Raw genomic sequence first — 144,179 nt, forward strand, 5'->3', positions numbered from 1 at the left:
CGAGATGCCCGCTCTGCAGACAGACTTTGGAAGCAATGAAGCAACAGCACATATTGCCTTGCTGAACCTGCAGAATTTTCTACACTGTTTTCTAGCATTGCATATGGAGACCACTTCCAATCAAGTTTATTTACTACAGTTTCGGTCTTAAAATAAATTACAGAAAACCAAACTGGAATTGACCTCAGAAGTTTTACTTAAAAGTTCATTTGCACATGGAGAAAGCAGGCTTAAGTTCTGTGTGGGCTCCATACAGCTGCACAGTTGCAGACACTGTGATTACTATGTGAGAAAACCAGTGTCACTGCTGAATATTTCTCAGAAGTTCAGAGTATATAAGATACCTCCTTCTTTTCAGCAACACTATCCACATAAAAAGACCACCATCAAAAGCTCAATGTTTACTACACTATAAATACATCATCATAATCTTAGAAATTATATTTTTAGGCAAAGAAGTCACAATAAATATTTAGATCTTTTATGAGCAAAGATGTTTTAATGTGTCACATTTCAAGAGCATCAATCTTCCTTTACAAGAAAAGAAAAATCACTTCATATATTTGGAGCTAGAGAGGTCCACAAGACTTTCTGTGAATTAAAAGTACATGAAATACATACATCATCCTTCATACATAAAATATTTTGCAATAGTGTTGAGAACACACTAAGTGTTAAACAATATTTAGAGTTAAAAGTACCTGAAAAGAATCTCTCCTGGGAGAGAGAGAGATCAACTGAACATCCTCCTGGACAGCTGTGCAAATTCTCAACAAATGGTTTTCTGTACAAGTGGTTTAACAAAAACAAAAATATCACACAGCAAGTTCTGGAATATTCAAAACAATGATTTGATAGAACAAACATTCTACAGTTACCTCAATTCCATGTTATTTTGTTACAAACAGTTATCATGGCCTAAGCCCTGTGCATTGGTGCTTGGATTCATGGCCTCATCCACGCAACATTATCTGTCACAAGAGATCAAACTTTAGCTCTTGTACTAAAGCTCAAATGGGTGACTGAATAAATTCAGCGACTTTTCCAGCAGTGAACCCCTTCCCTCCCATGTAACTTGACTCATTCAAATTTCAGATATTAAGTAGCAGATTTATCAAAGAGAGATCATGTATAAACAGCACAGTCAAAAGCTACATCAGACATAGGAAGACTAGTGGTTGAAAAATGTGTTGAGCATCTTTGAAGGCACAAGTTTCCAACACCACTGCTAAAGAGAAAAAGGAAATAGATTTAAAGGAAATTAGAAAATTAAGCTTGTCAGTTCAATAACTGTGTTTTATCATTCAATATAGAATAAAGCAAAACAGTTTATTTATGCAGTGATGAGGGAAACGAGAGAGAGAAACTAAGTCATCACCTGTCCCTTGAGATATCAAGTCCAGAAATCAAGACTGGTATTTTAAAACTTAGCTTTTCCTAATCTAAAAAAAAAAAAAGGTTTTCATGCGCAAGTGCTATTTGGTAGTATTCTCTAAAACCAAAATTATATTTGCATCTTAAAGGTGTGCATGTTAGAAATTTGATAGCAATTAAGTTGAAGAGAAACACGCTGCACAAAAAGTATCTGGAGCTACACACTAGCTAGTAAACCAAATTAAGACAAAAAGGATGGAAGTTTTTCATTACCTATTGAGCTGCATATGGAGCCTATTCTGTAACTGTTCTGTGACTACTAGAAAGCAGGCAGAACTATGACTAGACTGATTATTATCAGTTACCTGACCAGACTTATCTGGTCTCAAGGGAAACAAGAAGCTTAGCATATAATAAATAATTTCATCCTTTTTCCTATGAACAGTTAGGAAGTTAGAGTCCTCTCTTCCATTCAATGTGCAACAAGCCTGATTAAATTATGAGGAAATTAAATCTACAGCCATCTTAACCAAGCAGATATTTAGAAGGTCACCATTAAGTCATTTGCCACCACTGTCACATGTTCACTTAAACTGTAAATGTAGTAGTTTCTTCCACTTCATCCATGTAGAAACATTCATCAGAAAGGAATTATAGTGCACAAACAAGTATCATCCACCCAGATGGACCTGACATTCTGACAGCCTACTGACAGACATAGTGGAATAGCAAAGATGCTCCATGATTACAAGTATGGCACAGCAGCCAGAGAAGTGACACAAGAGCCCTTCCAAATCTGAGCTAGCAAGGGAAAAAAATTACTCCAAAAGTTTTTGTAGCAGTGAGTATACCTTGCAGTAAATACACTCTTGCATCTGGCTATTATAAAGTTCCATGATTTTCACACTGAGTTCCTTAAAGAAGTAGATACTAAACAACAGTTTTGCTCCAGCAGTATCTGATGATTAAATGACTGAGCTTTATACATGTCATTGTGTATAATTAAGCTACAGTAATCAAATTCCTTCTGAAAAACCCTACCACTAACATGACAACACCAAAACACGCAGGCATTGCAGGCTCAAATCTGTTTGACACACGTGTAACACCTGTTCACAGTGACAGAACAGCATGTAAGCTTCCAGAAATACCTTCTATCTAACCCCATTCCTCCGCACTTGGGGTTTCCTGGCTTTTGCCAATAAAGATACTTCCATGTCCATGCACATAAACTTAATGAATATTGAATGTGCTTTTGTGGAGAAAAAAGACTAAACTTTACACACATCCTAGACTGACACTTGATCCTTTTATAAGTATCCATACACATCTGCTTTGGGTGAATTCATTTAATAGGAACATTTTATTTGTTCCTGAAGCTCCTGACCAAACTTAGTCTTCTTTGGTCCCTCACCCTAAAAACAACTTCCCATTCACCAAGCCAACAGCTGTCAGAACTATAATTGTGGAACAGACTTCTAAGACATCGGCTTCCTTTGTGAAAAGGCCATTTCATAGTGTAATCTATAATAAGTGCAATCTTCCTTTCTGGAAAGCTAGCTACTGCCACGCCACGGTAGCCTGACAAGCAGGTCAGAACCAGGGGCAACCCTAGAGCCTTGAAGTAGAACTCAGTGTCATACACAGAATCTGGCTTAAATATTTGTCTAGACCTTGATGAATAAGTCACAGTATTACTCTCACATCAGAAAGGGGTCTAAATACAGCTGCAACATGAGCTCAACATTCTTATCAGTAAGAATAATGGAGTAGATCTAGACTGACCAAGTGAGTTAATTTTGGTACAAAAGTGACCACCTTTTCTGACTGCACTTCACTGGCTAAACTATCTGGCTATCCACAGGTTCTGCTTTCTATTTCTCCTGTGAGCTGTTTTTCTTCTTTGCCCTACAAGTTATCTGAAAACTAAAAGCAACATGAGAAATGCATACACATAAGGTACACTTTCAAAAATTCTTTAGTTTCTGCCCACTAGAACAAAACTGGAAAAACTGACATGTCTTGACATCTGCTTAGGAACACTTGTGACAGGTAAAATAATACGTATTATCTACAGGTATCCTATCCAGCAACTTTCTTCCTAGTCATCACTATTTGTGAAGTGTGCTGTTGCTAAATGACCTATTTACAAATGTAAACTATGTAACTGTAGTTTTAAAATAAATAGACAACCTTTACATTAGATAGCAACTTGACAACAAGGTAATAGATCATCCAATTACATCTTTCAAACAAAATGATCTGTGTATGGTGCTCAAAGATTTTTTTTTTTTATGCAGAAAATCCTTGGCACACAATCTGTTCTGCAAGAACTTCCTTGGTTTTATTCCTTTATGCTGGATAATTGTGTAAAAACTCCTTAAGTTTTGTTGGATAGTCTGTCATCACACCAGTTGCTCCCAGATCAAATGCCCTCTTGTATTCTTGTTCTTCATTCAGTACCCAAATATACACCTTTAAGAGGGGTAAAAAGACAAATTATTAGAGGAAATACTCAAATTAAAAAAAAAAGGTGACTTGTCCTAAATTGTTTCATGTGACAGAGATGATGCTGCATCTATTTAAAATGATAAATGACTACACTGTGATGCCAAAGACATGCACTCAAACATATCCAACTTTCTGCCCCTCGCCTTCCCAAAGGTGGCATTTTCTAGTGATGACTCCAACTCCATCTCATTTCCTGAGACTTCACATTTTTCCAAAAGTCAAAATATTATTTTGTGAAAAGCCCAAAATAGGTAAGCAGTTTAGCAGATTTTGTAGGCTTAAGTTTGAAGTGGGAAAAAGAAAAAAAAAATTAAAAGGGATTTAAATTAGAGATCTTTTTTCCAAGCATACAATTCTTCCTTTGCAACTACAGAACTGCAAATATAACAGCATAAGCGATTGCTCAGGAACCAAAAAGCAACTTATAATTCTAGGAATACAACAGAACATGTTGGGGAGAACAGGAATCCATCTTAAGGCCATATCTGGCTGGTTCAAATGCTCACTAGGTTAAAAGCACATTTCCTTTAGCTTTGCCACGTTGTACCTGAATGCCCCGAGCAGTGAGGTGGTCGAAAAGTGCTTTCCGCATTAGCAATCTGCAGAAAGGAGAAAGGTATTATTTAAGAACTCGAAGTATGTATGAAATTTTCAAAGTCTGTTGATGTTTTGTAATAAACTTTCCATACAGCATTTAGTTCAATGTTTTCCACAAGAAAGAGATTAGAAACTTAATTATAGAAAACTTCTAGTTCAAAAGTAACTCAAGACTGGTTAACAGATATCCAGAAATTTGCAGTAGCTATGGACATTTGTATCAACTCTTCTGAAGATCAGATCCAGCTGACTCCTGCTTCATTGTACAGGTACCCTGCGTGCCTGATGACTCAAACCCTTCACTTGCAGAAGAGATTTTATCTTTCACACCAGAAGACATGAAAACTCTACTTGCCACTCAAGAAAACAAACTAAGAGATGTTAGACACGGAAGCAAGAGCCAAAAGACACTTCTTGCAATCATGTTCAACTTCTGAAAGCATATGACTAGGTTTCCTCTGAAGCACAGATATTCTTATGATGCAAAGCGTTCCATGCAAGCCAAACAGTCCCTCCTCTGGCAACATTATGAAACAGTCAGTCCCATGAAATGTAAAATCTGCATTCTGAATGTACTTGCATGCTAATCAGCTGAATACACTTAATGGCAGAAACTAAATAGACTAAATTGGAATAATGCCCACTGTTACTGCACCTCAGTATGTTTCAATGTATGAAAAATAAAAACATACAAGAACACCTATGTAAAATTTGAGTATGATTTATGCTACACTGACAAAAAAAGCTAGAAGATACTGAAGAAAAATACAATTTAACAAGTAGCTATAGCAATAGCTACTTAGTTGCTTAAGCCAACTGTTAATATATAGGCAAAATATAAATAAAAATTTAATCAGATTAAAATCTTACGTGTCAGCTAGCCAGATAATAAATTTCTGGCTTCTTGTCATCTTCTCTGGTTCTTTCAGCCTGTTGAGGAAGAGGAAAAATAATTACTAGAACACAGATTAAAGTCTTATTTGAAATGTTCCTGCAAAAGGAACATGAAGAATTAATCTTGTAGTTCCTCAAATTAGAGCAGTAATTTCACTAAGGCAATGATTTAGAATTGGGTTACGCAAGAGAAATGTGCTACGTTTAAGAGCAGCAGTAGAGATGGGTACTCAGCAGCATTCTGAGGAAAATACGAGAAAAAAAGAGCACATGAAATCTCATATCCACCTTATTACTGACTTTCCTCTTGGCCTTAATCAGACTAATTTGTTCTCAAGAAAGAGGAAGAAATATGCAAGAATTAGTTATTTGTACAGAACTGCTATATATTACTATCTAGACAGCATCAGCACAAGCTGTGTTATAACAGCAGCTGCACGAGGGTGGTATTTACAGGAGATGCTGTAAACAGGAAACATTGATACACAAGGCACCCCACACTAACAGTTTAGTAACTCAGAGCTGTCTTGACACAGGTTAAATACAGAGGGGCAGAAGATTTGCATAGCTCTCTCTTAGGAATATACAAAAGTGCCTAAACTACAAACCAGTATCCTCAGCCCAAATACACCAACTAAACCAATGCTCAAGCTGGCATTATTATTCACTTGACTCCTTATCATTTCAGTGCTGCACCCACTGATGGATTCTAACTCACTTGAGGATGATTGAAGGCATGGGAATTTCCAAGAATTCTTCCTTGAAAGGAATGAATGGCAGCAGGCCGGTGTAGAACAGGCCAAGAAGCAGGAGGACACGTTGCAAACAGAAGATGATGGGAATGTCAGCATTCTGCAGGAACCAGGAAAGAAAGAGCCTAAGTTATCTTGGTAGCTTGTTGAGTCTGTTGCAATTAAATTTACTCAACAAAGCATGTTTAAAGTTTAACACTTGCACATAAAGATTAGGCTGCCAACTGTTTATGATATGCCTGCCACTGAACTTTAATTATTCTTTCTGGTAATCAAATTGCATGAAACTTTTGCTTGGAAGGGCAACGGGGACCTGAGGAGGTAAAATTTCACTGGTCACAGTACTATTTCTGTTACCTGCCTTCATCATCTTTCCAGGCTGCACGACACTACGCAGCATTTTGTCATAGATTAGTGTTACCACAAAGAACAAGCTGTGCATTAGCACAGGACTTGTTACAGCTTGATATCACATCAACTCACTTCACAATACATTTTTAAAGATGCTGGTTTATGAACCAAAATATCTGGGCACTGATGCTATGAAAATGAACAAATGTAACTGCTGATTAGGTCTCTTCCCCTGCACAGATAAATCAGAAGAATATCTGTATTCTCAACTGGATCAACTTCACTCAGGTGCGTAATTCCCTTGGACTAAGCCCAATTTTAATTTAATTCTTAATTGTACAGTTCCTCAGGACAAAAAGGACTAGAGTCTGTAGCTGTAAAACAGCTTTATACCAATATAACTGTGTGTCAACTAGTGACTACATCCATTCTTTTCACAAAAAGAAACACACAATAAGCAATCCTTAGAAAAATTGCTTTTGTACCAGATGAATGATGTGCAAAACAGGGTCTAAAAGTTCTGGCATAAAATCATAACACCCTATATTTTACAGAACAAGAATAAAACATGATTAGGCTTAAGTCCTCGAGTATTTTATTGGAGAGTATATGGGTGTTAACTGTGCTTGATGTATTTTAACAGTGCAAAAATCTAAGTGCAAAACTTCTTATCGCACCTACAAGTCTGACATAGCTGGCCAGATCTTTATTTACTGGGTGCTTTTCTGTACGTTTTGTTGCCACACAGTAACAAACAGGCAAGAAGAACAAAGCTCAGCTGGACCCATTCTTACCTCCTTAAGACACTTCGACACAACCTCATAGTTGACGTTCCCCCATACTGTCAAATGTTCTCGCTTATACTGACTCACCAGCTCCGAAACCTGCAATATAAAAAAGCAGAACCCTGACATGTATTCATTGAAAATTATGTGCAGCATTATTTAACTGAATCTCTACTTGCTACTTTTCAACTACGCATGCCATTACACAAAAGACAGTTCTGCTATGCACCCTCCCATCTTTAGATGATAGTGCTGCTTGCACTGGGAAGAAACAAGTGTTCAGGTCAACAGATAAAAAGGAAAGACCATTATACCTACAAAAAAAACACATAGAGAATTTAGGAAAACTAGATGGCAAATAGCATCTGATGGAAAGCAGATTTCCTCTTCTGTGATGAACACTTATTCTTGCACTGACATGTTTTTATGCTGCTTTGGTAGGCAACAGCCCATAAGAAGATCCTTCATATGAAGTACAAAACAAACACGTCTCTAGCAGTGTAACATCAGTTTCATGCCAAAATAAAAGGTCAGTAAAGAGCTATTTGCCAAATATCTTGCACAAGATCACTTCTCTGTCTTCTGTATTACCTCATATATGGAGCAAGATCTAACACGTGAAGGATGAAGCAGTCCAAGAACACAGATTTTAGTGTCACAGACTACTAGCAACTCCAAGAAACTTTTATTCTGGAATTTCAACATCATTACATGGCATTCAGTCTCAATTCTGTGTAGATTCTCATGTACCTTTTTGATCAACACATTGTTGTTTACTTTGATGTCAATGTTGACAGGAGTTTGTGGAAATGCCTCAAACACCTCTTCCAGTAGTGGAATACGGTTGTCTTCTCCCTCACAGTGACATTCTGGGGAAACAAAAACACTGACACTAATGTGACCATTTTTAATATGTTGCAGATAAAAGCTGAGATGTCAGAGCATTTGTTATCTTAAAATTAAAAATAATATATAGTTCCTAGAATTAGAAAATTTTTTAACTGAAGAAAAAAAAAATATTACTTGACTCAGAGTTATAATTAATTATGACAAGCTCACTTCCATAATGAAAATTCCCAAAGCATATTGCATGTTTAGCATTGAACTTCAAAAATTCAGACATTATTTAGCAACAGTAGGAGTGCAGGCATCGTTAAAATCCCAAAATAGCAAGCACGGGTTCAGTTATCACATACCAAACGCAATGAGATTAATATGAAATGAGACCAAATGAGAAAAACTTCTAGGAAAATTTACTGTAGAAGCATAATGAGTAAAGGGAACAGAAGACAAATGTTACTGTCTGAAACTGCTTGCAGCTCAAAAGAATTAACTGAAGGCTCTTGCCATCTCTTTGTATTACTGTACATAAACAAAAGAGATATAAATGAGTGAAAATAACACCTCATGGATCTCATCTTGGTGCATTTTAAGTATTTTACTATTTTGAACAGAAAAGTTTAACGCATTTGCTTGCAGGACATTTCAAATCTGGAAAGGCTACACAAGATAGTCCACAAAGCCCCTTGAGCAAACACATTTGATACAACCTCCAGTAGCCTTTTCTAGTGCTCTCAGTTTTAGCCTGCATGCTTTATTCAAATTACAGTCCTACAAACCACAGTTTTCACAAGAAAACAGGTTAATCTTTTCCAGGTTTTCTTCTCTTGCAGCAATATTTGTACTGAACTTTAAGTCGTACATGCAGTAACTACTACTCTCTTCATTCACCCATCTGAAAATGTCTATATTATCTGATATCTTGTAGTACTTCAGGCCCAAAGTGCACCAGCACAATGGCAATTGAGTTGTAAAGAAACTCTCTTCTGCCTTCTCTCCGTTTTCAGAACAACAAATTTTCAGTCAGCAGACTCTGAAGAGCTCACAAGGGAACTGGAAAGCAGTTGCAAGAAGTAGACAAGCAAACAATTAAAATGTTTACTTGGAAAAAAGATATATCTTAAACACAGACACTGCTAACTGCTATGCAAAAAAAAAATACTTTGGTTTCTAAAGCTAGGATTGTATTTTCCTTCTAAAACTTCTCTTATCAAGATACTGATAGAAGCAAATCCACTTTTCTACTCCCTTTGCCAAAATAAGAAATCGTCACACTACAGTAATGGAAAATTGGCTACTGTTATTGTAAACTGAAACAGCATGAGACAAAACCTTACCTTTCTGAAATGTGACATCCAACTTGCAGAGATATGGTGGAAGTTCCTTAAAAATAAAGGGAAATGGAATGCTAATTCAAATGCAGAGATTTCTCCAAAAAAAAGACAACAAAATTTTAATTCCTAAGCTATGTAAGTTATCTTTAAAGACAAAATATATTTTTTTAAATCTTCACACCCCAAAAGTGATTTAGAAGCACTGTATTCATTCTTACTTGAACTATCTGGCATTCTTAGACTTGTGTTACCTGTAGGTAAGGCAAAAATATTTCCACATGCCTGTCTGAAAATTCTGAGGATTCCACTTAATTATCAGATGGAAAGACAGTTTTTTAAAATGGGCTTTTAAAACTGCTAATGCAGGTGGGATTCATTGACCGGTCTTCCCATTAAAAAGCTGCCCATATGAGAAGGAACTTGTTGACTAAGCTTCCTTTGTCATCAGTATGGCAAAACAGGCCCACCTCCAGAAAGCTGTTCATCCAACCTACTACTGGAGGGAGTTAATCATGCTCTGAAAATGTGCCGGTTTTTCTCCCTTGACTACACAGGCAGCCTAGTTACCTTTTTTTTTTTTTTTAAATCAGACAAGATGAATCCTCTCCTTTGACTTTGGATACCAGACATACACACACATGCCCACAACCTTCCTGCCCACCCCAGCCACTCTACAAATGCGTCTTTAAACATCATGTAGCAGTAACATTTTTTTCTTCAACTTACAGAGTATTTGAGGTCAGATATGTTGACATCAACCCCTGTTGATCTCTTCAGGTTCTCATCATGGGACACAACCACTTGCTCATCTTTTGTCAGGTGACAATCCAGCTCCAACATGTCTGTTCCTATATTAACCGCACTGGAAGCAAAGAAATCTGCCTTGAACCACACAGGTATTTTGTACAGGTCCAAACCTAACACGTATGTTATTCAATTAAACTAATCCCACTGGAAGTACTTTAGATGCTTTATGATGCAATGAATTCTCACAATCTTGCTGCAAAGCAAGAAGCAAATAACGCTTCTGTAGTGGGAAAGATGATGCAAGAATAAACAACGCATTGTGAATCAGAGATGGGATTTGAACTCTGGAGCTTTGGCTTCATCTTCCACAGAAATCAAGCAGCACACTGGTCGATTGCAGCCTACCACCTCACTATTGAGAAACCTTCTAAAGTATTGTTTCAGAATTTTAAGTGTGATGTTTATTAGTATTGGCAAATTTACCACTGGAAGAAGCAAGCTCTCTTAAAAAAAAAAAAAAAAATCAATTTTGTGGTAAGCATAAACAATAGATGATAGGGCTGTGAAAGCCTTCTTTTCTGTGATTTAAGTTAATCAGGAATGGACGGATCAGGAAATTAGCAATGGGTCTTTCAGACTTTTGGCTAGCAAGACTTTATTAAAAAAAAAAAACAAAAAAACCCAAACTATTTTAATGAAAAAAATTAAAATTTTTAAAAGTATATCACTAAGACACCCAGTCATATTTTTCTAAAGAGAAACAGCTATCCCTGTTCCAATCCACTGCTTTAAAAAGTTCTAATCCAATCCCAGATCCACTCTGTAGAAGCTTAGCTCATAGGAGGAGGAGTAAAAGCAGGAAAGTAGTAACTACACTGATGAAAAATAAGTACAAGCAACTTCACGCTGAAACAAAAAAAAACCCGAAGTTTTACTCCAATAAGAATTGAGTTGCTCCTTTCATTAGAAAAGATACTCAGAAGGTATCACTCCAGCCGACTGCTGAAAGTCCTAGCCTGAAGTCTGAACACTTCCTTCAAAACACCAGGCTGTTCTTTTTATCCACCTATGAAGAAACCTATAACATCTGTAAATTCAATCTATATGGGACCCACAGCTCTGCGACTTCAGTAACAACCTTTTCCTTAAGGAAAGGGTTTTACTGACTGCTGAAGTACAGACATGCCATAAACGTTCACAAATGCAGTAATAAAACAAACAAAAAAATTAGAACATACTTCCATAACATTTAACACAATTTCTACTCCAGCTGGATCATGATCAAGAAGAGGCCTGACAAATTAAAACCAATTTGTTAACTGCTTTCCAGTGCCACCAATTAAGAATTAGGAGAGCAACAAAATCCTATTACACATGGAAGATACACAGCCTGTTCTGTGTAATTTTTCCTCCTGAGGAAAAGCATCTCCAAATATGCTGCAGGAGATTTGCCAGATCTGTAGATGATGTTCCCATCTAGTACCACGTATTATCATTTAACCAGAAAAATTTATGAAAAATATTGCTGCTTAAGAAATTCAGGACTGATGCTGCATGGCAAATGGAGAACAACAACTTTCCTTGTTAACAAATTTGAGAATTTTCCATGTTCTTACTAGCAGCTTGCTGTTGAATAAGCTTCCTTAAAGTGTTGAGTATTTTCAACTGGAAATCAGTCTGCTCTGCAGCTCTGTGATAACACATGAAATCTACATTGCTCCAGAGAAGACTTCAGATGCTCTCCAGATTCAGAAGAACATGTCGGATTCAGATCCGATTGCTCCAGAACTCAAGTTGCAAAGCAGGCTCATACTTGCAAATTAGGAAGATAGAGCTCTTTGCTTGTGTTTAACTCCAACTGTTTTCAAGTAAAAGGACATACCAGGAAACATGTAAGAAAAGCCTCACCATGAAAACTAAATTCCATGAAGCAAGGCCTAATGTAGCACAATGTATAGAGTTTACAAATAGTAAATGGACCACATACTTTTATTGCTTTAACTACAGCATTTAAAGCTTTTTCTCTCAACTGTGTTCATAAAAGAAAAGGAAATACAATGAGAAAATATCTGGAGAGTTTACTTAGCAGCTTCCTGTCAAGGCAACTAAAGTACATGGCTGAATTAGGGACAATTAATCTGGTAATTAAATTCTTATGATATCTTTTATGCCAGATCCCCAAGACACAACAAGTGTCTCTCTTAGCTTAAAATCAGTTATTTTAAAATCCAAAACTACCACAGAAGCATTTAAAAACAGTCTAACATGATTACGGCCCAAAAACTCTGTCAGGCTTTTTACCATGCAAAAACAAAAAACCCACTGTCTTTGGTACAAAAAGCTTACAATTGCTTTCCAGAATACTTGTAAATTAAGCTAGTATAGAACTTGAAATTATCAATAAGGCCTCCTCCCCCCATATACTTTGTTTATATATTCCTATAATAATGTCTTCATTATCATGCAACAGTAATAAATATTCTCCAATCACTATTAAAGTGTAAATAGCATAAATAAAACTATTTGCTTGTTGACAGTAACCTAAGTATTGACAAGGCAGAAACCAAGGAGGTAGGTCTTGAGCTGCAGACAACCATTCTCTTTTGGATTCACCTACATCAATGGTCAAATATGCTTGCTTGTGCAAACCTGCAGAAACAGCTCTGGCAAACACACCCTATTTGGCTTCGTGTAAACTCTGATGGATTATAAATTGATTAGTTCATACAAGCCATCTGAGCCAATCCAGATAATTTTTTGCAGATCACCAATTTTCTACTCAGTTCCTTTTCCTGGCTTACCAGTGGAGATGGGAATGAGCAGATGGGAAGGACAAAGCCCTTACCCCTTTACAGAGGAAGCCAGATGATTTTCTACTGCCTAATGCAGGGTAATTGATTTGACTCTGCTTTCTGCAGAAGTAATATGCCTTTATTGTTCAAACAAGGCAATCTCAAACCAAGTAACAGAACTCTGGTATTGGCAGTTGTTGTGAGTTCAAAAAGCAGACCTCAATGGATTTGTTACACTACAGCTGTAAAATAATCAAAATGGTCAGAAGAGAGTCAGACAAATGCCTGTATTATCACAAAGTATTATTTTACTCCTACCACAGCCCTTACTCTAAGTACTACAGCTTACTTCCTGGAACTAAATAAAAATAGGTTATATTGTAACTTTCTTTGCAAGAACCCTAAAGGTATAAAACCAGTACAACACTAAATTAAAATTAAGAAATAGTTAAAAAAAAGAAGCACTTTCAGAAAGTGTTGTAGGAGACTTGAAAAAAGGCAGGCCAGCAGGAAAAAAAAACCCACGAAACTGTGCTAAGCTTCCATGGAGATAGAAAATACTGCAGTACTTTCAATAGCGCTGTTTGGTTGGGAAAGCTGGCACTCCTCTGTCTGCAAGGAAATGTGCAAACTGATGAGGCTACTTAGCACAAAGCAAATTAAGAAACCCCAAAACAAAGAGAAGCCTACATAATTTGGTCACTTCTCATTGGCAGCTGGAGTTTTAAATATGCTTCTTTTTCAAATGCCTTTGAGAATCTTGTTAGAATTCACTACTTAAATGCTGGAGGCTTAAAAAGCTTTCCAGTACCAACTCCATTTAAACCCCTAGATAAGAGGCTTTCACTCATTCTGCCAATGAAGTATGTGTACGAAAGGAAAAGAAAACATAACACAAACATTTTTAATAATTTTGCAGATTGTATATTAGAAGTTAGTTAACATTAGGATTTCAGTCACAATATTACTAGGGGACAAATTATTAACCTTCTATATAGAGGAGGGAACTGAGTATCATGAAACTGTGGAACATCTAAGAGAATTGCTTACAGCCGTAATAGCAATCACCAGATTCAAACTTCCTGAAATCCAGCCTCATATGCAATTAGCATATTGGTATAGGTTATGATCTGAAATACCTTTTGAGAAACATCAACGTATCTAGAAAAAACAGTGTGTGATATTAGTTATAAAAAATAGCTTTATAATGATAAATAAATTAATGGAAGTAATTGCCATTAAACATGGAAGCAGTATTGTTTCATGCTTTATTAGCTAGTGCAGGAGGAATCAGGCCTCAGGAGTTTTATTTCCAATTGCCACTCTACCATGTTACTGTGTACAACTCAGTTTGTGATATCCCAATTCCTTGTTTAAATTGGAGTGATGTTTAGCAATCCACCAAAATCATCCAAAGGAAGGATGACTTTCAGAAGTAGGACATTGTACCCCAAACAACTGATGGAAGTCATATCTTTCTTGATTGTTTCACTCACTAAAGACAATGACAAGAGCACTAATTGAGGCATTATTGGTTCCATTTGTACTCACTGGTGAAAGGCTGCCATCGTGTTTTCCAGGTTCTCCCCAGCACCTAAAAAAATAACAAAAACTAAAACATGCACAAAATCCTTTTCCTCCCCTCAATCCCAGATGAAATAACAACACCAAAAAAAAAATTACATATTTTGAGGAAATACTTGGAGGAATAAGTATGAGGCTAGAGTCAGAAATCCCTGTTGCTGCTAACCTACTGGGGAGACCCAAGAGACAGGACTTTCTCAAGGTTAAACAATTTAAAAAAAAAAAAAAAAAAAAAAAGTTATCTTAGATTTGTATAACACTTTGAATATACAAAACAAAGTGGTTATTTTCCCGGAGGTTGGGTACCCTGTTTTTCCTTAAAGGTGCTATATTTGGCTATGACAATATGCTCCACAAGCATAAGAACAGTATATACAAAAAGCCTATTTCAGAGTTAGTGGGAGAAGTAATAAGAGGAAAGGTAACTAGAAAGGGGGAAAAAAAAAAAAAAAAGCCCCAAGGAAAAAAGCACCCAAGATTCTCTAAAGCTGATATTCCCTAAACACATAACGCAGTTGATGCTCAAAGAGGGGACAACCTCTTTTCTGTGCAAGGATGCTTCCTGAAACAGCACAAATCTGTCATTAAAGGTTTATGCTGCTGGCAAGGGGAGGTGTCATACACAAGGAATGAAACACACAAACTCCAGTCAAGAAACAAAAGGACAAGCAAATTCAATTTTCCCTGAGGCAGGAGTAAACTCTGCAACTCTTAAGCCATCATTCTCTACATAAAAATCTTTGAAAATCAGCCAGGTTAGGGACTGGAAAAGGTTGCGCCTTCTCCCTCCCACAGAAATCAGGCAATATTATATACTGAAAAACAAAACAACTTCAGGAAGTTACATGTACTGATGAGTATATCTATGCAAATTTTAACTACTCTCTGACATTGATGAATGACAGACATTGTAAACAACAATTATAAGAGCTCCAATTAAGGCTTTGCCTATTAACAAGGCCTCACCAGTACATACTTACCCAGGTCTGTGTCTAGTTACTTAATGAAAGCAATGCAATTCTATGCACGTGCAACCAGCAATTTAAAATTGTTGTTATCAGGTTAGTTTGCATTGGTAAGTTTACAAAATTAAAGACTTAATTGACTTCCAATCATAATGACAAAATCTGTACGGTTGAACGTTAATCACTGATAAGTCCACTGCAGCTTCTGTGATTAGACATTCACCAATATTTTATGGAATTTGATTGCAGAACTAGAAATAGGCTGAGTGGCAAAAGTCACTAACGGATAGAGGAGAGCATGAGAATCTCATTGTATATTTCTGAGGAGTGCCTAACTGGTAGGAAAAACCTGCACAGGATCTGGATGATTAGTTATAAATTAACTGCAATAAAAATTGAGGTTTTAGATAACTTATCAACTGTGACAATACAGCCCATACATCCTGAATGGTAAGAGAGGGAAAAAAAAAATCTGAGGCAGTCTTCAATTTGTGAACAAAACAACAGTATCCTAACATTCCCAGGTAGAAATTTCTAAAAATAAAACTTTAAGTGACTGATCTAACAATTCACATGTTAGGGAGGTAGGTATAGCAAGTCAAACCAGTTGGTAACAAAATGCCTGACTTGTCGTGTTTTGGGGAAGTAGGGAAAAAAGTTGAGATCAGCTGAAAGAGGAATTCTAAATCAGCAACATGGCTTTCACAAACCACACTCAGAAATGGGAACTACAACAAGCAAGTTATTTGATGTACTAAGTAATTTTCTCTCCTTAAAAACGAAAAGGCTGGGCTGACTGAAGGGCTTCTGACATTTACTTAAATGCATCTCCAGATTCACATATTTTCCATTGGCATTGTTGCATTTCCCATGCAGAAATAACCTTCCCCTGCATACGTTAGCATCCTGTGAGCCCAACTGGCCATGTTCACACATTATGATTGCATACTCTAACTCTGAAAGCATCACCATGGGGCAAGAGGGAGTCAATGTCAAGCACTGACTCTCGCAGATGAGCCTTAGAAGTTCTGTTGTTTTGGGTTTCTCACCCCAAAGCAAAGAAGCTCACCAGGAAGAATGCTGCCAGCAGGTCAAGGGAGGTGATTATTCCCCTCTCCTCAGCACTGGTGAAACCACATTGCCAGTTCTGGGCTTCAAAGTACAAGACAGACATGGATCAACTGGAACAATTCCAGAGGATGAGAGATTCTTGCATATGTGAGGCTGATGGTGCTGCAACTGTTTAGCCTGGATGAAAGAGGCTCAAGAGAATCTTACCAACACGTATAAATACCGGATGGGAGGGAATAAAAAAGACTGAGACAAACTCTTCTCAGTGGTGCCAAAGGAAAGGACAAGAGGCAATAGGAACAAATTGAAATACAGAAAATTCAGTTTATAAATATAAGAAAAAAACCTTCTTTATTGTAACAGTGATCAAAATCTGGAACAGGCTGCCTGGAGACATTGTGGAGCCTCCATCCTTGGATGTATTAAAAACCTAACAGGACAAGGTCCTCGTCAACCTGTTGTAGTTGCCCCTGTTCTGGTCAGATGAGATGATCTCCAAAGGTCCCTTCCCATCTCAACTATACTGTGATTCTGTAAAAATCACCATGTCATCCTGTCTCAGAGACCCTGCAATCCAGCCCATGCAGCCGGCATTGACAGAGGACCCTAACACAGAATATCAAGACTTAATTATTGACCTCAGAAATGACCAATTTTTAAATTATGCAGAAGTGAAGAAATAATTCAGGGATGCTTTCACTGATGAGCTATAAACTGAAATAAGAAAATTCTTTCATGAAGGAAGAAGTGAAATCAAAACCCGCAGACTTAAAACAACTTCAAATACAAACCTTCAGCTCAGAGAGGAAAAAGCCAAACGAGTTAAGTGTTATCTTGATCTCTGAAGTTAAGAGGAGTAATGCAATAGGAAACCTGACACTGAGTCTAAAGCTACAGCGTGACTAAAGCCTGATGCGACTTTAAGTCCCACAGGAATTTAAGTTACAAGGTAAATACTACAGAGAGTAAAGAGTAAAAAGCCATCTTCAGTCTCATAGTACCCGGTGAGCAAAAAGCTGCAAAATGTTGTTTAAGCGTTGTACTTCTATTGTAGGTGCGTTTCACAGTACATATGTGGCCACAGAACAAAGACTGGCTAAACACCTAACGAATAACCCTCCCATTGAGCAAGGCCTTCCTGTTGTTGTAATGATGCTTAGTGCAACCCGCCAAAACACTTCCATTCTAGGCTTAGGGCTGTCTATCTCAGCTGAGGTCATTGCAAAGAAGCAAGAACAAAAGAAGATTAAGGAGATCATACCACGTTCCAGCAAAGTCATCTGCAAGTTTTTAATAGCTTACAAATGAGCAAATGGGTAACAATCAAAATTAAGAACCTCTGTTTGTCATACCTACCAGGAAATGGCTAATACACATACACATTCCAAAACAAAAGGTGTATTTTATCCAATACTTAAGACTACAGTTATAAAGAAACTTAATCTGTCATATAAACTAAATGAAAGAAATGCAAGTAATAAAATCAGTAAGAGATCAGCTCTAGTTTTCATATTTTAATAATTCAATACAGTAGCAGTAGTTAAGGACCACTGGCTAGATCTGTGATCAAAGACTGCATAAACTGGCACCAGATACGACATTGAAAACTGTCTAAACTCAGCATTTCCCACAGAAATTCAGGAAATATATTTACTGGAAAACTGACTGACTATTTTCACAAACAGAATGAAAATCCAGCAGGTAAAATCGCAGAACTGATCTTCATAGAACAGGAAAGTACAATTTACTGTATTTTTGTTTTTTTTCTTCCCAATGATTTGGAAAAGGTAGAAGAAACTTTAAAAACATCTTTCAGCTGTTTTAGACAGAAACAACCAGCCTACCCACAAGGCCTTGGCACAAGGTGTATGAAGGGGACAGGACTCTCAAAATGGGATCTGTTTTACCACGACACTGAATCATTAACTGTCTCCAACAGCAAGGGGAGCAAGAACAGAGAGTCACAGCAAACTGCATTTCTTCTGAAACCAGAAAGAGAAGCAAAAAGGCAGTTAGAGGCAAGAAGATCAATCTTTCGTACCTGATCTAAGCAACAGTCAGCTGCCTCTCTCGTTATGGAGATACTATTAGTCAGACTCATTGGGAAGAAAAAAAAAATACATATACGTTTGAGGGAAACCATCACGACCCACATAAAACAAGCTGATTTCGGCTGACGCGTTTTGAGTTTGGAGATTAATTCAGCTTTGAAACGAAGCACTGGTCAGCAGGTGGCACCTAAAATTAGGTTGCGGGAGAAAGGTTTAAAGGGAGCCCACTGCGACCGCCGGGCACCGCTCAGCAGCCCCTCCGAACCTTCCCCGCGGGGCTCGGGCAGCGGGGGGAGACGGGTCCTGAGGGAGCGGGGAGGCATCGCCCCGCGGGGGCCGGGGGAGCCCCTCAGCAGCGGGGGCCGGGGAGCGCCGCCGCCCTCCGGAGCGGCGGGCGGCCGCCTGAGGGGAAGGCGGGAACCGGCGGCCCCGGGGCCGCGGCGGGCAGGGACACCCCCCCCCCACCCCGCACCCCCTCACTCACCGCCGCGGTGGGAGATGTGCCGGCAGCGGAAGCGCTGCCGCTTGGGCCGGTGGAGCAGCCCCGGACACTTGAGGAGAAGCGCCGAGGTGAGGACGTAGCCGCCCAGCGTGGAGAGCAGGTACAGCGTCGCCGACATCCTGAACCTCCTCGCCGGCCACCCCCGTTGCCCGGCCCGGCCCGCAGCCGGCTCCCTACGAGGCGCCGGCGCTGCGGGAGCCGCTGCCACTGCGGCCGCGCAGCCGCACCGCCTCCCCCCCGCCCCCGGAGCCGCGGAGAGTGCGCAGGCGCGGAGCGACCCCCGCCCTTCCCGCCAAGGGCTCGGCCGTGAGGCGATCGCCCCTCAGAGGGGCTTGGCAGGCCCCGCGCGTCCGTCACAGCTTGAGCTTTTTAAAAGTAGTTCACAAACGCTGCGAGCGCTTTCCAATTGCACGCTTTAATTTCTCCTTTCGTTTTCCCCGCTGCCTGTAGCATAGCCGTGTCTCTCAGAGATAACTGTTCTCTGTAGTGCTTTTCATTTTATTGATTGCACTCGGGAATCGCTAAGTGCTCGGTAAATCTAAATTCATTAAGGCATGCAGAGAGAGATAGTGTCTTCTTCACAAATGGGGTGGGGGGGGTTGTTCTCCACACCCAGCTGATCAGAGATGTCATACGCTGAACAGAAACTAGGTCTTGAACTCCGGTCATGCAGTATAATTACTGTATTATAACAAATTGGCAAATTAAATTTTCTATGCATGCTAATGAAAAACAAATATTCTAGAAAATTAAATTAGGTCTCAGCATACAGCCGCTATCACTAATACATCTTACCTCGACAAAAAGTTAGAAGTTGATTTACTGTGACTAATTTTTTGGCACCCACAGCCACATGGGAAGCTCACAGAATTTAAGCTACCTTTCAGTACATCATGTAGTCCATCTTTTGGAAAGTGCAGTATAATTACCGGAACTCCCCCAATTTGAGATTCAAACTGGGCCAAAAACATCCTTTTAGCAAACAAAAGTGTGTTTAATCACAAATCCAGCCATACTGACAATTAAGCAGCAGTTGCTTACAATGAACCAAGCTCATACAGCTCTAGTTTTTCCACAAATTGACCAGCAGTTTTCGTTTCCAAAGAGATCTGTCATTCCAAGTATGAAATTAAGTCAGCCTTTTAACAAAATCTGATCTATGAATACAAATACAGTAAAATACTTCAACATGATCTAGGTAAGCACAGTTTCTGATTATGTTGTCAATAAATATCAGAACTGCAATGCCTTTTTCTTTTTAAAGACAAGATCAGAGACAAATGATTTCTCACATCACATTGAAAAGCAACCACTGTTTGCATACAGATAGCTTGTTTAGAAAAAGGGAAAAGAATCTGCCAATCATTGCCTCAATATGACAAAGGAAACTTGATTTCAGGCAGTGCTAAATCTTAAATATTCCTAAACATGGGGAAAAGAACTATCATTAAAACATCTAGTAATACCAGCTCAATACATTACAATAACCAGCTTTTATCTTTTACATATGAAAATGTAATAAACAGAAAATGTACACATCTTGGATTCCTTTCTCTGCTTTGATATCAGACCTTATTCTCAACCAGACTGTGTTCCAGTGAAATGCAGTGGTCTTCACTAGATTGCAGTGATAGCTGCTGGGTAACAGACATGAATCAAAATCCATTATTTGGATTGAAAATAGTATTTTTAAACTAAAATCAATCTACCAGAACTATTCTTATTGTGTAACTGCTTTCAGTATTCCTCGGAGAACTTTGTAACTCATTAATTGTTGGCTTTCTTTGGGAGGAAAGCAGGGTCCACGTTCTGTCACGTATGCATAAGGAAATCTAAGCACCCACAGCCCATCAGCTGGAAGGGTTATTTCCTGCTTCTCAGGGTAAAATACAGGACAAGGTGGTGGCCCTGGTTGAACCTGAAAACAAAAGGAAATATGAGTAGATAATCAAACATCATTAGAATAAAAAAAAAAACACCCCAAATTTAAAAGCAAACTGAATCCAAGGAAGTCTGTTAAGTCTTGCCTACAACCAGGTTCTTATCCACTTGAGCACATTCCAGGAAACCACGGGTGCTGTTGTGGTGAGACACCCTTGAATTTCTGATTTTATCACAATGAAGATGCTGAATTTAAGGCTGCAGATTAGGTCCAATCAAAGAGAACCACAACACAAACACAACCCTTCCACCTCTTGGGCAGTAGTAAACACTGCACTAACAGTGGATTTCACTGTGGCACAGATGTCCCTGAGCTGTTACCTCATTTTAAACCAATGTGAACTTCAGCAACATTTAATAGGGGTCTTGTATAATTTGTGTTAAAAGATTCAGAAAGTCTTGTTCACGTGAGGAACCGTTGTGTGGAACCCACAACACATAGCATAATGAACGTTCCAAATAAATGCACACCCCAAGGAGTCAAAAGCTATGATACAGCTGTAAACTGGGAATGAAAAGCAAAACAGGTATCTACACAAACTGAACCTTCAATTCTTGCCTCTGTTTCAAACAGTAACATGATAAACTGCACCCTGCATTGAAATACTGGTGTTGGTGTCAAGTTTCAGTCAGTGTTCTTGCTTTAACTTCTAAAACAAAGCAGATTCATATCTGAGTAGTTGAAGGTGTCCCATAAAATAAGCCAACTCCATTGTCTTACGATACAGAGTTAAGAAGCTTGTGGCACGTCCCAAACAGCTCAGAGGGTTACAAAATGTCCCAAATCTGCCTCCCCTCTCACACACACAGATGCATTTTGTGTCGACTTGCTATTCAGTGACACTACTATACAATGAGCACCCACTTTCTTGCCATAGACTAGCAAATAATAAGCACTTAAGTGCACACAGTATTTCATATTGCAGTAACTGAAGGAAAATACACTTGCTCATATTTTACTACCTTAAAAATTTGAAGTGTAAATGGAGCTTTTTCTCCATTTTTTAAAATACACATTTGAAAATGGGAAATCTCCAATTAAAGAATTAACACCTTTTCACTTCCTAAATTCAAAGGCTAACTAACAATTAATCTCAGCAATGCTTTTCTCACATTTAAAATGAATTCATTCTTAAACAGTTGTTACTTGTTACCTTTTTAAAAAGAAGCAATTACTACAGTATGGAATGCTATTAATTCAACCTTGATAAAATATTTTTTTTGAAGTTACTTTATACAAAGTATAAAGCTGGCATAAGCCAATCCTTAAGTTTAAAAAAAAAAACCCAAACCTTTAAAACAGATACTTATGGTGACTACTGCCTTAGAGAACTTGACTGAAGTTGGTTTGAGTTGGAGTTTCTCATAGCATCCCTCTGACACCCTTTGCAGATCACCCTTGTGCCTTCCGGTCCTGCAATTCACGTTGCAACATACAACCCCTTCTCGGCAGTTACCAGATTCCCTCTTCCGTTACTCACCTGAGGAGTTAACGTGATCTGCAGTGGAGCATCAGGAACCACCACAAAGAGTCTCATGAACTGAGCGTAATGTGGCTTGAGTCCTCGCCCCTGAGTTGACGACAGGATGTACAGCGGCATGTCAGAATTGAGGGCTTTGATGGCAGATTCCTTTGGCCCCCCTCCCATCACTTTCATGACCTTATCGGGCCCTGAACACATGAACCTCCTACCACGTGCGTCTTCATATTCAAATCCTACAAAAGCTCGAGCTATGTCATCTCTCCGTCTTCCTCTTCCCATCACAACTGCACTTCTTTTTCCAGGAACAGCCTTGTTAGGTGCCGGCCAGGAATTGGTATCTAAGTCTCCGTCATCTTCAGTTCTTGTCCTGATGACGATGTCCCAAGGCATTAAATAGTTTGTTCCTGGGATAAAGCCTTGTTGATCTAAGCCGGTGTGGAAGTTATAAGCCTTAGCAGGCCCCAGCTTAACCAGTGACCAACTGGAGAATTTAGGCAAAAGGCCTTTGGGGCAATTAGAATGGAGCATCCCGGGGAGGTACTCGACAGTGGACGCCTGGCGATCTACCAGGCTTGGCCTTTTCTCACTTTTGGAGTCCCCACTCTGCCCATGACTTTCTGCATTGTCCCCTCCACCCTGGGCATCAGGCGGGTAAGTGCCCAAGCTGCCTGTCGACTGGCCCAGGCTGAGGGCTAAGCTCAGGCCCGTGCTTTCTCCCTGAGTCTGAGGTTCTTTTTCCTTAAGCTTCTCAATCTCGCCTTCCGGAGGGGCAGGCGATGACTCATCCCGAGCAGGTGCCGGATCAGGTGTGCTTGGCTGAAATATGGGAAAGTTGATGTGCTCCAGCTTCCCACAGCATTTTTCTTCCAGTAGCTATAAGAAAAAAAAATGTGGTTAACTCTCCATCTTCCACCTCCAAGATGAGGGAGTTCAGAGTCATAACATTCAGCAGCTACAATTAAGACTCCAGAGGTTTGCACTGGGTGAGAACCAAAGCAGCGATGGGAATACAGCCCACAGACACGATGGATTTTAAATTCACACGAACCAACACACTTGAAGTATAAATAGATGCTCCTGCGTGCATGCACTCGTGAAGAGTGGAACTGCCCACTCTGGTCAGCATATCGTGCAAACAATTTCTGCTCCCAGAAATATCTTTCTCAAGCAATGTTTACAAGCTGATAAGGTTAAGAGAAAACTTACTTGTATTCACTTCAGACTAGAGACTTTGTTGATGAAGCAAAAGCACTGCTTGAAGCAAAAATAGAGACCCAATAATTACCTGGTAAAAGTCGTAATTAGCTGCTTTGATATCAAAGGGGTCATCCCGAGGAGCTTGTTTCCTTCCACAGTTACAGGCACCAGTGGAACGAGCCCGGCTGTTGTGGTACAGAACTGGAGGATTTCTGTCTGCTTCTGGCTTTTCCCCTAAAAGCAAAATCAACCAAACCCTAGATAAATTGCTCACTATTTCTAGAGATTCTTTAATTCCCTTCACCCAGTGTTTTCTCCTTGCTATGTATGTATGCAAAATTATTTACCAGCAATGCCAGTTTGTCAAGCAACTCCTCCCTTTCCCACTTTTAATATAAAGTTCAGTTTAGTATCTGGATTCTTCTTTGTTTTTACCACCTCTTCCTAAAAGGCATAAATAGTTCTTCTGCCTGCAATAAATATGTATCAGACAGTTTGTATTCCTTGATTGACATCAATCAAGCTATTTTTAAAAATAGCTGAGGGGGCACTTATGCTTCCTAGAGAACTTCTCTTACACATCTATTGTTAGAAGGACTCCAGCGTAATGCTTCTAATTAACAAGATGGAATCAGAGTTACTCCTAAAATCAAAGTTAATACTAACAGTGGACTCACTCCTAAATGTTACTCAACCTAAAGGAAACCTGCACAACCACTCTGCTGTAATTAATCCCACTGTACAAAGATGAAGCTTTAAAACTGCCAAACTTTCATCTTCTATAAACATGCAAGAGTCAGTGTGTGCAGCTTAAGACATTTTAAAGCAGATTCAAAACTAAACTATGAAACCCAATTACAAGTGAGTTTCTTTACCTGCTTTTGGGAGCAGATGAAACTTATGCACGCAGTGCTGGTCAGTTAAACTTCGCTCTTCGCAAAGCTGATGCCCGTTGCTCCAGAACTTGTAACAGTCCTCGTTAAGCTGCATGGCGTACTTATGAAAGGCTGGGCCGCGGGCGTGCTGGCTGTACACACGCAAAGCCTGTGCCAGTTGGTTCTTATGGACTGTCATGGTGTAGTTGTGGGGCAGGTTGGATTGGTAGGCGCTGTGGGCCATGGGGAGAGCTTTCTGGCAACGGTTTTCTGAGAACTTGGTGTCTATATCCAAATAGCCTTCCAAGACTTTGATGCTGCTCATGATTTTTGAGCTCAGTTCCCCAGTGAGAGAGGTTGGGTCATCATCTTTGCCTTCGATGGTCACTTCATACAGTTTTAAAGCTGCAGCAACCCACTTCTGGTAGGTTGGGAGCTCGAAGTGAGAGGGCTGGGGGTTCCTCCCCACGCTGTCGTCAAAGCCCTTCTTGCTAAGCACCAGCTCCACATGCTGCCACAAGAACTCCTTGAGGGTGCAGTCCACAAGCTGTCCAGAGGAGCTGGAGCTGCTGCTGCTGCTCTCTGCGTGGAAGGACAGCTGCTGCCTGCCATGCCGCATCATCTGATACCTCCTGGGTCCTGACAGGGTGGGAGCCAGCAGCGAGTCTGTCTCTCTCATGGTGCAGTTGCTCCTGAGTTGCTCAAGAAGCATGGCCACCGGATCATCTCCGTCCTGGGCCCCACCAGCCACAATGTACACGAAAGCCTGGTTCGCAGGCACGGTGAACAGGCAGTTGATGCTCTGGTTGGTTAACACCCTGCTCTTGCGGAAGATGCGATAGATCTGATCCTCCAAAGCGTGCTGCAACCTCCTCTTGGGGGAGTGCTTCTTGGGGGGTGGCTTCTCCAGGTGACCGCAGGGGTCCTGTCCCCTGCTTGGAGGGGGATCCACCTTCAGGGCCCCGTTGAGCTGGAAGAGGAAGAGGAGGCGGGGAGGGCACGGCCTGCAGTTGAGCTTCCACTCCTTGCCCACCGGGCAGTCTTTGATGGCAGCCTTCAGGGAGGGCAGGACCTTCTGCCGCAGCCCATCCAGCGCCCTGAAGACGCGGTCGTAGGTGATGTCGAAAGAGCAGGTGGGGTGCACCAGCAGCAGGATGTGGCAGACGGAAAAGAGGTAGAGGAGGCTCAGGCAGTGCAGTTTCTCCTGGTGTTTCCAGAACTCGTGGGCCTCGGCATGAGGCAGTGGGGCCGGGCCACCGGAGGGGTGGCCGGGCCCGGGCTCCCTGCTCTCGGCCGCCGCCAGGTCCCCGCAGGCCCGCAGCAGCTGCGGCGTGTCGCAGATGGAGGTGAGCACCAGGTACAGCACCCGGCTCTCCTGGCTGTAGTAGGCCTGCAACTGGTTGTAGTCCTTGGTCAACGGTTCACCCTCCTGCCCCGCCGCTCCGTCCGCCGGATCGGGATCCTCCTGCCCGAAAAGCGGAAAGACCTGCCGGTCGCACACGGTGCTCACCAAGGCCGCCTTCTCCGAGCACAGCTGCAGCGCCGTCTTCCCGAAGATGCCCACCACGCACACCTCCTCATCGCCGCCGGCCGCCGCGCCGCTCCCCGCCTCGGCGGCAGCCGTGGCGGCCAACAGCAACTCCCGCAGGTTCACGGGCCCCACCGCCATCGCTCCCCCCGCCGCCGCCGCTCCGGGCAGCCCGGCCGGTAGCGGCATGGCCCCCGCTCCGCCCGCCCGGAAGCGGCGGAAACGCGGTTCCCTCCCCGTCTTTCTCTGCGCATGCGCAACGCCGCCCCGCCAAAACGCTGTGAGGGGAGCGACCGTGACCTTGAGGCGCGGTGGGTGCCCGGTAGAAACGTGGGGAGGGAAAACAGCGTTAGGCGCTGAGTGCGGGGCAGCAGGTTGTGGGGATTTCGGCACATCCCCCCGCGCTGAGGGCTCGGGGCGGGTAGGGGGGTGCTGCTCCGCCCCCGGGAAACGCAGGTCCTTATCCCCAGCCGGAGCCGCGGGACGGGTACAGCGGCCTGTCCGCCGCTGGAGCTGCCGGGGGACGTGGCTGTGAACTCCGGTAGGTTTCTCGTTACCTGCCGGTGAGGCAGCGGCGGTGGCGGGACGGCAGCCGGGAGCGGTGGGTACCGCCGGGCTCTGTGCCTTCTGGCCCGCCTGGCTGAATCGTGGTGGAAACCTGCAGCCTTTAATAGCACTGGAGTGCTAATCTGCTGCTTTTCTCTGAACTGGTATAACTACCGTCAAGATCATTTTTGCTTAAAAAAAAAAAAAGTAAAAGCAATATTGACTTTCAGCAAACATGCACATATTTATATTACAAGTAGCACCAGTGCTGGGAACATAATAGTCCCTGCTTCAGCAACAGCCAGGTAACAAGAGATTCAGGAAATGTCCTTTTTTTTTTTTTTTTTTTCCTCTCCCCACCCCACCCCCTCTTTAAGAAACGAGATGCAACCAGACTGAAACATAGTAGAAATATGCTGCCTTTAAAAAGCAGAAATCTGCTAAATGGCCCATTTTCATATGCCCTAGATTTACTTACAAATACATGTGCCTAAGTGAGATAAAAATGGGATTCAAATGGCTTCCTGACCACAAGTTAGAAATATATCGTTCCAGATATCTACTTTTGTTCATCAAAGCTGTTTGCAGCACTTAACCGGGCTGGCGAGGGACTCTTTGGATGAGCCATCTGTCAAAATAAGAAAAGGGTCAGATCTTGGAAGATGAACTTAGTGCTAATTATAACTGAGATAAAATATAATGTAATTCTTAATTGACATTCAGAAAACAGACACAGCAAAAAATAAGACATTATTAACCTTCAAATTTTGTTCTCCTGCAAACTGGAACTATGAAGTTACAGATTGCATTGAGGCACTAAAATGGCCATCAAAAAAGCAACTTTTCCTCTTAACACTGTTAAATAACCTGCTGGAAGACAGGCAAGGGCATTTCCATTCTGCAGTTCCCTTACCATTAAAAAGGGAATCAGTAAAACAAGTGCCCTTATTTGTGGGTACTTCGGGCTTTGAGATGAGAATTACGGAGAGACTGTAACTTATGTAATATATACCAGTGGCGCTCTACTGTGGGGAAAAAGGTCAGTATGAAATTCTGTGGATTTTAAAACCAATTTATTCTAAGGAGACACCATGACTTGCCTGAAATTTGCGCCGTAGTGCCTGTGTCATTATTGGTGTCAACCCAGACCCGCACTCAATATTTTCTTTACTATTTAGTGGAGTGCCACCAGGACTTCTGAAAAGATTGGAAACAAGGGGAATTATGATTAGTTCTCTATTTTTTTCTAGAAAAGAGAATAGAAAGGAGCTTACCTTTGTATATTGACTTTCTTCAGAAGTTTTTGAAGATCTAACTGATTTTTACCAGGGGTACTAAAAGAACAAAACAAGTTGTTAAAATATTTTCCACTCTGTAAAGAATGTTAATTACTTTTTAGAACAGAAAAATCTAATTTCAAAGAAAGGAAGGAACCATCTTACATTAAGGAGGTTGTAATGTGAGCTGATGGCTTGGGTTTAGGTCTGAGACTAACGCTCTGTAAGTCTGAGACTGTAATTAATGCCCTGCGTGTCTTCACTGGTGATTCTGCCTAAAGTGAGGAGAGAAATGTTACCACAAATAAACTTTAGAAGGTCTCACTGACCTTAAATCTATTTAATATTTATACTCTGAAAGACTTCTGTGGTTTATGGCTTTTATGCTTTTATGAATCATTAAGATTTGCATGTGCCTTGGATAAAAATAATTTTTTCAAAAAAACCACCAAACTTTTGCAAACATTTCAGCTGGGCAAAAGAAACCCCAAAATCTATTGATAACACACAGACAAAAAGCTACATGCCCTTAATGTCAAATCAGAACTGTCCAGCATGCCAGACAAGATTAGAGTTAGTCACTTAATTTCATCACTTCAAATGTCCAGATGTAGATTAGAATGATTAGTTTTGGAAGAGAGGAATTAATTTCTTGAAGAAATTCTATCAGGGGCTAAGACAAGGATTGCAGGAAATACACTGGTTCTGGGGTGGAGTTTGCCTCAATACACCACCATCTCTTTATCCATGTGTCTTCCAGATTACCTTGTCCCTGCTCAGGTTGCTGTCCGTCTTCTTCAGTTTTACGTTCAGGAGATCTTTGAGAGTGATTTGCATCGGCCCATCTTTTTTCAGTGATGGTGCCTGAGAACAAAGGTGGTTGAAAGGGAAATTAGGATCGGCAACTGACTGAGCATTCACGAAGATGCACATTCCTGATGAAACCAGGTCCAAAGAACCCAGCCTTGAGTGAAAAAACAGAGGAACCTTCTTATTCCCTACCAGAAGTGCTATAGAGCTATTGCCCCGTTTGAGGAGGAGAGGTGCTGGAGGCAGTTTTGGTGGGGGTGGTGGTGGTGGTGGTGGCGGAGGAGGAGGAAGAGGTGGAGGGGGTGCAGATACAGGCTGCAGCTCTATTGTGGAAAGCTTGGATACTGATGATGGCGGGCCCGTCTGCATTTGTACAGGAGCACCTGGAACTGGTTTATTACACCTTTGACAAAGAGAATTTTCTGAAGGCAAGGCTGCAATTCCATTCATCTGAAAACAATAAACATAAATAAGAGATTATTAAATCCACTGGCAAAAGTAGATGGAATTTCAGAGAACAAAGGTTCTGGCTTCAGTTGATCCAGAAAAACATTAAAAGCCTCTTACACACCTCGCCAGCAAACCAGTTCCCTCTAGCTGTGAAGTAACAGCAGTTTAGTAATGCTGACTGTGAGGAAGAGGTGAAACACTGCCCAGTGAGCTCTTAAGATTTCAGTTTATCTGCAGTGACCTCTGTTCCTTACATGCTTACACAAGCAAACATCGCCCTGCCCCTCTGGGACTGAGACTGACCTGGAGTGTTCCTTGTAGTCTGGAAAATTCAGTTTCCAACTTTTCCAGCTGCTCTCTGAACGTATTTAGCTCCCTTAAGTAGATTTGTGATGGAAATACGGTGTCTTTAACCACCTTAAAACTCTAAGCATAAAAAAACCCAAACAAACAGATAAGCATTTTCACCACCAAGTTATGTTTCCTGAGACAGGGCTATGATTACTTCTGAAAGTTCTATCACAAGGTCTTATCATAGTCAGTGGAAAGGTACAACATGGAGATACAAAATTTCACTAAATAGTTCCTTGGTAGGAGCCCAAGGAGTGATTTTCTCCCAAAGAAACTTTAACTTCATCTATGAATTTTAACGTATAATTCACATTTGACCAGAGAAGCTCATACAATCATTTCTGCTATGACAGAAAGACTGCACCCTCTGTCACTGCAAATCCTCCTGATATTCCAATAAAAAACCCCTACAATTGCACATATGCATTTAATGCCCACAGTTGCCTTGACACTCTTCTATTTCAACAGTAAACACTAAATATACTATATCTGTTTCAATAGACAACTAAATTTGCAACTTAGTTCTCAAATCTGACCGCATAGCCTGCATCTGAGCACTAAGAACAACCTCACGCATTGGCAAAAACAGAGATGTAGAAAACTTACCTGTGCAACCGTGTTCTGGCACCAACAATACAGAAATGATGCTGTTGTTGTAAAGGGTTTTACCACATCTCTTACACTGGGCAAGGCGAATGACCAGAGTGAGGACAGATGGCTTGGGACAGATGACATGTTCAGAGGAGGATCAGCTGCTGACCTGGGACATAATATTTCAGAACGAGACCGTAATTATAATTTCAGCCTTTAAAAAGTTATCTGTGACCAATCATCTGGAAATTACAAGTACCAGCAACAGCAGGTGACAAGAATAAATGTGAGCACAGAGACCAGAAAAGACCAAGATACATTTTGATAAAGGACAGGGGGAGAAGAAATCATATTTGTAATACGTTTTTATCTGAACTGCTTTTCCTGCACGTTAAAGTTAATGATAGAGTACTAGAAAATATACAAGATGAAACAATTTCACAGCATCCGTACCAGGATGTAGATAGGCTTCAAAAACAATTCTGTTACCTCAGTTCCACGTACCATCGGGAACAGTGGACCCAGAAATGAAGTTAAAAAGGCAGAGTTCCAAGTGAGCCTCTTACCGTGGAGGACAGCCTGAGCCCTGGGAGTTTGCAGCATCTTCTTTCTTTTCCAGCAGAAATTTTGCTCGGGCTCTTCGTTTTCGTCTGTATTTCTTATACTTTGCCATTACTGTTAAAAAAATGAGGACACATTTAAAATTAATGTGTAGAAATATACCCACTTTCACATGGGGACTGAGCTATCACCAAATAGGTAGGGAAGAACATGGACTGTATCTCAAACATCCAGTCAGAAGTTATTCACAGATGTCTTGCTAGAAGCATTACATACAACTGACAAAAAATCCACTGTCACTGTAAATCCTCTTGATATTTGAATAAAAAACCCCTACAGATGCATGTATTAGTTTTTTAACTGGAATTTCAATAGGATTGGCAGTGCCAGAAGGTGCAGTCTTTCTTTCATAGCAGAAATTATTATCCTTAAGTTCCTGTGATCCGCTGGGATATATTTGTACGTGAGAGGAGTGAACAACATAAAAAGTACCATTTTATATGGGCTTTTATTGACAGATTTTCTTTATCCTGAAGTGACAAATACTGCATTTGGGGGGAATTACGTCTGTGGAGAACGCAGGCAAAAGTCACGAAGAAACCACGAAGGGCCCAGAACTTCCCTGACCGTGGGCGCTTGCTCAAGCGTTACCGGAACCGCCCCTCATCCCCGCGGCAGGACCCCCCCGACCCGCTCCTGCGTGGGGCCGGCCCCGCTCTCCGGGGAAGCCCACACCGAGGAGCGGGCGGTCCCTCGCACACCACTTCCCCCGGTGAGCCGGGGGTGGGATGCCACGGGTGACCGAGGACACGGGGGTGGGCTGTCACGGGTGACCGAGGACACGGGGCCACCCCGCTTTCCCCCCCCGCCCTCAGCCGCCACTCACCTCTGCCCGCCGCCGATTCAAACCGCTCCCCGCGCCGCGCGCAGCCAATGGGAGCACCGCTCTCTTCGGTTCCCCCTCCCCGCGGCCCGTCCTAAGCCGTCCGCTGATTGGCCGCTGAGATTGACGCGAGCCCGAGCCAGATGGGAGCCCAGGGCTGCTCCGCCCCGGCCTGAGGCGCACGGAGGGGGGGATCCGCCCCGCCATTGGATAAAGGCTTTCCAGTCCCGCCAATCAGCTGAGGGAATACCGCTCGTCTGGGAAAGGCCAATGGGGTTGAAAGGTGGGGGGAGCAGAGGCCCGCCGGAGGAGGTGACCGGCACTCCCCCGCCCCGCCGGAGACGGACCGCGGCTCATCGACCGCTCCACTTCCCGCCAATTGAAGCGCTTGCGCTCCCTCCTCCAGCCCATCACTGCTGGGTTCCACTCTGGGCCAATAGCGGCTCGAGGCGCTCCCCTCACGTAGCCAATCACCGACCGCAGCTTTCCTACCAACCAATGGGCTCCCCGCTACCTCGGAGAGGGTTTACATTCTTCCCGACCCAATGGCGAGCGCCCTCCCTCAGCGCCCAGCCAATGGCAGGCGAGCAGCGAGTGACAGCTGCCCAATGGGAGCCGCCGACTCTCCCATCCTGCGGAGCGGGGGGTGGGTATCTCCCCGCCGCCGCCTGAGGAATGTCAACTATTCAACATGGAGACGGCGGTTACCAGGCTCGAGACCCTGGTGAGTCCGGGCGGCGCGGGCGGAGGCCGGGCTGAGGGGGTCGGCCGGGCCCAGGGACCGACGGCGGGAGCGCCTCGGAGGGCAGCGGGCTGCCGCTGGAGGGAAAAGCGGGGTGGGGTGGGGGGGTGCGCGGCTGTGAGGTGCGAGGGGAGAGCGGCCGCGCCCGTGCCCCATCCGGGCCCTGAGCGGAGCCCGCGCCGCCCTCGATGGGGCGACCGCCGCCCGCCGGGCGGGTCAGGCGAGTTCGACCGGGCCGATCCATTTCGCTCCCCCCCCCCCTCCCCCACACCCCTCCCCAAGGTGGGCGGGGCTTTCACCGCGCTCCATTCACCCCCTCAGCGCGGGGGCACGGCACGGCCATTTCCCTCTCACCTGGCGGGGGGGTGCGGGGGTGTGTGTGCGTGTGTGGGGGAAAGCGGGTTCCGCACAGCCCCGGGCGCGTTTATCGCTCTCCGTAGCGGGGGGAAACGGGGCTGTTAAGGGGCGCGGCCGGTCCGGTCCGGTCCCTTTTATTTCCCCGTCGCTGTGGCTGTCTGGGGGGGGGCGGCGCTGGGGGAGGGGGGGTGTGTGTGAGGTGGGAGGGGGAGCGCGGCGTAAAGCAGAGCGCTCTGGGACTAGTCCATTTTCTCTCAGCGGGGGGTGAGGGTGGAGCTCTCACCTGGGCTGGCCCATTTTCTCTGCGGGGGTGTCCGGGGAGGAGAGGTCGGTTGGGCGGTTTCATTCAGCGAGGGTGGAGGGGGGGAAGCGGGAAGTGGAGGGATGGTTTCCCGCCCGGGATGGCTTCCCGCCGGGGGCCGCGGCTGAGGCCGCTCCTCGCACTCTGCTTCCCCTCTGCCCGGCAGGACGGGGCAGGTAGAGCGGAGCAGGTCAGCGGGGTTGGAGAGGAGCTGGGGAGCGTCCCCCCACAGCGCCTCGCCGCGGGTGGGCGCTGCGGGGCCGCGCCGCTCCCCCTCAGGCGAGGGGCGGGCGGGGGCCGCGGCGGCAGCGCGACCCCGGGGCCGGGGCCGGGTCCCTCGCGGAGGGGAGCGCCGGCCCTGGCAGCTCTTCTTTCTCCCCGGGGTCTGGGTTGTAGCCAGTCCTTGAGGAGAGGCTGGTTTTTCCTTCAGCCATTCAAGTGCGTGTAGTTAGTTCTTCATGGCGTTTGAACTTGGTTTCAGCACTCGTTGAGCCAACCCCTGAGGGCCAAACTGAGCTACCTTATGTAATAGCCGCCTTTCTGCCTGCACCGCTCACCGAACAGAAAAAAAAAAAAAAACAAAAAACAAAAAACAAAAAAACGAGGGAGTGTGGAAAGCCCTATGTTGTGCTTTTACATATTGAAAGGCACTAGAAAACTCTCAACAGCCAAGTTCCTTGTGGCATCCTTCAAATCTTCGTCTTCATTTTTGCTTCTACATAACGTAATCTTGTTTACACTTTTTTTTAGTTAAAATGCCTTGGGGAATTTTTATTCGTCCAAATGCTTAATACAATTTATTTTCTTAAATCCTTACATAAATTAAAATGCTCGTACTGACATAGTTCTCCAAAACACGATGCTCCTTTGGTTTATGTTTGGAAAGTTCCAGAAGTTTTTTGTAATTTTAATTGTCCTAGCAGCGGTGTTAGGTACCTTACTTAATAAACCACAAGTGTCCTAATGGAGAAAAAAAGCACATTACTCAATGCAGACACAAATAATACAATAGATAAATCTTAGGGGTTTTTGTCCTCTGGCAATATTGGTTTCCAGTTCTCATTAAGAAATAAGTAAAAACTTAGTTTAATAGTTTCCTTATCTGTGCACACTAACATCAACAAAATGGAATATTAAGAATAGGAGGAACACTGGGAGAACATGGTGGAGAATATTGTATATCTACATTATCCCTTAACCTCGTGAGTGCTAGACTTTCACTTCAGTACACAGAATTGGTGTGCTGCTTAATGCCCTGTGTTTAAACATGTTTAGTTTACTTTTATTTACTCTATTGCTCTTTCAGTCCATGTTCTCCAGCACCAGTGTAATGCTTCCCTTAAAGCGTTAGGAACAGTGGGCAGTAAGTGTTTCTTGTCTGAAAAGAAGCAACTGGCTGAAAGTTGTCTAAATGTGAGCTTGTTCTGCTAAGATGCCTTTGTCACCTCATTGAGTGACCTGCATGTCATTGCAACAGTAAGACACTTCAGAGTGGTATTTTAAGCTACAATACTATTTCTGCTAAGAAATAAAAAGTAACAATTTGAATAAATGCCAAAAAACCTGCATTAGTTGAAAGATCAGGGAATTCAAATTATCCTACCTAATTCTCAGTCTTACTGCACTTTAAGAACAAGGTGGTGTGTTTTGTTTTGCTTTTTCTTTGAAGAAACCACGCTTTTGGGGAGGTGGGGTTATTTTTCCTCTCCTTTAGCTACTGAACTGCAGTCATCATACTGAATGCTTAGAGTGGTAATAGCATACATTATTTTAGTTCAGTGATGTACTACATTCTTGTTAGAGCTCTGAAGTTGTTCTCAGCCTTGCCCATAGCGTAAACTTGATCTCCTCCTATCTTTTTGTGTGTATTTGTAAAGCCTAGTTTAGCAATAAAAATTTAGAAATCTGTTCAGAGATACCAAGGTTAGATGTTGATATTTATTTGTTTATTTAACGCTACAGTTTCTTTACGTGTTTTATTGAAAGTCTTACTTTCAAGTGATTCTCAGGGACATGTAAAGAGTCAGGTATTTTGGCACCCTTAAAGTTAACAGGGGCTTTTATATATGGTAGTGGAGAAGACTGTAATGGGATACTGTCTTATGATCTACTTTATGAGTAGACCAAAATGATCATTGCACAAATAATTCCAAGGTGAAGAGCTTTTTTGGTTGATTATCTGCACAGATGGCACGTAACAACTTCCAAAGGTTTTTAGATTATAGCTTGTTTTTTCACCCCATTCTAATTAACTCAAATCATTTTGGTAATCCATTTCAAACCAAACTGATTTTGATTTCACCCTGTTACTCTTCTGTTTGATTCTTCTGTTTATTTCTTCTAGCAGAAGATGGAAGATGGCATGCCCAGCTGCTGCCTTCCATTGAAACTGCTGGGTGGCACAAGGCAGTTGCATCTTCATCTGCTTCTTTTCTTATTTTTTTTTAAGAAAAGGGTGATTTCATAAATACACCTCAAACAATTTCATTTATTAATTTCCTATATCCAAACCTCATTCAAAGGTGCAGTATTTTTCTTTGTCATTGTTTATGTGATGAAAGGAAGACCAGGGAAATGTGGGCCCTCTCTGGAAGACCTGGTTACCCAGGATATGGAGAAGGCTGAGGTACTCAGTGGCCAGTGAAGACTGGAAGAATGAAGAACTGCAGGAAAAGATCAGGTTCAAGACCATCTAAAGAACCTGAAGGTGCACAAGTCCATGGGACTTGGTGAGATGCATCCGCAGGTTCTGAGGGAACAGGCAGATGAAGTGGCTAAGCCACTATCCGTCGTGTTTGAGAAGTCATGGCAGTATGGTAAAGTTGCCACTGACTGGAAAAGGAGAAACATAACTCCCATATTTAAAAAGGAAAAAAAAAGGAAGACCCGGTCAACTGCAGGCCAGTCAGTGTCACCTCTGTGCTGAGCAAGATCATGGAGCGGATCCTGGAAACTATGGTAAGACACATGGAAAATAAGGAGGTGATTAGCGACAGCCAACATGACTTCGCTAAGGGCAAATCACGCCTGAAGAACATGGTGGCCTTCTACAGCGGGGTTACAGTGTCGGTGGATAAGGGAAGAGCAACTGACGTCACCTACCTGGACTTGTGCAAAGCATTTCACACTGTCTTGCATGACATGTTTGTCTCTAAATTGGTGAGACATGGGTTTGATGGATGGGTCACTTGGCGCGTAAGGAATTGGCTGGATGGTCGCACTCAAAGAACTGCAATCAACAGCTCAATGTCCAGCTCAATGTCCGAGTGGAGAGCAGTGACGAGTGCCGTTCCTCAGGGGTCGGTGTTGGGGCTGGTGCTGTTTAACTTCTTTGTTGGGGACACGGACAGTGGGATCGGTGCACCCTCAGCAAGCTTGCTGATGACACCAACCTGTGTGGTGTGGTGACAGGCTGGAGGGAGGGGATGTCATCCAGAGGGACCTGGCCAGGCTTAGAGAGGTGGGCCTGTGTGAACCTCATGAGGTTCAACAAGGTCAGGTACAAGGTCCTGCACATGGGTTGGGGCAGTCTCGAGCACAAATCCAGGCTGGGCAAGGAGTGGGTTGAGAGCAGCCCTGCAGAGAAGGACTTCAGGGTATTAGTGGATGGAAAATGGACTGTGAGCCAGAAATTTGCACTCACTGCCAGAAAGTCCTGGACTGCATCAGGAGAAGTGTGAGCAGCAGGGCCAGGGAGGGGATTCTCCCCCTCTGCTCCGCTCTGGGGAGACCCCCCTGCAGTGCTGGGGCCAGCTCGGGGGCCCCCAACAGCAGAAGGACACGGAGCTGCTCGAGCGGGGCCAGAGGAGGCCACGAAGATGCTGGGGGGGCTGGAGCAGCTCCCCTGGGAGGCCGGGCTGAGAGAGTTGGGGGGGTTCAGCCTGGAGAAGAGAAGGCTCCGGGGAGCCCTTCGAGCGGCCTCCCAGGGCTTAAAGGGGGGACAGGAGAGGTGGGGAGGGACTCTGGATCAGGGGGTGGGGGTGGGACAGGAGGTAACAAGTTTAAACTGAGAGAGGGTAGGTTTAGATTAGATCTAAGGCAGAAATTCTTCCCTGTGCCGGGGGTGAGGCGCTGGCCCAGGGTGCCCAGAGGAGCTGTGGCTGCCCCCTCCCTGGAAGGGTTCAAGGCCAGGTTGGACGGGGCTGGGAGCCCCCTGGGCTGGGGGAAGGGGGCCCTGCCCATGGCAGGGGGTGGGACTGGGTGATCTTTAGGGTCCCTGCCAACCCAAACCAGTCAGCGATTCTATATTAATCAGAATATGTACATTGGCAACTATGTCTCATATATCACAGATTTGTGTCTCTTGCTTCTCCTTCTGCTTATTGTTTCTTCTTCCTGTATCTCCTGTGAAGTCAGCTCTCTCCACAGAAGTGTGATAAAATAACACTTCTTATTTCCCCAGAGGTTTTGACATGCATTTCATGAAAAGCTTCGTTTTCATCTCATAGAACCAAGGATAGACGTAATTTGTAGGATCTTAAGAAGAAAAATATGTATGAAAATACCAGGTAATCACTGGTTATTTGAGAATATTGCTCAAAGTACAGTAACCAGAACAGCTGAATGAACCATAACATCTACAATATAAAAGGAGATTCACTATGCAAAAGATTGTAAGGTTGACTTTTTAACAATTTAAGTAAGAATACTGGGTGCTGTGTTTTAGGACTTAGGCACCTGAGACTGTTCTGTACAAGCATTCACTCAAGTCAGCTGGGACTGGAGATCTTTCCAACAGCTTCAACAGACAGATCAGGCTTCTAATGAAAATACAGTACGTGGTAGTTTCTGGTGATAAATGTATCCTTCTGTACAGCCATTTCATTAACCTTTAGTGCTCAGGACTTCACATCCTGAGCCAGCGCCTTCCAGGATGCGCTTCAGCAGTCTGCACTGAGAGAAATTTTGTGGATATCCATTTAGTAAAATTTGATAACAAATGGATAAACTGTCAGATGAGCTGAGAGTGCTTCACTGAGAGCAATTTAGTTAATATCTGTCACCGTATTTTTGGTATAGTAGACCTACTTTTTTTTGAGCTATCAGCATTCTTCCCATACCAAACCCAAAGCTAAATCCAAAACACAGCACTCATCTAGTTCCTGAAAAGGAATATTAACTCTATTTCAGCCCAAACCAAGACAGGTGTCTGTCCAGTGCCCTTTTTATGTTGTACTACTAGTGATCATGCACAAAAAGCAGTGCAATGTTAAAAGGGCATTGGCCAGCAATACTATCTACGTTACTCATTGTTCTTCTTGTTATAGTCACAAGTCAAAAGTCGCTATTCTGTGTCTGAGACCAGGAGGTGATTTGAAAAACAACTGTAAAATGGGATTGCCATTATTTTTTTTTTTGCATTGTCTTCTAGTTATTTGCCAAAGAGAAACATTAAGTGGTGTTTTAATGACACATACCATCAACTCTGTGTTTCCTTAGAATTAACTGCCTTACAAAGAGGAAAGCATTCTTATTTCCCACAGTGTGTTCTAGAGAAATGTTACGGGTGTGGAGTTGACTCAGGTTGTTACTCTGCGTGCATCAGCAATCATCCATCTCTCTCCACTCTATCCCTCTGTTTCTTTGCATTTTGTTGTTAAGAACATTAGTACCTTCAAACCCTAAGAGTTCCCAAATTTTTTATATGATGCTACTGTTTTTGTTAAAAAGAAACACCTGTATTGAGATTTATGAACTATGCCCCCACTTTCATGGTGCTGTAGCATCCGTGTGGTTGTCCCAGTGGCAATGTACGTTCACAATCTTAAGAAATGAGGGTGTGTTTAAGTGCATTTTAAAGTGATTCCACACTGGCAAAAGAGAAGAATAAACTCTGGTGTCCAGAAAATGTTCCCTGTAATGCTGTTTAAGAACATCTGTCTGATAGGAGTTTAGACTCTTGACTTTCTATCAGGTAAATCTAGAAAATAAATACATTTGGAAATGTAGTTTCTAGTTAAAAGAGCACCAAATTATTTGAAATTGAATTTCTGACAGATCTGTTGGCATTTTGTGGGGTGTTTTTATCTCTTTTTTTTTTTTTTTTTTCCCCTTTTTCTTTTCCTCTCTTGGTCAGTGGAATTATAGGTATTATCAATAATACTAATGTATTGAAATACATGAGTTCTTGTGTGTCTCTATCAGGACTTGGTGAAAATTAACCTTCTCCCATTCTCCATGATCCACAGAAACCACTCTCTGACTCGACCTGTTTTTTCCAATATGTATTTTGAGTGTATTGCTTACTTGTACAGAATTCTTGCTGCTAACGAATGCTCTGACTTTATTGCACTACTGTACTTTACAGCTAGCAGTGCAATAGTATTGTCAAAGCATCTGAAAGCAGAGTACGCAGCCATGGCTTGAGTCTTGCCTCACAGTTTCTAACACTTTCTTCTAAGCCTGTGAGTAAATTACAAATTTACATTTCACAAACTGCATTTTCTGTGTGATTGTTGCAAAATACTCATAGTCCTAACCTATAACATTAAGGTGAGATTTTTGCAGGTGTATGTTTCCTGAAATACAGCAAGAAAAAGATATTTATAAAACAAAGGAAAAATAGATCATAATGGAGGAATACATGCCAGTGCTTATAAACATGCTTTGAAATAGCTAATAATAAATTTTGATTCTTTTAGAATTAGCATACTTTTAGGTGAAAGCAGTGATATTGAACTGTGTTCATATTTTCATTAAGCACAAATCTTAAAATTAGAGCCACACGATAGCTTAGCATTCAGCTTCACATTCAATTTTTAATGTCTTGGATCATAGGAGTATCATGGTATTAGTGGGATGCTCTTGTTCTGTAAATCTCAAATATTTCAGGAAAACAGCTTCATGGATAATTCTGAAAGCCACCCGTATTCACTGTCTGCCTTCCCAAAAATTAATCAGATGGAGGAGTTGGAGAAAAGCAAAAAGTTATCTTTTTAAGGTGCCTAACTCTAGGAATGCAATCCTAAAAATGTTTGCTGGTGGAGGGGAACAGAAATGACTGAGCAGTTAGGAAAAAATCCTTCATGAACTCTTTAAAAATATATAGCGTAATAAAAAGTATTTTATTCCCACATTTTATCATGACTGGTTTCTGGGGTAGATGTAGGGACGAGTTTTGCTGGACAAATGGTAAGCTATGAGAGTAACAGGTGAAAGCTTTCCCTTTGATTTATAGATGCTCAAGGTCTTTACTAGACTTATTTTCTTTTTCCTAAGCTATTATTTGAAAATTTACTGAGGGTGTGTATGTGTATGAAAAATACTTTTTCACTACGTCAGAAAGGGGATTTTACTTGTAGAATATCTTGGGTTGAACGCTATTCCTCTGGGCTATCTGAAGTTCCAGATTCTCAAAGGTATTAATGACAGTTCCTGACGGAGGATGCCGAGGCTGATGTTTAAAACCTAAACATCCTTTTGGTATCCAGGCCTGACTACAGGCTACATCCAAAGACTAATGAGGTTTGTCACTTTAGCTACCATTATAGCATTGCCAGTTAGTACCCTGGGATACAGTTAACAACTATAACCTTATTTTAATTCTTAAAAAGTTGTAATGGTCATGTCAGGGTTAATCTCAATATAAATAGTGAAAAACAAGGTAACTAAGTTACAAGCATTTTTAACTTCCCTTCATCATGGTCTCTTCTGTGACTGTAAAATCACCAAATCATTACATTAAAAAATTCATGAGTTGTTTGTGAACTGGGAAAACTGCCTTACTTTCAAGCCTAAATCCTTAATAGATATTAAAATTGCAGACTAAAATTAATTAAGTAATAATGCTACCAGCAGACTGTTTTACAAGGCAATTAGATAATTCTCTGGTGGCTTATTTATCCCAAAGAAAGAAATGTGATGTCATCGATTTTATTATCTATTTGTCAGTCTGGTTTACTGGGGAATAATAAAATGTATTATGGGTATTATAACCATCTGAGAGAATGCATTCCTAAAATAATTAATAATAAAATATCTGCCGATATGCCTGGATCCTGAACACTTATTCATAATCTCTGCTGTGTAAATAACCAAGTATTGCAGTTTTGCTAACATAACTTTGAATATTTGTAAAGAAAAAAAACTAGCCAAGAAAAAGCTGTAAAAAATTGATGGAAAATATGTTAATATCTCAAGGGGAAAAAAATGAAACACCTCCTGCATCCAGTGAAGATCAGTTTTAAAAAGGTGCATGTTCTCTTCTACTGATATAAATTACCTCTTTGGTGTACTAAAAAACTTCATTTTGAGAGGTTTGGCATTGTAAGAGCATATAACATAGGAAGAGATGGAAATGTTTTCATGCATTTTGGGGAGCTGCATGAAAAAGGTACTAATGGCAAGATGCAAAGAGAGTAATTGGGTAATTTGGGTTAGACATATAGAGGGTAAAATTAATAAAAGTGTGTATGTGTGTACACGCACATGTAATTCTTACATGTGAGAGGAAAATAGTTAAGTCTGAAAGTTTATTGCTTTATATTTTTTCAGGCTAAAAGTGTGTCAGCATAATTGACAAACATTAGCTAAAGGAAGAGATTGGAGGAATAGAAACTTACTTTTATAGTATGTGAGCCTTTAAAACAGAGGCATCTTGCTTCTGCTTTCCTGAAATACAGGAAGGGCATATGGTTGGGTTTTGTCTGCAATTTTTGTTTTTTAATATACTGTGGCTGACGTTAAATATTTTAGTTCCAGAAGGCAGAATCTGATCTGGATTATATTCAACACAGGATGGAGTTTGAAATAATGAAAAGTCTTCCTGATAATCCAGCAGCGGAGGTAGTATTTTCAGATTAATTTAATCTGCTTTATTGCATTTTGCTTGAAGTTGGTAATAAACGGGTAATTTTCTTTAATCCTAAAATATATGTGGCTGTTCTTTTATCTTGTTGTTAGGTATTTATTGTTATTATGTGTTTCTTGCATCCTCTATCAAGATAACTGGCCTAATATGAATTCAGGGCCGAAACTAACAAACCCCCCTATTTCTTGGTACAGTGGAATTCTCACATGTTCTGCTTTGAGAAATTAGTAGTGTTAACAAATTCAAGACACAGATTCCAATCTGAGCTAAAATACACCCTTCCTCTGAGATCAAAGATACACTTGCTAATAACCAATGACTATACTCAGATTTGGGTGAGAGGTGAGAAGTAAACAATAAATGGCATTGTGGAAAGGATTTTATATGTAAATCCTTGTCTCCATGTACACTGTAACATATAGTGGAAAAATAATCTTCCTAGTTAGAAGTCCCTAGCTTATTCCAACTCAGAAAAGCCATTAAAATTTACCAACACAGTAAATTCATCCTCCTCTATTTGTTGTGGAGCCACAGAGTTATGTTACTCAGACTATCTATCATTTTTCTGTATGAAAAAATAAATATATAGATGAAACAGATGCTCATAGCTACACTTTTCATTGTAAAGGCTCATTTCATGCTATGTTTTAGTGTCTCTAACACGTATACTTCTAATTGGTATGTGGCCACATTAATTTTACCTTCTTCAACAGTTTAAATGTACTTTTAATCTCTACACAGGAAAATCCATTTGCAATCTTGGAAGAACTCTCAGTGGTGAAATCTCGTTATCAAACGTTATGTATGCAGCTGGAAAAAGTTTACAGAGAACAGAGAGAATCCATGGAGGGCATCCGTGCTGCTCTGGAGAACACAATGATGATGATTCAGGAATTACAGCAAGATACTGATCTGGAGGTACTATTTTCACTTTAGTCACTTGGTTCTCACTCCTGTAAATGAACATGTGTTTGTGTGACCTTTACGTAGATGTGAGTAGTTCCATTGGAAACTGGTGTAAGTGCAGACTTTTAGAAGATAAGACCATTTGCCTGAAGAAATGCTTGCAAGATTGGAACTGTTTTTGTAAATCACAAGTCTGATTCTCAACAGTTGATAACTCAACAGTTAAGCTAGTGTATTCAGTTCTGGAGTTGAAGTAATAATATCATAATAGTGTGAGTAGTGTGGCAGACGTTTGAATAGTTTCACAGAAATCAATGCCTCTGTGCACAGCTGTGTTCCAGTTCTGTACATTTTTAAAAGTAGCCATCTTAAATCAGAAAGTGAAACCAATTTTAAAAGGCAAAAACCCCTTTTAAATAGAAAATGTATTTTCACTGTCTAAAGTGAGTAAATTAAAAACAATGCATTGTAACATATGCAGTGGAATTGCTGTTAGTGCAAAGAAGTTCTCAGTATGATAATCCCCATCTATCTATTAAAAAAACCTCAGTAACAAATAACACATTTTCATAAGAGGTCTTCAGACACTGCTTATTACAGTTTTTAAGAGGTTGTGAAAGTGTTAATTTTGTCCCTTTACAAATAAGATGGTTTAGATCAAATAAAGCTAATTGATAGTCTAGTGGAAAAGGCAGAACTGGTATAACTAAAACATATTCCCAGATCTCAGCTCTCACTTATAATGTTCTAATGACAGTGCCCCGAGATTCTGTTTAATCTGTCAACAGCTCTAGACAAGTTACTGGTAAGTCTTTACAGATAAAATGTACTGTATAAAAATATTTTCTCTTCCTGCATTCCAAGGATATGCTGCCAAGAATAATTTCACATTTGCATTTTGTTAAAGTGGAAGGCTCTTGTCTCTTGGGTTATATTTAGACTTTTTAGAAAAAGATTTTCTCGTACTTTGTGTATTTCCTAAACCAAAGATGGATTAAACTGTTATGGGGAAATATATGTCTTTAAGTGAAATACTTATTTTTATTGAATAATTTGTTTCCTTTCCATTGAATCATTTATAGTATTGATGTTAAAGGAATATTATGGTTGGATTTTTCAGAAATACTTCGTTTGCAAATTTGCTTTCATTTAAAGGAAAGCAGCAGTCTACTGTTAGTTTCCATGAGAAGCGGGCTACACAAACATGGAGTTCTTCTGTAAATATCATCACCCTAGGAGCCAAAAGTGTGAGAGTTCTCTCTGTTTGTTTTTTTTTTTTTTTTTCTAGAGCTTACCTCTGTCAGAAGAAGAACGGGCTGCAGCACGGCAGTTAAGCTGCCGAAATGCTGAACAAAGGGAATCGCTAGTGGAAGAGGTAATTAGGCCACAGAATGTCAGTATTCCAGAAACCGTTAGTTCTGAGTATAGCTCAGCTGAAGTCAGAAGGGCGGTTTTTGTGACTTAATAGCTGTCAAATGAATGGAATTTTTCAGAAATGGGACTAAAGTTTGTAACAAACCTTTTCATTTTTATTGTATACTGATGAAGTTTATGATTTGCTCCAATTAAATTGTCCACAAAGGAAACATTTGCTTTGATGGAAAACTTTGTTCCCCGTATTTTTTAATTGAGATGTTTTTTTTCAGAGGTGCTCTTGTTGATGCTGTTGTTCTGTTAACTCAATATATAAAAAGCCTTTGGGTGGGAGTGAAGAATATAATTGATTCAAACCAATATATATCAAAATGGAGAGAAATTTAATTTCCTGTAAAATATTAAATAAATAAATTTTGGAATATGAGTAACTAAGTATATTCTAACTGTAATGCAGTAGAACACAGATGTAAACTAATACTTGTTGTAAGTCATACATTCTCCCGTACTTACTCAAAGCACAAGCTTCCAATATAATTACCTGCAAGAGATTTGGTCTGGGTCTCATATTAAAAAGGTTAATAGAGTGTAATTATCTTATTGACCGTATCTTTTTCTACATGTCTTCTCACTGTCCACTACTCTTCTGTCAAAGGATGCCTCCTCGCTTTCAGTCCCTTTATTGTCACAGTTGTTTTGCATGAAAGCCGTCCAATATCTTGCAGCTTCATTCACTCTTTGCTTGCAAATATCTTCTCCTACCTTCATAAATGCTCTCAACTTCTGTCTTTCCACTATTTAATTCTAAAGAACTTAACATACAGCTGGCATAAACCAGGCCCAATGCCAAATATAGCTATATCCTACAGCTACTGAGGCCAGTTTAATTGGTATCAGTCCCTATGTTGTCACTGAGTGTGTTTTGAAGATGTTCTCTGAAAGGCAGAAAGAACGGAAAGATGTCACAAAAGCTCTGGGATTTTTTCGTCAGTGCTGTATTTCTGGCTGAAGAGAGTTAGATATAGCTGCCTTCAGCTTGTCAGAACTGTCAGCCTCTGTAGGTTGCTTGAGAATAGGAAAGCCATCTTTTTCCTTTGCTGCAGGTACAGTGCTTTCAGCTACAGCCATACCAAAATGCAAAGGAGAAAGCTGAGCAGGCTCGTCTGACTTGCATATAAATCTCTCTGTATCCATTTTAAACTTAGTTTTATTTGAAGCCAGTGTTTGTTTAATGCCTAAGATTTTCCTGTTGACTTCAGTGCCTGCAGGGTCCTTGGTTATCCAATAGTAAAATGTAATTACTCATGTAGAAATTAAATTGGAAAAAAATAATTTCTAAACAGAATTCCAACAAATCCTGACAATATCTCGTGTTTGTTTTTTTTTTCTCCCCTTGACTGATCACACACACACACCCAGCCCCAGTAAATAAGCTTTGTGAATAGTATCAATCTCGCAAGACTTCCATCTCTAGTACTGGACTCTAATAGTTCTGTGCTATTTAAACATGCCAAGTCACTATCTAGAATTCAGGGAGTAATGAATTGAACTTCTTTTACTTTCTGAAAAAGGCAGATATTGTAAATAACTTCAGCTGACAAATAAGGGCTCTTTTACCCCTAGGCCAAATCTCACAGTAAGTAGGAATAGGCTGAGACCTAGGTATGGTTTCTGAGCTCTTATTTAAAAAAACATAGAGCCTGTGATGTACAGTAAATTCACTGTTTCAAGTACTAGTAACTACTGCTTTTATGTGAAGAATTTAGACTTTAATATAAGCAAGTGAGCCCTTAGTCATATTCCACATACAATTCCACGTCTCTGAGAGTTCTTGCTTTTGATGGTATTGAAGAGGACAGTGTTGTGTTTATGGTCTGGAAGAAATCATCTACTAGTCTTACCATAGAAATAGCTCTTGTTTAATCCATTTATCCCAATTTACAGAAAGGAATTTTCATAGTTCTTTAAAAAACAAAAAAAATAGTCACTGACATCAGATCTCAAAGTAAGTGATTTTTCACTTGCTCTGCAGATACAATGATAGTTTGGAGGAAGTATCTTCTGTCTCTCTTTCTGCTGGAAAATCATCCTTTAAACCCATTTAGGGGTTTTCTTAAAATGTAATGAAAGTACTTGCTATCTTTGGCCTAATTTCTGAAGAAACAAATATATTCTATTTCAAATTTTTTAGAACTGCAATTCAAACCAGTGACTGATGAAATATTTATGACTGTACCAAGCAGTATCAGAAGTACTGTTAAACTAGCAGACTTAAACAATTTGTATAGTTATTGAACCACTTCATTGTAAATAAGAACAGGTAAGACTTAAAGCCATTCATTAGTAAGAATTTTATAAACTCTAAAGGCATTTAGCTTCTTCTAATTAAACAAAACCAGCTAGCTAACCATTCACTGCTATATTATAACTTCATAATTTGATTTACTTCCCTACACTCTTCTTGGATAGGTACACACCCCAAAGTGTTGGGCCATCACACAAACCCCTCTAAATTAATTTGTATAAAAATGGCTTGTATGATTTGATAATTTTCAAAACTGAATGTCAGATTCTTCAGAAACATATTTTTTTCACTTTGGTTTCACTATACAGATGTCCAAAACTGGGTCTATTCAGGAAAATTTTGCTAACACAGTCATACTGCCAAATTCTTTCAGCTTTTGGAATCTGCATCCAGACAGGAAAAGCAGAGCCCTGATGTTAAACCGTGACCCCAGAACCCTGCCCTCCTCACACCCAGCCCTCCTGCCTCCCTGAGCTCTGACCCATGGATGGGGAGCGTGTTGCAGATTTCTTGAAGGCTGATGTTAAAAATGAAGTTCTTAACTGGGGAGTTCTGTCTCTTTAGCCCTAAGGTTGGATTTGTAAATGACTGTTCCCAATTTGAAGTAGCAAAGAAAAGTTGATGACAGTCTGAATAAGCATGAGCTTTACAGAGCACTCGCAAAATAATTCATTAAACATTATGTGCTTTTTAGCCTTTTCGTGCTAGACATGATATTTGATACCCTGTTTTGCTAAATAGTTTGCTTTTGTCTTTCAGCGTAGCACTGAGTGTTCCACGGGTGAACAGTATGAAAGCCACTGACTCAGGAATACGAATCGTGAAAGAACTTGCTATTGTGGAACTTGACAAACAAGGAAATGCTAAATTAGTTGTGTAAATGTAAGCTCAGTCCATTCTCATTTGACACACAAGCGTCTTGGTCATAGTTCCTGGATTCTTTACAAGCAAGTATTTCTGTGGTATCTAGGAGTTTTAAGTCCACTGTTGGAAAGCTGTTCTTGTTTCTGTATACAAATTCTCTTTATAATACTTAAAATTGCGGAGTTAAACACATCGCGGTTGGTATTTTATCTTGGATATTTATAGGACTATAGTCAACACATCTTTGAAGAGTATTGGTAGCCATGTGACACTTCCATATTCTTGCTTACATTCCTGAGTTGTGTTTTTAAGGCAAGTAGCCCAAGCCACTTAATTGTACTTACATTCCTGAATAAATGATAAAAGCTAAGGAGACGAGTCCATAGATTCATTGCGCTTCTGTTTACATGACTCCTGACCCTGAACCCTGCCCTAACCCCTGAACCTGGTCCCTGACCTTTTTAATTTTCCTTTGATGTGAACTGTCTTGGGTTTTTTTACAGTCCAGCAAAATTGCAGACTCACAGAACAGCTGAGGTTGGAAGGGACCTCGAGATTGTCCAGCCCAACTCCCTGATCAGAGCAGCTTGCTCAGGGTGCTGTCCTGAAAAACTCTGAGGATAAAGACTTCAAAACCTTGCTGGGCAACCTGTTGCAGTGTTTGACCACACTCACAGTTTGGAGAAAAAAAAAAAAAAAAAGGATTTTTTTTTTCTTTATGTTTAATGCTTTTATGCTTATTTCAGCCTAATTTGAGAGTAAGGTATCTGAAGTTTTACCAAGTTCCTAATTTTTTTTCCTGAAAAATTGTGCCTGTCAAAGGAGAGAAATTTAAATCAGTACCTGAGGAAGGGAAAGGCTGATTTCTTAACTCATCAATGAACTGGTTGGTCTATTGAGTTTGTTGGGAAGAGGAACAGGTTATATAACAAAGAAGAAGGGGGAGGAAAGGACAGAGATAACTTGATTTTATGATGTCTGCTGCTCAGTGTGCCCTTTTACCTATAAGACTGCTATCACTTCACGAACAGTATTTGAGTATTTAATCATATTGATCCATTTTCAACATAGGACTTGATCCTTACTACCTCCAACAGTATTAGATATTTATTAGTGAAATCAGACTAAAACAATTAAAGATGCCTGTTAGTAGGAAAATAACTGCGGCTAAGACTGTGCTGCGTGTAATTTAAGAGCAACTGCAGCTTTGAGGAGAGTCACCCGGTCTGTTTCTAAAGCCCTGTGAGGTGTGGAAATCCATCCCTGCAGCTAGACTTTGTTCAGCGCTGCCCCAGCAGGCGCTTGCTCCTGAAATCCGTCGTCAGCACGGAGTAAGTGAGGGCAAAGCCTGAAACCCAAGAGGTTGCAAATTTGCAAATTTACAAATTCCCCTCGTTCGGGCCCGGGCCGCGTTGGAACCCCCGCGCGGCCTCCGGGCGGGTGGGCGGTGCTACCCCGCCCCCTAACGGCGCGGAGGGTGGGCCGGGCGGCATCGCGCATGCGCAGTACGGGGTGGCGGGGAGGCGTCCCCTCAGCGGCCGCAGGGCGGGTTCGCAGGGGGAGGAGCTGTCCCGCTCCCCGCGAACATGGCCGGGGCGCAGCCTCGCCCCGGTGGTTCTTAAACCCTCCGCGGGGCTTCGCTTTTTCCCCTGAGCAGTGGGGTTGGGAGAGAGGCTGGGGAGAGCTTTCCCACCGCCGGGGGAGCCGCGGCCATGGACGAGCAGAGCGTGGAGGTGAGCGGTTGGGCGACGGTTGGCGGCCGCGCTCCCTCAGGGAGGCGGGAAGGGCGGTGTGGGGGAAGCGCTGCTTCCCCGGGGACGCATCCCCCAGGCCGCGGGGGAAGAAGCCGCGGCGGCTGCACCTTGTCCTCCACAGGGGATGGTGAGCGGCGGGGCTGGGCCTCTGCCGAGGGAGGCTGGAGCAGGGCATCCTGACCTATTTACGGGTCAGGGGAGGGCTGGCGGGCGGCGCCGGGGCCGCCGAGCCATCGGCAGGTCCCCTCTCCCTTGTCTGAGGGAAAAGAGGCCAGCGGGCACTGAGCTATGGGCGACCCGAGAGGCGGAAAACAGATTGCAGCTCTGCGGTGGGCAGGGATGCGCATACCAGGGAGCTTGGCAAGTGTGTGCGCTGAGGAGCTGGGTGGGAGGTGGGGTGTAAAGAGGTGGCGTTTCTAGGTGACACGCAGTTATTTACATAGTCAGGGTTGGAAACTAAACGGGTGGACCATCGGAGATGCCTGTTCTGGGGGTGGATGGAGACCTGGTGCTGACCAAACCCATCTTGGCATGTGTGAAGGCACAGTGCTCAGTGGTGTCTAACCTGGGCAGCTTGCACGCATTGCTGCGGTCTATTAATAGCAGCCAAACTGGAGAATCATTTAAGAGACATTGTGTGATAACTTTCTGTAAATGCATGTATTGCATTTTAATGGTTTGCAACCATTAAAGAAGACAGTAACATATGGGAGATACTGTGGTATGTGTAAATTGAAGATATGCCTCAGTTTGGCGCTAATCTATAGTCGCAAGTCTGTGGGGAAAAAATGAGCCTATCTGATGAATCTTACAGTGTTTCATAGTTAAAGCCAGGACAGGTCTAACTCCTGTACAATATAGAATGTGAAAATCCTTTGTCAGTGAAAAATCTATCAATATGGAAGGCAAACATTGCTTGGCATTTCAAAATACCTTTCACATTTTGGGAATGGAGAGAGATGAGGTAGTTATATTCTAGAACAAATAGAATTCTCTTCAACTGGTTGTAGTAAAAAAATGTTAAATTACATATTTATTGTCCAAGACTTAATAAATGTATGAGAGAGTGTAGAAATCGTGGAGCTAGTGCTAATGGTAGACCTTAAAAGAATGTAAGTCATATGAAAGTCAAAAATGCCCCATCCAATTTAACTCCTCTCATTAGCATTCTATATAATACATACATGCACTTGCCATGGTTCTGAATTAGGTTAATGCCAGTACGTTGAAACTCGCGGGTTCAGAATCTGCAGGTACGGCACGGTTTCTTCTGGCAACTGTTCAATCCTGTGTGAACACAAGCAAGAATAATATCTTGGCTATAGAAAGGCCCACTTTGAAAAAGATAAGCCAAACAAAGAAACTATTCCTTGAAGAATAGTGTTATAAAATGGGTGCTAGGAGCTGGTGTAGTGTAGGAGAAAGTGGGGAGAGCCATGGTGTTTGACTGGGTATCTCGCTCTTAGATGTGCTCTCCGTGGCTGTTTGGTATGGGACTGTATTTATGAAACTTGGCACTCTGCCTGGAAGATAAATGGAACTCTGATATGTTGGAAGTATGTGGCTTAACAATAGCGATAATCTACCCTTTGCAGAGCATTGCTGAAGTATTCCGATGTTTTATTTGTATGGAGAAATTGCGTGATGCACGCCTGTGTCCTCATTGCTCCAAGCTGTGCTGTTTTAGTTGTATTCGGGTGAGTTTGCTTATTATAGTTTGTTCTTGTGAATGTATGAACTTAAAAACTACTGATCTTATGAACACATTCTTGCTTCTTTTTTGCCCCTTTTCCTGGAGTTCCAAGGATTCCTTTTTCCTGTTCCGTGCTCTTTAGTTTCCCTTTCAAAATCTTTTACGACACCCTGAGGAAAAACTAGGTAGGCTGTGCATTGTGTTCAGTTTTGATAATTATAGGGACTATCTGGAATAATTGCTTTTAAGAAACAGACATATAATGATCCCTTCTTTAGAATCTTTTGAGAGTTTGTGATGTCTGTATGGAAGACAAAAGTAGGGACAGGAATCAAATGCTGACTTTGTATCTCTCAGTATGGAGCACTGGAAGGTCATAATATCACCTCTTGTCATCTAGCAGATGTCTTTAAATGCTTACCAAACTAGAATGATACGATCAGATATTGGCTAAATCTTTCTTGAGGGAGTCTGGTATAGCAGGCTGAAGCAGCATCTGGAGTACCTCAGTTCATTTATGAAGGTCATGGTTACCAACGTATAACACTTCATTTTCAAGTCCACACGCTGTGATGTGTTAATGTAGTGGGAGAAGGTTCAGCTGAGGTTTTCAGACCTCTGGTAGTAGTTCCAGAAATTGGAACAATCATCATTTTGCTTTGAAAGCTCTGACAAGAACTACAGGTGAAGGATTCATTTTCCATATTAAGAATGTTAGATGACATATTGTTGCTGAGTGGTGAGAGATTATTCATGAGAATCTTTAAATGTAGTAGTGAGCTGACAAATATAAGCCCTTCAACTGCTGAGCTTTTTACACTTTCAAGTTGTAGTGGGCAGGTGAAATTTTTTCCTCAGCTGCTTGTCTTTGGAGCTTTCTGGAAAAGAAACATTCAAAGGGTCCTTGTGGATTTGGTCATTGAACTGCAGGTATCTAACTTGAATATAAATACTTTAAGAGAAGGGAATAAATTACCTTGAAGATTAATAATTTAGACTCTGAAAAATATGCTTGTTTTGTCTTTTGCTTTCTGTTATTGAAACATGCTCTTTAGTCTGTAACTATGGGAGTCTGCATCAGGTGTATGGTTTCTAATGGAGTATTTGATACCTCAAAATTCTCTGTATAATTTTAACTGAAGTGTCTTTGACATCCAAAAAAGTGGCTGCCTTGTTACTAAGGTATAAATAGCAGCTTCTTCTGTGACTTAAGTGGTTGAACAGTTAAATTACAAATCTGTAAAAATAAAAAATGAAAAAATATATAAAGACTATAATAAAAAGAAACAACTTATAATTAATGACAGAATGTACTTGCTCTCAGTTCTTTTCTTACAGTCTCTTGAAAAATGTTTTTCCTTTTTCCTTCACAGCGTTGGCTGACTGAACAAAGAGCTCAGTGCCCTCATTGTAGGTAAGGTATTATTAATATCAGAAATAGATTATTTGGAAGTGGGTGTACTGTTCTGTTATGATCAATCTTTTTTCAGTGCAGGTTGCACTAAAGTTTTAAGCTTGATTTTTTTTTTTTTTTTTTTTTTTTTTTTTTTTTTTTTATCCTGCCTGCTGTTACTATAAAAATTCACCCTGGTATAATAATTATTCTAAAATTTATTCTGGTTTTGTGATGAGCTAAGCAAGATCTTTATTATTCTCCTTTCACACTTCTGCATTCAGTGCATGTAGTTGGTGTGACAAGAGTAGTTAAACGTTATTCCTCTTAGAACTCTTAATATTGCAAGAGTTGGAGACCAGAAACTTCAGACTGAAATGCGTACTTTTTTTATACCTGTAATTTGTGAGACTTACCCTATGTGTTGCAGATTTGTCTTGAAAGGTAGCTACAATGTGGTGTGTGGTTGGTTGGTGGTTGTGGTTTGGTTTTGGCATTTTTTGGTTGTTGTTGCTTTTGTTTTTTTAATTCAGTGCCCTGCCCTGACACCCCTTAGCACTTCTAGTTCTTGATCATCTAGCGATTCTAGCTCTTGACAGACTGAAGATTGGAAGATAGCATATTTTTTCCCCTAAGGGAGATAAAAACAACTAATCAACCATTTTTGCAGAACTTTTTTAACATTCAGTTTTTAAAGTATTTGATCGATAGCTCTAAAATGCTTCTAAGGAAGTAAATATATCAGTGTTTTGCAAAGGGGATAATTGAAGCACTGCAACGGGGATATTTGAATAATGAGAGAAATTGAAGAAACACTAAGAAAATAAATTATTTGCCCAGGGTTATCCAGGAGCCTATTGAGAAATCTGGAAATGGTTCTTGGGTTCCCCATGTAGCTATTCTGTATGTCATTGTGGGGTGGTTCATTGTGTTTCTGTCTTTCCCCAGCCCCCAATTGAGCAAATTGACTTAAAACATTACTTTTTTTTTTTTTGTCTGAAATGACTAGTACGGTTTCTGCTTTTTTTGCCTGTGACCCTTCTGATAGCATAGAATTGATGAACTGAATTCTCTTCAATGCTTTTCTCTTAGCTCCTGGAGCTGAGTTCTTGCTCTTAACTCTAGCAATGCTTCTTGCAGAGCCCCGCTGCAGCTACGAGAGCTCGTAAACTGTCGTTGGGCAGAAGAGGTCACACAACAGCTTGATACACTTCAACTGTGCAATCTCACAAAGCATGAAGAAAATGAAAAAGACAAGTAAATGGAATATTCTTCCTATAAAGCATTTTGTAGTTTACCATATATGAGTAGGCTTTTAATTTCAGCTCATTATTAGAACCGGGTTACAAACTGATAACTTTTAAGTAAAAGCTGGGTTGTGCTTACTGTGTGACTGAAAGTCAGAGTTCATTTCTGACATGCTTAATGGAATGAGAAAAACTCTTCAGTGTCTTTGCCTCAAAAACTGCTCCTATTTATAGTTTAACTCAATATAGTTAAAATGAGAGATATGGGAAATGTGGAGGGTAGTAATACTTCTTAAGGCACTTAGTCCTTCTTAGTGACCATACATCTGAAATAAGTCTCCTGTCAATGGCTTGCTTATTTGCCAGTCCCATTAAGACTGTGGGTGCTGATTTGGTATCTCAGCATGTAAAAGCGGAGAAGCTGTTCTGAGAAGATGTCTTTTAGACCCTTGTGAAAATGTAATTAATAATCCTAGTTTGTAATCAAAGAAGATATATGAATTCCCACAGAAAGCACTACTATTGCTATATCTGTCACGTTACGGCCATTCATTCTCCTTCTTTGTCTTTAGAGCCTCCTGTATTTTCTGATATATTCTCTTCCTAGGAGCAACTGTCAGTACTTTTTTCAGGGGGCTTTACTCCTGGTTTTATCCCACTACCAGTGCTATTAGGTGTTCCAAGGTATATTCTGAAGATTTGGAGGAGAAAAGTGTGATAAGCATTGAAAAATAGACAGGGACGAATGTGTTCTATGCCTGCCTCCTCCTCAGGTTCCTGAATGCTAATGGAGGCGGAAGGGAGAGGCGTGTATTTTAGATCTAGCTTGGTGTGTGCTCAGCTTGTTGATTCATGCTGTTCCTGAAATCTTAAAAAAAGATCGGTTTGTCCAAAAAGCTTATGAGCCACTGCTCTATGGTTACCTCAGGTAGCGTACGATTAGGATTTTAATAATGTATTATTATTTTCATACAGTAAAAATACAAAAAAATTTTAATAAAGTATTAGCTTCTAGAATTCTGAGCTTGATTCATTGATGATATCCTTTATCTGCTGGGTAGAAATCCAATTTTAGCAGTGTACTTTCTCTCTATCTCTGTGAAGTACTTCCTGAGAGAATACCGAGAGCAGCATTTTACTGAATATAAGTAGTAGTCTTGCAAAACTATGCTGATGTATTGTGCTTTACTCTCAGTATTGGGTGGTAAAACAAGTGAAAATGTTAAACTGAGTTTTCAGAAAATTCATAGCTATTTTCTGTTGTTGATATGTGTATTTTTTGATTAAGGTGTGAAAATCATCATGAAAAGCTTAGTGTTTTCTGCTGGACCTGTAAGAAGTGTATCTGCCACCAGTGTGCACTTTGGGGAGGAATGGTAAGAAGAGGCTTGCTTGTATGCTACAGTAAGAGGCTGCAGGCCTGATGTTCGACAGCAGTTTGAAGAAGCAGAAGTGCTATGAAACTGTTAAGGCTGTTGTATTGCCATGGAAACACTGTAGTTGCATGTGTATTTATAATTTAATGTGAACATTGGTTGTGAAAGGCAATACCTTCTGTTTAGAGAAGCAAATTGAATTTTTGCCAAAAAGAGGTCAGAATTACCTTTCTTGTTATAAATTTCATGATGTCTTGAACAAACTTGAGAGGGTGGTGAGAATTTTATGGGAAAGGAAAAAGTCTTTCTCACAAAATATAGATAATATTTATGTTATTTAAATGTCCTTGCCTGTAATCCTGACTATCTTCAAAGCTGTATTAGTAGCGCAATTCACCACACTGTTTATTATCCTTTCAGTTGAGTATTTCAAGGAGAGACTGCTGTCGTTGCTTGGACTATAAGTGGCTAACAGTGTGCTGCCTTTGTTTGGGAAGGGTGTTTTTAATAATAATAAAATAACCTATCGTTAGTTGATTTTTTTAGAGAACTGCACAGTGAATGAAGCAGTATATTCTTTTGGAGGACTGTTGAGCCTCTAAATAACTCTTGACAGGAAGCTTTGATGGTGTGAAAGCCAAATTCATGACTTCTTATGAAGGGAAGTGAAAGACAGACTTCCTACGTACAATCTGCTTTGGAACTTTTCCAAAATGAGTGATACAGTAGGAGGCTTTCTTCCCCTCTCAGTACTTTGAGTGGAATAAAGTTAAAATGAGATGCTCTATTATTCTCTACCGCCTTCCCCCTCTCTTTCTTTCTTTGATAGCACGGAGGGCACACTTTTAAGCCACTGGCAGAAATCTATGAGCAACATGTCACGAAAGTAAATGAAGAAGTGGCAAAGCTTAGGAGAAGACTCATGGAACTGATCAGTTTGGTGCAAGAAGTGGTAAGAAATTGATCTGAGATAATGTTAAGTTTTCCTGTAGTGCATCATTGCCAAAGGATAACTGTAAAGTGGGAAATGGAATTAGCACTTAATTTCATCTGCTCATGATGTTTTCAGTACCTGTTCAGGCGCTGTTGCTTCTGTGAAGGTAATCAGATTATCCTGTAGAGAGATGTTTTTACTTTTTAGTTATCTTTTTATACAACGCGGGACTATCAACATATTCTCAGTACTGTTTTTGTAGCTGCCAGACAAAGAGATGTGTTAGCTCACAAGGAATTTTTCTTTTGGTGTATGCTATTTAAAAGCTAGAGTTGTGCAGTTCTTTGGAAGATACATTTTTGTCAACACTTACGAAAGTGCAGTCTGTCATGCTAAACAAGTATAAGAGTGCTTTATTTTAATAGAGCTTATTTTCCTTTCTTTTGGAGAGTAAACTCTGAGTATATTTGAGCCTACAGCATGGGCTGTAAAGCAGCTCACCAGTTAGAGATTTGAAGTTTGTGTACTGCCTTTTTCTTTCCCCATAGGGGTAAATGTGTTGGACATCCAAATATTGACATGTTCAGCTTTGGCAGTTCCCATGAGAATTCCAACAATTCAGTACAGTTTCTTGTGTTCTAGGAAGGATTATTTTTGTGTTCTGGTGAATGCTGTTACATTTATTGTGTAGTCTTTGTGTAAATAAAATAAGTTTTGATTTTTTTTTTTTTTTTTTTTTTTTTTTTTTAAGAAGCTTCCACATGGTTTTTGTCTATGCTATTATTCAGGTAGTTTGCCACATGCAGTGGTAGGTTAGCTCTGCTTCAGCTCAAATGTGACTTATATCACCAAGTGGGCCACTCATGAGTATTTGTAAAATGTTGAGAGGATTGTGGCCTTCACCTTCCAGGGTGAAGGGTGCAATTTTTATCAAATTGTTCTTGTTGCCAAGAAAGTAATTTTTCTGTGCTGCTAAAGTTTCAGAAGATAAACTGGCAAGTTTTTTTACCAATTTTGATACTAAAGAATCCCCATATGACATTTCTATGTAATGACAAATCGTTGCTCAACTTTACTGTTAACCTTTGGTCACCCACCAGAGGGCACGCTTATGTACTCAGTAAGAGTCAAAGGATATTTACAACTTACAGGAATAGCCTGTAATACAGCTCATCTAAAATCACATTTATGTTTTCTTAATCTAAACATGCAAGCTTCAGTAAGACCAGAATTTTTTTTTTTTCCTTGTAGAAGAATAGTGCTGGAGGGGACTCTAGGGAGGCCTAGGCACTTCTGGGATCTGAGAGTGGAGTCAATATGTAAATGAATTAAATGTGCAAATGTCTAAAGGCTTTGTTTTTGTGACTGCTTTTTCCCGAACCCTGTTTTAGGAGAGGAATGTGGAGGCAGTGCGCAGTGCGAAGGATGAACGAGTTCGGGAAATCAGGAATGCAGTGGAGATGATGATTGCCCGGTTAGACACTCAGCTGAAGAATAAGCTTATAACATTGATGGGTAGGTATTGGCTTGGTCTCTTGTGAGTAGGAACAATATATTCACAGTGTGTAAATATTGATAATCTTTCTTGTCCTGGGAGTATGACTCCTTACACACTTTATGGTGTTAAGCAAGTTAACTGCTGACAGAAAACATCTACCTACAGCAAAGCTTTTAGTTAATTATGTAGTTACAGTGAAAAGTTGTTAGACATAACCTGGTGATGTTCTGTTAGAAGCTCCTATATAACAACTTGGAAAACATTTCCATCTGATTGGAATATATTTAGTACCTTTCACCTAAAGTGTTTTTATACCATCATTTGTGTTAGCCAAGAAGTTCATCTTTGTAATCTATACATGTTTTAATGTAATTTTAAAAAATTAGAAATATACATCAGATGTTTGGTGAGCAACAGTTCAGATCCATACATGCAGGCAGCTTTGTCTGCAAAGGAAGAACATGGCATCTGCAATCAGAGCTGCCACTTTGGTTCCTTTGCTTCCTGGGGACTGGTCACTTTAACTCTCCTTTGGTATGAGTAGAGTGAGAAGACAGGTGGAGCACTTACAGATATCGAAGCCTGTAGAAGTAGCACTACTAAAAATTAGGTGGTATTTTCAATGAGAAGGACACAATATTCCTCGGCTGGCTGTAACTCTGTGCATCCTTTGTTCAGCTAATTTTGCATCTGTGCCTTGGTTATTCCATGTGCACTTTCATCTGTAGTGCATTGATAGGAGCACATACTAAAGGTGACATATTGGGATATCAATTTCTTTAGATATTTTTGAAATACTATACTTGTGACCTTAGTTTTGCAGTGTATGCAACCAGTAGATCAAAGCACACGGACAAACAGATCCTTGACCTTGTATCTACATACTTGTCTTGGAAATAAAAGTAAGACAGCAAAATAGCTGTGTTGAAAATGTATTTCTCATGCTTGAAATCTTGACACACAGACATACACACCCCTCCCCACCACCCACCCAAAGAAAATGTGAAATGTTCATTCTTGGCAAATGTCCTTAGCTTTGATAATGCTTGTGTTTAGTCTCTTAGTTCATTTCCATTAAAAATAACATAATAAATGCGTACTGGCTATGTTTCAAGTTACTCTTCAAATTCATGTCAGTACTTTAGAATGTTTGCTTTAAGTTAAATCCAGGACTCATACATTCATACATACTTTGTGCCTATATTGAATACAGTAATCAGTCACAATATTTGTTTTAGTGTATACTGATTAAAGATCAGCCTTAAAGCTGTGGTAGAACATCTTAATTATTTGTATGTGCAGGTTAACATTTTGTACATGTAACACCTTTTATCTAACAGCTGCCAAACACTCTTCAGGTCTGTAATGTGTGATGGAGACAAATCCCCATGGTAGATAACAGACAAATGTGACAGTTTTTTGTTCGTTCTTGTCATGGTGCCAGTTGAAATGCACAAACACATTGAAACATTGTTTGTTCTTTTTTATAAAGAAAACAAACATCAGAGTGAAGAGAAATGGTGGCTTTTAGGAGAAAAGTGTCAGCTAATAAGAGAGATGATTTTCTGGATGAGAGTGAATTCAGGGTAGTCATACCTGCTTTTTTTGTCTGAAAAAGCATCCCAAAACAATAAATTTGCCATTTCTGGGACACAGAATGTTTCATTACTGTCTTAACCTCAAGTGAATTCTTCACTACAGCTCTAATTAAAAATGTAAGCTTGCTTTTAAAATGTTTTCTCAATCAACCTTGGTATATTTAGAAATCCTTTACTTTAGTAAGTTCTGGGGCAAAAAAAAAAAAAGGCAAAAGCTCAGTTTCTTAAAATCCAGGGAGTGTATCTTTTTTTCCTTTAAACATGCCTTCTTTTCTTTAAACAGGTCAAAAGACATCGCTTACTCAAGAAACTGAACTTCTGGAATCCCTGCTACAAGAAGTAGAACATCAGGTGATTATGAAAAGAGCTGAAATGTTGTGCTGCAGAGATCCCTCCTCAGTTGGCCTTTCTTATTATTTTATTTATTTTTAAACTAATAAGTGATGGATATTTCTTGGGGGTATCTCTTCATTTGTGTCCCTTAGGTTGTATCACCGTATTGTGATGTATTGAGCAAATTATCCCAATATCTAATTAAGCTTAAGCACCCTTTCCAGATTGATTTCGTATGTTATTGTTGCCTAAACACAGTAATAGATGTGATTTGGTATTGATCAGACATCTTTTATATAAATTAATTTAACCTAAGTGAAGTACGTAGTAGTTGCTGTACCTTTCACTGTAGAATTTCAGTCTTAAATATTCAGGACTTCTCAAATGGGTTGCGCAGGCTTTGGAGTGAGGCAGAATTGGAATACCTATTTTAATTTCCTAACTGAAATTTTAGAACACATGACCACTGGCTGCCATAGGCAAATTCTTAGTCTTAAGAGCTTACAGTTTCAAGGGAAATAAAACCCAGACAAATGAAGAAAAACAAAAACAGCAGCAGCAAAAAAGCAAACCTTCAATCTGAAGCTGTGGTAGACATGCAATTTATTTTGTTTAAAAGTGGTCAAAATCTGTGGTTTCTACTAATGACATAAGGATTTTTTTTTTCCTTCTTTTTTTTTTTCCCATGTAGTTACGATCATGCAGTAAGAGTGAGTTGATATCCAAAAGTTCAGAGATCCTGATGATGTTCCAGCAGGTTCATCGGAAGCCTATGGCCTCGTTTGTCACTACTCCTGTCCCCCCAGACTTTACAAGGTAAGCACTGCATTTCCTTTCTGTTGTAGTTTGAACTCAAAAGCCATCTTAGAAAGGTTGGGTTTGCTTGTTAAAAAAATGTTTAAAGTAACTTAGAGGAGAGTATCTCTTTCCCATTTTACTGTGCCACTGTATGGAGGAGGTGGTTCCAGTGAGTCTGGGAGATAGATGTGTTCTCACGTGTGTCAGCCTTCTGTAAAACTAGGGCAGGGCCGTTCCACTGTATTTTAACGTGTGGGTTTGGAAGAGTGGGTGGTAGGTTGCTGGAGAGCTTGCCTGATAGACACATGTAGTGAAGGGGAGTCACACTTCTCAGCTATACAGTAATGGCAGTGGTAATCTGTGGGGTAACGTGATTCGGTCCGTTTCCATGTTAAACTTGATATTTCTGACTGGATTCAGTCCAGGCTTATACACTGTAAATGATAAACTGCTTAACTTACTCCTTTTAGTAACCTGTGCCGCAAGCAGGCTTTTCTGTTCCAGCAGGGCTTATTTTACGCCTCTAGTCCCCGCTGGGGAGCCAGGATAGTGGGTTCCAGCTGACAATTTTTTTTCTCTCTTAGTTTACTCATTTGTCCTTTTTCTCTTCTTATTGGGTCATTTGGTATATAATTGCAAGGCTCTCATGAGACGCCTCTGCAGGTCACCTTAATTCGGAATACATAGCCAAAATCACTCCATAGCACAGTTCTTCATAAAGAGAATGCTGCTAGCGCTGGGTTCTGAGGAAGACAGAGTTTAGGCTAGCTGGCTGAAAAGTGTCTCTCAAAAAATCTGGTAGTAGTAGAAGTCTTAAAAGAATTCCTCCGATAGTTTTCTGTTCTCTAGCAAAAATTGGTTTGGCTTGCTTTTAAATGCAATATCAAAACTATTTTCCTGACATGTTTTCCAAAAAGAATAATTAAATAGCCTCTCTGAGGAGAGTTTAAATCTGAATGCTCATTTTCCAATGGCAGTAAAGTATCCCCTGCTCGGAAACACAAACCATTTAAGCTTTGTGCTTTCAGCCATGCAATAGCTTCATCTTTTCTAGAACTACCAAGGAGTCTTAAGTTAAACATTCCCCATATTAAAAGATTATTAGCCATCACAGGTAAATGGGAAAATCCTCTTAAATACTTTCGGTTGCTCTTCCCTTCATAACATGAAGTATTTGTTTTACTGTGTGATACCACATGGAGAGGTTCTGGGGAGAAGGCTTATAAATGGAATTTTCAGAAGTACCGAAATAACCCAGTCTAGTCCTAGTGAATTTCAGATTTCAGTGTCTCTGACCTAAATCATCTTAAATGCTTCTGAAGATTCCAAAAATTGGGATTTTTAATGTCATGTTCAACTCTATTTCCCCCCCACCCAGTGAATTGGTTCCAGCCTATGATTCAACTACATTTGTCTTGGAAAACTTCAGGTAAGAATGTATTTTATGTTACTGTGAAGATTGGGAAGCTTTTTCTGTTTCTTCTGTACATCAGTAGCATTCCTTACAATACAGAATAGACTCTAGAAAAAACTGTTAGATATGAACTATAGGAACTTGATAAAAAAAAATCTCACCAAGTGAACAATTAACCCTAGTTAAACTGTTAACTAAAAAGGTTTTCCATGATAAAGGCAAACTACTTACTTTTCTTGATTTAAAAAAAGGTGGGATAATTTTGCAAGGAATACATATATTTGTATGGACACTTAAGATTTTGCGTAGGCCTCGTGCTGCTGTGTGCTCTGTGCAGCAAGAAAGATGATTCTCTTCTAGAGTGCAAATGTATATGCAGGTTACTGTTCCATGCAGTTTTTTGCTTTGTTCCATTAGCAAATGCTTTTTTCTCCTTTCTCAATAGTACGTTGCGTCAGCGAGCAGATCCTGTTTACAGTCCACCTCTTCAAGTGTCAGGACTTTGCTGGAGATTAAAAGTTTATCCAGTGAGTTATATTTTCAACTAGAGTTGCTATCCCATCCAAAACACTTAACTAGCATTCATATGCTTCTCTTGTAAGGAAACATCATTTATTAGTCTCTTCTCACGCTGTATGTAAAAAGCTCTATGAAAAGAACATAATAAGGTTGTAGCGTTGGTCACCAACCACTCGCGTATTCCCTCTCTGCCTTCAGATATCCAGCGTGAACATTCTCAGTATAGTTAATCTGGTTAATTTAAAAGCAATTAAAATTGGGTCTTACCAATATGCCATAGGAACTTTAATAGCTGTTTTTACCTATTTTTTGCAGAACTGAGGTATAGAATAACTTCCCCTATTTATGTTTGTAAATGATACTTGTTTGGGAAATTGGAAGGAGGACAAGGTGTTAGTTGAAGGAAAATCTGTCTTACTGTGCATCCAGTTCTTAAGTTGTGATGTTAAAATGTGTGTATTGCACTCATGTCCTGCTAGTGGGCTTAATATTCGCATTTCTGAAGCAGTGTCTTTGTTAATGTTGGAATATTGACCTACAAGGTCTGATCTCTTTACAGTTCCCTTGTCTGGTCAGTGCTTCCAGGAAGCTCTGGCTGCTACCACAGTTATGTTTGGAGAAATATGTGTTTAGTGGTGGAGTAAAAATTCTGTTTGTTAGTGATTTACCTGACGTCTTCAGAGAAATGGATTAATCTGTTAAGCCCACGTATGCACAGAATTGTATTCTTGCAATGCAGAGGTGGACCCCTGTGTAAATTTTCAGAGTATTGTAAATTCAGGACTGACGACATAAGGTGTGCTGTCAGAAGGCATTAAAATTTATTTTTTAAATGGTAAGTTGGAATGTTTCTTCAACCTAGAGGATTCAAGTTGAGCCATTCTTCATCCTTGATTAAGGTGAGTGTGATGGAGGTTTTGTCATTTTTTTCTTGATATCTGGTGATTCTAATATTGTTTCTCAGTTAACTGACCTAACTTTTTCATGTTGCATGTTTTTTTTCTGAAGAAATTGCTGCTCTTTCAAAAATTAAGTAGTTTTGAAATGCAGCTGTATGTACAATAGATCAGAACTAATGTTTTAACCTGAGCTGTTTTCACATTGAGAAGTTGAGAATTGGACTGTAATAAACTAAGTAGATTTTGAGCTTTTTTTACTGGTTTTTCTATATGTTAAATGTTTTTCCCATACATTGTTTGTCTATTCAGTCTTCCACTTAATTGAACTCCAAAAATGTTAGCAGTATTAAAATGTAATTAAAGCTCTGTTTTGAGATTTATATCTGAGCTACCAATGCTAGACTGCATATGTGCTTCCATATGCAAACTCCATGTTGATTCAAGTTACAGTAAGAGTTGTTCTAGGTCACAGAAGACTAAAAATCAAAACTGTAGCATACAAAGTAGACTACTGCTGCAAATTCTGTATTGATTGAAGCTGTTTTCTAAACTTCAAGGGTGGTTTGGTTTTCTGGTTTTTGCTTCTTTTTTACATCAATTTATATCTCTTATTTTATTTATTTCAAGGATGGAAATGGAGTAGTACGGGGTTACTACCTGTCTGTGTTCTTGGAGCTGTCCGCTGGATTGCCAGAGACATCCAAGTAAGCAAACCTGTAGTGAGAGCTGCTGTTTTGTTTTTTTGGGGGTTTGTGTTGTGTTGTTTTGGTTTGGTTTTTTTGTTGTTGTTTTGTTTTTGTTTTTCTGTTGGCAGAGCATCTGGAGAGGTTTGCAAAGAATGAACTCAGGTTCTGTAGCATTGCTAGGAACTGATGCTAAGCCCTCTTGAAAATAATAGTGAGACTTCTGTTGTCCGTTGAGCTTTGAATTGTGTCCAAAGATAGTATTTTAAAGTTGTTACTCAGTGGCTTTCTCAATATAAAAAGCAAGCTGGCAAAACAACAGATAAGAGTATCTGTCTCCTGGTATTCAATCCTAGAGTTGGTTTACCACTCTACTCACTATTACTACTTTCTTTCCCCTTGTTCAGTTTATGTAAGTGTTCAATAAAATTCTAAGACTGAATTGCCTCTTCAGCTGGGCACGCAAGCCTCCTGCGAGATGCAGTTCTGTTAAACTTGATGCACTCAGCAATTCTGACGTCTTTATTTTAGGATTAATACCTGTGATCTTCCCCTGTGTAGGTATGAATACCGTGTAGAAATGGTTCACCAGTCCACCAACGATCCCACTAAAAACATAATACGAGAGTTTGCCTCCGATTTTGAAGTTGGAGAATGCTGGGGTTACAACAGATTCTTTCGTTTAGACTTGCTAGCCAATGAAGGCTATTTAAACAGGCAAAATGACACTGTGATCCTAAGGTAAAGAGGACAACTTAGCGGGCTCTTTTCTGCTGTCATTTCACCAAGTATCACACCTCCTACTGAACTAGGAAATAATTAAGTAGTTGAATTGAAAATAATTGTGGCATGTTTTGTCATAAATGGATTTCACTGTCAGAAGCTTTAAAGAAGAAAATGTGCGGAAGGGAATTGTGGAAACTCAGGTATATGTTTCTTTGAGAAGTAGCTATGCTTGACACTAATAAGCCTGTGTTAGAGATCTGTAGGTAACTGAATTAAAGGAAAAGGGTGTTTTCTCCCGCTCTTTAGAAACAGTTGTAGTAAGCACAGGAGAACTTAGGAAATAAAGGAAGTCTGTAGGTTGAGAACTAATGCTGTCAATGGGAATTGCAGTGTTAGGACAAAATACAGAAGCCTTATTCATCTGCTTCAGATATTCTCTGTTCAGTCCTACTCTTGCTCTTGTTAAATACATTGTAGTGTATTAATTTTGTTAGTGCTGGTTTGCAAAGATAGCCACCTCTCCTATACCTGCTTCTACAAAATACTTTCTGTTGCTATTCAGTGCATTCAGGATACTGAGCATAGAAGTACCTGTTGTCTATTAAGTTTATTTCATCACTAGATTTCAGGTTGTATGATATTCTTATGCAGGGCTCTTCAGATTTTGGGGCAAGGGGGAGAATAAAAAACCAAAAAAACCTCGCAACACCTTTTAAAATGTTCCTCTGAAGGTTCCAAGTGCGCTCGCCGACTTTCTTCCAGAAGTGCCGAGACCAACACTGGTACATTGCTCAATTGGAAGCAGCTCAGACGAGTTATATCCAACAAATAAATAACCTTAAAGAAGTAAGATGTATATTAATGTAAAATCACCTTTTACTAACCAGTAATTACCTGGTTTATGTTATAGTGTTCATGTTTGCATTTATTTGTGTTGCTATTGGTAGTTTGATATTGGTGTTATTAAAATAGTATATATGCAAGTCAACAAACTAACTGGATTTGATGATGATGCTCCATTGTTGTCTTCTATATGTACTTCTGTGTATCCTTCTAATATTTCAGAGGCTTGCGATTGAACTTTCCCGGACTCAGAAATCACGAGGCATTTCACCTCCAGACACACATCTTAGTCCCCAGAATGACGATGGTCTGGAAACAAGATCAAAGAAATCTGGACAAAGCACTGAAGTACTACTGGAAAATGTTGCTGCTCCAGGATTAGTACGAGATAGCAAGGAAGAGGAGGAAGAGAAAATCCAGCATGAAGACTTTAATGTAGGAATTATCTTTTTCCTGCCTCTTTGTTTATGTGTAGTTTTTTGTGATAGGATAGCAGTGGAAACATAGGTGAACTTCTGAGTTGTAAATTAGAGTTACTATTCTCTGTGTGGAAATAGGAGATAACACATTGGAGAGCTAGCAGTGAGAGATGACATGAGAGAGATATTCCGGAACAGAGCTAACACATCCCACCACAAAAATGTTTCCAAGTTGCAGCTGAAACGTCCAACTTCTCTGTTTGTAACCAACCTTTATTGTGCTTCGAGACCCTCCTAACTCCAGTATGATAATGTGACACTCTGGAGAAAGAGAGAGAGGTTTTGTTCATAGGTTTTGGTGAATGCATCAAAGTGCAACTGAAATGTTTCTTTTTATAAAGACTTGTTCTATTTTTCCTGTAGCATGAGCTCTCTGATGGTGACTTGGATATAGATCTTGCTGGAGAAGATGAGGTGAACCACCTTGATGGTAGCAGCTCTTCAGCTAGTTCGACAGCAACTAGTAACACTGAAGAAAATGATATTGATGAAGAAACTATGTAAGTACCTTAAAATGTCTTTCAGATCATTACCACCTCTCCTGGGGTAGTCATCCTAATTCCAGTGGAAGCCGATTTAGCTGCTGCATCACAATTACAGTGTGTGTGTGTGATTCCAGTGCAATGCAAGAGGTGTTTCCTATACTGGAAACAACATGATCTGGTACAGTTAATGCCAAATGTTGAATTTTCGGTCAGCTACTTACTATCTTTCCAATCTTTTAATTTATTTTAGTGTTGTATTCTGTCTTTGACAAGTGATAGTCTGTGAAGGTTCTTTCCCAAAACACTATTAAAAATCTGTTTCTACACTGTAACGAAAGAGCGGTTTGGTATTAGGAAGTGTTTTAGTAGTAGGAGAGTGATAATAAGGACAGTTACTTAAACTAGAGAATTTAAGGATCTTAGCTGAGGTGATGTCAAATCCTAGAATCTTCATTAAAACATGAGAATGTGTTGTAACACATTCAAATATAGAAGTTTGCAGGATTAGATTTTTACAGTCTAGATATGTATGGCACTTTTGGACTCTTGGTTAGTGAGTCATTTAATTAACACACTTTGATTTGTTCAGAGTGTGTAGCTTGGAATGCAGAAAATATGTCCTTCATGTTATTTTCAAGGTATGTGCCATAACGTTTAACAAGAGCTGATAAAAGCTAATAATTGTATTTTCCTTTTTCCACCCCAATCATCTCGTAAGGTCTGGAGAAAATGATGTGGAGTACAGCAGTAATATGGAGTTGGAAGAAGGAGATCTCATGGAGGATGCAGCAGCTGCTGCTACTCCTGGAGCATCAGGTATGAAAAACAGCCTTCAGAAATCCCATATATGCAAAACGCTGTGGGATTCCTTCCCCTGTTCTTCTTGGAAGCAACACCAAGCTGCGTGTTCTGCAGGCATTGCTATTTTTGGAAATGCTGCATCATGTGGTTTCTACTGATTATTGCAGTGTAGCAGAAATATTTCATTGGCTCGATAAAAAAAACGGGGGGGGGGAAATCTTCTGAATGTGCTTGTTTAAAAATGATGTGTAAATTTGGAGGGAGGATTTTCTGCCTCTGAAAAAACCTTCCGTTCCTATCAAAAGTAACCTGGCAGGCAATTTCTGCTGATGCCTGTGTGGCCTCTGAGTGCGTCATACATTCACTTAGGTTTCAGTGTGCTGTAGAGCCTGAAGTACGTGGAGGGAATGAGGTAAAGAATCCTTACAATCAAGCAGAAGTACATTTTTAAATGCAGTAATGAAAAGACTCTCTAAGATTCCTTGTTGCCTAGAGGAGATTATAGCCTAAATTAGCCATAGGTTAATAAGATTCTGAAAGAAATATGTATATCTGGAATATAAGTGTATTTATTTATGGCAGAGATACCAGAAGTGGCATTCACTGGAAGTGGTGTTTATGCTAATGTGGAAGTCTGCTAGTTCTTGAAAGACAGAATTCCTTAACTGTCTTGCTTCTAGCTGCTGTTTCAAAACTGCTTAAATTTCTCATAAACCAGGAAGTTGAGGGACAAGTCTGTTTCCTTCTGCAAGGATCACCTTTAGAGTAGGAGCACAGTGACTGTAGAAAGAGCATTTATTTAGGATCTTTTACAAAGTAATTTTTAACAGCATTTGTAAAAGCTGACACAATCTCCTCACTTGAGCTTCTTACATTTACCTGCATGCACTGTTTTCCACTCTGAATGTTAGTAGTCTCATCTGTCTGTGTTGGGAGTTCTACTAAATGTACAATTTTAATCTTGCAGATCTAACTATTTTCTCTGAAGACCCTCTCTATCTTCTGAGTGCCTTGGTCACTCTAATGGGAGCATCATAACACAGAGCAGGACTTAACTGAAGATCCCCCCCAGTCCCTTAATCTATTTGGGAGGGGCGGGACACCTAGAAAGTTCATGTGCATGTCTTTGAAATAAATGTTCTTTGTATTGATTTGTTTACCAATTTACTTAAGTGATTTAAATAAAAGGTATGGAGTCAAATACTCTTTTTTTTTTTTTCCTCTCTGGTGCTTCTTGGCTGAAACTTTTAGTTAGAAGCATTTCTGACTGCTTCCAGAATTCATAAATCCGTGAAATAATACTGATGCCTTAAGTTTCTTGCAATGTTTTAATTCCCAATCTGCTTGTAGAACTATGTCTTTTTATTTTCACAGGGAATAATGCCTCACCTGTGTCCTGTATATGCAGACTCTTTCTCTGTAACACTTCCTTAGGTACTAGCCATGGCTACACCAGCGCGAGTGGAAGACCTTCAAGGCGGGGAGGAAATGCTCTGGGCTCCACAGCCAGTAGCAGTTTGCTAGATATAGATCCCTTAATTTTAATCCACTTATTGGATCTCAAAGACAGAAATGGTATGGAAAACCTTTGGGGACTTCAGCCACGTCCACCTGCTTCTCTTCTGCAGAACAGAGGTAACTGTACATCTCGTATCAGATGATTTAATTTCAACCTGGAAATGTCTCTGAGAATGCAGTCCCAGAGTTACAGGCATATTTGAGGAGGGGAGAGGGTAAAAAAGGATGACAGGCAGCGTTGACTGCTGGGCTGCTACATCCTCCTCAGTGTGCTGCATCTTCCTGCCTGCTCTAACACTTTGTCTTAATGGTTGACCTCAGCTTGAGGACACCGGATGACTCGATGAAAAACAGAAGTGTGTATTAAGGAAGATCTTCTCATGTTTTCTTGGAGGATGTGGCTGAACAGGTTGTCTGCTTTGTGTAGCAACGTTGTAGAGATACAGTTCATGCAATTTCTCTGACTACTGCTGTGGGAGATGAATGAAAGACCCTTTTCTAGAAGGGGTTGGCATTGGAAGACAAAACAACGCAAACCAGCTATCTGCTGAGGAAGCAATTACACTTCTCACTTCACACGGTTTGTACTCTTAGTGGCTGAGAGTACTAGCAGCACAATGTATACTAACAAGAAAATAAATCCTAGAATTTACTTTAAATTCCAGGCATTTAGAACAGAACTAGAAAAACGTGTTTAGTAGTGAGGCTGGAAAAACACACGTAAGCACTTGTGGAAGAAAAATGGATCAAAATGTCAGGAGCCAAAAATAGTGATAGTATTTAAGTAATTGAAGATATCAAAGAGTATTTGTGATTCAGTTAGGACCCTTCAACTGAAAACAGCAATTAACTTCATGTGCAGCAGAAGCAAGATAGCTGGTGATTCTGGCAGACATGGCTATTACTGGAGGTTGGTGCTCATTTCTCTTGTTTTGTTAGTGAAGAATTAAAATTAAATCAAACGTCAATAATACATTTATCATGATGAACACTTATTTGCAGCCAGCTGGCCCACTACTGCAACATCTTATTTCAGGTTATTCTGAAACAACCATTTGCTGACTTAATAGAACAGAAGAGAAATAACAGTCCATTTGCTACAAATAAATGCTTGCTTTTGCTGCAACAATGACACTGGTGTTAATGAATCTAAAAGGTAGTTCAGACTTCCTTTGTGATTAACTTTTTAAATGTAGTCACAGATTCATTTTCAGCTGAATGTAATCCATATTTCCAAAAATGGAAATCACTTCCATAGGTACAAAAAGGAGAGGCAGCACATGGACTGTAAATCTCAGCTCTGTTTTGCCTGGAGAAAGGCCCAGACGAAAGGACCTCAAGAGAGGGCACTGCACTTTGTGCTGTGCTGCTCGAGCAAGATCAAGCTTTCCTGTTGTGTTGAAAAGCTTCCTGGTCATCTTTAGCAACCGGCTACTCAGCTGAAATTAACTGTTTTGCTGAGGCTTGCTTATGGCTTGAGTGTTCTCAGAGCTTGTTCAAGTCAATCAACTAAGAGAAAGCTGCTGTTACATTTGGAGTTTGCCAGCCTTCACCTCCTAAGGTGAAAGTTCCTAAGAGCCACTTGGCTTTGTGCTTTTGAACGGCTGAATTTGCAGTGAAGCACTTCTAGACCTTACAGTGCTTCAAATAGACATCAAAGTTGATCTAATTCTGGCTGAGCAGCACGTAGGCTTACTCGGATATAAGCTCCTCAACCTGATCTTCTGGTGTTAAGGGAATTCCTTCCCCTGTTTCAGATTTCTTTGAGTTCTATATATTAACATGATTTATTGGTGGTATGAGGATCTTCTACACACACTTAACAAATTTTACAGAAACATGTAACAAACTTGACATAAATAGTCAAACAGGCTTGTGAACTCAAGCTTGTCTGGCAACACAGAGTAGTAACTCAGCTGTCATCAGAATTCACGGGAGCCTTGCCTCTTCCAGTGAGCAGGTTTTGGGGCCTTCTTCCGTGGCAGGCAGGGAGTGAAAATCTGCTGTCCTGGTAGCTGTGCAGTGCTTGCAACCTAAATGTTACGGTGCTGTATCAGTACAGAAGAATGTGTGTGTCTCCCTCATTTTTCTAACAGGGGAAAAGGTAGAATTCTCATAGCCGTTAAAAATAGATGTCTGGTTTTATTTGAGAATAGTTTTACTTACCTGCTGTGTTCTTTTAACTTTTCCTTTGGTAAAGCATCATCCTATTCTCTAAAAGATCGAGATCAGCGGAGACACCAGGCAATGTGGCGCGTGCCGCCTGACTTGAAGATGCTGAAAAGACTTAAAACTCAGATGGCTGAAGTGCGAAGCAAAATGTCTGATGTAAAAAACCAACTGTCAGAAGTGAGAAGCAGCAATGCTGGCTCGTGTGATGGGCAGCCCAGCTTCTTTTCCATTGAACAAGGTGCTCTAGCTGCCTGTGGAACGGAAAGCTGCAGCAAGCTGCAAGAAATAGGGATGGAACTACTGACAAAGTCTTCAGTTACCAGTTGTTACATAAGGAATTGTAAGTGCATAGAGAAGGGATTTAAATGTCACCCTTGCAGATGTCAGTTGTATAGGTGGTTTATATATCCAGGCATCTGGAAGTCGACCTTTTATAGTTACTCATACGCCCAAGTTCAGCTATAAGAATCCAGACACATAAAACTTGCGCTGCCTTTGAGTAAATAAATGTTGCTGAATCTGGTTACAGCCCTTCTCAGGAAAAGCACTAAAACTTTTGCTCCACGACCAGTAACACACCTAATGCAGTGTCAATGTTCTGAAGCTTAATCCAGCATTGAACTGTTCCTAGCTGAAGGGCTTTTCTTGTTCAGTCTCAGCGTCTGGCCCATCTGTGAACTTGGGGATGTTTACGATGCTTGCCAGTGAGCAAAACTTAAAATTTCTAGACTTCCTATACTTTAGTAACTTGAAATCTTGCTAAAATTCAAGTACGCCAGGGTTCTCTCTGGAGAGACTTTGCCTTTTGAAAGGTGACTTCTTTCAGAGAGGTGCCTGTGCGTCAGCCTGTTCAGGTGCTGTCACTGAGCCCTGGTGACAGTGCTGGCAAGACAGTGTGGCATCTTTCGGATACCAGCACGAAGGCTGAGCAAGTGCTTTGTTGCTTATGATCCTGAATAAAAGCACTGATTGTTAATCCTCTCTCCCTTCCCTCTTGCCTGGGAGGAATGATTTTCCAGCCTTCTGGGTTTTGATTCAAGTTATTACTTGCATTTTGGAGCCAAGATGAGTAAGAAATATATTATAAACGTGAGTGGACTAAAGAATTGGTAGAATTGTTCAGTTCTTCTCCATCCCTTTCAATACTGACCTTCAAAACAGGGCTTCTGCCACTTCAGCAAAGGTCTGTTTAGCACTTCATCACTCCCACAGAGCAGAGAATTTCTCCTCTGATGCTGCACATTAAGAGAAAGAGTTGTGTTCAAGTTTGGAGCACTGAATTGTGCCATCAATAAGCCCTGGAAGGATCAAGCTGCTTCACTGGAAAAATATTTGAATTTCAGAGCTGAAGGGGTGGGTTTGGCTATCCTTATGCTTTATGCATTCCTGGTGGCTGAAGGAGTCTGGATGATGGCTTTCTGAAGGATGTCTTGGTGTAAGGCAAGTGAACATCACTTGCGTAGTCTTGGCTACATCCATAGTTAGCTAAGCTTCCCTCTAGCCCAGACCTTTGACAGGAAGGCTGTGGAAGGAGTTTTGTGCAGGCCAGGGAGTCAGTGGGCAGTGGGACTAATAAGGAGCTTAACTCACTTAAAACAAGCATAAAGACCAAATATGGCAGTGGTTTGACTGAAAACTTGTCACATCTTTAAATATTTTTGCAGCTGCAAGTAAGAAAAGTAATTCACCCAAACCTCTTCGCTCTGGAGCGGCAGGCAGCCTGTCTTTACGAAGAGCTATGGACTGTGGGGATAGCAATCTGCGTTTAAAAGGAGACAGTAAAACTTCTGAAGGTAACCAAGGTCATCTTTACCTGCGTGATGGGGTGCATCTTCTTAGCATCTCTTGTATAAAAACTTTTCAAGAAGTCTTTTACTTGGCAGCTGAAGTTTCTCTGAAGCTGGACTGGATCCTTTCTCAAATCTAGTTAACGCTATTGTACCTTTGATAGCTGGTCTGCTGTGAAAGTGCCACGCAGCTCACTTTCCTGGATGTCGGTGTAGGTGTTATATGCTACTTCTAATCTCTCTGAAGATGTTTCAGGAGCAAACCTTATAGTGAAAAATCATAGATCAGACAGTACTGACCCAGGCTTAAATTGTGATTTGACTTAAAGGGAATTCAAGAAAACTCTGGATATACATAGTAAAAGAATCGTATGATATTGCTGCTCCTGAGTTTTACAGTGCCCTTCCTTAAGTGGTAATGAAATGAAATACCTCCTATGGGAATTGTTATTTTGCCCCTCTCAAGTGTTCAGAGAAGGAATGGAGACTTGCAGTTGATTCCTTATAATGCTAAGTAGGTACAGAAGGCTTGGGCGAGAAACTGTGCAAGAGTATCATGAAGTCATTACATGGGGTAACTGCAGCCTTTGTGCCCAGTTTCACCCTTGTCCAAGACTAGAAAGACCACTGCAGCCAGAAGACTTTGCATCTACCGCTGGGGAAGTGAAGCGGGAGCCTGTGTTACTAGAAGAGAAGTTTCAACTGCACAGGATGGGGAGGGATTAATCTGTAGTTAGCGGAGTCTCCCATCCAAAATGGCAGCTGGGGCAGAAGCCCTGCGCGTTTAGAGAGAGGGTGTCAGACGGTACGTGTTGCCCGTACGTTGACTTGAACAATGTAAAGTTTTAAGAGTGAGGGTGGGGAAGGCGCACTTGTGCATACAAGTGTTTGGAACCAAACTGGGGATGTAAAACAGCTGGACGTTCAGTCTTTTGAAATAAACTCAAAGCACATTGAGCCTTCTCTCCCCAGGTGGTGTAGGGAGCTCGAAGCTGAGTAGTCGGCACCACTCTCCCAGGCCCCTGGCTAACAGCAATGCTTCCGAGGCGCTGCCGAAGCCGGAGGAAAGGCCTTGTGAAGGTTCAGATCCTGACGTGGGAGTTTCTGGCTTAAATGGCTTAGCTGCTGTAGAGAAGACCAGAAAAGTTGGTGCTCTAGGGTAAGGGCTTTGTTCTTTTTTTCCTTTTGTTATCTCCTCCTCTACCTTGCCTTGATCTAGAAAGAAAAAATACCAATCTACTAAAACCAGGTACTTGTAGCGTGGAAGAGAAATTACTTTGAAGTTTACTTGGTTGCTGCTATTCCCTCTGGATATCAATTTTTGGTTTTATAACTAGGTTACAAGTAATCTTTTTTTCTTCTTTTTTATTTTTTCTTTTATTTTGGTCAGCTGTGGATGTAGTCTGAAACTGATTTGAAAGGCAGGCCCTGTCTGCTTTCCCACTATTCTTTGCAAAATACCACTTTTAATTTCCTCGTTTAAGACAATGCTTTTCACTGCGACTCTACTTCTCAGCCATTTCATAACAACTCCCTGTTGACTAACTTAAGTGCAATGAAGTGCTCAGTTGTGGCGTTGGGTTTTATTCTAAATAGCAAGAGTCGCGATTTTTGGAAAATACTTATTGTAAAATTTTCCAGGTTTGTTTTTTTTTAAGCCTGTAACTATTTCTAAATCAATCAAAGCTGGAAGCTTAGGTGGGTATGCAAGAGACTTAAACAATGAGTAAAACTAGATGTGGCACTAAGGGGATTTGTTTCCCCAGCTGGATTAAAGCTGAATTTCTAACATGGGTTTTTGTTTTTCTCCTAAATTCTTTCTTAAGATCAAATTCTAAAGGATGTCGTACAGAAGGAGCACAGTCAGGTGGTCTGGAAAATAGCTCTGAAGCTGGTGAACTGCAGGATGTGCTTTCAGAAGGTGCTTCTGCAGGGCCAGAGGAAGGTAAATCGGGTGCTGTAGAGGACAAATGCAGAGTGACAACACTCCAGTCTGTGATGATCCCTTTCTATAATGGAAATAGCTTGAATGGGAAGGAAAAGAGAGGGGGAGGGGGGAAAAACAATCCCCCCCCCGCCAAAACAAACAAACAAACAAACAAACAAAAAAACACAAAAAAAAAAAAAAAACGCAAAACCTGTTTTCATGGCTGTTGAACTTTGCTGTAACATTTGGCAGTTGTAGCATAAATGTGAATGAGGAGAGAGTGTCTGTGTCACGCTGGAGGAACAGCGACGTTCGGGTGCAGCACCCGGGAAGGTGAGGACCGGGCAGGTGAGGCCACACGGTGCGTCTCTCTGCACCGCTAGGCGCTTTTTGTACCTCGATATGTCTCCAGGTCTCTGCTTTGGCATTCAGTGGCATGGCCTTGAAAATAATTTCTTACCTGACAAAAATAGTGGCCAGTGACCTTGGCTCTTAAGTCTTTTGTCTTCAGGGACAAACCACATCGGTAACTACCTCTGTGTCCACACTGGATTGTCTGCACCACTTCATTTGTGTCGGGTGTTGTGGTACATAAGCCAGTTTCCTTAGAGACTTGGAGGAAACTTTCCCCCCTCCCTTCCTGCATCCTTTCCATGCTGGAAAAAAATATTACTGCTTTTTCTTTTTTTTCTGAAAGTCCACGTAGAAGAGTTTTTCTTATCTTGCTAAAACTCTCCTGCCTTCCACCCCTGCACTAATTTGAATTTCAATGACTGAATTGTAGCGCAAAGCCTATATTAAGGTGCCAGCATCCATCTCTATCTGCAGTGTGCAATATTGTGTAGGAGTTGGCATTTACAGAAGGTCTCTCAGTGACAAAACTGAATTTCTGCTCTTAGTCACTGCAGCGTGATCGTGATGCGCTCCCGCAGCTCTCCTATTATAGCAGAGAGCCTAATAGGAAAATGTTTTAAAAACTGAAATACTTCATTGTTAAAAACCCCAGGAAACAAATATGACCATTTTTTTTTCCTTTCAGAGGAAAAACTACAGTAGAGTTGGCACCTCACTTCACTACTTGCTTTTTCTTAGCAATGAGTATCAGCTCTTAAGAAGTAAAAGAACAGAGCAAACCCATTTTGTCACCTACGAAACTACAAAAGGGAGAGTGTTGACTGCTGTCAGTGCGCACTCAAGGTCTGGCAAAATGAAAGAAGCCACCTTGATTATCAACAGCTATGGTTCTCTTTTTGTAGGAAAAAGCATGGGTTTTCTGTGTCAGACTTGAATAGAGCATTGCTGCTTGAAGGGTCTGGTAGGTACATTGCTCCACAGGTCATACTAGCTCTTCGCTGTTAAAACAGCAACCTTTATTTTCTGTCCTAATTGTAGAGGTAGACTGAGCAGCTGGCAGGGGAGCGCAGCTCAGGCAGGAAGGAGCTGGGGACACCTGAGGCTGCGCTCAGCTGGAGCCGTGTTGGAGCTGCTCCTCCTGAGCTGAGCTGCGCAGCAGAACGAGGCCGTTTTCAAAGCCAGTACCCACTGTTCTGTCAAATGCCTCCGTGCTTTGGTAAATGCATTTAGCTCTGAACGTGCTGCTTCTCTCTTGTTCTCCTGCCAGCTCTTGGTATTTGATGTTGGTAACTCTTACATGTGAAAAAGTTGAATGCTCCAGCTACACAGATCTTACTGCTATCGTTTTTGCCTCGTGGGTCTCTGGGTTTTTTTTTGCAGCCGGCGTATGTCAGAAGCATGTCCTTCATCTCCTACCAGGGATGAGCAGTGACAGTGACATTGAATGTGACACAGAAAATGATGAGCAGGAGGATGCCACCTCGACCTCAGAGGCGTTTAACCTTGCCTTCTCTGTCCCGCCCTCAAGCGAAGGTAGAGTTGACGGTGCAAACCCACCTCCCCGCGCTCCCCGCGCCTCTGGCTCCGAGCTCCCCGGGTGCTGCCGAGGCAGAGGCTGCTGGTGGTGCTGGGGAGGCACAAAAGCTCAAGCAAGTGCCAGTAAGATTTGGAACTCCTCTCTTGGGATCCTAATTAAAACCAGATTAAAAGAGGAGAGGGGAACTCTTTCTAGCCTCCCAAAGTCAGTTCAGATGAGTCTCCTGGGGAGGTGTTGGAAAACCCACGGCTCTGGTTCTGCACTGGGACTCCCGGTGTACCCAGATCAGTCCGGAGGTAACCGCTGCCTTAGACATGGATTTGCATCTTAATTGCCAGCAATGTGCTTTGAGCACTTCAGTGTAGTTTCAAAAACTCATCTCCTATTTCTCTGAAAAGCTTTAACCTTCTGATCAAATTAAAAGCTGTAGGGTGACGGCTGACAGCAGGTCAGGTTGACTTTCGGCCTGAACAGCCATCCCAGCCAGGATTAGCAGTGTGGCCAAACAACTCGGCGCAGCAATTGGAGTTTGCTGCTTTGCTGCGTGTCTGCAGCGGGCTCTAAAACCTCCCAACTCATCGAAAGTATCAAAACGTCGCTCGTATCTGTGCTTGACATCGAAGTAGCTTAAATTTAAAGCCCTGTGGTGGTTTTAACTCTGTGTCAGGCACATCCTGTCCCGCTCGATCAGGGATGAAGTACAACACGGGGGGCCTTGCAGGCGCTGGGTTAATGAGCTGCGTCCCACCTGCTCACCTGGTGAGGGTTACTGGGTTCTTGTTCGGTTCGTTTCCAGCCTCGGAGCGGTGCCCCACGTTCCCAGAGGGGGATCAAGTGGGTCCTGACGATCTCGGCTTTGTCGCTGGAGAAGACGGCACCAGGTAACTGTAACTGCTGGGCTGGGAGGGGGCGGGACCCCGGGGCTGCGCGTCGCCCCCCACCGCTGCTCCGCGCTCAGCGCCAGTGCTACTCCGAGGGTGAGGAGCTGGCGGGGGTTTGTGCAGCCTGAGGCGCTGCAGCCGGGCACCAGGAGAGCAGCGGCCTAGGGGTCGCCCCCTGCCCCGCTGCCGTGGGGCTGCCCCACCTCCCCAGGGCCCTGCGCCCGCCGGCGTTTTGGAGGCAGCGATGGGCTGCGGCGGGAGGGCCGGCGGCGTTGCGCATGCGGCTGTAATCGGCAGTAGAAAACTCCCGAGTGGATTTAAGTACCTGGTGTAACATTTTGACTCAAATGTTGTATTTGCTTGAAGCCTTTAACACTGTCCTGGGGTGAGGGTTTTCGGTGAAAGTTGACTTTGTTTTGGAGCAGGTAGAGAACCTGCGGGCTCATGTCCCTGGGGAGGAGCGGTGCGTTGGTTCACTGGCGCTTGGCCCCAGGTGCCCGGTGCTGGCTGTGCGCGCTCCCTTCTGGCCGGGGCCCCGGCACCGTGGTTCTGACTCGTCTTCAACCTCTTCCTGGGGCAGGATGACCTTGGAAGGCTTTACACTAAAAGTTGCGTTCCTGCTGGCTCTGCCAGCTTCAGATGCTCTGGAAAAAAAAATGTCCAAAAGGTGCTGGAGCCCCGGCCGGGGCTGTGTCCTGTTGTGTCATTGGAATAACGGCGGAGGCGTGAATGTCCCTGTTGTAAACAGCGTGAGCTGGTTGTGCGCCACTGGATCCCGCAGGCACCACGGAGCGAGAGGTGGGGTGAAACAGCCCCCACAGAATTTTTCCTCAGTCTGGGGGGGGACGGGGACCCATAGCACCCCTTGCCAAACTCTTTGCCCCTGTGCGTTGCATTTTGAGCTGCTAAACTATGTGTGAAGCTACGATGACGAAAGCTGAACGGCGGTAGTGACAAAGCATGAGTAACTGTAACTGCTAGGTGTCTGTGTCACAGCTGGCTGTACTGATGTTCATTTTCTGTCTGCCTGGTCCACAGTGTAAGTGCTGTACAACTCCTAGTTTAAACTCGTTTGCACTTTGTTAATAAAATGAATGTTGAAATGAGGTGCGATGCTTTAGATGTTTGTGTGTAAAGAAGGGAAAAGGGGGGGGGGGGGGGGGGGGTGGTGCCTGGTTGGCAGGGGCGGGAGGCTGCTGCAAAGCCCGGATGGAAGAGCTTTTTCCTGCCCCATACCTGGCACTTCTTCCCTGAATTAGTCAGTAACAAACCATTTAAATCCCTCTGGGATTTTTAAAGCCAGACCCAATGCTTAAAGCTCCTAGGACTGAAGGGGGAGCCCCAGTTTTTACCCCGGGGGGTGCTGGCAGCTCCAGCTGCTGGGCCCAGCTGCACCCGCCGGCAGTGCGCGGAGTGTTTACGTTGCACAGGGCTGCATGGTGATTATTATGCGCAGCTCAATTAGCAGTAATCACGGAGCTCTGCCTCTCCGCCACTCACAGATGCTTTACTCTTAATAAGAGGCCCAAGCTGCAGGGAATTATTTTGATTAGCCACCTGAGCTGTTGTGGAGTTCACGTCCAGCCTTTGCAGGGCGAAGGAAGGAGCTGGTACCATCAGGCTTTGCTCACCTTAGGCAGAACTTACTTCTGTAGAGCTGGATTTTCAACAAGAGATTTTAAACAAGATGTGGGGAAAGAGGCCTGGAGGCTGCGTTTATCAAATTAACTCCCCGTGTGCTGTAAGAGCCGCTTCCTTTGGGGGCTGTAAAACAGCTCAGTCCCAGCAGAGCTGAGCCCTGGCCTTTGCTGTCACACATCCCACAGCTGAAATCCACTTTCACCCCAGTAAAGACACTGAAGTCAGGTGGTGGTTGCTGTCTTTGTTAGCTCTTAAATAAACAGACTCACTGAGGTGTGGTTTAAATTACTGTTTTATTAAGATATTGGTAAAACTTCAACAGTTTTTCCCGTATAAACAGCTTTCATAAATAAAATACAGATGACTAATACATGGTTGTAACTAAGCTCGTATATGAACTGTAGAACAAGGTTGCAAACGGGCAGTCCCACCCCTGGTAAAGGGTCAGCTTTCATTTATTTGCCTTCATTTATTTGCTTCATAAAGACCACATGAGTTGCATGAACAAGATAATACAGAAAGGTCAACAGGAGCACCCAGTGCAGCAACTGACACTGTGCCTGGCTAGCAACACGCACTCGGGCAGGAGTAGAAGTTCGCAGGGTGATCTCAGCCAGCTTCCCCTGTTCTTGTTCCAAGGTGTCTTCTAGAGTGAAGGAGAGAAAAAAACCTAACAAAACCCAGTTGCGACATACAACAGTTGTACTAGACCCTAACAGGTGGGATTTAGTTTTTTCTTTAGCTTTAATGCTGGCAAGTATAGTGCGATCGCCTGATCAGCGCGGGCTGGGAAGGGATTTGAACACGTAAGTCTGAGGTTGTGGTGATGCTTCATTATTACTTATTGCATGATACAAGGGTAGAAAGTTTCATTCCTGTTGCAAAGAGGGTATGAATTACAGAAAGATTGCCCTAAATCACAGGCATGAACAAAGCTGCAGTATCCCCTCCCATGGCTTTGTTTATGTGACTAAACTGTGCTCAAATTTAGACCAGTCTTTCTCATTATTTTTTTTTTCCCCGCAGAGCATTGCCAGGGTTGGGAGGGTTTAGGGAGGAGATAGTGGACCTGAACTACAGCAGCCACATCCCTAAGCACAGAACTCATGATGCCTCACCTTATCTGCCCACGGGACAACGCGTTTCTCACTGACACACAGTGTTCCAAAAACAGCGCGGCGGTGTTTCTATGAGGATGTACCACTATAAATGTGGCGTAAGTTAAAGTCTGCTTTGACATTGTCCTTCAGTGTTACAATGCAGCCTAAATCAAATACCGAATGGTTTTAACTTGCAAGGACAATTGATGGCACTTGTAGGTAAAGAAAAGTTATATACATGCGTTTCCACCCACCTTTAGTGCAAATCGAAATGGGTTAACAGCTCCCTGGTCTGGTGCTATACTGCTCTCTGCAACGCAGACATTCCTCAGAGTTGCACATTTACAAAGTGTACACAGGAAACTACCAGCGTGGGGATTGCGTGAATCCCGCCGGTACTCACAGTGAAGAGCTTACGAGCAAGTTTTGAGCAGCTTCAGACAAACCGCCTGGAGGCCAGGTCTCAAAACCAACACAACTGAACCAAAAAAAAATAAAAATAAAAACGTTTTCACTACCTACCTCCTAGTTCTGCAAACACGGTTAACACGTAAACTGAAACTGATGCGGGTTGTGTTAACGCGGAAAAGGGATACTTCAGCTCTTTATTGGAAAGATTCGTTATACAAATTTCACCACCACTAAGATACACAATAAAAATACAAAACACAGGTCACAGACTGAATCTCAGTATCAACAGTTAATAAATACAATTAGATATTTTATATTAGCCTAATGTTTTTACATTGTCACCAGATAGACAATCAAAGTACAAGATACAGAACACTCAGATACCGTTAGAGAGGGATTATTGCTTACGTTAGCAAGCAGCAAATAAGGGCACAGGATTTTGAACTGAAGAGAACTACTTCCTATCACCAGTGGCATTAAAACACTGCATTTCACAAAGCACTGCTTTTTTGTCTAGTGTGTAGAATCAAGAGCAGCATATATCAGACCAATAACCACTACTTTTAATATTATAGAACTTTAAAGGACTTACCTTACAAATGGTTCCTATCTACTCTATAAATATGCATTTAGTGAAGAAATGAACACTTGCTATCTATACAATGTTTTTACCTGACTACACTGGAACTACGATGGTAGATTGTTTTTTTTTTTTTCTCCTAGCAAGATAAATGGTATGAATCGCAGAATTCTCATTTATGAATCCACACCTAAAAACCTAGATCCTTCCCAAAACAGCACACCTGCAGTCCAGTGCTCTTCAACTGTTCCTGCAGACTGGGAAGAAGTTTTATCATCCATAACTGGTTTTCCTTCTAACTTACTCGCACGAAGAATTGCACTTACACCACCTTCCTCGCCGAAGCGCGACAGTCAGCTGTAAGATGGACTTTTGATGTGTCATTATTACTGTGACTAACTTAAAACAAAGGCACCGCAGAGGTGCCCCAGAGTTGCATATTTTACCCTTTCATGGTTTCTCGTATTTCTGCAGTAAATCTGACTTGAAACATACGCTGCAGCTAAAGAGAACGCTGACAACAGCTAATAAGGCTTAATAAGATGACAGATAAGAGCCAATGATCCCGTAAGATTAAAAATAAAGTCTGAAAAAGATCAAAGGAATCTGAAGCCACACTCCAACTCCTGGTTGCTCATGAAGCCTTTTGCTATTCATCAGATTGCTTTTAAAATAGTGCATCAAAGATAGAAGCAGCGAGAATTGGCAGAATTCAAAACCTTGCCGCCTTGTTGTGTTGAACAATCTCCTGACTACTTAATAGTAAAATACTTTGCAAATTCTAGCTAAATACTAATACTGTTATTAAATTGTTACCGCTAAAATGATATGAATTGTACAATAAATGCCTGCGAAGACTTGCTTTATTCATACTCTTCCAAATGTCTTACTGTAACAAAGAACAGTAACAGGATGTGTGTTTTAGTGGAGCTGACAGGAATCGTCTGCTTACTTACGTCCCAATTAACCGCTCCCCTGAGGGCGCGGCAGCACCTCCAGGGGAGGGAGGAGCTGCTGGGTCTGTTTGTTTCCCAGTTTGCTAAACACCGCTCCGCCTGTGAAAAGAAAGGCGACTGACATTCCCCACTTTCCTTCCCGGACCCAGGCTTAACGGAAGCAGAGCTCTGCCTTGTCCGTGAGTTTTACACTCTCTCCTCTAAAACCCAAGCGCAGCCGCATCCACGGCGTTTCCCTCCGCCCCGGGTGGCTCCGGCAGCCCGGCCACCGCTCCTGCACGCGCTGGAAAACGCCAAATGGCAGCAAGAACGCTCCTTGGAGACACAGCGTCCTACCATCCCTCATGCTGCAACTTTAGATTAAATTACGCCTTTGCCATCTAGAAATCATTGCCGAAACCAAACAGCTCATCAAATTGCTCATTATCTGTCGCAAGCAGTTCTCTGGTTTGACTGGCCGAGTGACAGTAGCACTGTACTGAACATCTCCACAGATTGGTTTCTTTTAAGACCTGAGATGAAGTTACGGTGGAAAGAGGTTGGCTCAAAGCATTAAGCACAATCATGTTCAATTAAAACTAATTGAGAACAGTTTCCTAAACTGACAAACGAGAAAAATGCCACTAAAAGCACCAGAAAGATACGAAATTCCCTACACTGCGCCTCTAGCCATAGGAAATAATCTTTTTAAAAACTACAAAAAAGAGTTTTCTTCATATTCCACATTTTATGTTACATGAAAAAAAAAAAAAAAGGGAAATTATGAGTCTGTCCCTCAATCGGAGTCTGAGAACAGAGTAGCAGGAGCTTAGTTTGTCCGTTCCTAAGTTACCTGGTAAAACCCTGTATGGCTTTTAGTCGTCTACCTGCAAAAGTGGATGTGATTTTCTAATTCATCTTAATGCTCGCCTGAAATAAACAGAAAGCAGAACACAAAAAAAAAAAAACCCCACACCTTGACTTCTACGGAAACTTCCCCCCCCACTCTAGAAAAAATTGGCAGTTCTAAACCAGAATCTTCCTTTACGTATTGCTCCACAGCCGTGCCTCGGGCAGGTGCGGCTCTCTGTGGCGTTACTGCCTGTTCCCTGACCCTGTCTGTCCCCGCGAGCCGGCCGTTTGGCTTTCACTGGTGAATGTGGCTAGATACTCGTGTGTGCGGGTGGCTGTGGCATTGCTCAGGGTGGCACCACCAGCAAACTTGATTGAAACGACTACATTTGTTAATTCCTAGATCTATTTACACGTGGTTTGCGCTTTGCAGGGGACTGGAGTACAGTTCTGAAATGCCCACCTTTTTTCGCTTTCCGATGATGCCGGTTTTATTTTGGGAATGTCTACTTTGGGAGTCTGACGGGGGACACGAGGGGGATGGTTACATTTTACAGCATTGATGAAGGTATGAATCCGGTATACAATTACTTTGTCTTCGCATCAAGAACACGCTCTCGCTGTAAGCGCTATGGCCAGCCAGCCGCCACCACGGGGAGCATCTTACCCACGACCTCGTGCTACCGCGGCCCCGGACGGGTAAGGACACACTCGATCCCTCTAGATGGGAAGGCTCACGAGCCAGGAGCGGCGTGTGAAACTTTGGTTTGAGCCTGGCTCCTCGTCGCCTCTTCCCGTTACAGAGCCGGAGGTGAAAGAGCGCAGCTCGTTTTCCCAAGGATTTGAACAGTTCATCTTCCAGCCCAAAGAAGACGGGGGAAAAACTCCTCACCCTGTAGATGCTCTGCCCTGCAGCACCCGAACCAAGAGGAGCGTCGTACTCCCTGGGATCGCCCTGTCCACAGATCGGTGCTGGGCTGCGCCCTGGGGAGTCGTTCTTCCCTGCTAAGCCAGCGATCAAATCCGCGCTCTTTGGTACGCCGGGACTAAACACTTGAATCGGGGGCAGACATTTGGCACTCTGAGGTGTACTAGTTTCTGTTTTTGTCAGGTCTAAATAGCCTTGATCGTCAAACAGGTTAATGCTGGACCCTATGCTTAAGCTAGTTCTGTCGGTGAAGGAATCCACTCGTCCATCGTACCCCAGGTCTGCAGGTGCTGAGCACTGGTGCTGGGGCCACGGCCGTTTGCAGTCTCCATGGTTTTCCTTATCTTCCCCGTTGTCTTCTTGCCCACCTTGAAATGAGTTCTCTGTCCAGTCCGACTCCTCGCTAACATTGACCGCTGCGTTCATGTCCCTGAGAAATACCACAATGACAGTAATGTTGTCGCTGGAACCGGCATCCCGAGCAGATGCCACTAATTTATGTGCTACCATGCTGCTGTCGCCGTTATTCTCCTTTAGATGGTCAGCCACCACTTTGACTGCCTCATCGGGATTGACTGTGTCATAGAAGCCGTCGCAGGCTAAAATGAGGTAGTCCTCAGAGCCATCTAGGACAGTGGAGGCAGAGTCTGCGTCCCCACAGATGTATGGCTTGTGCTCAGCATCCCCTGTGGAAAAACCACACACAGATACACAAGACCGTGGGTTTGCAGCCACAGCATGTGGAAGCCCTTTTATTAACGCAGCATGGAGCCAACGCCTCTTACCCCAAGTTAAAGAAATTATTTCCTCAAACTGTGGAGGAAAAAAAAATAGAGGTTATCACTCACAGGTCTATATCTTCAGCTGTATTTCAAATTTTGATCACTAGAAAATTAAAGTTTTTCGTTAAGGAGAAAAGCAAGTCTGAAAAAGGAATTAAAGCCCACTCTTACCAATAGCTCTGGAGACGGAGAGGCTCCCGTTCACCCTCCAGGCTCCAAACCAGACCACACAGCCACCAAGTGCCTCAATGCGCTTCTTCTCATCCTAAACAGCAAGGCAACACAGAGCTGTTTGGACAGAGCGTTTAGTACCGCCATCGCGTTCTGAACACTTCAGTAAACATTTGGTGTTCTCACAGACACAGCATGGTGGAGGCTGCAGGCCCCAGCAGAGGAGAACAAAGGATTTGCGCACAAATCCCCAAACAACTTCCAAACAAACCAGGATGACTGGAACACACGCTGCCGTGTCCCAGCATCCCACAAAGCTGGCTCCTGGCAGCCCCGGGGCGGGGGTTTAGAACGGGCCATTCTTACCTCTCGGTCTGGTTTGTGGGGTTTCATCAGTTCCACGGCTTGGCCTCTCCTCACGAGCATAACCTGGGAGTCCCCAAGCCAAGCCACGTGCAGCATGTTTCCTCGGATGAAAGTCACCACTCCGGTGGTTCCACAGCGCAGGCTCTGCACAGGGTGAGGGGGGAAAAAAAAAAAAAAAAAAAAAAAAAAAATGCCCCCAGTTTTAAAGCAGCAAATAAGAACCATTTCACAGCATTTTCGTGCTTCACTCGAGGACAGAACATGTTGATATTCCAACAAGCAGCCTGCTCCCGGGGAGGAACGGGCAGCGCTTCCCCGGCTGCTCCGAGTGTCCAGCACCAGCCCCTCGGAGCCGCCCTGGCCGAACGCAACCGCTGGCCCTTGCCCGGGGCCTTCCCTGCCCTCGGAATCGCGTGTCGGAAGCTGGGCTCCGCGCGGGACCTGCTGCCCTACCGTTTAGTCGGCTTCCCGCGCCGGTGCCCTGGCTGCCGGTAGAAACGCACGCGCGTTAGTGATCTTGGAGGAAGGCTTATTTGTAAGCATCGTGAGTTCCCTGCGCTTAACTCAGCCCCTGCATAAGTTTAGAAACTACCCGTTTATTCGTGCTTTCTGGAGCTAAGAAAAATGTACGTTGGAGAGATGAGGGGAAAAAATACCACCCCGAGGACTAAAGCTACTTAGCGTGTGAACATAAGAACAGCAGCAGCATCCTTCTGAGTGAACTGGATGTTGGGAGAAGTGGAGGCTGACGCCTTCACGGAACACGAAGCAGCCCACCAGTGGGCACCGGCTCTGTGGACTGTGTGTGGCCAGCTCTGTGCTGAGCCCTGGCCTGTGCTCGGCCCAGCACTCGGAGCAGCCCTGCTGACAGGGACAGAACGTGGGGAGGAACACGCTCAGAGTCAAGGCCAGGTAACTCGGTCACCTCTCTGGCTGCCTTCTGGACAAAGCGCTCGTCGGTCACCCGGAAGGCTCGGCACAGCGCTTCCGCCGGGTCGTGCTGAAACATCTCCTGATGGACCATGTTCACGTGGAGATGGATGGAGGCATAGATGGCAGCGTCCACTCCCCCGTGACCGTCAAACACTGCAAAATAAGCTTGCTCCTCTTGGTCCTGTCAGTGGAAACACATTGAGAAAACAACTCAGGAAAAAGCAACGCAAACAGCTAATTGGATTGTCTTACAACTTTTGAACTTGAGATCTATGGTGTCCTCATTAAATCACACTTAGAGGCAGAGTCTCCACTGGAAAACCAAACCACTCAGACCACCTTCACTTGCATCAATGGGAAATTTCCACCTTATTGCTGATGAATTCTACCTGCAAACAGCAAGAGATGCCTGTGTAGCGCTCCCAGTGCTCCTTATGTCCTATTTGTTACAATTCAGTCACTCAAACAGAAAGTGCCATTCTCATCAAATTGTGCAGGAGTTTTTGTGACTGCAAAAACCACAGAGAGAGAAGAACATCCAATACAGTTTGCATGAAGTCTACGTCAAGACTGGAATCCACCAGGGATACAATGCCAGTACAGTTCAAATGTGAAGCCAGCCACAGCCTCTGCTTTCATTCTTCTTTTTTTTTGTTGTTGTTGTTTGTTTTTTTTTTTTTTGAAATCTAACCCATATCACTTTAGATGCCTGGGTTTTTTAAAAAAAACCCTGTATGTACTCTCTCATCAGATAATTGTGATTACATTCACAAATCAAATACAGCAAAATCACTCATCCTGAAGTCAGTTTTCTCAGCTTCCCCTTATCTGTTCAAACAGAGAAACAATGCTGTACCAAGAGACAGCAACTCCTGTGCCTACTCGTACATAAAACACACCAACCCACTGTCAGTGCCAATTCAACCTTGACAGCCATCTCAACGACTAGAATATCTGTACATTGTAATTTTTAAGTAATGGGCTCCACCACAGATTGGAATAAGAAAGCTGACAATTGACAGGCAAAGGAAACACCTGCCTCTGTTTGCATTAATATCATTTAAAGGCAAGAATGTGGATGGGGCAGAAGATGGTTATTAAAGTGACAGGATGTAATAAAGAATCAATTATGCAACAATCTGATCCTCAGGATAAAATTCTTGCCACTTTCTTCTATTTGCCATTATTCAGTGTCCAGCTTTATATCTGAAGGAAGAGCAAGCACGAGTGTTTGGCCGATGGCCACATAAAGAAATTAATGGAGGGAAGTCTGGCCCCAGTTCCACCAAACAACTCATGTTGCTAAATTCTCGTGTGAACTGCTAAATTCTCCTACAGGTTTTGGGTCTTGGGTTTGGTTTTTGTTGTTGGGGTTTTTTTGGGGGGGTTTTTTGGTTTGTTTTTTTTTTAACTTTCTTCCCTTATTTTTGTTTTTGGCTTCTTCCTGCCAAGAGAAAAGGTTGAAAAGCAGTACGAACCCACCCCTGTAGACAACTGGCTTCAGTGATGAACTGTAAAGTGAACCACTTCCTCATTTCCACTGGCAATTCCCTTCTACACCTTCTGCCAGAGAGAAGCTCCCACCTTGATTTATCGCGTGGCACTGCAATGCATCAGGTGCCACTCACAAAGTCGAGCTGCTTTCTGCACAATGGCAGGTCAGTCCTTCAGCCACTGCACGAGTGGCTACATCAGGACGGGACGGATACAAACCTTGTTTAGTTAGATGACATTTCACCAGAAGCCCGTCAAAATTGCTCTTTTATTCTATGTACTCTGTGTCGAAACTGCACGTCACACTGCTGCTATGGTTACAGAATATCAACTGACTCAACTAAGACCAGGTTTGTCTCTTGCCTGTCAATCCTCCTCAGGTCCACCACAGGTATGGCTTTCGTTTTCACAGTAGACAACTGCCTAGTTTCCCCGAGAAGAGAAGCCGTATTTAGCATGTGCATTTGTCCTCCACATGATCTCTCTTTACCTCAAGGTTGAAGAGCATGTTGAAGTCTGGGATGCAGACGTGCTTGTCCTCCATCTTCCTGCGCATATTCTTGATGGCATGGATGGATGTCTCGTAGTAGCGGTGGGGCTTCGGCTGGAGTGGAAAGTCTTTCACCCAGTTGCTGCAGATCTCATGCAGTTTGCTAAAAACTAAGCGGGCTAGCTTCACTGTCTCAATCTCTGGGAAAGGCAAAAACCACAAATGAAAGGCTAAGCGTGTTATTAAGTGGTATTTTTTTTCCTGCATACGTTACAAAGATGAAACAAAAACATTTTAGCCAAGCAGTTGAAATGGGTGTCAGCAGGGAAATTCTGGGCTCTGATGCATAAAAAGAGGAAGCCACACTCACCATAATCAGCATTAATCAGTAAGCAGCTCATTGTTTGTTTGTCTTTTTAACTTAAACATTCCCCCGTGCCTTTGGGGAACTCATTTGCAGCATCAGAAAAAATGGAAAGCAAGTACATTTCCCTCAGCACTTGATCCCCTGTGTCACACTGCACAGGGAGATGCAGCTGAGCCACGGCAGCTCTCACGAGGATTTTGTCATGGCATGTCACGTCATTTACAAAACCCATTACAATGACGTCCTGGTTTTAGACTATCTCTTTAGACTATGTATTCCAAACACACTGCAGAACTGAGGCAATACAGTGGTAAATAATCTACAGAAATTGACAGCGTTACTTCAAGATGTTTTGGTGGTGTACACATTCAGGTACCTCCTTAGTGTCATAACGGTACTTCCAGATTCACGACTAGACACTGTCACAGAAATCTGCATGAGCGAGTGAGAAAAGCATGCAGGTCTTAAATTTAAGAAAATGCTGAACTGTCACTCCTGAGAAATAGTAATTTTAAAATGTGAAAACTGGGGCACTTCACAATAGTTCTGAAATGCAGGGGAGGAAAACGGGAAGTAAGCATCAGAGGTGAACACATCAAATTTTCTTTGTTCATGATCATTCACCAGAGACCTTCAAAGCTAAACAGCAGCAAGCCATGAGTGTCAGTCATTCCTGGAGGAGGAATGGCTCAAATACAGGGAGTAGAGGGCAGAGTTACAGCATCTCTCAGCACAGAAATTCTGTGAAGAACCTAAAAGCAGCATTTACTAATTTCTGTACTATGTCTACACAAGATGTGGGCTACAGTGATCAGGAGGCCCAGATCCTTAGGAGCAAGATAGACGCCCAGCTCTGCTGATTATGAGCTGGTTCAAGCTTGACGTGCAAGAGCAGCCATTAAGCTGGAAATAAGCTATACACATAATCAAAAGAAGGAGGCTTAACTTGATCACACAGCTGTAAAAACAAGTGGTAGAAATCAAATGGCTGGCTCATCCCCCCACTGCCATGAAAATGGGTATCAGCTCCCCCACGACACCCCTACTGCTCTCACTGATGCCACCAGAAATCTCTTTGCTGGGCAATATATTTAAAAGGGGACCATGTACAGCCTGTGTCCCAACCATATTTCCCAGAAGTGAACCCCGCAGACTCGCTCTGCCATGGCTTTCCACTGGACATAGCCGAAGGGAAATGGTGTAGGTTCCAGTGTGACGTGGCCGTTCCACTTCAGCGCGTCACGCTGAAGGAGGAAGGGAGGAAACCCATTGGCTGAGCCGAGATACTAAACACCCTTCCCCAGCAGGGAGTATGCGTAGTGTCAGCATCATCAATAATTGCTCCGGAGGTTAAAAGAGGAGAAAGGCCCACAACAGCTAAACCACCCCCTCACAGCTGTAAATTACTCATCAATTGTTAATGTTGCTGAGCTGAGCCAGGGCTGACTCAGCTGTCACTGCGGTTGTGTCACGGAGAATCTCATTTCCCTCCTGCTGCTCCAAAATCCCCAGTGTTGGAAGTAGCGCTTAATTGTACCACAGCTAGTGGGAAATCCAGCTCAGGCATTATTGTTCCCAAAGACAACTGACTTCTCCTAGGGCAAAGTCAGAGTAGAAAGAATACCAGTAATCAGATTCTGCTTTTTACTACCTAGATTTGATGACCTTTCTTGAAAATGCAGACACTGTGACAACAGGGATCAGCACTCAGGTTTGCAGACATGTCATCAAGCCAATGACCAAGGTTTTCTTTAAATCTAAGAACTCAGGTTTCTGACTAGTCAATGACGTCTTTGTGTCTCGGCTATAGTAATCCCCTCTGCTAGTACCTGGAGAGACTGGCTAATGGGACTTTGTGATTTGCTCTGTGAAATCTACTGGATATTTTAGATACCTCCCACCACGTAACATGGTCCTACTACCCAGCCTTCTCCTCTGGTGGTTCCTTAACAATGCTGAACCCCCACGTGAATATCTTCTTCCACAAAAAAGAAAACTAAATGTTCTCAACCTGACCTTTCAAAAAGGAAATCAAACGTCATTCAGTTCTCACAGAAGCTCTCTTGCTTCTCTCCAGTGCAACTGGAAGAGAAGAATCAGTCATGGTCTATGATTCTTAGATTCTGTTCTCGAGATCCAAGGACACATGGTCACTCTGAATACAACAGGCCCATATTCTTGCATTCCTACATTTGTGGACTCAAAACAGCTTTCCTTCTTTTGAGATTAGCATTCTTCTTCCATGAAGCTTCTAATTTCCTTTCCACCAGCATACCAATAACTGCTTTTACCACTCCTAAGTATGCAATATGATTTGTCACATTGCAATTCTCAGAGTCACTGAGGAAATTTGGACTTTTTTTTTTTTTTTCTTCTAGCAAACTCAAACTGGAGGCAAATCAGGTAAATGTCTCTTTGCATTATAGAGAGTAAAAATCTTTCTGTGTTCATAAGAAAAACCGACATACATATCAAAACCAGCCAGCTAAATTCAGCTTGGTTTCACATTCTGCAGCGGGCCAAACATCATTAGGGTAAACAGTAAACTCTGAGCACAAAACTTCAAGATGTAGAAATCCCATTTCCATCACCTGCTACAGTTCCCTTTCTTTTCTTTCAAAGCACGAAAGTCTCCCTATAGGGCACCAGTTCGGGCATTCATCAGTCTCAGCTCTCTTCCAAGTAACTAGCCCAGGTTTCTCAAAGGACTCCTGCTAAGGAATTTAGCTAGCATGGAGTTGCTGGACCTTTTGCAATGAAATCCCCCTAGTTTTGTTATGGTTTTCTCTAGTCAAACTTTGCATCACTTGAGCTAATTCTCTGCTTCAAAAATTATCATTTATGGTGTATTATTTGAAATTGCAGTATTCATATGAAACCATTGCTTTACTACATCCACAAGATGTTCTCTCTCTTCTCTCTCTCTTTATCTTCATATTTGAACACTTCACATTGCATCTATAAAGGCATACTTTATTTTCAAGAACCCTCATTATGATAATTCACCTCAACATACTGCATCTGGAGTCGTATTTTTAGTGCCTGCTCTAGCCTGTACACATATCGATCTATGTTTGCATCTGTGTATTACAGATTTAGATATATTTAAATGGCAATTTCTGTAGGTGTGAGGGTTTTGTGGTGTGGTTTTTTCTTTTTATTTTTTTGCTGAACTCCTTAGATATTCTGTGTGGAGGCTTAGTCAACATTTCCTTGGAGACTGTCAAATATTTATGCAAGTCTCAGAGATCTCAATTTGAAATTAATGAAGGCTGCTCAGCCAGAACAATGACAAATCTATTCCATTTACCTGCTCAGCAGGAGGAGGCAGCAATACCTACAAAAAGGGAACCCATAGCATGTTTTTCTGTTTCTCAGGTTTCCAAAGGCCTCTGAGAAATACAGCAGAATCTTCCTTTTTGTACAGCCAGATTTATATAAACTACTTATCCCCAGAATCATTTACTTATTTTTTTTATGAAAAAAGGATGTAATGGACAAAGTGGTTTGGTGGCTGTATTTTCAAGATCAGATGACAGAATTCCTCTCAGTACACGAGAACCATTGTTCTTTATTGTAATGAGCACCCCAGAACATTTTTCAAAAGGTTATTTAGGTCAGCAAAATCCTGAAATGATTTAGGGTGCATGGCTTTGAGCTGGATGCTGCAAAAATCTTGTTAGCCAACACAGATAAATGGAAAAAAATGAAATTTTCCTTTTAAACACAAAATATCTTTATACTATTCTTTGCTAAAACTATATTAAAAAAAAATAAAAGCCACAGTAAAAACTATGCTCGCTGAAATAACTCAGAATTGAATTTTCTCTTCCCACGTATATTTGACTTTGATCTAGGGATGACAACTGGCACTTGCCAGCAAGCAGCAGGACCACATACTCTAAAGGGCTTATAAAGAAATTCAGGGCCACCAGATACAGCCTTATGAAGGTGCACTTAAAAGAAAGGAGTGATTTCCACCTGGTCTTAAGGAGCAAAAGTTTGATAAAGTAGAAATACAAATGCAACCAGAGAAAGGCATTAAAAAAATAGAGAAAGAATTCAACAGTAAAAGTTGAAACTAGACAAGATTCAAAGATGAGAAAGGTTTGACTAAGAAATTAGACACTAGGTCTATCAGGAGTGGTGGTGAATTCTCCATTAATCATTTTACGTCGATATGGGATATTCCTTTGCATGAAATCCAGTCCAGCTCTGTTTAGCTAGCTGGTTGAAGGAACTAATTTGAAGAAAATCTAGTACCATTCAAGCAATCAAACTAGATGGATCACTGAAATCAATGCTGACTTTAAAAATCTATGAATTACCTGCAAAGTATTCCAGTATACAGCGTAAATGAAAGAGCCACACCATGTAAAATTGTACATTATCACGCACAGATGTACTTACGTATGATTCCATCTGCGTTGTCCACATGCTTTGGTAAGTAGTGTGCTGAAAGATCACTCTGAAGGACTTCATCTGAAGTTGCTCTAGCTAAAGCAGCAGCCAAAAATGAAGGGCAATTACTGGAAAAGAAAAAAAACAAAACACAACTCACAAAAATATATTTTAATCTGATTTAGCAAGGTAACTTGCAGTCAGGGAAATACACAACAATACTTTTCTATAAGCAAACAGGAATTTGAAGCAAGATTTGTAAAACTTCCAATTCTTCTTTACTAGACAGCACCACAACCCTACATCAAGACCTCAAAGTTATTGTTTGGATTTTAGCAGCCCTGTTTCACTCATATGTTCTTTGTTCCTTAAGTTTTTGTTCCATTTCATAACCTCTATTTAAATGCTTTTCAAAACTAAACTTGAACCCCCCTGCAGAGTCTGTCATGCAACCCTTGCTTAGCGCACATTTTCTACATGTGAATTATATACTTTTATCTTAAGCCCATTCTGTGTGGTTTCTCCTAAGAACCGCAGTCAGGATTCCAAAGGAGAAGTCCTCAGACTTCAAAGTATCCAAAGCCTCACCAAGGGACACTGAAAGTTAAGGCAAACCCATAGGAGGTATGAAGTTGATGCACATAAGGTTAAAAAGCTCCCTTGTGAATGATCTCTATCAAGATTAAAGTGGCTTTAACTCAGTGTAGCTTAATTAATCCTGATATCTCCCAAGGTTAATTAATCTATAGCAAACCAAAGCCACTTTAATGTTCATTCTCTCATTCAAGGGTTTAATACCTCTTAATTTATGCATGACTTTGTATTTCCCATTGGTCTGCCTTAACTTCTCCAGGTGTCTCTTGCTGACACAGCCTCAAACTTCCAGTTTCTGTAGTTATCATCAGGGGTAACAATGTCCTCCGTAAGACATGCCTGCCATTGCAGGCCTGCACAGAGACATACGAGCTAATTGCAGTCACAGAAACCGCTCATCAACCACAGAATTCTGCGTCAGCTAGTCCAGGGAACAGGCAATGAGCACAGAGACTTCCTTAACCTATTTCCTCTGCTTAGGCCCAGTAAGTCTGTTCCCATGCTTTCAGCACGGTTGGAGAGGGGGCGTTAGCCTGGAAGCATCAGTCCAACCAGATCCAGAACAGAAAAACTTCTACACACGAAACCGGACTCAGACTTCCTTCTGGAACTTGAGAAGCACATGGCGACCGTCACTTGCATTCACATTTGGTTCACCGCCCAGGAAAGCCAACTGCCATCCTAAACTGGCCCACATGCTGTAGCTTCAGCAGTGAAATCTGAATTCCAGAAAAAAGATCAGATTCACTACACTTGGGTGTTTTTCTAAAAGCCATTTTACCATAAAGCTTTCCAGATTCTTGATACCAAATGCTGCTACAAACAGTAAGATTATGTAACAGATTTAGAAAACATACACAAAATAAGTCCGCCAACCCTCATTATTTACTATTCAACATATCTACAAATTATTTCAATATAAGATTAGCAATAAATAGCTTTGTCGAAGCGACACACTGTCAAGAGATGAGCTCTGACCCTTGAAGTTACACAGAAAGCCACTTGTGCTGTGCTCCTGCACCATCAGAGTATTTCCTAGAATGAGCAGCTGAGTATTCTGCTCACACAGCACCTCCAAGCCTCAGCAACATGCGCGCTAATGAAGCACGACTGCTGGAGGAAATCAGCTGCCTTAGGACTGGCTCTTCCCAGCACAACACTGCAACTCTGATCCTATTTACATACAGCAATGCCCGGTGGTAAGAGTAATCAGCAGGAGGAAAATACACCGGGACCGCCTTTACTTCTAGTGAGCATGGAAGCTGTTTTTCTATCTCGTCTTGTCTGCCTTTATTTAGCTCACAAAGAGCAGGTTTTTCATTTCTATTATTAGCTCCAGTACTCCAGAGTGGCGATACTGGTTACTGTTCATGTTACGTGCAATTCCCATGTTACAACAAAAGCAAGAGATTGAAATGCCCGGGACAGAATAACTGCCAGCAGTTAGCAACGCCATGAGGACAGCGGTCTGAAAAAATGCAGAGAAAGATTAAGGTTCAGCCTAAATAAAGCACAGCAGAAGCATCTGTGCCGAAAAGGGTTTACAAACACAAGCCAGACAGAGCTCCCTTTGGGCAGGAACATACCAGGCTGTGCTTGTTTCCCAGTCCAAGGCTTGCCCTCACCAGCTCAGCGCTGAAACTTTTTAGGAAAACCAAACTTGTTTTGTGTCATTTATAAATAACCCCTCAGGAGCATCCATTAATGGGCAAAGAGGGATCCTGGTTAAGAACTGAGGCAACCACAGTTGCTAAATTAGAGACCCGGGACCTAAACAGCAGAGAAAAAATACCCCGCAACACAAGGAACCTCTGCTCTGCCTGGGCTGGGAAGGTGGAAAGGCCACATGTGTGAAAACCCAGGGTCATGAACATTCGTATCTGAAATTTCAGATATTATTTTAACCATAGTGACAGATTACAAAATTGAAAGGTGCATTCATAGTGCATTTAGCGGGTCAGAGTATTTCCCCAATCAGCTCCAAATGCTACTTACATGTCCCTGCAGCCTATGCTACAAATTTCACACCGGAGCTCTTCATCTAGCCAAAGAGTGCATTTCCATTACAATACTAAACCTACACAAAAAGCTGCTAAAGATGTTATTAGATAAATTAGAGGATTTTAAGTACATCCTTCCTGATTCTCTGGCAGCGTGGGTGTGTTTAGAACACCCACAATTGCATTGCAGCAATCCTGGAATAACTCTGCTAAGGTAATAAATCAAGCCTAAAAGTGGGCCGTTTCCATCAATTAAGTTTGAGAAAAACAGTCTGAAGTGGGCTTAACTCAGCCCACATATTATTATGTTACCAGCTTAACACACAACTCTGCTCCTTCCTGATAGCATTAAAGTGGTGAAGACTTTCCAAACATTGTCTCTGAGCTATTCCTCTGTGCTCTAAATCTAATACAAGGTCTCCAACTAAAAAAAAAAAAAAAAAAAAAAAAAAGAGATGGCAAATTTAAAATTCTTATTGCAGGAAAGTTCACCATTGGGGTTTGAGTAACTTACCAATTTTGATGGGAAAGGTAGAGAAAATAAATCAGCTGAAGGCTTTCCTTCTATGTCTGGACACATTTTGTCCTAATAATAACAGCTGCCTGCCAAAGAATTAATTGTCCTTGACATTTGTTCACCACAAAGCTTCTTATGTAGCCATTACAGGACTATGCCGTCTAAGCAGGGAAGTGACCCGATGCAGACAGATGACTTCCTCTTCCTGATTAGCACAACTCAAAATTTATTTCTCTTACTTGGCTCCTGAGAGGACTTTAGTTGAATTACTTCTCCCCTTCAAGGAATAGCAGACTGCACTGGCGGTTTTTTTACTTCTTTTAAAATAGATTAGATGTTGAAGTCAAGCTGCTATCGGGGCACTTCATTATTGTTACACTGAGACAAATGAAGAATCAGACCTAGGATCTTTGTTTTTATCACAAAAGTGAACATTCAGGTGAGCACCTTCAGCATCCCACAAAACAGCAAAGACCCGCACTTGAGTGATCAGACTGCCACTCTAGTAGTCCTCACCTGTCCTCACAACTTTTACGCAAAAACGAAGTAGCAGGCAGGATCCATGAGGACATGGGAGGTATACTGCGTCCTGCTGCTGGCGTAACTAAGGATTACCTGTAGACTGCTGAAAATAAATTCTTCTGCCACATTCTAGATGCTCAAACATTATTAGTCATCAAGTTATGACAAACTGAAACTGGGAGGGCACAATCTTGTTTAGCAGAGCGCTGAGAGCTAGTATGCCTATGTCTATTCATAGCCATGCCACTAATTCAGCAGCTGACCTTGGACGAGTCACTTCACCACTCAGACCTTTGATTCCTCATCTACAAACAAGGGACGATAATGTCACTTCCTGGGGGAGAGGAGGGGAAGGAGGAAGGCTGTCAAAGGCTTAATTTAGTGTTTGTAAAATACTCCAAGATTTCTCGGTAAGAGCGCAACTGAAGGGAAAAATATCAAGATGATAACGGGAGATATTTTCAATCTATACAAGATTTATGGAGTTTTCATACTTTTTTCTCGTGCCATATTCTCGGTTCTTGTATGCTGCCAGAAGTGCTAAGTGGAGTACACAGGCAAGAAACAGCTCTAGACAGGCAGGTTCAGTCTGATGCAGGCAGTTAACTCACGGTCATAAACAACTCCACAACATAAACCCATTTTTAGAAAAACTGGTGCATCTCAACAGGGGAAAACCAGAAAAGACAGACATCAAGTTCTCAAAACTTGGTAATGCTGGTGTTCCCTGACCATTAGCACTGCTGATGGGAAAGTGATGTTACAGGCATGTTACTGCCCCTGACCAAAGTACCCAATCGAGTGCCACCAGTGCTGAAAATACTTATTGCTGTCACGGTCTGGTGTAAGTGATGAGGCATCACTAACCCAAAAAAAGCAGGAAAAATGGACCAAAATGTACTGGTGCCTTTCAAAGGCCAAAATGGTCAGTAAATCACAAATCACACGGTGCTCCTATTACCTCAGGAAGCCTCTGACACTACAGAACAGCAATTGTTTTAGTTAGAATGAAACATGATTTAAATAGAAATGCTATTCAATCTGCCGAAACACAAACCAAATCCACAGACAAACAGTATAAAGCATCGTATATAGTTTCACACAGCAATCCAAGACCAAGAACATGACCTGAAAAGAACCAAGTACAGCACATTACCATAAGGCCTATAATTTACTGTGTTAGCCAAAGACTTTGTAGGGATGACAAGCTAACTGCACCCTTCCAAAAGGCATTACACTAGGGATGCAGTTTGGTAAACACTCCTGTGTTAATGTGGCCTGTTGAAAGTTCTTGTTAGAAAGCAAGTTTTGCAAGATTCGATTTAAGAAGAACCTCATTTGTCCCCAGCCTGTATTTACAAAACACTCCAAAGTCTCATGAGACTTCTTCCAGATGGAGCTTCTGATACAGCCTGGAAGCTCTTTGAAGAAGCCTTTAAAGTCTTTATTACTGAAAGTTCCCATGCTGTGCAGTGCAGCAGTAATGAGCAGAAAAATTCTTTGGGAAGATCCTTTGGCTGTTTACCCTGCCCTCCCTTCAGCTGCCTCCCATCTCAGTGGCCATCCAGAAAGACAGGATACCAGCTGAGGGGCTTCTGCTTGCCTCCTAATCCTGCAAGTCAGACAGGACTCGGAGAGGAATATTGTTAAGCAGTCCTTAGACCCCGAAATGATTATGGATGTATCTTCTAATTATGCCAACCGAATGCTATTTCCAGCTCCTGTCTCTGCAGGTTCTCCTCTCCTTACGCACAAAGCATCGCCCTCTCCTGCAAGCTCATTGCTCTGCTCTGACCTGCGCTGTTCTGCTGCTTTGCACAGCTGGTGAAAGTTTTGATGCTTATTTAAAGCTTGGTCATGGTGGACAGATGGAGTATGGTTGCTTTTTTTTTTTTTTTTAATCCTAACACATGGTGAAACCCTGCACTAGATTTTAGCTGCTGCAGTGAGTTACTAAAAAAAAAAAAAAAAAAACAAACAGCGCACACACACACACAAAAAGAAACAAACAGAAAAAACAGTGCACCTTTTATAAGATTGCATAACCAAAGCTCCTTGAGAAGTCATTTGAACTGGCAGCATTGAGATAGTAAAGATGCTTGATAAATCTGTTTGAAGGAGCTGAAAATGTGCTACACAAGGAAGCTGCTATCTATAGGCTTCAGAGACAGCTGCCTGGTCACATTCAAAATGCTCCTGTCCTTGCAGTGACAGTTGTAAGCAACAGAAATATAATACACAACCATTACAAAAGTACACCCTTTCTGATGTGTGTACCATGCCAATGTTCTATACAGACACTGCAGTGGTACCTCTTATTTACCAAATATGTAATCTTTTGCATTGTGCTCACTGCCACATTCTAGAGACTATGAACAAGTTTACATTGGTATTTTCCTGCAGTTAAGTCTATCTTAACTGGACATTAAAAGAAAAAATAAAATACAGAGATGCACTGCTCATCAGATAACATCTTCAACAGCTGGATTAAGAGGCTTCAACATACCAATCAGGCTTTTAAGCATTTATCACAGTATTTATTTTGTAATAGCTGTATCTTACTTGTCAAAGCATGGCTATGGTCTCAGAAATGTCCTAAAGTCTCCACAGATAAACAGAGTAAATGAGAATAAAATTACTTTTGTAGGAACAAAAATTCCCCTTTGCAAGTTCTAACTAGGCTCTAAGATTTTGCTGATGGTGAATAATACAAGTTCTCAACGTAGTTGCAATCACTGAAAGTCAATCTCATAAAACAGAATAAAACCTTATATATGAAGCTCATATTTGACAGCTATGACTAAGATAGGTAAAAATACTTTATAGTCTCGATTTTAAAATAACCAACTTAAAACACCAAAAGAACAATTTAAAAATGTCTTAAGAAATAACCAGTTAACTATCACTTGTTAACCACTACAAGTCAAAGACATTGGTTTTGACTTGTTCATGAATTAAGAGCCAATCTTCGATAAAAAATGTTCAAATTCTTTCCTCTTTTTTTAATGAGATAGTAAGAGTCATCAAAATGCTTTCTCTAGTAAAGGATATGTGAAACAGGTATGAATGGAAACCTCTTGGAAATCACATTTGGTGATCAGATGGGAAACATCTGTGAAACCACAGAACTCAATTATGAATGTGTCGTCACTGATCCCATAAAAGGGCTCAGGTGCCGCACTCATCTGTCAGGGGTTTTTGATAGGATAATCTATACATGGCATATCAAACTAATTTTTAAAAAATCATGGCAGAGAGCAAAGTTAAAATTAAAAGTACAATGCTGAAAAAAAATAAATTAAGAAAAAAAATCGCTCATAAAAGCATGATTGCAAGAGCATGGTTCATATATTTTTATCTGACTACCTGGGAGACCTGGCAGCAAAGGGATATCCTACCTCATTTCCGCAGTCGGAGCACTGCAGGCGAGCGCAGCTCAAGTTCCCACCTCTGCGGTCCAGAGGCAGCTGGCACTAGATTTGTCAATGGATGCCAAATCTAAGATCAGGCCCCTTTCCAGCCACCTCCGCACATGCTCGGCCGCTCTTGCACCGACGTGTTTCAGAACACGTCTAACACAGGCTTTCTAGCACGCTACTGCGAACGTCTTTCTCCCCAGAAGCTAAATTAAGGCCAAGTAGGAGATGCGACAGCAGCAGCAGCGGGGAGAGCAGAGCTGGGTGCCCTGCGGGTGTGCACGATCTGCCCCTGGGCCCCCTCCGCTGCAGGGCCGGTTCTCCCCAGAGCCCCCCAAGAGCCCCCACGTCACCATCTGCTTCCAGGACAAACTGCTGACGCGGGGAGCCGGGCACTGAGCCCCCGCCGCTGCCAGACGGGTCCATCAGGGCTCAGCCCTCCCTGCCCTCACCTCGCAGGGGCCGTTCTCACCCACCCTGCCGCCAGTTTTCAGAAAATTGGCAGGCATTCAGGTGTCTTTCAGCCTTCAGCTCATCTTTTGAATTCGATTGAAATTGGCCTGCAAGGTTAAGCTTATCAGTGGGAGGAACTGGAAGGCGGGCAGACTGAGCAAGCGCAATGCCTTATTCCCTTACAAACCAGACTTTTGAAACCAACTTCTTGGAATGATGCTACTAGAATTTCACCTGACAATACAGGTCATTAAGGGAAACCCTTGACTTTTACCATAACATGAATTCAACTGAGACATCTAATCCATTTTCTGCTGCATAGCAAGTCACCAAGTCCTTTCTCTGGAGGGGTAAGCGCACATGACAGTACATAAAGCTAACAAAATGTAAGCAAGACATAATAAAAAGGTCACCTTTGTCTCTTTGATGAAGTACAATGTCATGAAGGCTAGTGTATATTTAAAAAATAAATGGTTGCTGACCACAAAACACTTACAAGCATTTGTGATTTAATGACTGTCACTAAAGTGTGATTGACACTGAAGGGGTGAACTGTGAAGAATTCAAACTATATAAACCAGCTCCTACAGAGCTATTCTCTATATTGTTTTTGAAACCTAATTCTATGATTTCTCTAACTCATTCTCATGATACAGCAATTCTGAGGTTACTTATATTTCAATTTCTGTAGAGCTGATGCTACCTGTATTAAAGGCTGCTTTTTAAAAGACAGAAGTCATCTACTATAACATGAACAACCCTTAAAAACCCAAGATGAATCTTCCAGACGCTGAAAGCCAAATTACTGCAAGAAATTGAATTCCCAGGAGTGACTGTATGATAGTTTTCTTCATTACATCAAAGAATTGAAGATACAAAGTTTGCTGTTGAAAATCATATTCCAGGACTAGAGTCCTTCATAGCCATATTATATCCATCTGTTATTAAAAGAAAGGTAAGCCTAGATTTTGAAGGAATGAGAAGAGAAATCATTTCATTACAGAAATGGACCAGAATCCACGAATCTCAGTTACAATACGGAGATGTCAAGGATAAATCTATACAGCAGTCTCCCTCTATCTAAATCAGAACCTCTTCTACTTTAGCAGCAAGATTCTGAGGGATTGGATAGTATTTGGAAGAATTTGAATTACTACCATGAAAAGCATTTTACAAAATTATAAAATATTACTATAAAATTTTAAAAATACCAGCAAGCCACATATTTGATGGACATTTATAATAAAGCTTAGATCTTTAGGATCCAGCTATGTAAATGAAAACACATAGTAAAAAAAAAAAAAAAAAAAATCTCTCTATTTACCCTATAATTAAGTAATCAAAATAAAGATAATTTATTGGAATTACTCATACATGTGACTTTCAGGAATTTATACTGCGATAAAAGATCCTTCTGGGTTTTGTTGTTATTGTTTTAGAGAGATTAGCCTGCATATTTACACAGCGCATTCTCTGTTCCAACAGAAATGCTGAGCGTTTGAGTGACATGCGTACATTGTAACCAGAGTTTTCTGACCGCCATTCCAAAAACCAGTCACGGCCTACTTAGCATCTCCGTGTCTGGAATGGTAATGAAGGCTACATCTATGCAAGATGCATGCTTACCTGGAGAAATACATTTCTTAACTGGAAAACCAATGTCAACAATACTTATCTCATAGTGAATTTCTCTGCTAGACTGAGGCCTGCTTAAAAGCTCTACAGGACATTAAAAATGTCATTGATTTTTCTCTTTCTGGCTCTCAGTCAATTTGAAAGTCAGCATAATTCAATATCTTTCTACTAGTTCCATTAGGAAAGAAAGGAATCCAGGCTTCAATCTATGCTGCCTTATGGGAAAAAGTAATTTAATTTTACATCTGAAAGTGTGCCAACATCAGCATAAAACTGTACACAGTATACATAAGATTTAATTTATGAATTCTGTATTTTGTCAAGCCAGAATGAGATGCTGTCTAAAATCAATGAGACTGTCCAACCTTGCTCTGAAGGTACTTGCGTATTTTCTTTTCATTTCAGGTATTTTATGTTCTAGTTGGAGTTTCTGATTATTTCTCTCCTTACTATAAAATATTAACGACACACTATCTAGAAAATTTCGTGTTGCAGAAAACTTTGTTACAGAAGGCACACTTTGCCCCTGAAAGTTCAGGCATATAATTTACTTACCACTGATTCATCTCCTATTTTTTCTCTCTGATAAAAACATACTTTCATTGATACTTCCCTTAACCTCAAGAGATATACCATACCATAGAAATTTGATGTGTCCAGAAATAAAAGTTAAATTAGAATGACCCAGTGGAGACCACCTATTTTATTTCAGATCAGATTAACGTGCCAAAGTTCTCTGGTTACTAGTCAAAAAGAAAAATGTATTGTGCTGTTATAGTTAATGACTTAATTTCAAACAAATGAAACAAAACGCTGCACAGTGGCACATACCACTCTCTTCATTTTATATCTCTACTGCAGATCATCATTAAGGCAAACAAATGTAAAATGACTTCTAAAAAAGAGTGAAGACAATGAATCTACAGTGCCCATTCAAATGAACAGCTTACAGTAACACCACACAGAGCTAGTCCCTAAATAATTGTGCCTGTATTGTAATATTTGGCTTCACGTAGAAGAGGAAAAAAAAAAAAGCTGCAGGCCAGGATTTTTAAACGACATTTGATCACTTAACTTCTTTCAACCCATTGAACAAATATCAAATATAAGGCAAAACGCACGCCAGAAGATTTATGACCACTGAGTCAGCAGAGGATGTTCTCTTGCTCCCTTCTCACTCTCATGAAATGCAGTTCATCACACAAATGGTTTGGGTGTTTATGCCAGATGTAAGATTAGATAATTAGTCATCTGAGCCCTGGATGTCAACTCTTTTGTGATAAAAAATTTATTCCAAATGCACCATTTATAATCAGTTGACTTGCAAAAGCATTCTGATGTTATACAGTAATACATCTTATGATGTACAGCCAAATATCTGCCACTCTGTACTAACATACTCCGTGTTTCTGCTGTAGCAATACCCTGCCTGATCTTGGCCCTTACAATGACTTAATTTTTTTGTCTGAAAAATAGGGATAATGATATTGACCTTTGGAAGACCATTTCAACTCTAATGATGAACAGTACCAAGAAGGCCTGAGTATTATTAATTAACTCTAAACTGGGAATGGAACAAGAGAACTGCATTTCACTTGCACTGATCACCAGAAGATACTGCTGCTCTTTTACCTACTTACTTTTGAGCATGACGTGCAAGATAATAATATTAAAAGCAAACTTGAAAAGACTATACAGCACCTTTAAAAATAATTTTACAGATAAACATATAACTACAAGTAGATACAAACATTGTACAGTGAGGCAAATTAAAAATTTTATTGGAACATCAATTTCAAAATTACTGACATTGATGCACATAGAACAAGACACCAGCGGGGTAGATGAGGCTCTAAGATCACAGTGTATGCTCTTTTAAAGGAATAAACCTTTACTTACTCCAGAAAGATCACATCCTAATTCCCAGTGTAGCTTGTCCTTTGCAGAATTACAAAGCATATTAGCAGGTTTAGGGTTTTAGGTTTTTTTCTTTAAAGGACAATCAAAATGTTTTAACTATTCTACTTCACATTAAAGTCCCTATTGCATTCTGTTCTACTGAGCCACATAGTTATTTCAGTCATTCTTAATAAATAACAGTTGCCAGTAGTAGTTAAGCCAACAGATCTGAATTATTTATAGTGTTGAGGAACAAAATGGCAGATAAAATGCATTAGGGCTTTCAGTTGTTCTTGCCTGAATGGCACAATGGCAGCCTTCAGATGTTTTTCCACAGGCTGTAAATTATTCTGCTTCCAATCCTGGTTTAAAAGATTTCCTAAAGAGACAACAGCCAAACCTACTGCTATCCATCTTCAATAATCACATTCATGAAGAACAGGTAAGAGAGAGTCTTCCAAATACAGTGTGTTGTTAAAAAAAAAGGCACAAACTTTGATTTGACCGAGCAGGTCACATTCAAACTGTTATTTACTATTATTAGCCGGAACTTATTTATTTAGATGCTACTTAGCATGGCTTTATACCTTCCAGTTAATGATCTAAAAGAACCTCATAGTGTTGAACGCAGTGTTTCTCTTCACCTCTGCCTATAATCCCTTCTCCCTTCAGCTGGAAAAAAGCACAGATCTTATCTTCATTTTACAATGGGAAATCCAACCTCACATTCAAGGGTGGGACATGGAAATCCCAAGCCCTCTCTCTCCTCTATGTCTGTTTTTTAAGAGATCACATCATGAAACACTGAACACCCAAAAACCAAGAGGGACAGAAATTATCTTGACAATACTTGACAAATTATTTTAAGCACAGTAGTTGAGTTTATGCTCTTTCTGGTTTAAAAGATGCATTCAAATATCTGTCTTGATTGACTGATGGAATAATGTGCCTCTGCTGAGCTATGTCTGGGTAGAAATTTGGGGGAATGTCTTGCTTTCCCACCCTGTACTGACATCACAGGGGGCTGCACCAGTGTGAAATTCACTATACAGTTGATTCACAAGGAGAACCGTGCCCACAGATGACAAGGAGATTTACACTTAAATGCTGCAGAGAGAAGAACTGGGGGAGTAGTTGTAGCAACATAAGCTTACACCAAACAGTTTTCCTTTTATAGTTCACCTTCCACTTTCTATATGGATCTATCTACAGCAGGAAATGCTGCAAATTGTAGCATCTCTAAGGAGGAAAAAGAAGAAAAAAAAATGAAAACCTGGAGAGGTAAAAAACCAAACAAACCTCTTCTTACCAAATATTAAAGAAACAGGGAGGGAAAATATCACTTTCAGGCCATGACAAGTTGTTAAGGAATCTGAAACTGGCTCCATCACATGTTAGATTGTAGGAATAAGCCATAGTATCCAAACTGTCAAGGAGGCTCAAGTGACAAGGATCCCTGCACTTCCCCACTCCCCCTTTCTTGGCTTAGCTCCCCCACTCTCCCAGTTCAGAGGCTTATCTAAAATCTGCAGTCTGATTTTACTGAGACAGTTGTATTGAAGATGCCCTATGTCACAGGAGCGACCGTGCTCAAAAGATGAAGAATATGGCTTTTGCTTTGGGTAAAACAGGTCCTGAGCCTGCGTAACATACAGCTTGCCTGCAGTATGCAGCTATATATAGCTCTTTTTGCGCACAAAGGCTATATGAATTGATTCTGAACAAGCTGAGGATTTCGAACAAGTCTGCAGTGCTGTAGCCTCTCTCCCATCCTGGAAGGTACAGTGAAGTATTTAAAACTTGGAAAACATGTCCTAAAATTATTTCCATCACCATTTAAAAAGAAATCTGTGTACACATTCCAATCACTGTTATAAGGTCAACTGAAAATAAGAGCTGTCACCTTTTATAGCTATGACATTACAAAGTAAATCTCACAAGATTACAGACATTGTTTCTCTACCATGGACTTCTCAATAAACCACAAATTCTACCTGCCTATTCACCAAAATCCGGGGCTTTGGTTATGCAAAAGCATCAGTCTTTTCTTAAAACCTTATTTGTTCCATTTTATTTTGTATGAGCAATGTTGGATTAAAACATTCACTTCACTCACTTCGGAGGCAATAATGCTGCTCCCAATCTCTTGCAGTTCATGTAAGAATAACCCAGCAGCTCTTCTTTCTCTCTACTCCCCCCTCAAAGAAGATTGTCATCTTTTCCTGTAAGTTTATTATTAAACCTGTGGTATCTTCAGAACACAGACAAGTTCTAAATATAAGAAAGAATCTGTTACATAATACCTCAAGAAAGGAGGCAGCACACAATAGCCTGTAGACAACACGAGCCCAAGTAAAATAAAAGTGGAAAGGGGATGAAAATCTGTGTCATTGTCTTGCCTTTGCCCAGTGTCCGGACTTAGGTCCATCCTGTGTATAGCCAAACATACAGCAGAATATGGAGTCATGTAATACATGGGTAAAACTTAGGGGTTTATTTCTATGGAAGATAAACAAATGCAAAGAAGCAACATTATCTGGAAGTTATTTCAGGATCTGGCAAAAACTTACTCAGATCAGAAGACATCTTCCTCAAACACAACAGAACTTGTTTGAAGCTCCATGAACCAGGATTGTAAATAATACACTAGTGAGGACTGACTCACACACGGTGACGAGTAGGCTCAAAACTTCTTCAAATGGAGCAGTGTCACAGATATAATCAGCAGTTAAGAAAGTTACTTAGGAGTCACAATATCAATTACAATGGTAATACATATTCAGGGAGTGATACGCAGACAGAGAGAATATGAAATCAAAACATTAATAAAAAATAAAGAACCTTTGGAGACAAATTATTATCTTCTATATCTACAATGCTTTATACATTCCCAAATGATTTAGAATCTAAAAATAAAGTATTATTTCTACCAGCACTGACATACAAGCTACCTTGGATGAAAAATAGCAAATTGTTAACCGTAGATGGAAACATTACACAACTGATTTGAACAAGCAGCAAAAATGGACCATGCTGGGAAGAACAGTGGGAATCTATACAGGAATTTAACTTATCCACACTAAAATTTAACCAGAATAATGTGAATATCATCTTGATTTTCCAAGCCTGTGATGGGATTTTCAATAAAAATGAGAATGGTTAGAATAGTCTGTCAACCTTGATATCTCATCCCCCAATCCACATCATCCTTCTCTCACCATTCTTTAGCATCATACTGAGACACTGACTTGAAGGAAAATACTCAACATCTGTAGCTGAAATATATATATATATATATATGTATATATATATATACAGATGTGTATATGTTTAAATATGAACAATCACCACAGACTGCTTGGGAAAAGGAAAAGAGAAGATTACTAAAACAGGTGGAAGATCAAAGGTCACACAAAAGCATGTAGCTAACCCAGAAAAGACATAATTAAAACACTGTGCCAAGTGATATTTTGGAAATAAAAAAATCAATCCATTCTGCCTCCAAAACACACACCCAGTACCAACTCTACCAATGATAATGGCCTTGAAAAACTAAAGAAACAAAGAGACCTCTGAAAGGCATGGTTCTGGACTCAGGGCAACAGTAAACTAGAATAAGTAATTATGTACTCACAAAAGAACAAATTCAGGAGGAGACAATCAAGTAAAGATGAAACACAAGTATGTTTTCTTAGTTGGAACAGAGAATTCTGTGGAAGAGTCTAGACAGATCATAAGAGCCATGAGAGTGCAAGAATTTTTAACTGTCAACAAGATGCCAAAAGTAAAAATAAAAAAATCTGTATTCTAAATCCACACTGAAAAATAGCAATGATTTTTTTGTTGTTGTTGTTGTTGGATTTAGCTGGAAAAGACTGCTAATAGCATGCAATTGGATCTCTCAGAAATACAGTCAGGCAGCACAAAGATTGCCTCAAGGGCAGATAGTTTTCAAATAAAAATAAAGGTGGTGCACCCTGCATGAGTGAGCTTTTTAATGATGCATGGAGTCAACATAAAAGAAAACTGCAATTGGTTAGATTGACAATAATATACCAAGGGAAAAAAAAATATTAGGAACAGCAGCTGGAGCATAGAGATATCATAGGATAAGTTATTGTTAAGGTAAGATTTAAGTTATAATAACACAGCAGTGGTAAATTGGAAGATGCAACATGATAGGAGGCTGAGCACTGCTCCCAGTTCTGCATCTGACAAATGACACTTCTGCCATCAAATCATTTAATCTCTACACATTCATCCATCTCGGTGTCAAATAGGTTTATTGCCTTAAGACTTTAGAAGAGTACTGTGAAATTTAATTCATTAATACCTGGAAACTATGTTTTAATCCTTGGATAGAAGGTGCTGGGAAAGGACACCATATTACAAAAAGAAGACTACCTAATAAAATACTGTTGTATTTACTTTAGCAAACTCCCCATCTGCCTCTCTCCTGTTTCAGTTCCTGGGTTCCACAGCGCTTCATGACTTTCTTATTTCTTTATCCTGTGTTAGTAGGATGAGAGCTGTGGTCACAAACCAAGAACATCAGTGCTGTCCCTGCGATGGATGATTAGCAGGTGTTCCCGTAATATACAGAGAATACTGAAAGAATCCTACTTCATCCATGTAGTCACAGCTATTATTCTAAAATCTTATGCTAAGAAGTACTTTAAAAAGCAGATGGAAAACTACAGGAGGTACAGAAAGAGTAATCTAGGTCCAAATTTTTCCTGAAGTTATTGAGAATGAAAAGTTAGGGGCTTGATTTGGCATGAGCTGGACACTAAAAACTTCCAGAAATGCAAATAAAGCATCTTTCATAACTAAATTAAACTATTCCCTTTAGTACAAGGGGAAAAAAAAAAAAAAAACAAACCCAAATTTCCAAAAATCTTTAAAAGTGTAATATATTGTAGATTTTTATATATGCAGGAAAAAAGGCATGTTTAGTCCTACAACTGTCTTTAATAGACATATATTCATTAACTCTGCTTTTCTATTTCATAACTAAAATCCTAATTCAAATTAGTTTAATAAACGGTAGCAATATGAAATGAGGAATGGAAAGGCAGCAATGTGCACTCAGGGTTCAGGGAAATTAAAAAAAGTATAATACGTTATAGCTTTGTTATAAAACAATATTGGACTGGTGACAAAAATCTCACCCTTTTATCAAAACTCTGTGTTTTCTAATATTCAACCTGTTCTTTTTGATCAGTGCTGGTTATATAATCATCAGCCATGCCACGTTTTTACTGAAATCATGCATTTGATTTCTAGATTTTTATTAGCACCAAAAACAGCAAGAAAATAAATTCATCACCAAATAAAGTATAGGAAAGTTGGAGCCTTAGCACTGATACACCTTCATATAGGCTAGATGGCAGTAAAAGAAAATGCTTATGACAATAGGGACATAAGCTCAAGTAACCACAAAATGAAGGGAAAACAATGCACACAAGAATTCAAATCCACCTCACTCTGCCGTTCAAAGACAAGACAGATCACTCTCGCTTACTGACAAGGACAGCGTGTGTGGCAGGAGGTCTGAAAATTCCAATAAGGAAAACTGCCCAGATCCCCTGTTTTTAGCTATGTATTAATTCTTGATATTTAGCATAGCTTGTCAAGAATAATGCAGTATTGCACAATTCTTCATGAGTCTCTTCTGCCTTTTAGCTATGAGTTAGGAAAAAGTTAGCTTAATTTAGACAACACAGAAGGGTAAATTACATATTTTCTTAAGGTCTCTGATCCAAGGGACTACAAATATTTATTTATTTATTTAACGTCTCATTTCTCTCATCTCTTTTTTTTTAAAAAAATAAAACTATGAAAATGTCATTAATCTTCAGTACGCGGCATCAGAGGAAACAACCGTAGTCTTGGGCATGAGGGAAAGGGGTTTCTACATTTGATGGAGGACTTGATCTCTTCACTATGCTCCCTCTCCCACAGGAATGATTTAAAGGGACAAAGGAGTATTCCCTTCAGTATTCTTCCTCCTGCAAAATGTATTGCCCCAATCTATAGCAAGAGGAAAAACTGGAAAACTGCAAACAAATATTAGCATTTATAGCCATCTCCTAAATACAGATCTTGTCTCGTTAGAAAGAAAATATTTGTTTTGATAGCAAACTTCGTTTAGGCTAGAAAAGGAGGAGTACATGTGCTCTTTTTAGTACATGCTGAGTTTAATGTTATCCCAATAGAAAATAATTATGAATCTTACTGATTTTAACGTCTCAGTGATCAGAGCTTTTCTCTGACATTTAGTAGCAGTTATGAAAGGTTTGCAAGGAAGAGAACAATAATGTACAGTATGACACGTCTGAGTAACTCTTCAGGTTTAGGTATCTGCAAAACCTTACCAAACAAGAAAGAAAGAAAGAGAATTCACAGAATGATTGAGATTAATTTGCATACTTGCTACTACAGTAATTAAAGACATCTTTCTTATAATAGGAATGTCTCGGGCATTTCATTCATAAGAGAGATTGACATGCTGATACATTTTACTTCCAAGTTAGAAAGTATTTCTCTTTTGTTGCAGTTACTCTCTGACATTTATTAAAGGAAAAAGTGAGAAAGACTGATAAAAAAACCAGTGAGCAACGTTAAGTCGGGACTGCAAATACTTCTGCCTCCTATATCCACCACAGCCTTCAATATGGGACCAAGATGGTAGAAACAATCAGACATTTGCCCCTCTCTATCCTCTCCATTGACTTTCTTTCCACTCTCCCACATTCCACCCCCAAGCCCAGGCCCACACAACGCAAACTGACTCCTCGCGTCACACCTCTGCCTTGTGTTCCCCAAAGCTGATGAGCTGATGATTAAGAGAGAAGACCTCCCAACATTTTCCTTGGGCATCCTTCCAGGACAAACTGTTTCCTCCAAAAGAGACTGTTGTGATATGAAGGTGCAGAAAAAGACAAGAAATGTGAAATGGTCAGGAAACAGAGGAAACTAGAGAGAAAAAAAAAAAAAAAAAAAAAAAAGTCCTGGCTGTACTACAGGATGTTCCCATAATCAGTCTATATATATTTCCTTCAAAGTTTCACTTTTGGAAATAGAATACCTGTTGAAATATCGTATTTTCAAGAATCTAAAGCAGCAACCAATTAAAAAAAGAAAAAAGAAAAAAAAAAAAAAGGCAAGCAGTTTTCTCACTACATGTATTTAATATTGTTTCCTGATAAAAACCATAGCAAGTGGGAGTATGCAGGGAGACACTTAGATTTACATAAATTTGAGACAGAAATACGCTGTTAGCCTAAGTCCACTGCACTGCATGGTTGGGATTGAGTCTTCCAGTGGAAGTTACATCAGCCTCCAGACAGACACAGTGCTCAGTCTCAGGTAAAAGTCATAATTTAACTTCACAATATTTTCTTAAAGCCAGTCTACTGCCCTCTCCCTTACACCATTAGCACAATATTTCAAGGTTGTTCATGCATCATATGTAAACTCTAAGTTATTATTTTAATTTGTTTTTAAACAAATAAAACATACATGACTCCATTCTATCATTGTCACATAAATTTTAAATATGACTACATGCCATTTCCAATAACCTAATTTTTACCCATCTTTCAAAGAGAACTGTACACATCACAGTAACAGTCAGCAGTTAATATAATTCAATACAAAATTACACAAAATTTAAAAAATGAACAGTGTAATTAATTAAAAGTTCTGCTAGACTCAACTTGATATAATGAATCATAATACAGTGGAACTGGTAATGAGTACTTATGGTTTTTTCCCCTTATGGACAGTAAATTCAAGTATTTGTAACTCTTTCATAAGAAACATCATCTGCTAAAGACCTCTGTGAAGCCTACATCACTCACCAGAAGATACCAGGATTCTCAGCTTGGCAAATGCAGAAGAAATTTAAAAGAATCCTCCATTTGCTTTTTTGGCACAAAAAACTCAATGCTCAACGAGCAATTTCTGTGCGTAAAAGATCCAGGACAGAAATAACAAGGACAACTCCTGACACTGCTTATTGAAAAGAATTTACTGAAAGGACAGATAGAAACCACCACAATTTTCACATCAAGACGACTCCTTCGCAAGGCGTATTCTTTCAGCCATTCCTATATTTTTACTGGTTACAATTTAACTTCCCTTTGGAGGGGAAAAGAAAAAAAAAAAAAAAAAACGACATTCAGATTTTAAGATAAATCTGTAAGATCAAAGTATGAAGAATTTGGAGGCTGTAATAAAAAACAACAGATGGCTAAAGAGTGAATGCACGCCCCAGTTCACTTCTGGGCCCTGGTACCAATCCCAAGCCAGTGACGCCAGCAGAGCCCCTCCAGTGAGTTACAGCCCCGCGAACGCTCCAGGGTCACGTATTATCCCACATGTGCTAAGGATGAGATGCCTTGCACAGGCAGTGGTTACGCACCAAAAGAATACTCCAGCTGCAGCCATTCTCCACATACATGCAGACATCCTGTAATGCCTACTGGATTCAAGGATAATGTCTGTTTTCTGATTATTTTTTTTTTCTTCCAAGCAGATAATAGCCAAACTACTTCAGCTGCAATAAAAATCTTAGTTTTAAAAATGCAAATGTCAGAAGGAAGCAATCAGAGAGCAATGAGAATGATCAAAAGTTTAGAAAATGTTACCCATGAATAAATGACGACGCATAAGGAAGCATGGTAATTCACGTATGAAATAATGAGGGAGATGAAGACGTTATATTGTTTTCTGTATTAACAAGGAAGGGACAAATACTATTGAAAAAAATTAACAGGAGAGATTCAGATTAGGCAGAAAGAAAAAAACTTTCCACCTGTAACTAAAATTACCAAAAACTGGAATAGCCTGCATAAGGAGGTTGTGGGATCTCCGCTGCAGAAATTTAAAGACGAGGTCAGAAAAGTACCTCTTAGGATATGGTTTAGATTTAGCTAGTTCTACCTTGAGGTAGAAAGATGGACTAAATGACTTCCTGAGCTGCTTTTCAGCCCTATTTTCTATGGTTTTTCTATTCTATTAAAAACGTGTGAAATTTCCCTTAGCTCTTTTCCTTAAAAGGAAGGAGGGTAATTCAAGAGACACAGTATCTCCAGAGCATAGCCCTTATTAATTAACCTCATAATGTAACCTGCAGTAACATTGTGCAATGTTGTGTACCCCCTCCAGTGCCTGTCCTACATAAGAGTCTTCTGGCCACAGAATTTAGAGCTTGATCACAAAGATATTGGTGTGTCCTAACTCTCCGAAATCAATGGGAATTGAGGTAACTAATTAAGAACTGTAATCAGGCCCTTAGTGCAAAGCAATAAAGGCATGCTTTTAGAATCAGATTAGTTACTTAATCATTCAAAACAGGCAACGAATAACATATTGACGGCCTGTGAAAGGGGCATCTTTTTCTCAGGTCCAGAGCCTGCTCTGTTTCACATTTCCATTTAACACCTAAGGAAAGAGAAGCCCACTCTCTACCAAAGGAAAATCTATCAGGCATTTACATTGGCAATAACATTTTATGGTTCCTCAGTAAGTGTTGTTCATTTATGGCTGTAAGACTGAAGAACTAGCCCTTTTACATCTGTTTGTAAAAAATTATTCTGTAATGATTTCAGTTCTTCTAAGTCTTCTCTACCCTATTAAAAAAAAAAAAAAAAAATCTTTTTCCTAGGGAAGCATCTCCCATGTAGACAGATCTTTAGGTACATTATATTGGCAGCCTCTTGCTTGAGCAATACTCTTTGCTTATCCACTGTTCTCATCCCAGCTGGTAATAATCAGAACTGAGAGACTTAATTACTGTACCTTTCAGTAAGGCTTTAATTTTATTTTTGTTCTTTCTACTGCAAATGCCCATGAATCAGAGGGTCACTTTAAGCACAGAATTCAATTTAATTATACTCACAGGCATTTTTATCATTAAACAGGTCAACTTATTAAAAAAAAAAAAATCTTTATTATGAATAATGGAAAGTCTGGCGGGCAATCCAGAAGAGTTTCACTCTGAAAGATCTCCACATCATTTGTTTAGATTTGTTTACTAAGCGCTGGGCAAGGTCCCACTGAACGTGCATGACAGCATTAACTGAAACAACATCTAATATTTAATTATAAGTGGATTTTAATGCTGACTTATCGACTATTTTCATAGGAATATTTACCGGTATTTGTATATTGGACTATTATCTGCTAATAAAAGTAGGGAATGAGCAAACCAACACAAAAGGTCACCGACTGAGAATATCTGGCAAGATCCTTCCCAAGTTACAGAATTATTTCATACAATCAGGTCCATTCTTCAGACAGGACAGGGTTCTTTTTCAGGTAGGACACTGTTTTAATTACATGCAGGGAGGATGTCTCTGATGGACTATCCTCATGTGAACTAGATTTAAAAAGAAAAATCCATGATGTTCATGAAAGACTTGATATGCAAGGGAGAAGACAGTAAAAATTCTGGAGAAACAACATTTTAGATAGCAGAGAACACAAGAGGTCTCCCGGAAAGCTAGCTGCATGCTTAACTGTTATACCTTGGTACTTAGCTTGGATCTTTTCAAGGCAATCCTTTTGCATATTTTTGCTCTATTCTGTATGCAACTATGCACGACATGATTTCTGGATGCTATTTATAAGTCTAAGTAGTCAAGTAATTATACATACTGCGTGTTTTATATATCCCCTTCCTTTATGCTCCCCATCTTCATTAACTTCTTCTTTTCTAATAGTTCAACAGGCCTAGAACTTATTTATTTATTTAACCTTATGGTCAATACTAATTTGAAAATTAGCTGTTCTTTTTAACCACTTGTATGTATAAAAAAGCATTAATTCAGTTATTTTAAGCTAAAGTCTTAAAAAGGTAATTACACAAGGAGTAAGTTAAGGTTTTTACTGATTTCAATTACAAAACCTGTTTATTTTCATCTTTATGTCCTCATGACACAGAAAGGAAATCAAACTGCAGTGATAAAAAGCTATTACAAGGAATCACCTTAAAGGAGCCTGATTGCAAAGCCAGTTCTTTGTACCTGAAGACCATATGGAACACATCGCTAATTCATCCAGAATTCCTTTACTACACTGATAATAGATAACCACAAACACACAGATATATGAAATGGGAAAACTAGAAGCAATTTTTATTCCTCGAAAAAGTTGCGTTTTCCTGATTCATCAAGGTATCCAGATACAGTAAGGGTAGTAGCTCTCGGAATCCAGAAAGACAATGTGGCATTACCATGGCCCTGAATTCTCATGTTTCATTTTAAATTTCCCTTTCTACATAAAAGTAAGCATCACACAGTTTCAGCACTACAAAACTGTCAGAACTACAGACACTTATGCAAAAATGGGACCATGTGGATTCTGTTTGACATAAATTGTTGCTTATCGTCTAAGTGGTAGCTGATTTCAGAACGTCATAGGTGTTTGGATTTTAGCAGAGAGAACGGATGCAACATACTCTTCCTAGAAATACAAAAGTTTATTCGAACAAAGATATACCCTATCACACAAACGTCCTTCCCAAATCAGTTGCTGATGTTACTTCCTTTGCAACTACTATCTCATGTCCTCTGATGTCTCCTCTCACAGCTACCTAACATTCCCCTTCAGCTGATATGGTTACTATCCTGTCCAGACTGGAAAAAGCAGCAGATTTGCTTGTAATAGGTTCATCTACTGCTCTCTGGTGATCTATTTTTGCTCAGATGATTCAACTTAATATGTTCCTACAGTGTACAAGGCTGACCTAAGTTCTTTTAAGTTATGACCTAAGGAATAACATTACTTTCATTAGTCACAAAAATTTCCAAGATCGAGTTTCATATGGAAACAAACGTGAAGTCCAATGAAAAAAGCAGTAAAAATACACAAACTTGCTTCTGTAATAGAAGTTACACTGAAGCAGCACTAAAATATGCTTAATAATCTCAAATTAGGTCCAGGTATTAAGTTATTTGTTCATTGTATGTTTCAACACAATAGCAGGGGTACTTCAAATTATAACTTAGAATTTAAGAAATAAGGCTCCTTATACTTCCCAGAAATTGAAAGATTGGAATTATTTAATCAGTCCAAGTGAGAATCAATTTTCAAACTTAGCTGCATAGAAGAAATTACCTTTACTCCCACCAATGGGTACCTTAGATTTATCCCTGAATTATTTTAGAACCACATTTTTATCAGCTACATTGCTTTCATGCAAATCAAGGTTCCTTTAAAAGTTCTGAAAGATAATGTTACACTTTGTTATCCACAGCTTTTGACCATCCTTGCACACAGAACATCTAAGGAACACTCTGATACCTATCAATTCCTCGTCTCAGTTACAGTGGTACAGCACTTGAATATTTAACTGGAATACTCTATATGAATTTGTCATTGGGTTTTGTTACCATTTTTGCAAATTCCTGTGGTGGCTTCATACGCAATGTGATCACAAAGAAATTACACTATGAAAAGAACAGAACACAACTTGGTTCTTGCGTTGCCTCCTCACTCTCCTTGCACACTGCTCTTCACTTTTGCATCTGCCCCCATGCAACTCTTCTGTTCAAGCACCATTCCTTCTGCAACTCCACGTGTTTGTCTGTCAGCTGACAGTGACTTGAATCCTAATCATGCCTTCTTTGTCACTCAGCACTTCCGAGGACAGTATTCCCGTAACCTCCGCGCTAGTGAGCGAGCATACAAAGTAAAGCAGCTTGGAGGCACAACACACAGGCTGAGCAGGATAAAGGGGCACCAAAAGCAAAGCACAAACAATGGATGGTGGTAACAGCACTGTGGTGGCGACTGGAAACAAAGGGCCTAACGAACAACCCTCAACGGCAGTGCTTTTACTCTAGTCCCCCATGAACGTACAGAAACACACTGATACTTATTAGAAGTCTCAGTATCTGATCTGTCATTTCTTGCATGCCAGTGGAATTTCAAGTGATGGCTACTGCACACAGCAGAAAATGCTCCCTGACCCAAAGAACCTACAATTTAAATATTTAAATTGTCAGCCAAAGGGAGAGGAAAGAAGGGCAAGAGAAGTTATGTATTAATTGCATGAAAAGAATAATGATTTGCCACTCAGGTTAGTTCCACAGTTTGGGGGGTAGATTTCTATTTAAATAGTGTTTATGTTATTATGAAATTAGGACAGATAACAAAGCACAAAGGAATGTAGGGCAAAAAAGCGAGACAGAGCAACTTTCAGAGGTCTAAACCATATCAAAATTATGGTAAAAATAAGAAGCACTCAGAATTATAAGCTTTCCTAATGAGATATTAGTCTTGCTGTCACATATGTCAATCCCCTAAATTTAGGGAAAAGAACCATAGGGCAATACCCAGAATACAAATTGCACTCAATGCAAAAGCAGCTGCAAAACACAGAATGAGCTGATCTGACACTTGCTAAAGAAATCCATTAATCATGGGAGAAATATTTATGTTTTCAAGTCAGAATACTCATCCTAAAAAAACAGTATCTGCATAAATTCCTCATCATACTTCCAGACTTTCAGCCACAACACCAACTATTTCCATGAAAAATGTGATTATACGATTTCACACGTGTGTGTTAACAATTAGTGTATAATGTAAGAGACATCCCGCATGAAGAGATCTACAAAATGCCATATAGGTAACAGGAAGCATATGTCAAACTGACACTGGACCACTTATTAAAAAAAAAGTTAGACTGTGGTTTGTATCGTGCAGAAGTGGTAGATATAACTTGTAAATTGGAATTAATTACACATTGCTTAAATTCTTCTGTTAAATCTGAGTGCTTCTTTAAAAAAGCAAATTATTTGGGATGCTTTTTTTAAAGGAAATTTTGAAAAAATAGACAATATCTAATCTTAAAGTTCTACTGAATTTCTGTTGCTATAACAACGTGTCAAAACCTTTTTCCCGCTGAGGACATCTGTAGCTATTTTTACATGCAACAGCTGGATTTGTCTGTCTGAATTTCACTCATAAGAAAAAGTGTTTTATTTGCTGTCTTTGAATAAGCTTTTAATATAATGACAAATGTCAGAGTCCAGCAGGCTCAATAGCTGAATAATCTCTGGTATAAAATACACATTACATGGCAAAACTGTAAAATGAGCAACAATTTGATTAAAAGGAGTGAGAGTCTCACATTCCCCCCCATGCATACACACTTCCTCCTCCCAAATTTGGCACTGGAATAACAAGGGCACAACAAGTCTTTATAAATGTGATCTTTGATCTCAGGAGATACCACCTTCGCACTCTACATTTGTCTAAAATGTACCAATGCAGGAGAGCACCAGGAAGCTGACTTGCAATTTCCTGTAGAGCAAAGCATGTCAGGCAGCTGGAAACAACCAGCATTCAGTCGTGATGCCCAGATACATGTAAAAATATAACAGCTAACCATTCTCATATTTCTCTACAAAAGTTTCTCATACAATAAAAACAGCAAATAAAACCAGTGATGAACATGCAGATTTCTCCAAACAACATAAATAGCTGAACTATCTCTGCACCTTGAAGAATTAGGCCATGTGCAATTTTGCCCCCAAATCACAGATATCTGTAAGACTGAAAATAGGAATTAGAAGCTCAGGCAACACAAAAACTGATACCTAAACAACACAATTTTATTTCAAAACTCCCCTTTATGCAGCAATGTATTTATTATTATTGCACCATAATTTAGAACATAACATCATTGTAATGAATTACTGAAGTGATTTGTTCATTCATTGTGGGGATTAGGAAAGAATGAATTATTGCAAACCACTTCTCCCATACATGGCATGGTTTTGCAGAGCCTGGTGAGACCCATATCCCTACCTACCCCAGGCAGAGGCAACCTCCAACAGAGTGCAAAGTCTTTCAGAGCATAAGGACTCACAAAAGGCTACGTGGATTCCTGAAAAATTCTCTCCTACTGTTTCCAAAACGACCTGTTACTTATGAACTGAAATCACAAACAAAAAATGGCAAACAGACTCCACTGGGATGTTGGAAATATGCAATGCGTACTTTATACAAAGGCAATAACTGCATATATGCCTGGTGCACGCGGATTAGAAGAAGAATATTTGCTTTATTTTTCAAACACAAAAGGAGGGCGTGACATTTTGTGAACTGGGTCCTGTATCTTTTTTCTTTCAGTTCTGATTTTAGCTGTAAATACATAATTGCTGTAAATGCATCCAACACCTACATAATTTCTAAAACAGCACAGAATTGTTCGTATTGCATCTGCTGATCAATAATTACTAATGTCATGCAGAGACAGGTAAATTGCCAGTGCTTTAGCCTAGGACATTTCACGTTCACACAGCCGCCTACAGTTTAAGGCAACAGTTAGCAATACAAAAGGCAAAACCAGTCTTCATTTTTTCTTAATCATTTGTTTCCAGCTGATTGCCAAACACATTAAAATGTACTACTACATACTGAAAAAGCTTACTGAGTATGACTTGGATGTCAAAAAGATTTACAGCCCAGTGCCAGACAATAGTTTTGTTGACACTTTCTAAGCTGAATTTATTGGAGAGTTTCCTGAATAGAGAAGTACTCAATTACCCGGTAAATATCAAAGAACATGCTTGGTGTTGCTGTTCTTCCCTTGGACAGGAATTCCATACTTTGAAGTGTGACCTTTTGTGTAGACCTACTGAAGTCTGTATTTAAGTTGTATGCTGGAGAATTGGACACAGTATTGAATTCCAGAGTGATTTCCATGCTGCTTAATATACAATGCATGAAGCAGCACAGCAAGTATAGACCAAATGGCCCAAGGCAGAATTTTCTCCACAATTCTCTGAAAGAACAAAACAAACCAAGAAGAGATTAAGAGCAGAGATCTGAAACAATTGAAATCCAATGTCTTGAAATTGTACTGAGATGTCTTCCAGGATGCCCCTGGAAGCTTCTGCCAGGAAGCTAAGGAACTCTCTGAACTCTGCAAGACTGATGAATATACCTAGATGCTCTGCTGTTGCTGGTAAGGAAATAAAGAAAAATAACATGGAGAATAAAACCGTCTTGGAATGCAGCCAGGACAAAGCAGAGCACTTCTGCTCCAGGATTCATGATCCATGTGAAGGCTAATCTGAAGGGCCACTCATAAAACTGGAGATTGCAGTGTACTACATTGATCTTCAAGATATAAGGCCAACATACACAGCAAAGTATACAGAACTTGCAAGTGAGCCATAACAGGCAACCTACTTGCATGGGATGAAAAGCAACATATTTGTTAGGATATGGCAAAAAACAAGTAGTTCAAGCAACTTAAAGAATTTGAGAATGACCTTGTGTTAATCAGGTTAGCATGCCCAAGGGAGTGGGAGGGAAATCTCCTTACTTAATAAGATCAGTCTTGATTTTAGAGATAATAGGGACATAATTACAAGTTGGAGAGGATGATGTGACCTCCAACCTGTCTTTTTAATCCTCACCTAGAGATACGTAATGAATATAGTGAAAGTGGAAAATAAGATGGAGTAAGGAATAACCATCAGCGCCAAAGTCCAGTGGAGAAGTCTTCAACAACTCTGCCACATTTTGTGGAACTGAAAGAAACATTTTAACACCACATGAAATAAGATCTGCATCCAGTGAAACCTTTCAACGTATCTTGCTAAATCAAAAGACTTCAATATATGCACAGTTTAATGGTGTGGTTTACAGCTTTGACACACAAAATGAGAAGGAAGCAGACAAAATGAACTGTCCTTTCTTTGTAGTAACCTCCATACGCACATACATCTTCCTGAATAACCTTCCAAAATTATTAGCCTTTTCTGCCTACCATTTATATTTACTGTGGCTGTTACAATGTTTTTTGGATGTAATCTCTCAGCAATCAATCAGTAGAAACACAACAGGACTTGGTTTTTGCACAAAGGAATACATACATCTGTAACTTTGCAGGTACTACCATCTGCTCATGTATTAGAATTTGTACCCACAAAAATCTGTTGGTACAAAACACTTTCAGCTACTATAAATACCTTTGGTTTTACACTTTGGTAATTTTATGAGGAATATTTTAAAAACAAAAAGCAAGAGCTGTGCACAAACATTAGAAAAAAATATGGCCATAAGAACACAGTCTTCCCAATCAGCTTTCCAATGGGTAAGTTTATGCTAATTAACTGCATTTTTTTCTTATTAAAGATATGGTACAAAACAGACAGTATGGGATAAAGGATAAACATTAATGCTGATTTGGACACTATAAAAAACACACCCTCAGAATTATATACTATCAAAAATTCTACTGTTCTACTGTTTGATATAAAAATTGAGGGAACTGCAAAGAGAGTATTTCTGTCAACAGTGACTGACCTAGAATTCAGCCTCAACGTGACAGAAAACACTCTTGAATTTTCAGCAGGTACCCTGCTCATCTAAAGACTATCGGCATTCAAAATACATGAGTGACACCGATCCCCTATGTGCTGAAATTCTAAAAAGTTACCTTTAATAAACAGGATCAGTTCTTTACGATCAAAGTAACACCAAAACATTACTAAATCTCTTTACTACTGTTTTTCCAGATGAATTATTTAACATAAAAAAAAACACAAAAAAATTATAACCTAGTGATTTCAAGATGGCATTGCTCTCTGTTCACTTACTAGATGATTCTCAAGCTGAACTCAAAATTTGCTACATAAATTTAATGGTATTTAACAAATTTAAGGTTTAAATAAATTTAAAGCACAAATAGCAACAGAGGATAGCTTGGGGGAGGGGGGGGGAGGAATCAATGAAAAGCCATGAAATTTCTCTGTTCTTCATGTCACAAGTAATCTCTCTAGAGATACATACACACACACACAAAATTAAATCACTGCTTTCAAAGTGACAAATGTGTTTAAAAATAATAAAATTAAGTCCTTTTAATTAGGAAGCACTGCCAAAAGGTACATCCGCTGAAGCCTGCCACTGATATCAAGACCTGGCCAATCTGGCTGTTAAGAATACGACTTAACGAGCAGAGAGTGTTCTTAAGCCTACCATGTTTTTCCCAAACCATCACCTCCTGTCAAAGCTCAGTGAGGTGCTGGCAAGCTCTTCTCAGTGCTCTTTGGCTGGAGACTGAGTTGCTATGATATATGTCTACAGAATAATAAGAAAAAAACCTTTGGAAAATGTGAAAATTGTGGGCATGTTCCCTGGAAAAAACGTATTTCATTGCTTCTGACTTGCTGTAATCTTGACCTATGAATACCTTACTAAGAGAAAAGAGAACTGTTCTTCCCACTATCAGTTCCAATTTGTAAGCGTTTTGGTCTCAATCCAAAAAAAAAAATGAGAGAAAAGAGGGGAAACAAAACAAGTATTTTGCTGAAAAAATACTAAGGCACTATAGAAAGAGTTTTGCTGTTGTTATGGAAACACAGAAAGCACAGAGTAGGAAAAAAAGTGAATAAAGAAGCAATTTAAACTGCAAATATAAACGTGTTCTTGCTTCCCGGAAAGAGTCCTTCCAAAGGATTTTGTTGCTGCTGTGGATCTAAGCAACTGAAAACCACAAATTCTTCCCCATAGAAACACAGATAAAAATTTGTAATCCACTGTAACAAAATAATAAATAGGACAATGAATAAAAAACAGGTGGAGTCATCAAACTGGTATTTTCACACACAAAGAACTAGTTTGCTGAAAATGCAATAACTTCAGGCACTTGCTGTTTTAAGTAATCAACAGAGTGGTGAAAAAGGACATGACTCTGCATTTATCTGAAGAAAAATAATTCTTTGTTCCTTCCCCACATTTGTATTTCATACATGTTGAGCAGGTAGTCAAAGAAATGATTCCATTCTCTGAACATAAATTGCTTATTAAAAATTGGTTGGTTTATATGAAGCTACTCTGAACATGCAGAATAGAATGTAAAAATTTATATTATCTGTTAGTCTATAGTCCTTTGCACATGAAAAAGTTAATTTAAAATATTTCCTGATACAGTCCTAAACTACATCAAGAAACAATGGTAAGTAATTGTACACATTTAACTGATTAGCAAAATTTGTCTTTCAAATTCTCATTCTGTCTTTAGGTAATGCTTAGTGAAATGGTACAAATCAGTCGTGCTAATGATATAATGTTCTTATGCACCTGGATAATCTACATTGGTCAGGTATCATGGAACCTCTCAATGAAAATGGGGCAAGGGTTCAGGACGAGTGCTTTACTGAAGAGCACAGAAAATTGGCACTTTCTCTACAGAAGGACAGAATGTGCAAGTGCCTTTGGATCTAATTGAAAACACCATTCCACCACGTCAAAAAAACCAGATTTTTTTACTGGCAGCAATGATCACATGCTTATGTAAATTAACAATGAGATACTATGATAGAGGGTTTGTCATCATTCCTAAATATTTGAGAGGGAGATTGCAAGTGAGTCCTCGATGGTTTTAGCACCATGGGTTTTGGTCAAACATCCTGACTGCACCTACTGAACCATTACTGCTGCTGATGGGATAATGAGCAGGAAATGAACTGCACATCCAATAAGCACTTTTGTAAATAAGCTAATCTTTGAAAATAGTTTCTCTTCCTCACCAAAACAAAACACCAAAAAAAAAATATCCAAGGTCAATGACACAGAGTTCACATTATGGACCAAATGACTTCTAAATTCATTCTGGAAAGAAAACCATTTTTAGTGTAGCCATCTATCATTCATCCAGCTCAGTAGCTTTTTACTCCCTGCAGGGCAAAGTCTCTTTATCCTTCCTTCTGTCATTTTAAACTACAGAAGGAAACAAATCACACACCTAAGACCACTGCTGTTTTTTTATTCTTTCTTAGACCAAATTTTTAAATCATTCTATGACTGACAAGTCTGAACTCAGGCATCTGAACTTTGCTGACAGTAATGGTATCTGTTAAGAAAAAAACCACTAAACTCTTCATGCATATACACATGTACAAGCATAAATGAAATCAAGCAATAGTCACATAGATGTTACCATTGTAATTATAGAAAGTGACTGAAGTGCACTGAATTATTAGGATTGACTTTGGCTTGCTAATTCCATGCACTTGCACACACCTTTAGCTCCAAATACCCGTCAAACTCACTAATGTTCTTCATAGAGAAGTAAAACTTAGAAGTAGAAACATGGATCTTAGCAGGATCTAATAGGACGCTTTTGGGAAAAAAAAAAATCCAAGTAAAGGAAAATTTGTGTGATTTTTCAAAATGAAACATTTTACCTCATTCTGTGAGGATACCCACAGAAAGCCACCCTGTACTTTTCCAATATTCTTTAGCAACACACACACACAAAACCAAGTCTCTATATATTTATGAACATGAATGTGACACAATAAAATAGTCACTTCTCCTTGATGCACTGTATTTCAAGAAATAAAGTTTAAAATTCTCATCTGCAGCAGAAGACCCTGTTGAACGTCCTGGTGCCTGCCTGCTTGCGAGCTTTACTGCTGGTTCTTAGACAGGAGAAGGATAATTGCAGAAAGAGCCCTGGGGAAAATGGTCACAGTACATGTATTTTCCTTTGGGCCAAATGAGAGCAGGATTTAAGAAGCACCAAGATGATATCCCTGCTGATATCCTGTCTCTACTGCACTTTTATCTTTGGTGCACAAAATCAGTTACAATCTCTGCCATAAAAGATACAATACACTGATTTATCCCTAATTAAGGATGAAGTACAGAAACAACATTTGATTGTTGTTTACCTTTCGACATCTGTTGGCCTCTTTCAAATACAGTGATTTGAAAAAAGGGAAGAAACCTCACTAATTGCTCTTAGAGCTGTGTGAAGAGTTCAGGCTTTCTGTTTCTAGGCTTTTGTAGGGAAGAGCTATGTTTCAGATGTAGTGTGTTGCTATGGTAATTATTATTTTACTGAATGATATACATTCAGGACTGATTTCATATTGTCAGACAGCAATTAAACAGATTAGACTGTGTATACTCACAATTCTGAAATATTTTCAATTTGTTTTAAATTTTAGGGCATGTGAAAAGCACTGGTCTGACAGTCCTGGAAAATTAAATACTAATTCAAAGGGCAGCTCCAGCTGTACAGGTTTCCTCTTAGCTCCTTGGTGGCCTATTCACAGGCCAGTGTATGTTAGGAGCAGAGATACTGTGAGACATTTTAGTGCCTGAAGTCAGACACTGTCGCTCTGGTTCCTCACAGCTACAGCTATCTCCTGCTCAGCTCCTTCTTCTGCTGCAGACTTGAAATCTCTCTTTCCAGATGGCTGTAGCAGCAGCTACAGTAACTATCAGAAATGGAACATGTTGGCTTCTATCTTCCGTTATTACAGCACTCATCAGGAGGAAGTTTTCAGTTGCTAACCACTGAGAAAACCTACTAAGTGAAGATAAATCCTTCGCCTCATTCTGCAGTCCCTTCTGCCACCGTGCAAGCTCTGAGGGCAGCGCACCCCTCGGGAAGCAGGTAGGCATCCATACGGCATCACCTGCAAACCTGTGTCCTAGTTCTGTTACCAGGCCACCTGTACAATAGAACCAAAGCATAAAGTGATCACTGTTATTCACAAACCTATCATCCGTCACTTTTATTCCAGATCCAACACGTACTTTAGACTGACAACAACAGTTTCCAGATTTATCAAGCTCTCTCAAGTAGCTAACTGAAGTTACAGAAACACAAAAGCAGTTGAGGAAGAAAACCAGGAAGCAACACTATTTGATTTTCCTGAGAGAGTCTAAGTATCTCAGTAACTAGAGAGACGATATTCCTACAATACAAAAAAAAATGCTAAAATTTATGTAACTGAAACCACAAAGCCCTTTGGAATTTTATTTACTATGCCTTATCCTGGCAAAGGAAGAAACTATAGAAATCAAGAAAGCCCAAGCTTGTTCCTAGCTTTATCCCAGCCAAAACCAGGACACAACGAAAGCCTGTAATAGAGTTAATTTTCTTTCTAGTAGCTGGTAGTGTTGTGTTTTGGATTTAGTATGAGAATAATGTTGATAACACACTGATGGTTTTACTTGTTGTTAAATAGTTGAGGAGTTTTCAGCTTCTCATGCCCTGCCAGCAAGAAGACAATGGGGGGGCACAAGAAGTTGGGAGCTGGGACAGCCAGGAGAGCTGACCCCAACTGGCCAAGGGAATATTCCCTACTATATGATGTCACGCCCAGTATATAAACTGGGAGGGGCCGGCTTGGAGGGGCAGATTGCTGCTCTGAGACTGGCTGGGCATCAGTCAGCGGGTGGTAAGCAATTGCATTGTGCATCGCTTGTCTTTCTTGGGTTTTATTTCACTTTCATTTTGTTATCTTGCTTTTCATTACAATTATTATATTTTATTTTTTATTTAACTTAATAAATTGTTCTTATCTCAACCCACAAGTTTTACTTGTTTCCTGTTCTCCTCCCCATCCCACTGAGGGGTGGGGAGTGAGGAGAGAGTGAGTGTGGTGCTTAGTTGCTGGCCAGGGTTAAACCATGACACTCTGGTAAATTGCAGAATTCCATTTTTCCCCATGCTAAGAAATAACTCCAGACAAGATTTAATACACACAAGTAGGGACAGTCAGGTTGATAAATGATGAGTTTGAAAACTCATGGATGAAAAACTCTAGAAAAACATACAGAATTGTCAGGAAAGAAAGTAGCTGTGCAGCTTCTGAACAAAGGACAATCATCTCTAAAAGAACACATAATTCAGTGCCTGCCTTGGTTTTATAGGCCCATGGCTGGTACATGCAATAATACAGACAAAAATAGGCTAAATCTTTAAACTTCATGAGGAGGACACCTGACAGACACAGAACAGTAAGGGAAATGATAAGATGTTATTCAATTATCCATATATTTTCTTGGTCATTCTCTCTATCAAGTAAATTATTTTCATAGGTTGACATATTACAGTCTGTGGGAGCAAGTCAGTTAAGAGATCAGGAATGAGTCAGCAGTAGAAAGCTGAAGGAAACATTCATCTTGAAGAAAGAGCTAAAGGACAAGAGGAAAACAGAATATCATTCAAGATCAGAGAAAATATAACGGGTACAGAGGGTCTGAGAGGTGAACAGACTGATGGCTGCACAAGGGAACATCAGACTGCAAGAAGCTGGCAGAGCACAGGCCATAAACAAAGAGGAAACAAACTGACTAAAATAAGGTGGAGCCTTGAAAATTAAGATAAAAGTAATTTTCATTCCAAAAGGAGATCATAATTTACCCGAAGGAGGTCATGTCATGGCAACATGACTGGAGCAATTGTATAGCATTTGCTGTTTCTCCTAGTGATAAGGAATCAACATAATCTAGTCATTTCACTAGCAGCATTTCAGACACTTCACAAAGGATTTGGCATTCATTCAGGAAAGTCTCGACTTATCTTTTTGTCCCAGTTCCCAACCCTGTGAATAGTGGGGGTTTTGTATGTCACCAGCCTATCAGTAAAATATCTAATTTGTTCACAATGGTACTCGCTACCTAAAATCACTAAAGCAGGAAACAGTTTTTTATGTCTTTTGGATCAAGCTGTCATGTTTGCAAAATATGGTTTGCTGGGTATCCCTGACATATGGGCAGAATAATTTGGTTTGTTTTCTTATATACAATCTTCTTTCAAAGAATATTTACTACGTGAGAGCTATGAAGGAAAAAAGGATGCAAAATGAAGTAGTACTCAGTTCCAAGGGAGCTTACAATACAAATTTAATTTTAATAGATATTGAAACTGTCTGCTGGACTTCATATTCAAGCTAATCATGACTAAACCAAAATGGCGATTCTTTCTCTTTCCTATGTATTTTAGAAAAATTGGTTTTGTCTGGAGAGAACAGGGAAATACAAACAAGGTTGTTCACATCCTGACCAGCAGCTGCCAAAAGAGCTTTAAAAAGGAACCTCAACTGTAATTTCTGCATCTGGAAAAAAAAAACCTCAAACGGCTAACTATTGGCAGGATTCCACAATATGAGTTTAGTAAAGCTTATAATCCTCAGCTTTCCAAAAGGGGCACAACATTAAAATTCAGTAGTGAAGGAACAGATCATTCTTTAAGACAGCACTAGCAGCTGAAGTGAAATGGTAGTCATAACAGTGTCCCTAACTTTCTCCTTAAAATGGTTCTAACAATATCCTTCGGCCTTTGCCTAGTTAACTTGCAATTAGCACGTGTGAGGCTGAACCAAAAGTTATTTTAGGAGCGAACTGGAAAGGATATTCAGCCTTTTTAAAATTGAATTGTTTTCAATGGTTTAAGATTGTTTCCATGGAGAGACCACAGCATATGAACATCTTTAGGCCAAGTGCTTTTCTGCAGGCTTATCTGAATGAAAGTACCATAGAAGGAAGGATAATTGAGGCCGGTTGTTTAAAATTCATGGGCATTCTCCTATACTTAACACAGGAGCGATTTCTTTGTATTATTTTGATCTGTTGAGCATTTAAAAGTTAAACAGTGCTATATACACCTTCTCTTAAATGACGTATCTTAATATAATATTTATTCAGGATAGAATAATGTTAGTTACAGCAGTGTCATGCTATTGGGTGATGGTGGCAAAGTGGGAGGCAAAATTACACTCTAGATGAATGTGAAGGGATGCATACGAGGAAAAAATGTCCATCCTAAATTCACATACAAAACAGTAGGCTCTGAACTATTATCGCTGAGAGAAACATCTTGCAACTTATAGTAAATAAGTCTATTAAAAAGCCAGCTTACTCTTCACTAAAGGAAAATAAAGCAAATAGAATGGTAGTAATTATTAGAAACAGGAACTTTGTTATACTGCTTTCTAAGCCCCGAGTGCGTGTGCAACTTGAATACTATCTCTGATTTGGATCTCAGTCCAGGTTTCTCTCCTTATACCTTCCCCCTCCCAACACATATACACAAACAAGAAAAAGCACAGAAAAGGGCAACAAAAATGATCAAAGGAATGGAACAGCTGCTCTCTAAGGAACAATTAGGTGTTTATATTGTTTAAAAAAGGCACTTGAACACACGTGTGAAAGAACAGCAATGTAGTGGAGATGCTGTATGCTCTTCCACATCTTCACAAGGCAAATACAAAATTCAACGTTTCCCCCAAAATATTTTACTAGGCAACATACTTCACCTTACATATTTTTAAGACTATAATGAACAGTGCTATATATGTGTAGATGTTTTGGATGATTTATAAATTAGTTTGCAAGTCTCCCAACAGGTAGTGTTATGTTTTTAAGTTCACGCTCTTAAGACTCCACAACACACAACAACTGATGTGTATAACACCTACATAATCTCTGAAGTTGCCAAAATTATAATATTTTCCAAAGTACAAAATAGGTAAGTGGCTTCAAAAATGCTAATGGGGATTCTGAAGAAACAAGGTTTAGGGTCTGGAAGCTATTGTTTAAACTTGAACTACTGATAGACATTTATGTAAGTCCTGAGAACATTTTCATGGCTTAACAGATCACAAAAATACCATTAACACTCCTTGTTTAGCGTTTTCAAAATAAGCACAAAAAGAAGCCTGTGGTAATTTACATGTACTTCTTTGCACTTTCATCTAAACTTCTTCCAGGCTACACAAAAAAAAAAAAAAAAAATCTGTGTTTTATCTACTTAACACCTTTGGAGGCAAGAGAGCAGGCAAAAGGGAAACACAGACTTTGCAAAATATTTTCTTAACTATACTCCTGCACTCTTAAAATACAAGCCCTGAGATGTAGCTTCCCTCCTCTGTGCTCATCCCTTCACATGAATTGCGGGTTTAATCTGCATTTCATCTAATGTAATCATTCATACTGAGTGGGCTGTGGTTGGACTCACCACAGAGCAGAGCTGCACTGAAACATGGCCCCCCCATGCCTGTGCTGTCAGCTCAAACTCCAGTTCAGTGTGCTCAGACCGCAGCTCCTGTGATCCTGTGTGAGGTGCTGCACGCCTTCTCCCGTCAGGGCAGCGTTACAGAGTGCAGCCCGTCCACAGCGGCAAGGCCAAACTAGTGCAGACATCGCACCAGTAACACCACCGTTACCGAGTAAATGTCACAGCTTCGTAGTCGTATCCCATCCCAGGAAAACCTGGTTCAAAACACTGAGATATATTTCAAGTTTTTGCTAATGAAAGATGATCAACTGAACTACCTTACAACCCAGTTTAAGAACCTTCACCTTCTGTTTGAATTTGTTCATACTATGCCTGGGTTAGAAGGACACCGGCAACCTTGCCCAGGACAGAATGCTCATTTAAAGCCTACATGGAGGAAGAAGGACAGCAAGAAAATTTTCTCTGGCAAGTCAAGATGTTGCCACTTGCACTGGTTTTGCTCCTGGTTCTCCTGTTCTTGATAAATGTGTCAGGTTCTTGTAAGTGAGTATCAAATCAGACAAGCTGATACTTGGAACACAATAGCTGAGTCTGAGAACATTTACTATAGGTAAAGAAATTCCAAGGTATTTAATACCAGAACATTTACCTTTGACATCAGAACCTCTGTATACACAAGAGGATCAATTTATGCTGACATTTTCCATAGCAGTGCTCTTTTCAATTACAAATGCACCGTGTTCTTTCCATTCTGTTGCATAAAGAACAATGACCTTAAAAGTAACATTTCAATTTACAGGAAATTTTAACTAGTACGATCATCATACCCAAAGGAATATGATGTTAAAATATTATTCTCTTGAACTTTGCAAAACATAGTAAGATATCAACACGAATAATAAACCTTTCACTGACTTAGTCCATATGTACTGTAGTGAGGTATTTTGCAAGTAGAGGTTAATTTGCTTCTCCCTGCACAAATAATACTGATAATTAAGAGAGGCCATCTTCACTTATTCAACCCAAATTTCCTGGAGATGATCAGCAGTACACAGAAGCAAAATGACCAGATTTTGACTGTGTTCTTTGACCTGCATTTCTCAGACTAATGAGGAAGCATCTAGTTAAGATGCAAATGAGCAGCCCATGTGAAAGGAATTCCAGCCTACCAATTGCCTTTGTAATTCCCTGTATTATGACAAACATCTCTGAACACTGGCAGACATTTTGTAACCACTAGCTGCAAATTTTCACATTATGTATAGATCAATATCACTGTTTTATTATCAATACACAGTATAACATAGACAGGTAACCCTTTTCTTTTTCTTTAGAACAGAAACCAGTTATGTGGCAAACATGGATAAATGAAACAAGGACACTGATGAGCCACAAAAGTACTATCAGAGAAGATCCTATAAACAAAGTATGTCAAGCAGAAGAGAAATGGAAACGTTAAATTATTTTACTTCTTGAAATTCTGGATCCAATTCTGCCGTTTTATTGCATCTCTGGGGATAAACTCAAAAACCAGGCAGGCTTGCTTTGTCACATTTCTTCTCTGGAGAATTTTGAAAAAGAATCTATTTGCACCATTACAGGTTGAAAAAATCTGAATCAACAGTGACTCGCTCAGTTAGTTCCTGACTCCAAGACAAGGGAATCAAGAAGACACTGTATCTTTTATCCAACTGTAGCAATTACCCCCCATAGATTTTACAGATTCAAAAATATATTTATGATGCCTCATTAGCTTGGCATGATGAATAAACTCCATCAATCAATGTTTATTTTACTAGATTTAACTGCTATTACCCTTGAGTTGAAAAGGAAGTGAAGAAAAATGTAGGCTTGTAGAAGCTATTTGCTGCAGGCTTTGTTATGGGTGAAGAAAAAAAAAAATGTCACGAGGGTTTGGTTTTTGTTTGGGGTAGGGAATGAGAATTATGCACCTGCTTGAAATGTTCTTTTTGACAACCATATCTCACAGATAAGTAAGGATATAAGGTGCTGCAGTCTTCACAGTAAGAATGTCAAAATTTAATGGCAGCTATATCAAGAAAGCCAGAAGTGATGAACATCTACTCATTTGGCAAGGAACTAAGATGACATGAATTAGCGGCATTGGTCTGGTTCTTCATATGTGATTGTCACTGCCACATAAATGACCAACAGAACCACCAACAATATGCGATTTTAGGTGAGCACTGACCGGGGACGGGGGAGCAGGAACAACCACCAGAAACTGGAAAAAGCCCTGAGCTCACCTCTGATACTAGAGTTGGCAGAAATTGTTCTGAGATTCAACACAGGACTTCAGTTTTAAGAGATAAACAATGGTCTCTAACAACCTTAAATAAAAATATATTTCTTTACAGAGCCTCTGTATGCACATGTCTCTGCATATGCTTTTAAAGACAAAACAGCAAGCAGACAGATGTTGATTTATGGAGAGTTAGAATTAAAATAGCCTACTTGCTGATTACACCATTCAGCAGTAGGCTGTTTTGTCCTATTTGACATTATTTTTTCACTGCTGAATGCTATAACATTGTCTCATCTCCAATGTATTTTAAAATCACTTTCATAAGACCACAAAGGTACTAATTGACCAGAACATTTCAATAGTGCATATATTGACTTACATCATGCAAAAATAGCCAAAAAATTTGCTAATTTTGTCTGTGCTACCTATCCATAGCTAGGTAGCTGTAATCCCAAGTATTTATCTCTCTATCTTATCTCTAATACAATACTGAAATGGCTCATGTTAACAAATGAAAAAAAAAAAAATCTGGCTTTATGTTATGCCATATTAAAAGCTCAGCATCATTTAATTAAATAGCTTCATTCGCTTTGATATTACAATCACAGATTTTACTCTTTCTGACAATACATAATCTAAGATATCTGGCATTCTATCAACAATTCCAGACTTGGAAGGATTATAGATGCGCTGACAGTTAAACGGAGCTGGAGTTCTCTGCTGAAGATAGATAAGTAGCATGTACTCTTTGATAAGTCCTATCAGAGCCACACTCTGACAGGAATTCCTTTACAGTGCTACTAAATCTTATGCTCTGAACCTCATTATGCACACTGCCATTTGCCCCACTAGAGGCTGAACTCCCTTGCCACCAATAAATACATTCCATTTCTTTCTCCAATTACATACACTGCTTTATATTCCAGATTCAAAATAACTGATCAGGCTTGATGGAGGCGGGAGGGGGAGAAGATGGAATGCTTTTGTAATAGCATACAGAGATCTAGCCAGAATGCTTAATCTGGTTAGCTGTAAGACGAAAATCTGTCTGGTGGCTTTGTGACAAAGGAATGAGGCTATGTCATATAATGCAAACATCTTATTATAAATGTTTACAAACAGCAATTTCCATCATTTGCACAGAGTTACTCTGTTGAAAGAAGTTTTTGTAGAAACATTACAGTTAGGGGGGGATTAAATCTTAGATCTTTAGCTGTAATGATTCTTCTGCATGCCAGATTTTTACAGTATAATTACCCACATAGGCGCACACATGCAGAGCACAAGGATACATGCCAGTACCATTCAGTAAAAGCAGATCTAAATTGACTGAACTTTCTTCTTTTATAGGAATGTCATGATGCTAGCTTCTGTAGATTTTGGTCATATTTTTACTTGCTTAACTGGATGCTACATCATTACAAAATCCATTCTGAAATCTCGTCTTCAACATAATTTGGTAAAATAACAGAGCTCCAGAAGCAAAAGCATTCCTGTATGTGTAATGATGAACTCAGATCAAACATCTCAACAGATTCATTTAAAGTAAGTGTATTATAATTTCCTAGATTATTACCTGCCAAAGCTCAGTGGGTGGTCTCTGAAGGCCTACGCTGTCAGGAATCCCAGGTTCTTAGAATCCTGTCATATCTGTCTGCATCCACCCCCTCAATGTTTCCAGTTTCCCTTCTTCTGCTTCAGAAAGTAATTCCCTTGGTAGCTGTCACATTAAGATATTGGGATATAGCCCTCCTGCTGCACTTTTGGATTCTAACTGAACCTGATCGTCAAATTCACCAACAGAAAGTGAGTACAACCTACTGCAGTGCCTTGAGCTAATGAAAGTCAATTTCTAATTTAATTCCTTAATTGTGATCAATAGAGCTTGAATTAAACTTATTCATACAAATAGAGAGATAACTGATAGGAAGAATTCATATTCACTGTGGCTATTTAGGATTATATATCATCCAGATTTGTTTCTTCAAGTTCAGCTATTTTTCAGAAAGAGGGAGATGACAGCTCAGGGTGTTACTGCAGAAGCAAATCTGGCAAAGTTTAAGAGCACAGTAAAAACTGGAAATGGGTTTAGAGTCATATGCAGTCAAACTAGCTTTTAACTACATATTATCACTATATAGCTATTTTTTATATAAACAGGCATTCATTGAGGTGCCTCATATACTCTATTGAGAGAAGTCTATTCCCTGCAGCTATTAGAGCCTCACTCCTGACTGAGACATCCCCTCTGACTCGTCACTCCCTCTTTGATACTCCAGTGATATAAATCAACTTAGAGCAGGTAAAGCTTATTTATGTTCATATGGCATTCTCTGAAATATGATATAGAGGAAAATTTTATCCTTTGTCAGAATTTTCCTGCATGCTTTAAACAAACCATCACAAGAACTTACATATACACACTAACATATAAATTAACTGATTTTATATTTTTTAGTATGCTTACAAACATGTTATTTTTAACTAGGGGAACTAATTTGATCTTACTGGTGAGCACGGGCAAGCTTGTTTACTTTCTTGGGTATAGGTAAAAGCTGTCACAGACAGAATCTGGGCTACTTATTTGTGTGTTTTGTTTTTTTATTGAACACCCTGACTTGGCCAGTAGTTTGCAGAGATAAAATAATCTGAAAGGTATTTTCAAGCATGATATCAAGGGTAACACTTCCTAAAGTACTTGGTCTCTGTTGAGTTTTCAGAAACTTTCCTGGTTTGTTGATCCCACCAGTGTTATGACAAGTGTAGCAATTTTAAACACCTCACTGTAAAATTTCCTTACGTCACTTACCCTTGCACTGAGACTAGCAGCTTGTATTTTCTACTGATACTAACACTAGTAGTCTCTAGCGTTTTCATGAATAATACTGTAATGGTTTTATAACTACACACAGAAAGCAACAGTAAAAGTTACAGTAAAATTAATCAGTCATGTATCTAGCTGCCAGCGCTGTTTTAAAAACATACTGCCTTATTTTTGTTTTTCTCAGATTATTATTATAACAAGTAAATACTTAACCTTTGCAAGCAAATACAGAAAATAGCATCATCCTCATACAATTAACTGCATCCACACAACAGACATGTGTAAAGTACATTTGGATCCAGGGGGTGGAAAAAAAATCAGATGAATCCGTGGAGCAAAAGAATACTTGTGAAATGCCTTCCTTTACAGGATATCCAAGCATGTAGGCTGGAACATGGAATTTAGGGAGTTACAAATATACTTAATACAGCTGCACATTCCTTATTTTAAGTCAACATATCACTCCACACTTACATTCTGCTAGCAGCAAGCAGAGTACCAGATCTCTTATATAAGAGAAAGAACAAATTTAATAATTATCAATTCCTCTTGCACATCAGAAAACAAATCTACCAATTACCAATTCCATCCAAATTGATGTATTTTGGGGGCTGGAATTAGTTGATTAGTTGCAGTCTTTGACCTTTGAAACTAAGTACATTGTCCTCACAATCTCTAACAAGCAGCTATCAAAGTTCATTAGCACCAGTTTCTTGGGTAGCTTGCTACATCAACATACTTCTGTTTTTTACGAGACTTCTAGTCTATGATAAATTCTTATTTCCCATTTATAAAAAAGGAAAATAAATAAGTTAGAACTGATAGAGAATGACAAATTTATCTTTTCAATCTGCTCCTGGAAGTATAAAAGTATCTATAGCTGGCTTGAACACAGAAACATCAGTTGAACAAAACAATTTGGACCACCTATTTACCTTGCCAGCCTTTCTTTGTCATGGAAGAAACATTCAACACTGATAAAAGAGGATGGTGAAACCTAAGAAAGATTACAATTCTGTAAATCCACAGTAATAACATTGAAGTTGTTGCACTATAGCTACTTTTGACAATTAGATTATTAAGTAAGTGAATCTGGTTCAGAAAAATATGCAGTTTTCACAAAGGAATCAAGTAGAATATACAGTTTTTCACCTTGGAGAGGGAGAAGGGGCATCAGTCCTTTAGCTTTCATTGATTTCAGCTGTCCAGACTTTAAATGGAACTGATTAGGTTATTAGGTTCAATCAACATTTGGCTCTGCTGTTTAAACACAGCCCATTAGGTATGAAGTCAGCAGGTAACCGACTGAAGCAGTGAGCAAGCTAGCAATTCTTTTTAATAGTGTTTCAGCTGACCTGTTGTTTTAGACAGCCTAATCACTCTCACAACATATTTTTTTAAATTATTTTGACACTGTGTCTGTTACATTTTCTCATTCTGTCCCTTTATTCTTAAAGTGTTAATTGGTGACTTCTGTGTATGTTGAAAAACAACCCCACTTAGATTTCCTCTGTTATAGATTCTATCACCTATCTATTTGAAGAACTGTTTTTCAGAGTTTGAGTAATGAGAAATACTTTACTTAGACTTGGAGGAATTCTTGAAGCTTCAAAGTACCCATCAATGCCAATGCAAATGTTTAAAAGAAATAATTTATGTATCACAAATAAAAAAAAGCATCCCTCAAGCAGGCTAGAAGACCCCATATGTTTACTCACACAAAAATCTGAAAGGCAAATGATTAAGTATTTATAGTGTAACTACCAGTGGTGAACTTTCAACAGCCTTTTACAGCTGGACGTTTAATCTTTTGAAAGACATCACAAGTTTTCATTACATTCTATTTATGTGGAAAAGGTCCACATTTCACCTGACAGGCTAATAGCCCAGAAAGATCCCAGAAGGTATAACAGCACACGCTCAATCACTTACCGCAGTGTAGCACACCTAACCTTTTCTTACAGGTTAAAAAAAAAAAAAAAAAAAAAAATCTGTACAGTGGATAAAGTTGTGGCCCCAAAGGAAGCACTTGAAAATTATAGTTTTCAAGGGCATAGTTTCATCCCTTGATGCCAACTTGTGCAACTTCATGGCACGTTTCATACTATTTTGTGTTTTACTTCAAGCTTCAACTATTTGAAGCAAGTATGTACTTTCAAATTTCAGACTATTCTTTTTAAAGAAAGCTTCCAAGCTTCTTGATTGCAAAGTAAAAGTTTTTAAGTACATTTTTCAGACACAAAGCCAACACCAGGGTTTTTTCTCAGTTATTTTAAATGCAGGTAAATTGTATTGTTTTGAGCTAAATTGTGATACAATGATTATTTGGTCTGGCAGCATTACCTACTGTACCTTTTCTTTTGCATATTCTTCCCTTGTTATTATCGAGGCACAAGAAGAGCACATGTCAAACAAGACTACCAACTCAGGATTTTTATTTGTAGCAGCAGCGCAAAGTAGTTGTCTTTTTATTTTATAACTACAGAAACACATGAAAACTTTTTGATGGGGGTGGGGGAGAGAATAGATTAAGAATGAAAAGGGTTTTCTTAAGTGGAGAAGAATTTTTCAATGTTTACTTTGAAATCAAGACTGACTTGCTCTTTTTTCTTTTTACTATAAATTTCTTCCAACCTCCTGCCCTGTTTTACGTATTTATCCTTCTTTATTCATAGAACAGAAAAGTAAAACAAATCATCTTCCTCAAAAAGAAGGATAAATATACAGCAAATTAATTAATGCAGTTCTGAAACATAAGGGTTTATGAAACTACAGGATGTGTTAGTTTATCCTTGGATTTAAAAGTAGCAATTTTTGGAGGGTCATATCCTGTGTCTTTTTATTTAGCCCAAACTTCCTTTGACATGATTGGAAGCTCTTGACATGCAGAACATGCAAATTAACCTCCAAACACATTGTCTAGCTTGGCATTTTCCTGAAACTTTCCACACTTATTGTTGCTACCAGTATTACTACAAGGGTAGCTATTTTAGGCTTCTCACTCCAATAATTTTTATCACATCACTTAAACTTGCTCTGAGTGAGACTAGCAACTCTTATTCCCTACTGCTCCCGTGGATAACATTGTTTTGTCACCAGAAATTAACAACTACGAAAAGTAAATGCAAGTTCCTCTAGAATGTACTTCAAGAGTCTAGTCAGACACTTCAGCTACATATAATTCTGCAGTACTGCTTCTAGTAAAATATCTCACCAATTCATTCTGTTCAATTTCCTTGACTATCTTCACAAGATCCATTCTGCAGCAATCTCTTTTTCTAGCAAACTCTCTGAATCATTATTCTACTGTAAGTACTAACACAACTCTCAGATGCCTATTGATGCAAAATCCCACAAGATCCTGTTATAGAACACACCACAACGCTACCAGAGTAATGTGAAGATATCGCATTTTTAGTTTTTGCAGTAGTGAGCATATTGGAAAATGACAAAAACTCTCTGCTGACACAGAGTATTTAAAATACTATATTATCTTATGCTATTATTTGCTTGTTCATTTTAACAAATCGAATTTCTTTTTTTCCCCAGCCTATAGAAATTTGGGGTTTTACTCCCACATAAAAGCAGTCCTTTAAAAAAAATAGGTTTTTCCCTGATTTAACACCTCTGAATGTTTCCTTTTCTCTCCACTAGATAGCCACAGGCGAAATAGAACAGTGTCATCCCTTTTTCACCACTAAAAGGAGATGGTTGAATTGTTTTATCAGTCTTGCCAAAAACCTTTAAGTGAAGCCTAAAACAGCTCCCTGGAAAGCATCTGTAACTGGTAACAAGATATTAACAGCAAACCCACAAGAAAGCAAGAGCGTAACAAAGTACCAGATCTTTCTCTAACTTAAAGTAACAGCATAGCTCCTAATATCTTACAATTATGTCAGAGTAAGTATAAATACAGTAGTGCATAACCAACTTTCAGTTTAGGAAGTTTGCCACAATAAAACAAAAGTTATATAAAAAAAAACTTTGTTGTGTTTCTCTATTTTGCAGACCCATTTCACAGACTGACAATGATTTGCTAAGAAGTGAATGGAAGAAACATGGGTGGGTCACTCAGTTTGTCATATTATTTAATTCCTTCTTCTTCTTTCTGTTTTATTATTTCATGCTACCTGATCAGCTCTTTTTCATATCTTTACAAATATAAAGCAGACTTCCTCAAAGTGCTTTCCTTTTTCTTTCTGTACTTCCTCAACAGATGTTTTTTGTTATCTCTATTTCAGATGGCAATTTTCTCAGAATTAAAAGCAAAAAATAACCCCCACACAAAAGGTTTTACTTCCAGATTTAGTATTTTGCTCCACTCCATAATAAAGAGGATGAGACTGCAAGATAGCTTGAAACTTCCTTCTTATTAGGAATTGCTGTTTGGCCTGATAATTTTTGTTCATAAAGGGTCTGATCAAAATTTGGAATTTAAGAGAACTTAGGCAGACAAGTAAATACATATACACACTGTACTGTAACATTTCTTGGGCTGTTACAACCTTTGTCCTTATTCCTGTTAAGATGCACAGATATAGCATGGAAACAGAAATTGCATTACTTCATCAGTTTTCAGAGGACAATAAATTAAACTGAATAGCTTTCAATATGCTAATGCAAAACTAGCTTTTTATTAAGCTATATATTTTATATTCTGTAAATTAGATTTTTTTAGTTGTTTTTAAAAAATCTAATATAGAACTACATTAATAGAAATAGAAGCACAACTTTTACAAAAAAAAAATAATCAAAATATTTAAAGTTCATTACTTTCTGCATTAAAATTTCAACTAGTTAGGATGAATTTAAGAAGTGTTTTTCAGATTTATTGTATTCTACTGTACACCATGATTCCAGATAATTAAAGATGTCTGTTCTTACTCCCTGTTGACAAACCTTTCTTTTCACATCTCCCAAGACATAGGAAGAGTTTGTAAGATTTTTGGGAGGGAGAAATATTTTAGGATATTTAGTAATTTCAAGGAGAAACTATTTTTTCTTTAAGCCCCAGAGAGAGATGTAGAACTTTGTGGCTTATCTCGTTTTTAAAAATGACTGTATTGTGTGTCATACACAGCATCAGCACTTATAAAACAAAGTGAATGTGAATTGCACCAACTCAGTTTTGTGAGGTGCTAAATCAAAAGTATCTAATATCCCAAAATATTTTTCTAAAATTAGTATATAATGTAATTAGCAAGATTTTAAGTATTCTATATGATCATTTGGGTCATTCATAATCAGTCAAACTGAAAAAGGTTAATACCAATGAGGAGAGTTTAAACCACTTAAAATTCATTCTCAAATGAACAATGCACTGGGGAAGATGATCAGATTACTTAACACATGCTCAGTTCTCTTCTCCAACCAAGTAGCCTTGGGAAACATCCCTGGCCAGAGTCTCCTGCAAACTACATCTTCTTTTCTCTACTTACTTCAACAGGAATTGCACAAGTGTTACACAGTGATAACTCTAACCCTCTGTTTAAATGGAAGACGATTCTTTTCATGGATTTTACACAGTTTGTACCATTGAGATAAAAGGTTAAAGGCCAGAGAAGAGAGCTTATACTTTTTTTTATTACTATTTTTAAAGGATATGCAGTATTTGGTTAGGGAGGAGGTTCCTTCTCTCTTCTGATCTATCAGATATCATAAATTAATAATATATCTCACTTTCTCTTTAGATTTCTAATACATGAATATAGCTCAAATTTCACCCTTTTTGGACACATCAAAACTACTATTAGTTACTACTATTTGCCATCACAGAGGAATCATATGTACAAGCACCACTTTGAAATCACTTCCACGTGTCAAAATTTTAAAACGTTCAGTAAAAATCCAAGATTGCTGTTAACTATTGCAACAGATGTTTATGTGACTTTAACATAGACCAACCTTAGCAGTTCAGCACAGTATTTATATCAATGCTCATTTCTACTGGGGGCACTTTCACCAACGATTCACATTTGAATGTTCAGATTAGGGCCAATTCATTTTCTTCTAAAATCTGACATAACATTTTTGGAGTGCCAAGAAGAGGAGAGATTAAGTTCATTTTGTAATAGAGATGTCCCTTATTCTCTGTGGAGTACACTCCAGTGAGAAAGCAGAACTAAGTACAACCCAATGCACCCATGTTCTGCAAGCAGAAAGCGTATCTGCTCCCCAAACAATAGTGTTCCTCCTACTCTCTAGAAATATTGAGCTTCTGACTTCTTGTTACCTAACACATAGGTTTTTACACAGCTTTTCAGAAGAAAGTGGTAATAAGACAGCTGAGAGCATGAACTCTTTTAAGATAGGGACCTTTATATAAAAATACATACATTCAGTCATATTTGCCTCAAACAGAATGATTAGATGACTTAAACAGAATGATACTACTTATTAGAAAAGCTGGTAAAAGCCTGAGTTGAAAATACATATCATGCTGTACCTATAAGTGTATATGATTAGTATATATTAGCTTATTAGTTTAAATTCCTACTTTTAATGCAGGTAGGAATTGTAGATAGTTTACCACATTCCACAGCTGGGCCCATAGGTTCCAATACGAACGGAATGTTTCCTTCAATTTTCAGGTGGTCTATCATAAACTAATAAACCACATACCTTATTTAAAATAAAATTAAAAAAAAAAAAGTATTATAAGCTTTATCAGCGCTGCCATATAATTTAAGAAAAAATAATCAAGCAATGTCTAATTGAGCAAAAGCTCATTCCAGGTAAAGCTAGTATACACAGAAAACCAAATTTTAGTTACCTAATATCTTCTCTTTGAGAAACAGAAAAAGAAAACATAACTATCTGTTGAATTCTCAACTAGAGCATGGGGGTTTCAGCCTTCCATAACTTCAAGTTAGGACTGAAAGTAAAAGAATCATTCCAGAAGCTAGTTAATGTAACATGTAGAGTACAGTGTTCGTAACTCTAATGAGGAATAACTTACCACATTAATTTCAGATTTTTAAACCTCAGTAAGAAGGTCATAGCCTGAGGTGAAAGGAACAGTCCTAGAGACAGTGCCAAGAAGTTAAAATGCCAAGGCCTATTTTTATACACTGCTTCTATTTTTAGTTACATCGTGATAGAAGTACAGAGCCTATGAAAATATCATATTCTCAAATGAGAGAAAGTATTCAAATTCTTTATTGTAAATGAAGAGCAAAAGAAACTAACCTTGAAAAATTGTTAGGTACAATTTAACAGACTTTACTGGATCATAAAAGGTCAGCAAAAATCAAAATCGTATCCTCTGAGAAAGTTAATTTTAAGGAAATATTTATTTTATTGTAATTACAGCTACAATAAAGAGCAAATGTTTCCCAGTTCAGACCTGTCTGCATCCAAGCACATTTTCCCATGATTAAAGTTTAGCAGTCAACTTTTTAATCGTGCTCTACAACAAAATATATCAAACTTTTCAACTGCTTGCATGCAGAGTTCAGAACTGGTGAGCAGTACTACAGCTTAAAATGTTGGTTCAGTTACTCAATCACTAGTTGCCTTTAGCTGTTTTCCATCCATTATAAACATAAACTGAGGTAATCCTGAAATCTAGTTAACTCATTTAACTTCTGTATTAATTATTGAAGTACCCAAGGGCAGCTATTTCCTGTGCAGTTCTAATTTATTACTCTAGTGATTACTTCTTTATGAAATGTCTTATTAAAAGCGGATAATGTTGTTTCTTCATAATGAAGTACAAAGGCACAGCAGAAACGTTTCTGTAAAACAAGACCACAATCTGCATTCATTTTATCTAATCACTAATATGTTATAACAACAAAAATGTATAATATTTTAGTGGTTGATTTCAGTTAAACTAAAGGGAAGGACCTACACTATAACACGTAGCAATGACCATTTACAGTTTAGTAGTGGGTCACAGATTACTAACACGTAATGGACACATATTGTCCAGGACACATTTATTTTTATAACCATTTGCATTACATAATCATGATTGCATTGCATAAGACAGTCTTGCAGCATGGTTCAAAGAACAAGTAATGTTTTAAAGCACTAACTCCATTTCACCTCATTTTTCACATATCTTTCCTAGTCAGTGAGAATACTTCCTAGGAGAAAACAAATCAAAAAACAGTATACACCAAACAACATGAAGAAAGAAACTGGTGCAGAACAACTAGAGATTATTTCAGAGTGACATCAAACATAAGAATAAATAGTACTCTCATTATCTGTGTACTACACGCCCTGTTGCTTTTGCTTTTAATATGATCATGTAAGCAATTTAGCAAGACAACAAAAAATTAATGAGAGCATACACCAGTGACAGAGCAGTCAAGGCACTGAAACTTCTGCTAACATATTGTAAAGCAAACTAAAAGTTTAACCTTAACATCAATAAAAATATTTTTAAAACATCTCTGTGAAAAGAACCACAACCAAGTAGACTGTCTTTTCTTCAAAGTACAGGCAGAGAACTATTCTGAAGGTAATTCCAATGAGGAATTTTAAGGATACAAATATTCTATGCAGAGTGGTTTGTGCAAAAAAAGAACTACTAAAAAAAACTCCCTAAAGAAATGAAGCCTTACATGCTCATCACATCCAAAATATAAAGTCAAAAGTAGATTTCACAAGATGGCCAATAAGATTTTCGTTAGCCAAAGGTTTCTGAGTATCTTCTGAATTAACATATTACAAGTAAAATCTATTATGCAGATTCATATATACATTCTTTATTGAGAACTCAGTCTAGTTTTCACAGTGGTTACATAAGGTCCAAAAAAAGAACATGTTAACACAGATCTAATTCTTCAATCAATTTGTATGCAAAAGCAAACAGCTTCACTAGGAGTAGTAGAATCATGCAAATTGCTCTTGGGTCAAAAAATCTTGGTGTGAAAAGCTCCCAGCAAAATTAATTCCCTTTAATTTGTTGTACTACTAGCAGCACTCATTGAAATAAAAGCACTGGAATGAATATATTTCCATAATCTGTTCACTAAATTTTTTTTTTTATGCTATATAAAGCAATTTCCAAACATAGTCACCATTGCACTTGAAAAACTCAGCATTCTTTTAATCATAAATTAGTAAGTTTTGAAATGTCACCATATATGTTAACCATTACAAAATGTAAATCTGCAATTTAAATAGCTCATTTTAGCCGATATTCTTTTTTTAAAAGGAGTATCAAAATATCTGATTTGATTGAGTATTTTTAAAAGCGTGGGAGCATGAACTGAATATGCCTTAAAAGCAATGTAAAGAATCTCTCACTGGGTAGACCATTAGTTGCGTTTTGAAAGCCATTATCACTAAATACCACCTATTTGTAGACTATAATGATCCCCAGTCTAAAGTATATGAAACATGCTCATCTCTGTGCTGCGCCATCACCATCATCCAACACATGGGTTGAATTTCGTAGCAGGTTCTTCCAAGGAGTAATTAGGCACTAACAACAATACTGAAGTTCTCCCAACTTTCTGCATACAATTCTACCAGATGACTTAAAATGTTTTTACAGAGAAGCACTGTGATTTCTAGGACCGAAATCCCTTGGGTCTGAGGACACTGGCATCAGCAGCTGTACCCGCACACGTTCGCGGCAGAGCTTGGAGCTCCCTGCCGAGCCTCTGGGGCTCCAGGCCACTGTTGCTCGCTCTGTAGCGCGTGGCCGGCAGCAGCCAGCGCAACCGCCAAGAGATTCCTCATCTTGGAAGGGGCTCCAGCGAGACATTAACACTCCTACAAACCTGCTCGCCTCCCTTCCCCTCCCTCAGCCATAACACTGTCGTGCTATTACCCAGGAACAAGCTGAGGTGTCGAACCAAATTGTCAACAGAGCTGCGGGTGGGAAATTTAATGGTCT

At 40.1% G+C, this 144,179-nt stretch overlaps 6 protein-coding genes across 8 annotated transcripts; 2 read left to right on the forward strand and 4 right to left on the reverse strand.

Moving 5' to 3' along the window:
- Window positions 1–471: 471 nt before the first annotated feature.
- GDPD1 (glycerophosphodiester phosphodiesterase domain containing 1) lies at window positions 472–19,383 on the reverse strand. The gene is made up of 10 exons (XM_042791523.1): window positions 19,133–19,383; window positions 14,529–14,571; window positions 10,165–10,300; window positions 9,442–9,487; window positions 8,015–8,133; window positions 7,274–7,363; window positions 6,095–6,228; window positions 5,353–5,412; window positions 4,433–4,484; window positions 472–3,849 (listed from the first exon to the last, which is right to left on the reverse strand). Exons 1-10 carry the CDS (start codon window positions 19,266–19,268, stop codon window positions 3,727–3,729), a joined length of 939 nt encoding a protein of 312 aa, XP_042647457.1. The 5' UTR covers window positions 19,269–19,383; the 3' UTR covers window positions 472–3,726.
- A 737-nt stretch (window positions 19,384–20,120) lies between these two features.
- Window positions 20,121–26,383, reverse strand: SMG8 (SMG8 nonsense mediated mRNA decay factor). Its single transcript, XM_042791522.1, has 4 exons — window positions 24,648–26,383; window positions 23,861–24,006; window positions 22,573–23,448; window positions 20,121–21,068 (listed from the first exon to the last, which is right to left on the reverse strand). The coding sequence occupies exons 1-4, from the start codon at window positions 26,362–26,364 to the stop codon at window positions 20,871–20,873; spliced, it is 2,937 nt and encodes a 978-aa protein (XP_042647456.1). The 5' UTR covers window positions 26,365–26,383; the 3' UTR covers window positions 20,121–20,870.
- A 557-nt stretch (window positions 26,384–26,940) lies between these two features.
- On the reverse strand, window positions 26,941–33,282 carry PRR11 (proline rich 11). Its single transcript, XM_033004898.2, has 10 exons — window positions 33,027–33,282; window positions 30,767–30,875; window positions 30,216–30,369; window positions 29,562–29,684; window positions 29,001–29,258; window positions 28,764–28,862; window positions 28,164–28,273; window positions 27,996–28,055; window positions 27,822–27,918; window positions 26,941–27,349 (listed from the first exon to the last, which is right to left on the reverse strand). The coding sequence occupies exons 2-10, from the start codon at window positions 30,871–30,873 to the stop codon at window positions 27,281–27,283; spliced, it is 1,077 nt and encodes a 358-aa protein (XP_032860789.2). The 5' UTR covers window positions 30,874–30,875; window positions 33,027–33,282; the 3' UTR covers window positions 26,941–27,280.
- Window positions 32,266–47,672, forward strand: SKA2 (spindle and kinetochore associated complex subunit 2). Its single transcript, XM_033004724.2, has 5 exons — window positions 32,266–32,368; window positions 41,739–41,828; window positions 42,595–42,771; window positions 44,048–44,134; window positions 47,198–47,672. The coding sequence occupies exons 1-5, from the start codon at window positions 32,336–32,338 to the stop codon at window positions 47,240–47,242; spliced, it is 432 nt and encodes a 143-aa protein (XP_032860615.1). The 5' UTR covers window positions 32,266–32,335; the 3' UTR covers window positions 47,243–47,672.
- Window positions 47,673–48,822: 1,150 nt separating this feature from the next.
- TRIM37 (tripartite motif containing 37) lies at window positions 48,823–78,057 on the forward strand. 3 transcript variants are annotated; one of them, XM_033004709.2, is made up of 25 exons: window positions 48,823–49,035; window positions 50,652–50,753; window positions 52,123–52,163; window positions 53,283–53,399; window positions 54,678–54,765; window positions 55,595–55,717; window positions 57,091–57,214; window positions 59,079–59,146; window positions 59,820–59,944; window positions 61,305–61,355; window positions 61,786–61,867; window positions 63,386–63,462; window positions 64,003–64,182; window positions 64,899–65,013; window positions 65,233–65,445; window positions 65,853–65,989; window positions 66,693–66,790; window positions 68,210–68,410; window positions 70,494–70,805; window positions 72,130–72,258; window positions 73,225–73,411; window positions 74,079–74,197; window positions 75,914–76,066; window positions 76,867–76,951; window positions 77,374–78,057. In XM_033004709.2, exons 1-25 carry the CDS (start codon window positions 49,015–49,017, stop codon window positions 77,378–77,380), a joined length of 2,955 nt encoding a protein of 984 aa, XP_032860600.1. In that variant the 5' UTR covers window positions 48,823–49,014; the 3' UTR covers window positions 77,381–78,057. The 3 variants fall into 3 exon arrangements, with proteins under 3 accessions (XP_032860600.1, XP_032860601.1, XP_032860602.1); XM_033004710.2 differs by having other exon boundaries at window positions 77,377–78,057; XM_033004711.2 differs by having other exon boundaries at window positions 75,953–76,066.
- Window positions 78,058–80,263: 2,206 nt separating this feature from the next.
- PPM1E (protein phosphatase, Mg2+/Mn2+ dependent 1E) lies at window positions 80,264–92,538 on the reverse strand (the record flags this gene model as incomplete). The annotated part of the gene is made up of 6 exons (XM_042791417.1): window positions 80,264–84,084; window positions 84,352–84,445; window positions 84,718–84,861; window positions 85,643–85,831; window positions 87,635–87,834; window positions 92,412–92,538. Coding segments are annotated over 6 exons (1,824 nt in total), but the record flags the coding sequence as incomplete, so codon positions are not given.
- Window positions 92,539–144,179: the final 51,641 nt, after the last annotated feature.

Source organism: Tyto alba, unplaced genomic scaffold, assembly GCF_018691265.1.
Source record: "Tyto alba isolate M040663 unplaced genomic scaffold, T.alba_DEE_v4.0 Super-Scaffold_19, whole genome shotgun sequence".
Classification (NCBI taxonomy): domain Eukaryota; kingdom Metazoa; phylum Chordata; class Aves; order Strigiformes; family Tytonidae; genus Tyto; species Tyto alba.

Coding starts and splice junctions, on each gene's coding strand:
- GDPD1 (XM_042791523.1), bottom strand. CDS start 19,268: ATGTCGGCGACGCTGTACCTGCTCTCCACGCTGGGCGGCTACGTCCTC. Junction 6,229..7,273: donor TGTCGAAGTGTCTTAAGGAG/GTAAGAATGGGT, acceptor TGGTTCCTGCAG/AATGCTGACATTCCCATCAT. Junction 3,850..4,432: donor TCACTGCTCGGGGCATTCAG/GTACAACGTGGC, acceptor CCCCTCTTAAAG/GTGTATATTTGGGTACTGAA.
- SMG8 (XM_042791522.1), bottom strand. CDS start 26,364: ATGCCGCTACCGGCCGGGCTGCCCGGAGCGGCGGCGGCGGGGGGAGCG. Junction 23,449..23,860: donor CTAATTACGACTTTTACCAG/GTAATTATTGGG, acceptor TTTTTCTTATAG/CTACTGGAAGAAAAATGCTG. Junction 21,069..22,572: donor AGATCACGTTAACTCCTCAG/GTGAGTAACGGA, acceptor TTTTGTTTTCAG/GTTCAACCAGGGCCACCACC.
- PRR11 (XM_033004898.2), bottom strand. CDS start 30,873: ATGGCAAAGTATAAGAAATACAGACGAAAACGAAGAGCCCGAGCAAAA. Junction 30,370..30,766: donor GGCTCAGGCTGTCCTCCACG/GTAAGAGGCTCA, acceptor ATTATGTCCCAG/GTCAGCAGCTGATCCTCCTC. Junction 28,863..29,000: donor ATAGCTCTATAGCACTTCTG/GTAGGGAATAAG, acceptor CTTTGTTCTCAG/GCACCATCACTGAAAAAAGA.
- SKA2 (XM_033004724.2), top strand. CDS start 32,336: ATGGAGACGGCGGTTACCAGGCTCGAGACCCTG. Junction 41,829..42,594: donor CTGATAATCCAGCAGCGGAG/GTAGTATTTTCA, acceptor ATCTCTACACAG/GAAAATCCATTTGCAATCTT. Junction 44,135..47,197: donor GGGAATCGCTAGTGGAAGAG/GTAATTAGGCCA, acceptor TTTGTCTTTCAG/CGTAGCACTGAGTGTTCCAC.
- TRIM37 (XM_033004709.2), top strand. CDS start 49,015: ATGGACGAGCAGAGCGTGGAG. Junction 61,868..63,385: donor GGAGATTAAAAGTTTATCCA/GTGAGTTATATT, acceptor ATTTATTTCAAG/GATGGAAATGGAGTAGTACG. Junction 65,446..65,852: donor TCCAGCATGAAGACTTTAAT/GTAGGAATTATC, acceptor TTTTTCCTGTAG/CATGAGCTCTCTGATGGTGA.